The sequence below is a fragment of the Haliaeetus leucocephalus genome, unplaced genomic scaffold (genome assembly GCF_000737465.1).
Source record: "Haliaeetus leucocephalus isolate CR32 unplaced genomic scaffold, Haliaeetus_leucocephalus-4.0 Scaffold317, whole genome shotgun sequence".
Lineage (NCBI taxonomy): Eukaryota > Metazoa > Chordata > Aves > Accipitriformes > Accipitridae > Haliaeetus > Haliaeetus leucocephalus.
In genome coordinates, this window is record NW_010972753.1 from 314,383 (window position 1) to 458,561 (window position 144,179).

The 144,179-nt window shown below is 40.5% G+C and overlaps 3 protein-coding genes and 1 non-coding gene across 4 annotated transcripts in view; 2 read left to right on the forward strand and 2 right to left on the reverse strand.

Moving 5' to 3' along the window:
- The first annotated feature begins 22,767 nt into the window (after positions 1-22,767).
- CDKL5 (cyclin-dependent kinase-like 5) lies at positions 22,768-101,041 on the forward strand. Its single transcript, XM_010571256.1, is given in 17 exon segments — positions 22,768-22,831; positions 23,374-23,408; positions 50,852-50,897; positions 53,915-54,051; positions 57,634-57,754; positions 58,947-59,006; positions 64,682-64,772; positions 69,375-69,564; positions 74,030-74,110; positions 75,780-75,940; positions 78,282-79,239; positions 82,377-82,476; positions 82,746-82,853; positions 84,930-85,053; positions 93,089-93,191; positions 98,394-98,513; positions 99,816-101,041. Coding segments are annotated over 17 exon segments (2,886 nt in total). The 3' UTR covers positions 100,203-101,041.
- Positions 101,042-111,391: 10,350 nt separating this feature from the next.
- Positions 111,392-126,085, reverse strand: RS1 (retinoschisin 1). Its single transcript, XM_010571257.1, has 6 exons — positions 126,017-126,085; positions 117,823-117,848; positions 117,406-117,511; positions 113,154-113,295; positions 112,824-113,019; positions 111,392-111,689 (listed from the first exon to the last, which is right to left on the reverse strand). Exons 1-6 carry the CDS (start codon positions 126,066-126,068, stop codon positions 111,537-111,539), a joined length of 675 nt encoding a protein of 224 aa, XP_010569559.1. The 5' UTR covers positions 126,069-126,085; the 3' UTR covers positions 111,392-111,536.
- Positions 126,086-131,158: 5,073 nt separating this feature from the next.
- On the reverse strand, positions 131,159-131,231 carry TRNAV-UAC. Its single transcript has one exon. It is a non-coding gene; the product is annotated as a tRNA-Val (tRNA).
- A 12,551-nt stretch (positions 131,232-143,782) lies between these two features.
- The window catches only part of PPEF1 (protein phosphatase, EF-hand calcium binding domain 1), a 29,719-nt gene continuing 29,322 nt past the window's right edge, over positions 143,783-144,179 (forward strand). Inside the window, exon 1 of the mRNA XM_010571377.1 lies at positions 143,783-143,825. Within this exon, the coding sequence (XP_010569679.1) occupies positions 143,783-143,825 (43 nt within the window). The remainder of the gene's footprint in view (positions 143,826-144,179) is intronic.

A 144,179-nucleotide genomic window follows, 5' to 3' on the forward strand; every position in this document is an offset into this window, starting at 1 on the left:
GCTTATTTGTGCTGACTTCCTTTGTTTATTAGAGGGTATAGTTATTTGGTGGGAGGGTGAAGATAATTTAATTTTTCTTAGATGATTTTCAGGAAATATGGCTGTTCCTTAACAGCTTGCCTGTATTGGGGTAATTTTTTTTTTTAACTGAATGTGAGGGGATCCCAATACAGGTTTTTCAAATGTTTAAATAACTCACCATGAATGAAAAGATAAAACTTCCACTTTTTTTGAATGCTGTAGGGTTTTTAAGAAAACAAAATGTATCTATTTTCACAGGATGATTCATAATGCTTCAGTGTATTTATATCATCCTGTGAGTCTTAAATATTGAACTTAACATAAGAATATTCTACCTCAAGTACTAGAATGTTATCCCTTACGCTAGGAGGGGGAGGGATGGATACTGCATCTTCCTGATAGTTACCTTGTAGACATGTATTCTTGTACAGATTTATGGGGATGCCGATCAATTGTTATGCTTTCTTTTTGCTTGCTCCAGTTCCCTCATCACTGTACCTTAATGATCTATATTTAGTATCCGTGGGCATTGAATTAAACAGTACAGGGTAATGATATACCCAGAATTAAGCATGTGACATGACAAACATGTTTGTAGCTGTTAAAACTAAGTGCATTTACTGCTTTTTAAAAGTACTTCTGTCTTTCTCAATGTTTGTTCAAGCTAATGAGTGTTGCATTGGAACACAAACATTAATTTTTTTTTAAATAGATATGATATTTACCTTTGCAATTGTCATGCTACTAATCTGCTAATGATACAGTGGAGATTTAGTGACTTTAGAAGACAACCTTGAATGAATTTGTAGTGTTGAAACATTAAATGTTAATTTAGGCTGAGTTAAGAGGAGGTGTGTGAGAATCCATGTATTCTAGGTGGCTTGATCTGTGAATTGTCTTTGTTGACATGAGGCTGGGATTGTCATCTAGCAAGAGAAAACAGTGGCAGGATTCTGTAAAAGCTTTGGTCTCTTTGCTTGGAGTCATTGTATGAAAGAGCATTACTAATCTAACAACGCGGGACCCAGATGGCAAAGCTTTGCATTCCTGGGTGTCTCCTTGAGCCTGCTGTGATGGTGGCTTAAAGGTAGAGCAAAACTGAGGGGGTAAGGGTTTGGAAATCTGCTCTTTATCTTCATTGTGTAAAATCATCTGGACTAAAAAAAAATTATAGTAGGTTTATTGTGAAGGTTTTTGGAAATAATATCTAATTTCAAAGAAAGCCTAAGTAGTATGTGGGGATTTCTTCCTTTTTTGAAAAAAATAAATTATATAGATATTAAAACAGATAAAATGAGTGCAAAAGCTTTAACTAGAAGAGCTGTGCTTTGAGCCCAGAGTGGTGGAGGTGGTAGAAATAGGGATTTGTGATCAGCTATGGATACGTGGGTCTGCTGACAATTTTATATGGATCAGTAGTAGCCAGAATTGAGTATCTGATTGTATCCTAAAACATTTTACTGTTGTCTCACAAATATTTGTGGACACTTTTATTTTTATTAGTTTTGGTTTTCAGTTCTATGACTTTCTATAAACTCAAACAAAAAAGCCTAGCATACTGTACAGCCTTCTATAACACTTACCTAAGGAAAAACAAGTCCCTGCTCAAACACCATAAAATAATATTAGGGTGTTTTACTCTTTCAAACACATGCTGGGCTTACCATGGTAGAGACTGTTTTTTAATGATGAGGCCTTGGCCAACTTCTGTTACCTTCTCACTGAGCAGGCTGACCCCTGCAAGTACTGCTTTCACAAACCAACAAACTCTGTTTTCTGTGTCTGCAAGGTTCATAAATTGTTGTTAGATTTTCTTCTTTGAATCGAGATGAGGACTTTTTAGGTGGGGATTTTTTTTTTTCCTTGAAGGAATAGATAGTGTAGTCCTATGGGTTATTTTTGATGCTACATGGAAGTTTTCATGTAGTAGAGCCCTGAAGTACTTGTAATTGGAAAGTATGTTAGGGAAAGGGGAGGGAAAATAACAAAGGTGAAGACATGAAAATAAGTTCTACCAAATTTACATAAACAATACTTAAACAACCTTACTTGAAGAAACTACGTTACATTAACTGAGAGTTAATATAATACTAATTAATTCTAATAAAAAACTTTGAAATATCCTTGAAATGAGTGGAAAAGTAATGTGTAGATTTGAATCAAAACCCATATAAACTGAAATCTGAGGGGAGTAATCAGCAGGGGTGTGTTCCTTTGTATGTTTTCTCATATTGAAAAATTGGAATATTAATAATTGTAAGGTCTTTAGAACACTTTTTGCTTAGATGTAGTCAACAAGGATATCTTGAAATCCAGATGGAATCTGTTGCTTATTATTATTTTACGCATTTTTGCCTACACTGTACTGGCCTGACAGTCATTACAGCAGTCCAAAGCCAGTTATCTGTTGCTGTTTCATGTATAATGAGATTTGATTGAAAAGATAATAGATACTCAGAAACCAGCGTGTGTTTGCATATGGCATTTTTTTTCCCTTCTGTGTTTGAATTCAGTATTGTTTTTTTGTGAAGACTTTTTCTTTTTTAAAAGGTGCACTGCTTACCTGTATGTATACTGAATACTTCTTTCCATGTACAGTATGTTAATGATATGAAAAATACAGTCAAACCTTTTGTGACAGCAAAAGTAAATGTTAAGCTGTACAAAATTAATCAGCAAAGCACCTCAACATAAAATACTATGCTATTTTCAAGAAAAATAAAATCTGTAGTATTGTTGTATGACTGTCTAAAAATAAATACCATGCGTCTTGCAAAATATCATCTGTTCTCTTGAAAAGAAACTTTGTCAGTGCCTTTTGCTTACTCTACCTATTTAATTTAGTTGACTGTAGTCTCTCATTACAGTCATTGTTCTGGCTACTGATGAAGTTATTTTAGAACACAATTCTTAAAAGTTCTTTTAAGTAGACAAAAATATTACCTTAAAAGTTACATTTTTTTGATTGAACAACATGAAAATACTAACCGCAGATTATTTTTCTTGGGCCTGGAGGAAGTACCGGCTTTATAAAATCTTGTGTGTGGAATTTCCAGTCATCCATTTCTGTTGTGGCTTATTGAGATGAACTGAGCTGCGAGTTCTGTGGAAAACTTGGTAGCAATGGTGGAACACCTGAGAAAGCACCCCACAATCTCAGTTGATCTTGTTTGATTATTCAGTTCATCTGGGCTCTAGCTTCTCCTTCTGGAACATGTTTGTTGTGTACTGAACTCATTTAAACAGGAGAACCCAAGTAAGGACAGGGTAAAATGGTAATTTTGGGGACTGACAAGCATCTTTCCTTTCTGCGTCTTGATTTGCAGGCTTGGAGGGGTTCCCAGTCGACTACTGAGGTCTTACCTGAGTGCAAAAAAGCAGCTCATTGGCCAGAAGGACGCTAAAGAAAAGAGATGAGATTCCATTTCAGTTCACTGCAGAGAAGAAAGTCTTGATTTTCCTTTAGAGATTTTTCAGGACTAATTGGGTGCCATTAGAGAAGCTTTTAAGAGGAGGAGATGGAATGAAACTTCGAATTCCGTTTATAGACTTCAGTTTTCTTAGCATAGACCTATTGTAATAGGATGGTATGATTTTGGGAGATAGCGCCAACAATTAAAAAAAACCTAAACAAGAAAACCCTAACAAACTTTGGGTGGCCGAATGAGCTTTTTGTGAAATGTAAATGTGTGAATACAAGAGTGTTCAGTACAGAAGCTCCCTTGAGACTGTTGAATAATTATCTGCTCATCCTTGCACTCTTAAATTTGTTGATTTGGTTTGGGTTTTGTGTGGATTGTTTTCTTGTTACTGATTTGGGTGTAAATGTGATACAGGATTTTTTTTTTTGCTTCAGATACTACAGTCAAAGCATTTTTGTCATCATGTCGTCCTAGCTTGTCTTGTTATAAATGCTCTGCAATCCTAAAAGGATTGTAGACTAAGTCCTGAGCAACCTGACTGAATGCCTTTGTCTGGCTTCGAACAAGAGCAGACCAGGCACCTCCTCTGGTCCCTTCCAGCCAGGATTATTCTGTGATTCTGCTCTGGTGCACCTCTTTCTTCTTAGCTCTGCGGCTCACTTCTGGAAACCAGTTTTGGTTTTTTTTGTACAGGCTGGGCGTGGTTATTGGTATGCCATCCAGACATTCTCAAAGCAAATGCTTCTTTACATTTTCTCTACTATTATTTTGCCTTATAACTATGTATACTATCTAGTATGTATACATTTTTATAAATATATTTGTGTGCATAAAAATATATACTGTATATATAAAGTGGTGCATTTCTGGCTGCTAACACTTGGTTGATATATCTAGAGCTTCTTGCACCTTTGCTTCTACTGTCTGACAAGTTATGTGGTGTCAAGAGTTTATTATATGAAAGCTGATACTTGCAGCTTCAATTATGGGTGTTTAGAAGCTGGTTAGTGAATTGGTGAGTGCTTTCCAGTGAATTAAATTACATGTTATAAAGGTAAGCATTTTTAATTAAGGTAGTACATTTGAGTGTTGCTGGTTTACACACTGGTGCCAAATAACCTGAGTGTTGAAAAGCACCCTGGTCTAAGTTACCTGCTGAAAGAGAAGCTCAGTGTAGGTGTAGCTTTTCTGGAAGCCAGGCCTTTAGCAAATGTTGATTCCTTCCTTCCAGCTGTAAAAACTTACCTGAGTCTTCTATTCTTTTCAGATCAGGCGAGTTGTTGAAACTCAGTACTGTGGTTAACAATCTTAAGCATAGATATGTGTTTTACTCCTAGTGAAGATATCCTTGGCAGATTGACATTTTTCTACTGTGGTCTCGCTGCTGTTTTTCCTTCTCTTGTATCTACATGTGCACAGAACTAGAAAGATTTTCCTGGTTTGCTGTGGGGAAAATGTGCATGGCGATCTTACCGAAATGATGGATTGTTACCTGTTGTGCCCTAATGACATGAGATTAGATTGGACAGTATCTCTAAAGGTGCTGTAAGACTCGACTACTGTTGTACTCCCGCCAGCCAAAGCATCTGTTTTTATTTCACTTCAAAAGTAACTTACTTGAGGGAATATTAAGATTGTATGGCTCCTCTGAGCTCAGTTCCTGAAGTTGGTTTTTGTTACCACAGCAACTCTTTTTGATGAGGAGGTTAGGGCCCTGGTAGGATGTTGGGACTGAGACCCTGGGTGTCTAGTGAAGAAGGCAATGGAGAGGACTAGAGCCTTGTGCTCTCATTTCCTGTTGTCTTGAGTTGCTATGTGCAAGTTGATTGATTGGTGTTAATTGAAGGCTTGTCAAGGTTTTGGCTTCGTTTCTGTGTGAAATTTAATAGACATTGGAGCCTCTAGTGACACAGCTGTGCTTCAGTTTTCAGTTTTCAGTGGTCTCTTCTTGATTTATGTGCAGAGTTGGTGTAACACTCTTTGAGACGGGTTTTTTTGAGGATGAAAAATATTTATCACCTCAAAAACTGACTTGGATTAGATCTGAAAGAAAAACTGAAGTAATCTTGGGGTTTTTTTGTTTGTACTTGAAGCTCTGCTTGTGAGGAGAAATGGTGTTTCAAGATCAACATGGTCATATAGTTTGTCAGGCATGGGTGCTCGGGTCCTTACTCTTGTCAGTGGGTAGCTTGCTAGTGAGGATAGTGAATGCTGTAGTTCTATGCCTGTGAATGAACTGGCACGCAACACCAGTGGCTGATGCTTATTTTGTGGTGGCTTTGGTTTGTAGACTTTTCCCAAGTAGTTGACATAATCTTACTATAAAGAATATTTTCAGTACTAGACAGATTTGACTTCTCATGGCAGTAGATTTGTCTTTAAAATATTCTTGATACCTTTAAATATTGTATAAAAGTTATTGGGGAAAACCTTGATTTTTAGTTTAGTGTAAATCTACCATCACAAACTTATTTTTAACTAATTAGGTTAGAAATGAAAATAAATCAGGCTTTATGTATTAAAAGCATGTTTTCCTTGCCAAATTCAAACTGGCACATTCTGTGTCCAAAACATTTACATAAACTAAGCTGAATAAATTTACATTGGGCAAAGAACTGCTAAAAGGACATCAATTACATTAGCTCTGGGATTTTGTATGAATTACCTTTCTTAGTAGGCGCTTGACAGTACCTGTGTTACAACTAAAATAAGTGTTTTATTATGCCTAAACTTTTAGTCTCTTAAATTCTTGAACTTTGAAAGTTTAGTGGTTTGCCACTTTAATTGGATGCTTCAGACAGGGTTAAATACTATTTCTCATTTTTATTTTTACTAAACATTCATTTTGGTATATTTGCTGAGGAAGTAGACCCAAGTTTACAAACAGCTTTGAGGAGAGCTTGCCTGTGTACAGTGTGTCTGGGAAGGGGATTTCCCTTTTCTTGTACAAAAGAGGAGGATGCAAACTATTTTTGATGACATGGTGCATTTAAAAAGTGGGTGAAGATAGGAAATCTTTTACTTCTCCTTTGGGAATCAAGTATTGCAAGATATCATTGCTTCAGGTTTTTGGGTGTAAATATATTTGCCTTCTTAATAATGACATTTGACATTCCATTTTTTAATTATTAATAAAACTGTATACTAAACATAAATTAACATAACCTTATTTAGAAAAAGTCCATCCACACTTCTTTCAGCAGACTTAAAATAGTTGCTTTTGTTTCCAGTATGAATATCTGTGAATCTTGGATTAAATATTTTGCTAACCTTTTTGTTGTGTGATGGATGTATGTGTTAATGTATGCTGGGGAGTCTTACAGAATGCCTGAAGTTAACCACATTCCATGTTCTATTTCTAGTGTTACTTAGCTGCTACTGCTGCTTACAGGCTGAATTAGAAATAAGATCATTGCATTTCACCACTGCTGGAGCTAAGGGTACAAAATTATTTAAGTTCTCAGTTGGCCAAGTTCTCAGCTTGCCAAGAAACAAGTTTCTAATACTTGGAAAATGTGCTGATGAATTCCTCCCCCCCGCCCCCAATTAATTGAACTTCAAGAGCTAGAATATCTTTCTGAAGTGAATTGAGAGTTTATTATTGGAACAGATTCAAATACTATAAGAAGTTCTTCTAAGGGAAGGAAAAAAAAAAGAGAAGGCTTTCTTTTACGTAAGTAAAAGAAAAGGGCTGATACCTCCTCCTCACACGTCCAAAAAAGATGAGAATGGTATTAGATTTTGCATCTCTGTTTTTAATTGCAAATTAATAAAAATGGCAGTATAATCTGCTTTCACATCTCAAGGCAATAATGACAGACTTCATATTTTGAGAAATTGCCTCTTTTAGTGCTGGAGACAGTTAACATTTTCCTTACAGTTGTCAATATTAAAGTGAATGTTGTTCTCCAGTACGCTGGGCAAATCTTACCTGCTACTCAGATTCTAGCAAATTGTGGTGTGATCCGTGTATCTGTTAAACCCTCATGCAGGTGCAGTTTGTTTGTTAATTCATATGATGCTATGTTTATAGGTTTGTAAATGTGTAATTTCTTCAGTCCAAAGTGTTGCTTTATTTTGCAAGTGTTTTCTACGTACAGCTTTCAGAAAGCAGTTGTCTGTATCAGTCTTCCAGTCCACAGGTGTGTGTGTGATCTGGTTTTCTCTTGATTTTCTTGGTGCTTTTTCTGCACTGAAAAAGTGTCATTTATTACTGTAATGGCTTAGCCTTTTATAGCAGATCTTCCAACCATGGAGGAAGATATTGATCAGACCCTTTCTTCATTCTTCTGTAGTTCAGCTTGTGAGCTTATACTAAAAACATGAAATAAATGATATTTTTCTTGCTTGGGCAACTTGAGATCTGTTTAAAAGTGCTAAAAAGAGAGTAAGTTTTGATTTGGAGGAAGCTTTTAGGTTATATATGATTCATTTCTAGAAAGTAGAGAGAGTGGAAGCAGTAATCCAATTTATTCATATTCATTTTCAATAACAAAAAGAAAGGTGATCATTTAACTGAAGTTGTAAGAAAAGACATTTACTAGAAGGAGGAATTTGTCCCCTGTCATTAGAAGTAGGTGCATGCACATGTACATTTCTCTGTGTGTATATGTAGAGATAAAAAAAGTCATTAATTTTGTATGTCTGTATAGTACTTGGGGGTGTATTTGCGAGGGATTTTGGCCATTGGTTTGCATGAGAACCAGTTACAAAACTTGCCAGTCGTATTTCTGGGAACAAATTGGCCAAACCCTCATTTCGTCAAGCCGAGCAAAGTGTAATCATGTATTCAATAAAAAAAAAAAAAAAGCCCCAACATAAGTATAATGTACTGTTCTAGGGAGGTGGGGGGCTTGGGGGATTTTAAACGAGCGGACAAAGCAAATGAAAGAAAAGCATATTTAGATTGGACCATTGTTTGGACTAAAAGACCCGTGATAACAAGAGATGTTGAATTATTAACTTGTTAAATTCCTTGAAAAAGGCAAAGCTATTGCATACTCCCCCCAGTGACAGCAGTGACAGTCTTCAAAAGTTAATCTATAAACTAGTTGATAATTTTTACTCCCTCTTTTTTTTTTTTCTCCCTTGAATTGGCATGTTGGACTGTTTTATCCTCCTCCATGTGAAGTTAACTGTTAGTTTTCTTCCAGATGAAGTAATTTAAAGGTACTGTAATGTCTCCTGTGAGCAGGGTAAGGGAGAAGAATAACACTAATCAGGCAACACTTGACTAAAACTTTGAAATTTCATTAAATATGAAAACTGTCATTATTCTTTATATTTCTTTTCTGTATACTGTCTTTCTGCAAAAAAAAAAAAAGTACATATCCATAAGGTGACAATAACAAATTTTATGACCATTTTACATTATAGGCAGCTTATTAGATTTATTCTTTTAAAACAATAAGAAAGCAGGCAGGGAACATAGCCTATTTGTTACCATTATTCAGTATTAACAATGGAGAAGAGAAGGTGGCTTCTAAAGTTGGGTGCTTAATGCAAATTCATTCTCTTGCATAAGCTACAGAGCAATAGCACATAACACCGTCATTAAAACTGACTCATAGCATTCAACAGAAGGTGTGTTTCAAGCTTTAAAAGTGCTAAGAGAATTACTGCAGTCTAGTAAATACCTTGCAGTGGGAAAAAATACTTTAGCTGTTTTTTGTTGCAAAACGCTGTTGTGCAAATTGTCTTGAAAGTATTTTGCTTTTTAAAAAAAACCCTGAGCATGCAAGCAGAGAAATTGAGTTATTCTAAACTACTAAGTATTTTGATCAGTTGAAAAATGGATGCAAATAGACCATGAAATGCATTTAACATCCATGTTTGAAATTCCAGCTCAGGATGGAGACTCTTACACTACTTGATTGTCTTTTAGTTCTGTTCATTGAGGGTGGGAGAGATGTCTTGTATACATTACAAAAATCTCTCTCTAGCAAGAGGTATTCAGCTCTGTAAATTGGTGTTTTGGTGGGTTGGGTTTGGTTGGGTTGGAGTTTTTTGAGATACAAGTAGATGGGAATAGGAAATGCGTATCTAGCACCACAAGAGGCATAAGTGTTAAAATTGCGTTTAAATTGGTTTAGTATGCAGCAAAGCAAAGCAAAGAAAATGGTATAATCTGAAGCAGATTACAAGAATTATTTCTGATCTTTTGTCTGAGTAAATAGCATATCCCCCATTCTACCTGGATTACAAAGGAAAGTGGAGATTACTCTTCCAATGTTAGAAACGCACAAAGAGAATGTTAGTGGAAAGAAATAGTATGGTGCAGTTAAAACTGTAATCTTACATATTGTCTCCCTACCTGTTGGGCAGTAGCTTCTCTGGTTGCTTGTGCTGGGTTAGGCACGGGATCAGTGTGCTGCTGCTTTGTGATTACTGCCTGTGGTGGATGATGAAATGTCTCTATATGTGCCCATTCAGATCCAGTTTCTTGATGACCAATATTTAGGCCTGTCATTATGTGTGTATGGTTTTGTACAACTTGCTTCCTGCAAGCAAGAGACAGCTGTTTCATTTTTCTGATTTGAAGTCTTTCACTTCAGAAGCTCCCTAGCAGCCCCCATCACTAGGTATAACTGAACTTCAGGAAGTCCTTTTTAGTCTTCTGAGACATGGCATGCCCTATACTGTTGCCAGCCCTTATTTTCTTAGGGTTTTTTACTTTCCTTTTACAGGGAATAAATAATGATTTGCTGGGAATAGACTTTTCTGTTCAGATCTCCCAAATTACTTCTATTTCCCTTAATGTTACAAGACTATTTGTGCAAGAAGTAAGTAGATAGATTAGAAACAGGAAAGTCAGTTATGCAAATATCTACTCTTGGGTGCTGCAAGTCTGTATTTTCTTTGTAAGCTAATATAAATCTCAAATCTCATGATGAACTCATTGCTCATGCCTGAAGCATCTTCTCCTTAGATTTTTGTTTTCCTCTTTTCTTTCATTCCAAAACTTCCCTGTATGCCAGCCTTTCACTGTTATCTTCCATGACGCCCTGGAGTAGCTTCCCTTTCCTTCCTCCCTCACCCAACCTTCTTCCCCTTTGCCAGGGGCATTGCCTTCCCTCTTTTTTCCCTTCTCCTCCCCCCACCCTCCCCACTGTATAATTAAACTTAGAAGACTCAAAGGTTAGAGAAACACATGAAGGATGAAAATCAGGATTATGAGCTTTTTTTATTACCTTTCCTTTGGTAGGCCTACCAACACTGTTTACTGTTTAGATGCATCTCTTTTCTCAAGACCTGTTTTTCAGGTCCTCTTTTGGGTCACTTACATATCCAGACATGCTTTTGCTGCCATGGGAATCTTCCATGCAAGAAGCCGTCAGCATACGAGAGAGAAGCTCTGTTGGCACTTGTGAAGCAGTCTGCTTAGGAGAAAGGCTATGCACCTGCCATTTCCTATTTACATTTAAATATTTTTCCATTGATACATAAACTTTTAATCTGGATGATTGTTCACTTTAGATTATAGTGACTAACTTGTAAATACTAGTCTTTCACCTCTTTTTTTTTTTTTTTCCCCCCAAAGTAGTTCATGCCTTTCAGTAGAAAACTCTTCTATTTAGTTAAGAGATATTTTTGCCAGAATAATAATGTTGGCTAGGGCCATGACATTCTTTCACTGGGCTTTTATTTTAAATACTAAACTTCTTGACAAAAACACTAGTTAAGCATGGCTTGTTGGATATGTATGTTATGCCAGTATTTTGACGGTGGTGGATGAAGGCATAGAACAAGTACAGGCTACATTTGTGTTAAGAAAGTTTGTGTGAACATTCATACTTTTAATTACGAGGATAGTTTTCATGTCATGTGAGATTTAAATTTTTTTTTTTTTTTAGCTATTAAATGGAAACCACTAGGCTGAAATAGCAAGAGAAGCTATTACTTGATTTTATTTTTTAAAGTCATTATGGAGGCTGGCATTGAAACAGTGTTGTTTATTATTAAAAAAAAAAAAAATTACCACATCCTCTTTCCAGGGATGAATCAAATTGCCCCCAATGTTTTTGAAGTTTTTTCCTGAGTCATCTGGCGAGACTTTCATTTACCTCAAGACTCACATTTTACCACAGCAATTCTGTTCATGCAAAGAAGCAGTGCCACAGCGTGGTTTCAAACATTACATCTTTGTATGTTATTTTATAACAACACCCAGAGGCCTTCAATATAGCGAAAAAGTTTCCTTATCAAAGAGCTTGACATCTAATTAAAGACAAGACCCAAGAATGCATCTAACAGTTGAAATAAACAGAAGAGGGAGAGTGAACATCATAAGCAATTAAAAGTCTTTGCAGTTAGGTTTCTGTGGTAGGTTGACCCTGGCTGGACACCAGGTGCCCACCAAACCTGCTCTATCACTCCCCGACAAGGCTGGACAGGGGAGAGAATATATAAGGAAAGGCTCATGGGTCAAGGTAAGGACAGGGAGAGATCACTCACCAATTACCATCAAGGGCAAAAGAGACTTGACTTGGGGAAATTAGCTTCATTTATTACCAATAAAATCAGAGTAGGGTAATGAGAAATAAACCCAAATCTTAAAAGATCTTCCCCCCACCCCTCCCTTCTTCCCAGGCACAGCTTCACTCCCAGTTTTCTGTCTCCTCCCACCCAGCAGCACAGGGGGATGGGGAAAGGGGGTTGCGGTCAGTTCGTCACACATCTTTGCTGCTCCTTCCTCCTTGCCCTTATCCCCTGCTCCAGCATGGGCTCCCTCCCACAGGAGACAGGTCTCCATGAACTTCTCCAGCATGAATCCTTCCCACAGGCTGCAGTTCTTCACGAACTGTTCCAATGTGGGTGCCTTCCATGAGCTGCAGTCTTTCAGGCACAGACCGCTCCAGCATGGGTCCCCCGTGGGGTCACAAGTCCTGCCAGCAAACCTGCTCCAGCGTGGGCTCCTTTCTCCACGGGGCCACAGGTCCTGCCAGGAGCCTGCTCCAGTGCGGGCTTACCGCAGGGTCACAGTCTCCTCCAGGCACCCCCCTGCTCTCGTGTGGGGTCCTCTCCCCCCGGGCTGCAGGTGGAGATCTGCTCCACTGTGGACCTCCCTGGGCTGCAGGGGGACAGCCTGCCTCACCGTGGTCTTCCCCACGGGCTGCAGGGGAATCTCTGCTCCGGCACCTGGAGCATCTCCTCCCTCTCCTTCACCCACCTTGGAGGAGGGTTGTTCCTCTCACATATTCTCACCCCTGTCTTCCAGCTGCTGTTGCGCAGCAGTTTCCCACCCCCCCCTTCTTAAATCTGTTCTCCCAGAGGCACTACCACCGTCGCTGATGGGCTCAGCCTTGGCCAGCGGCGGGTCCGTCTTGGAGCCAACTGGCATTGGCTCTGTCAGACATGGGGGAAGTTTCTAGCAGCTTCTTACAGAAGCCACCCCTGTAGCCCCCCACTTCTACCAAAACCTTGCCATGCAAACCCAATGCATTTTCATAATAGGGTTTTGGAGTCCTTTAAGTTTGTGAAATAAAACAATAATCAGAATCTCATCTGTTCTAATATAGAATTAGAGATACAAAGTTTAGAAATGGCAAATAATTTTTTGAATTCATAGTGTAAGGGGAAAGGTATACGGGGGAAGTATTCTATGAATTTCAGTAGTTTTCTCAAACAGTCTCTTTAAGGGAGTAAGTCTCTTCAGTGCTCCAAGCTTGGTTGCAGGGTTTACATTCAGCCTTGCTGTGATCCACCTCAATCCTTGGATAGTCCATACAGTACGGCAGGCTGTCAGCCCTTTATAATTATGTTCCTATTTTCTCAGTTTCCTTTCATCTTTATTGAAGGTAATTCTTCTACCATTTTCCCTGTAGCAGAACTGCCCCCTGTGTTGTAACATTAATACAAGTATGTGTCTTCACCCTGGAGTTCACTTGCAACTTTGCCATCTGAAGCACTGTAGTGGCTCACTTGGTTCTTTCTGAAAAAGAACTTCTGCTTTAGCTAATGCTGTTGTCATTTTTAAATCCACAACCACTAGATTTTATAATTTTTAAGCTGCCAAGCTCTTAACTATCTTGGTTGTAGTAGTTTTATTTCATGCTTTAGGAGATGAAAGTGGATCTTTTGATCGTTGAAGAGATTTTTGAGTACAAATATTCAAAAGCAGATAAAAATCACAACAGCCTGTTTTCCCTACCACCACTCAGTTTCACTATAATTTCAATAGAACTTAAATTTTTTGTTTAGGTAAAACAAATGGTACATAAATGATTACGACTAAGTGTTGCTCACAGCATGTTTTTTCTTGGAACTATACTGATGAACTCTTCATCAGTATCCATTCACTGATGCAGTTAGTGGTGGAGATAAGCATACGATCTTGTGCAAAAGATAATATTCTGGTCTTTGTTGCTTTTGCTTGACTATTTTCAGGTTGATTTTTGCTGCTTTAGATGAGATCACTAAATTAAATTTGTGGTTTTGTTTCTGTATTTTTTTTTTCTCCTCTGGAAAGCTGTTTACACATTTTGCAAATTGACCTGGTCACCTTAATACATCTTCCAAATATGTTTGCAGTAATTTACGTAGCAGACTGAAGTTCCCCTATCTGAAGGTGTTCTCGGTGGCTCAGCATGAGGGCATCTATCATAACAGCACAAGTTGGTTGCTCTCTTGCTGTACTTTCTCTGCAGTGGATTTGCACTGAACACAAAAGTTTATTTCAGGGTTTTCAGTTTAATGTTCAGAGTCCTAGCTAGAATTGCCCTTGGTACCTGATACATTGCTTCTGCTGCTTCTGTGGCACTGCATTCCAGAAGACTCAAAGCTTTCACCCTCTGTTTCAAGGAAGCTTATGTTAATTGAGTGGGATTGTTGGGAATTTTTTTTTTCTTCTTTATCTGGAATGTGAATCTTTTTTATTGAACTTCAGTTTATTATAACAGTCATAAGGTCTTAATGCAGTCTCAGCCACTTTGGAGATTGGTATTCTTGACTTGGGTTTCACTTAATTGATTTATTCACCTGTGTAAGTTTAACAGGTTTTTTCAACTAGAAGGGGTGGCAAAATTCTCCTTTTATTTAAACATGGTTAATGTTCAGTTACTCTGATAATAGACATCATAAATAAAAAAAAGTGTCTAAGAAGTGTTAAAGTAAGCACATTCAAATATTTTCAGTATTAATTGTACTCGCTGTTATCTCTGAAATCTGTAAAATTGGAGCAAATGTCTTGTAATAGACTTTCACACACTGAAAAACAGTATCTTCAAATTCAGGTGAAACTTCGTATGGAGAGATGTTTCTATAGGTTTCAATTTCTTTGGGCTTTTTGAAGCAACCTGCTTTGAGGTTGATGGAGTTAGAGTCTTTTTCTAATTAAAGAAAAAAAAAGCAAACCCAAACAAATGAAAAAACAAAAAAAATATCCCCAATGCTCCCACCAAAATCCCCCACTGTACACCATTTGGCCACCATGTGTTTTCATCACTTGTAATGACATTGTGAAAGAAGAACCAATAATGAAAAGCCTTTGAGTTGTTTCTTTAAAAATGTTTCCTGCACGTGTGCTTGTATGCAATTGTGAATTTATTCTTGAAATGACCCCTCTTTGGCTGTTAAGACAGTTAGTAATTGAGTGGCTTCTTTTTGTCCTTTATTGAAAACCTTTGATGGCATTCTTTGCAAGGTTAAGTTTGTAAAAGCTGGACTGGTGTTATTTAAATACAATGCCTCTGACTATTTGCTAGAAAATGCACCAAGGAAAAAAGCTAAATAATTTTTATAGTGTAATTAGAATATAATTCTATTCATTTGCATGTATTGTATTTTCTTACTAATTTACTAAATTTTGGGGGCTTCCACCTCATATTTTTATGGTTGTTCCATATCTTTCCTATGTCCTTTTAAAGGAAAAAGTGAGTTCTTGTTTGTTTTGTTTTGGGTTTTGTTTTTGTGTGTTTTTTTTTTTTCTTCAGACAGTGAACCAGTAATCTGTATTTAATGATATGCTTGAAGATTACAAGGAAGAGTAGTCATTGTGGTTATTTTGATCTGCATTAGAATGCCCACAGAATTTAGTTTCAGCATTCATTTGCTATTTATAAATACTTTATATTCACCTTTACTTTTCTGTCTCTTATGAGGAAGCTTCATCCCAGCCAAAGCCAGTGCAAAGAGGAACATCTGACTTTAGAATGTGAATGGGAGTTATTTTTAGAACAATGAAGACAAAACTGGGTTGGTAGGAGGGAGAAAGTTTGTGAGATCAGAAGAATTCTGGTCTTTATTTGTTAGGAGACAGTCTTTTTAAATCACCAGTATGCTTTGTGTGTGCAGGTATGCAAGATTAGGTGGCTGATCCAGTTAGAAATGCAACAGAGGACTTTTTTTCTAAGTGGCCAGGTCTTCTGCATCTGTCATTCAGCCTGCTGACAGCATGGCAGTATAGGATTGCTGGGGCACAGTTAGTGGTTGCTGCCATTGTGGAGAGGAACCTAGCAGTGTGCTTTTGACAGTAGGCTGCCAGAGAACAGAGGGACCGGAGAGCATGATGGAGGAACTCGAGAGGCCCTTTCTTTCCACAAATACCCTGCTGAGCTCAAACTTTAGAGCAGTCCTTCAATTGACTGGCTGCTCAGTGCTTCTAACATGTTCCCTTAAAGATAATATATTGTACTTTTCTTGGACAGGATCTCCCTCCCTCTGCTCAGGACTTTGAATGTGTGCTTTTTTTTGTGTGTGTGGTAAAGTAAAAGACTTATGCTCAACACTTTTTTTTTCTTCTTCTTTCTAAACATGATTCTTCAAACACAAATGTGGGAATTGAGTCACAAAGTGAGTCCTAACGTGTAACTCTTTGAAAATAGTAGCTTTTTTGGTAATTATTAGAGATGAAAAAGCTGTGCCTGGAATATTATTTTATAGCCTGGGGATTTAAAGTCCATGGCAGATTGTCAAAGATAATATGGGACTAAATAGTAAGCAACATGACAAATGAATATAGGATATTACTGGAGACTGGTGTTCTGAGAAGAGAGAAGGAAAGATTAAAATGAAAGAACCAACTTCTAAGGAGACTACTAAAAATATTGTGTCAGATAAAGAAATATTAGCTTCTTCGACAGAAAGATATTCTGTTAAGAAATAAGATCTTCTTTTATCTAAAAAAAAAAAAAACCCTAAATTTTTTTTCTTGCCTACCTCTGCCTAATGGTATCTCAGTAAGCAGAAGTGTGCTTTCACTTCAACTACAAATGTTGGGCACTTCTATTTGATAGAGTGAATGTGCAACTGTCAGGCTGCTTGTGCCAGATGAAACTGCAAAGGCTTTGGATTTAACAGGTTGCTGTTGAGAGTGTTATCCTCTGAACACTGGTTGTTTTTCTTCAGAGCTGCTATAGGTACGGTGAAGACTGCCCAGCATGCGTAAGGACCAGCATAAACTGCGTAAGAAGCTGTCATACCCACAATAGATGTATTTGTTAAGGTTCTTACTGGAGAGGAAGACTAAAATGGAAGCAAAATTGTCTTTCCTGTCCTTCTGTTATGACTCATGGAAGCTGCTTTTGTGCTCAACGCTTTGATAATCAGTCTGCTTATTTGTCACTATGGTCTTAGAAGCATCCTGCTAAGCACCCACTCTTTTTGAGTTGGCCACAGCTGTTAGAGAAGCTCATAAATCCTGTGTTTTAACTCTTGAGAAGTGAATTTAGTTCACATATCCAGGATGAGCTGAATTTATTTTTGAATCTCTACTTGCGTACAAAAGGGAAGAGCACTCACAGAACAAGATAAACCAAACGAAATAATTATTGGTGCCCTGGTCTTCCAGCTCAGTTTTCCTTTAGGAATTTAACCAAACAGGTATCTTTAATAGTTGGGAGCTGATTCAGTCCTTTTCCTGGTTGCGTGCTTGCTGCAGGATGGGAATTTTGTTCAGGTTCTTCCGCACCCTCGCCCTGCTGCCATGGAGGCATGCTGCCTTTTAGGCCAGTTATGTGACGATGGCTTCCCTTGATGTATAATTCATTCAGATGAGTTTGCAGGTTTCAGTATATCAACAGCTATTAAAAAAAAAAAAAAAGGCAAAACAGCTCCTCCAAAACCCAACAGCAGTGAAGTCAAGTTCCAATGATATTAGCAATGTCAAAAAAAGCTTGCTGGAGCTAAATTTTAAAACCTGTGAGCTTATGCAAGCCACCTTGGTGTTTTGCTTTTACATAATTTGTTCAAGTTTGACAGTTTTCTAAATTTTGTATTTATTTTCACCAGCTGTTCTTTTCATTCCTCTTTTTTTATGAGCAGAGGAGGATAGATTGAAGCTTAGAGTATGAAAAATGGCTTGCTTAATTATAAGTTCTTGTTGCTTTTTATCTTTTCTTCAGCTTTTTTTTTTCCAGCTTCCACATTGTGGGTTTCTTTATATTATGAACCTTGATGGCTCTTGCTCCACAACCTTGTCCCATTAGAAGGTCTACTGTCCCTCCATAAAGTGGAAAAACAAATAGTAACTTTTTTCCAAATGCAGGAGTGAGACTGGCAAAAACTTCACTAGCAATATGATTGTATTTTTTTTCATCTCCATTCTTAAAGTCAGAATATTACTACTAGCTTCTTCCTCACAGCTGTTCAAATACTGAATTTATTCTTCCTAATCTGTAATTCCACGTAATACTCCTGGTGCGTTCTGGATCAATAAACCCAGAAAAATTTCTCCAACTATTTTCTTAACCCTGTCACTTGTATATTTTGCCATAACACTGAATCAGGTGCTTGTAGCTCCAGAACTATACATATAAAGGGAAGGAGAAGGAAAGCTGCTGTAGTAGTGATAGATCATGACTAATAGAGGTGGTTAATGCTTCCTTTCATGTGTGTACCTGGTACAACAGAAGATGTGCCAGGGTTTGGATTAATGCAGAACAATCAAAGACAGGTACTTATCCAAGTTCTTCACATCTGTTTACTGACCTGCTGTTTTGTTAGTGAACAGATGAAAATGTAGCCAGCCTCTAGAAATTCTTAGTTGTATCTTCTTGGTGAATAAAAATAATAAATAAATAAAAAAAAAGATTAAGTTTACTTCTTGTTTTAGGAGAGCAAGAGGGGTGTATTACCTACTGGCAGGAAGCTTGTTTAAAAAGCTAATGGATGACTTTTAAGTCAATTAGAAGTTTGTAACTGACTTCAGCAGAGTGCAAATAGCATTCTTTCTGTCTTGATATATGAAATGAACTGTATACTTGGTATACAATATACTGATATACAAATGTAACTGTATTTTTCTAGAACAGACTGTTATTTCTCCAAATTATGTGAAGACAAATGTCTACCTCAAGTTTTTTATAATTCTGACTAAATGTCTCTACTAAAATCTAACTATGTAAAAGGTGCTTTCCCCAGCCCCACCCAGCTATTGATGATTATGAAATAATGAATAGCATTTTTATTTTAGCATTGAGGCCTTGGAGTGAGTAGTTAAGTGGGATGCTTTTGGGTGATGCTCTAGAATTCTTAATGGTCATGAAGGGAAAAGGAGTTGGGGAAAAGCCAGGGGTTTTCCCCATTGTTTTAATTTCAATGTAAATTATCAGGTACCATAATGCTGTATTAGTCTGTATGTTCATTCCCAGAATATTTATACAGTTTTTGGCTTTTACATATAAGCCTTACATGCTATTGCAAAACAACTACAATCGTATTAAATCTCTCACTGTTATAGTTCTGAATTGAGTAAAACTAATTTGTTGTCCATTTCATGATGTTTCATTTTGCTGAATTGGCTCTGTGGTTTTTAGAATGCCATTGTAACATTGAGACCATCTCAGAGATCTGTTGGTTTAATTCGTAAGTTGCTGATGTGCTGTGAATCTGGCTGGCTCAGAAAGGGATGTTAGGAGAATGAGTGCTATTACCTTACTGAGAACCTTTGAGAGGTAAAGAATAGCCTGATTTCCTCTTCTGCAAGGGTTATCATTCTAGCCAGCAGGCAACTTATTAAAACAGACCTGTATGGTACTCAGTGCAAAGATCAAAATTATGGTTGCTATTAATAAGGTTTTCCTTGCTATTTCCAGTCTTCAGCTTGAAAGAATCTAGCCTGTCTTCACTGAGTTACAGAATAATGTAATTCTTGCTATGGATAAACTTCTTGAAGTTACTTTTTTGGTTAATACTTCTAGATTTTATTTTTTCTTTATTTTTATTATTACAGTTAGTCACTCTGCAATTCACAAGACTCAGTGTCATTCATGGAGTTTGAGTTGATGTTACCAGATTCCCTGCAAGAGTCAGTGATTTTAAAAACAGTCTTAAGGGCAGTGCCTTTTGAAAAGCAGAAAAATCTCAAAGTTCAGTAGGTGCTGCCGCTGAGCAAGTATTTTTAGCAGTTTCTTTTCAGTCTTTCAGGAGCTTTTGAAGGCAGAGATCTCAAGTATCTACATCTTGTCTAGGGATTAGATGGGTCTAGCTAGTCTGAGTTCACTAATGTTGCAGGAGAGAACTGGTTTGAATTACTGCCCTGCTTGAGGAGATGCGGCAAAAGAGCTAGGGCAAAAAGTGTTTGGGTATGAATCCATACTACTGCTGCATGCCACTTGTCTTCTTTAGCTCTCCATTTCAAGATTAGGTTCTCATAAAGTGCTCTCAGCAGAATTGTGCACAAAGATGGCTCTGGAGCTAGCGCAGAAGAGGTGGGTCACTGAAGTGCAGTTTTATTTTGGGAGTCCCCCTCCCTGTATGTGCATCTATATTATCTTTGCTGTCAGTCGTGATGCACTTTGGGGAGAATTTGAGAAGCTGGTTTGTATGTTCCTTTGGGCCAGTCGAAGTGTATCACTAATGGTGAATGAGCATCGGAAAGTGAGTTGACAGGCTTTTACCTTTAGGGAATTACATCTAAATGCTGCTCTAGGTGCCATGCATCCAGGAACACCAATGTAACAAGCGGATCAGCGTTTTGTGGCTCACTCTTTTAATGAAGTGAAAAGGGAAAACTGCATGGTTGGTGGGGAGAGGAAGATGTGTAGTACTAAATTTCAGAAAGGAAGGTTAGCTGCTTGCAAATCTAACCTTTATTCCCAATTAAAAAAATAGGATACGTACAGAATGCACTTGCAGAACTCTTAAGAATAGAAAAATAAAACCAGTGGATCACAAGCTGCAGGCTTGTATAGCTTTAAGTAGTTTATGAGAAATTTAGAAATTATGAATGAGGGACAGAGGAAACTGCATCTAAATTTCTTGTTTAGTTTTTGATACATTATCTCATAAGCTTCTTCGCTGTTTTGTCATAGATCCAAAAAGTATTGTGTACACTGTAAGGCAGGAAGACAGTGTATGGTAATAATGTTAGCAGATAAGTAATGAATGTTATAACCACAATCTAATTTCTAGAAACATTTGTCAATTAATAACGTTGGGAACTGAAGCAGCAGATTTGGTGATGTTACTGAATAGTGCTAATAGAAAACAGATTATATGTTTTCTGACTGTTCCTTTGTGTCTTGCTTACATTATGGCATTAATGGTTCTTTCAAGGTCTCTGTAGTGGTATTTCTGTCACTCAGCTGCAGTGTGGGGACAGCCAGCTGCGCCTGTGTGCCTGGCACCAGCCTGTTTCAGTAGAAAGCTGAAGCAGCTCAGTGCAGGCTCTGTTCTCACATTGGTGGGTGCAACTGAGCAGATGCTCCTGCTTGTCCAGGAGCTCATTATTTTAGTTCGTTACTATAACTAGAAAGCCCGCACAAATGGCACAAAGGCTTTTGTGAGAAGGAGATGCCAAATGAGATGGGAAAAGAGTATATGTAAGGGGAAGAAATGAGTACTTTATACAATTCACAAGTGAAGAAAAAATTGATTAATTAAAACACTGAAATAATCCATTAAGGAGTGGGTAACTTTTTTAAAAACCAAAACAAACATAAAACCCCCTAACCATACTTTTAATTTGGAAGTCACTGCTTTACTTTCAAAATTTGTTGCCTAAATACTGTGGTTGATTAACTCTAAAGTTGCTTCTAAAATAACAAAACCCCCAAAATTATCTCCCTGTGTCTTGCTGAGGCTAGTGTCATTGTGATTTCCCTCCACCCTTGAGTCCCTTTTTGTTATGTGTGACTTAGTCAACACAGGGCTTTTGGCCAGCACCCCTAGCTTATAGTGAAATAGCAATGAGACTTCCTGTTGGTGTGAGCTGAACCCAGTATCATTAGGTCACGCTCACCCATTACACACAAGTAATTAAATGAATTCACTTCTATTCTGCCCTATATCTTGTTCCTCATGAGTAGTCCTGTTCTTGGAGCACTGAACTGTGGAAGTGACGTATTTCCAATTCATGTTGAAGCTATTTTAGCTTTTTTCCCATTTTTGAATGTGGGATATATGCCTTTAATATGAGGGGAAAAAATGTAGCCTGAGTTAGCAAAACCAAACTTCAGTGTGTCTAGTTTATTGGACTTCCAAGATTATAGGAGATGTGGTGACCCTAAAACAGACAGACACAAAACCCTTTGTTCTTTTCCTTGTGTATAGTTGCTTGATTTGACAAATTACTTCAGTGTTTGGAAAACATGGAAGAAAACTTTTGAAAACTTTTTTTTTTTTGCTGTTCATTACATTTGCATTACATAACCTGATAATGGAAATAATTTTCTAAATCTGATTGCTAGTCAGTCTAGCAAATAACTTTCCTTTTTTTTTTTTAACAATCACAGAAAATAGTAGTAGAAGAACATTTTCTATGGTTTAGTGTTCTTTCTACCTTATCCTTTTTGTCATTACAGTGGACAAATAATAAATTGACTAAACACAATTTGTTTTTATAACTAACTGTCAACATACACAAAACTGGGAACATAAGTAATTATAGGTGTGGTTTTGCTCACTGAGGTAGTTCCCATCAACACTTTTCTTTGTTTCTGTCCTGTAGAAAATAGCTGTATGTAAGTTAGTTGTTATTTTAATAGACATCCTGAGGATGGGATTAAATGGCCAGCTGTTCTGTCAGGTACATGTTCTCAATAGGTTCTGTCCATTATATATACTGCTAAGCTCTCTTGATCATAAAATTTAGAAATAAATGAGTTGTGTTTTACAGTTGTTAGAAAATACTGGTGTGATGTGTATATATACCACTGCGCTCTCTTACTAAAATAAAACAAAGTACCAATTACATTATTTTCTCTTCTTTCCCCAGGAAGCTACTGACTGCCTAGAAATTAAGAAAGGGTGTGAGAAGTCTGGTTGATCAAGGTGGATTTTTTTTTTTTTTTCCAAAAGCCTTTTTACAATTGCCTTTTGCAAAATCTTTGGACACTCCCCATTGTGCCATGTTTTGTGGCTCTCACCGTAAGAAGAATTTGTCTTGATGAAGATTCCTAACATTGGTAATGTGATGAATAAATTTGAGATCCTTGGGGTTGTAGGTGAAGGTGAGTAGTATGTCAATAAAAAATGAATTAGAATTTTATGTATATTTGACTTAGTCCTCTTGATGGTAGTAAGTTTTCATTTGCAAAATATTGCTTGTATGCAGATCTTAAGAAACATCAGTTTATTCTCTACAGCTCCTTCTAATTATGTTCTTGGAAGGAGAAGTTTGGAAGAGGAAAGAAAAGGAAGAGAAATGGGACAGTTTTGTGGGTTTGGGGTTTTTGTTTGGCATTTTTTTTGAAGTTTACTATACTAATTTCTGTTTAGTGATACTAGGGAGATGCAAGTTATCAAACTTCTCTGCAAGTATATTTAAAAAAATAATTCCAGCATTTAAAAGTCCATTTACTTTCAACCAATTTTTGTAAAACTGTTTCAGTGTATAGAAATTTATTACAGTACCTGTATCTGCAAGTTCTGGATAATAATACTGGGAACAATATTATTTCTGTAGCCAGGAGGGGACTGAAGACTCTTTTATCTTGCTGCCTTTTTTTTTTTTCTGCTTTGAGGTGTTTATCTCTTTTCTTCTTTGTTTCAGGAGCCTATGGCGTTGTACTTAAATGCAGACACAAGGTAAGTAAATTGCTTTAAGTCAGAGATAAATGGTGGTATTTGGGTGAAACAATGACTTTTGATGAGAACTGAGATGTTACTATGTATGAGATGTGGTAGCTGGGGTGGGCTTTTCCTTGCAGTCAGTTATTCAGTTTTTTAATTGCAATACTGTCAGAGGAAATGGCTACATCTAGTACCAAACCTCTGGTTTTTGGTGTTTAATATTTGTCTGAAACATATGAAGTATTACTAATGTTTCATTAATCTCAACTAAGACAGTTTTTAAAAAAAAGAAAAAAGTTTGTTTGGAATGCAGTTTACACTCAACCAGTCTTGATTAGAATGTCAAATTGATTGCCAGATGCTGCTGTGTAAGCACTTAACTGTCTTGGGGCTGGGAGGGAGTGGGATCCATGTGGAATTTCTACAGCTATTGGATAAGCAAACTGCAGTAAGAAAGCACTGACTTCTATGCTTGTTGGTTTTAATTTGGAAGAGGAAGAAGTAAAAAAGGAAAGAAAAAACCCTGTTTCAGACAAAAATGAAGTCTGGCAACCTGTCTCCACTATTTTAACTGTATTGTGAATTGGATGTATCTGAACTTGCTGCTCATCAACAGGGAACTCTGACATGAACTACTTTGTGTCTTTGGAGCTGCAGTGTAGTCACAGAACAAAATAACTTGTACTTCTCTGAAGGAAAACATTTCAGAATCATAGAATGATTCATTTGTAGTTACCCGAGAATATATAGAAGTTTTTGTATGTAGTTCATACCCTTTTCTAGAAAAAGTTACTGCTGTGCAGGGGACCTGCGTTCCTGCAGTAGCTTTTAGCATGTACACAGAAGGACTTTTGCACAGGACATATAGTTATCTTTGGTGTGGCTTACACTGCTGACTTAAAAAGGGGAAAAAAAAAATTAGAACTTGGAAAGATCCTATCTCAAGCTGAAGCCTTGTCAGGCTTGGGGGAGACTATAGCACTCAATAGAATGGCTTTGGTTAATTGGATATTTTTGGATAGTTATGAATAATAATTCAGAGTGAGTAGTTTGAGAGCATCTCAGTAGTGACACTACAGTTTATACTAGGCAGCTCTCTTCTTTATGGAAGGTAGCCTCACCAAGACTCAAGAAGCTTCTCGGATTTCCTGCATTGCTGAGTGGAATTTAAGCTCTGCGTGTCTTTAGTCGTGCCCTCATCTAAGAGAGGTCAGTAGTCTTAAGAGTATAGTGCAATGGCAGGGTAATCTGTTGTCTGAATTCCTATAAGAATACTTTACAGTATACCAGATGACTAGAAAGGGAAGGCTTTCCTTTGGCAGAGGGAGATGCTTCTTCCTACAGCCTGTATAAGGATGCTGAATTGCTTGTGAGGATCTAAATTTTTAGGTAGTCACACCATTTTTTTCTGCAGTTTCAAGCTTAATCGAAACAACTGTATTGAAGTTCTAAAACAAAGTGGTATTTATTAAAGCTTCTAGCAAGTGGGTTTACTGAGACCTAGGGTTTCCAGTGTTTGGAGATCTGAAGAAAAGGCAAGGTATGTTGCTATTTTAAGCTTACTGATTTATGATTCTCTCTTAAAACAAGCTGCACCCAGCCTCTAAGAGCAGATGACTTTAGGGGCTGATTTACTAAAAAAGAATAACTATCTAGAAGTTAAACTTTGACACGTGTCTTTTCCCATCCTTCCCCCGGCTGTTTGTCATCTTAACTTCTTCCTTTTGTGCCTTGGTAAAATACCTTGAGAGAGACTTGTCCCCAGCTCTTTTGCAAGGTACTGCACAGATTCAGGGAAGACACAAAACGAAGATTTAATTCACTTTCATGAAGTCTTAACAGAATTACCTGGAAATGCAAGGATACGTGGTTTGTGGGTTTGGGTTTTTTTATTTTTTTCACTCTTTGGCTGCTGATGGGCATATTTTTTTAGTATGGATGAAGAAAGTAAGAAATTCTTCCACATGATCTGTCTGCAGGTAGCACAGTTGAATTTTGCCTGCATTACATAGTAAGTCTATTTAGTACCACCTAAGAAGTCCAGAAACAGTACAAAAACTAGAGAATGTTGCGGTATTTTTAATGTATGTATGGTATGTACCAGGCCATCCTTGGTCATGTTCCCTTGGCATGTACTGCTTTTTTTTTTTTTCATGCAAAGCTAGCAATTATGTCTAAAAATTTGAATGTAGAAGTATTTATCTTCATCTTTATAAATAGTGGTAACATGCTAGGATCAAATTCTCAGCTACTGTAAGTCAGTGTATCTCCATTGTATTGGTGAGAGGGTAAATTTTGTGTGAAACGAGGAACTGGCCCCTAATTGCAACAATTTTCCAACATACAGTCCACTAGTGCTTTAATAAATACGTAGTTTTTTGCCCCTGTGCATTTCACTGGCATGTGTATATGGATTTAAATTGGCATGAGGAACAAATACTTTGTCATTATTAAATGTGTGTTTTCTTTGCTAAGGGAATATTATCGGAAAAGCTAAAGTAGGTCCTTTAGAATGACTGTGTTTACATTATTACACAGCATGTTTTTATCACAAATCCTTTATTGCTAATTGTGGTTTGTGCATAAGGATTACTTGTTTATCTGGGTTTTTTTTCTGATGTGATGCTAATACAAATAATGTTGAGATAAAGCGGATCTGATGTTCTGAAGAGCTTTTTCCTTTTTCTTTTAATGAGAGGACTTTTCATAAGGAAGTACACTGGAGTACATCATGTTTGAAAATACTGGAAATACATTTTATATTCACAGACTATTAAAATAGGCTGTCTTGGCTTATTTACTGGATCTTGGCTATGTTTTCTGAAAAGAAAAGCCACTTGAACAGTTCAGCAGTGTCAGAGGTCATGGCTGAGGAAAAGAGTCTTTGCTTATGTTTAAGACATTGTCAAATCTTTGCCCTTTAAATAAAACCACTATTCCTTTTACTTTGCAATGCGGGCTTGCAGCTTTGTGCAGAGTTATCCTTTGCTAATAGGGTCATAGGCACAAGTATTAAAAGGACTCTGACATCAGATACAAAGCTAATATCCTTGGACAACTGAGACAAGCGAAGACTGCGTCTAGGTAGACAAGATGATGACACTGGAACAGGGGCTGCTCATTAGGATGAGGCAGAGCTCACTGCAGGGCCAGGCTGGAGAGGAAGGAGGATTCCTGCTAGCAGGCAGTCAAACCATAGCTGTTCTACTAATGCTTTGAAAGCAGTGATTGTTTAACTTCTGCTTTAGTTCCTATCTGCAGAGCATGTGTAGTGGTTTGCTTTATCTAACCAGGGTTTTACCAATGTTTGGTTGAATGTTTGAGAAGGATGCAGATAGAAGTCTGTAAAAAATAAGGTCATTTTTTTCTTCAGAGCAGGATTTCGTTATTATCCAGTAAATAAGGAACAGACTGCATCTTAAGAAATGAGCGTGAAACACCTAGATACCGAAAGCTGATCGTTATATAAATAACAAAGTGAGGTAGCTGATGATTTTCCACTTTTAGACCTGCTGGTGTGGAGAGCTGGCAGAAACTTGCAGGAAAAAACACTGAAAATATGCAAAAGGGAAGATGCCTATATATATATATATATGTATCTATAAATGTATGGGTTTTTTTAGGCTAGCTAGGTGTGCAGGAAGTTGTGTGGTGATGCAAATTCTCTAAAAGCACAGTAGAAATTTATGAATTCTCCTAGACTTACCCTTTCTCTTGCTATGTGCTGTGTGTTATCAGAGTCCTTGGAGCCTGAGGGGATACAGTTTAACGATTTAGAAATTTAATGCTAGTTGTTCTTATATGTACAACATCTCTGCCAAATAAGATGTGTTTTCTGGTCTTTCATTTTAGAAGTGTGTCTGGTTTTGGTTGTTCTTTATAGTATGAGATATTTTTAGACCTTTTTCTTTGATAAACACCACTGAATTCCCTTATTAAAAACAAACAAAAGGAAATGTTAGTTTACAGAATTATTTGGCCACTTCAGTGCATTGAAGAGTAAGAAGAAGAACCTTTTTAATAGGTTTAATACTTCCAGGAAATTTCCTCTTAGCCTAGTATTTAATTTTGTCATGTTTGAGCCTTCAGTAATACTCTTGCATTGTCTTCTGATAAGTTTTATGTGTGTCTCAATATCTGAAAGAAATATTTACTGACCTCTTAAAGAAAGGTATAGTTCACTCATTAGAAAATACAATGGATATGTGTATGTAACAAAATCATTAGTTTTCTTTTGAGTATTTCAGCCCTTTCCATGTCTTTTGTCGCTAGATCCCCTACTGACCAGCAGGGTCACAGTTCCCTTAGTGTTCCCTTTGAAACTGGTGTTTTTCTGTTCTCCAGGTAACCCATCTCCACTTCTGCACTCTTCACACTATTTGTTTATGTTTGAGCTCAGTCAGCAATTCCCCATTTACCAATCCTGGCCAACTCAAGAAACTTTTCCCAGATTTCTGCATGTTGGAGTGGACCATTCCTATGCTTTGAGGAATTCATCCTTGTAGGACAACTAGCCCTCCTAGACCCCTTTACCCTTTAGGGCTGTCTCTAAGCATATTCTTGAACAAGGTGAAATCTGTTCTGTTGAAGGTCCAGGGCTGTAATTCTGCTGTCCCTCTTAATCCTTTCAGGTTCTTAAATTCCACTATAAAATGGTGGTTTGCATCAGCAGATGCTGGTCTGTTGCAATCCCAGTAAGAAAGGCATTCATACTCTGTAAAATGTCATTAAAGTGCTATTTCTTTGTAGTGTTAGGTTTAGTAAAGTAAAAATGGTACAGGTAATCTTACATCCCTTTAGGTGCCGAGACCCTTGAGTTGTGCAGCATCAAATGGGCCTCTGATTGGGGTGCAGCATAGTGTGCAGACCATGTCTGTAAGAAAGCATTAACTCCATTTTCATTATTCAAGCTATTACAGGATTTTTCTTACAAGAAAATTCTATTAATCATTTCTGCTGTCAAACAGAATGGATGTTCATGTGCAAACTTCTTGCTGCGTGTTCAGATTACAGGCGAGGCCACACAGGTGATGTAACTGCAGATGCTGAGTGGGAGCTGCCTGCAGGCTCCTCTGTTACAACAAGTTGGCTGAGTTTGTCCTGTGGCCAAGGGATTTCTGCAGCACAGGCCTGGGCTTCCTCAGGTGAACTCTGATTTGGATCACTAACTCCTCGGTGTACAGTGGTCTTCAGTCAGGGTGACTATATGTTGTCACTGCCTCTTAGGTTATCACCAACCTTCACATTCCTATTGGTTCATCGGTCAGTTGTGTCAAGAAATTGCCTTCTGCATCTTCCAAAAATCTCCTGATTGTCTCCATCATGCTGTATTACCCTTGCAGCAGGTGTTGGAGTGCTCGAAGTCCTCTGTGAAAAGTGGACTTTATTGTAAGGCTTCCCCTAAGAAGCCTTTATTTTGCTCTCTTGATCAGGTGCTTTGAAGCAGATGTCCACCCTAATGTCACCTGTGTTCTTCTGTCTTCTAACCCTCATGCAAAAACTTTTGACTTGTTTCTTACATATTTGAAAGACAATGTCCATGTATTCAAGCCTCCCTTTCCTTTGCAAAAATCTCCTTGCCTTCTTAGCTCATCCTCCTCAAAATATCCTGAGTCTGTTTGTGGCAGTGCTCCAGTCATGCAAGCTATCCCACCACATGTTTTGTAATCCTAATGAGAGCTTCATACTCATAGAAAATTTGGGGTGTCTCTGATGTTATCATAAAAATAGACTTCTGAATTTGCCTGGTAGATGTTAGAATTCCCTCTCCAGCTCATGTATCTGCTGATGTTACTTAACATTGTCTTACTCTTCTCACTGGATATCTGCTAACACTTCTTCTTATGTTGGTGAGTTTCTCTTTAGTGTCAAAATTAAAAGGTAAGCGTACTTGTTTGTAGAAGTTGCGTTGATCTTCAGTGTGTTGTGTTTTCAGACATTCTTGCTTTAGATCTGGCTTTCAAGGTTCCTTACATCTCCAGCGTGTGTTAAGCCACATGCTTGGACTGAAGAATACAGCCTTCATTGCAGTTTATCTTCAACTTTTTTCTGGTATTATCTTCTGTACTGAAATGGATGCGATTCTTTTTTCTTTTACTTTGGATGTGACTGATTTAACAGTAATTCCTGTTTGGATGACTGAGAGATGAAATGATGAGTAGATGACAAAATCTGAGTTCCCAAAATGAGCACAGATTGCTGTCTGCATTTTTTCCCCTCAGTGTTATAGTCTTTTGTATGATGGAGGTAGTATGAGCTGATTTCAGATTTTGACTGCTCAGCTAGAGAATAAACTAGCACTGTCTGGTATTTGAATGCCAGAATACTAGCTGTGTTGATTCAGAAGTTTCTGGTTCTTGGTGTTCGTATTTCACTAAACTTTTTGTAATGCTGTAAGTTAAGGAAAGGTATTTCGATCTGCTTTTGACACAGATAGATACGAGGTACAGCATTGTTATTCAACATTTTAATAACTGATCTGAAGGTAAATATGAAAGTACTGCTGTTAAAAGTTGTGGAAAGCAAACCATAGTGGTAAGCAATAGAAGGTAATAATGCAGAGCATTTAACATTACATAGCAAGTGATTCAATTCAGGCAAAGCATATTTTAAATATTTGTATTTCTTCATATACATTTGACTTTCAAAATCAGAACCTTTCAGCAAAATTTGAATTATGTTAGGAGCATTTTGAGCACTCAGTTTTATCATTTCAGAGTAAAACTGAGAGCTGAGTAATGCATAGACTTTTTCCAGTCTACTACCCTGATATACACAAGAATTGTCATTTTGAGTCAGATGAGTTGAGGTATTTCAGTACCTTAAAAGTGACTTTGTTAGATGTAAACAACGGATTAAGAACAGGGCAGGTATGTTGTGATAACTCCCCACAGTATTCACAGTCTCTTAATTGGTACAATGCTACTCGACTGTCATTATCACCAGACTATTCTAGCACAGATTATGCCAGCAGTGTATTTTTTTATTACCTTATCCTATGCCTAAAGCCATCTGTCCTTTAAGTCTTCTACTTGCCTGTGCATACTGTTTAAAGTATTAACTGGTGTTTCTGTGTAGTGTGTAAAGTATTCTGTCCTTGTGCATTTTTTTATATATTATCAATTTACATATAACTATCCTTCACCTAAAACCAAGTAAAGAGTACACTGCCAAATCCTACTGATATAGGTCTTAGGAAGTCACATATTCTCTCATTATTACTATTTCTGTCTCGTCGCTGCCTCTATTTGGTTACATCCTCAGATTTTTTGCTGATCTTTTTCTTTGATTTTGGTATATAATTAAAAGCAGCATTGCTAATTTTCTCTACTATTCAAATGTATTTTGGCTCTGTGATGAGATTTTTGTTTTTAATCATGGCTGAGGGCAAATCTCTATGCACCATACCATTTTCTTTCAGTAACGGCAGCTTACCTGTGGAGAATTATTGCATTTAATGCTGCTGTTCCTCAGGCTAAAGCACCAACTCACTGATGTGTTTTTGTGCCAAAGTTTGTGTGAAATACATACAGTGAATATGAGACCTGTATTGATCTTCCAAAGTAAATAGTGTGTGCCAGTAGTAAATGTTTGCAGTAGTCAGAGTTAAGATCTGTCTTGAGTATTATGTGAGGAAAATAGAGCTATTAGGCGTGCTGTAGTGCTGAAAATCATATTAACTCTTTAATAACCATTTGCTTCAACTTCACCATTAGGGAATGAATGAATAACCTTTTGAATTCCTTACAGAACTGTGGTTTGAAATATTAGGTATATAGTATTTCTTTCATGGGCTTCCATTCTCTGCTTCCATGGCGTTCACTTGAATGCAGCAGTGAGAGGTGAGCTTGATTAGTGCTAATTTACTTCATTTATCACTTTCCTATATGTATATATAAATGACATAGAATGAACATCTATAACTGCTTGCTATGCAGGGTAGATGATAATGTGGTATTGAAAGTTTCTAAAGCTTTCATTTTTCCCTGATGCGTTGTGGCATTTGCCTGTACCTGAAGCTGAGCCTCTTCCATCATCGTCTTAGTTCCCTGTGGCAGGGGCAAACAGACAATCAGATTAGCACTATATTTATATGTTTTAAATGCCATTGATGTCAGTGAAGTCCTGATGTATATTAAAGTAAATGGAACGTTCATGTGTGTACTATTACTGCTGCAAAGATCAGATAGTTGTGCAGAATGGAGGGTAGAAACTGAGTTGCTGAGATCCCACAGGTTGAGAAGACAGCTGACTATTCAGCATCTCCTCCCCTCCCACCCCAAGGTGGGCTATAATATTCTCTGTATTGCAGGCTTGCTGCCTTTTATTTCTTTTCCTCAAAGTCTTATTCCCAAATCTCTCTCTTTCTGCAATTTTTTTTCCCAAAAAACAGTTGTTTTATGAGGTATCTCTTAATAAAAACCATTAAAGCACTAATTTTGAGGAAGCTATCCAACTCTAAAATGACTTATCTGCTACAGTGGAAAAAAAAACTTAGATCTCTGTTTGGTGTTCTCCCAGTTTCCTAGAAGTATAAGTCAGGGGATTAACTCAAGTAAACATTTGTTTTTCACACTTCTAAGGCTATATAGGATGAGAGGATAAAGTTGGGTAGTCCCAGGTCTCCTTTTGATTGCTTGTCTTGCATTATGTTGTCTTCTGTCTGTTACTTCTGCTATAGATTGCTAAGGTATGCTGTATTTCAAGGATTTTTAAATTTGTTTTTATATGAACACTTGCTATCTTTTTCAGTCACATACAATGATTTCTTTAAGAGGACCTGAGCAGGTTGTACAAAGCAGGCATGAAAACAAATGTATTAAATGTAATGGTTTTCATTATTCACATTGGTCGGTCTGTCTGTAGCTGTATCAATGGAATGGTGCTGCTTTGATATCTGTAGTTGTTTTGTTTCCCTTTGAGTCTTCTATGACAATCCAGACTGCTGTGTGAAGGGTCCCTTGTAGGATACTCCATTCCCTTACATCCTTCTTTGTACTTGTCATGTTATGAACCCTGCTCAGATGTGGGTGGTATTCGGTGTTTAAAATTGGCACTCCCTCCCTCCCTTTCTCTCCAAAGGCTAATTTAGAAATGGAAGGTGCAGGGGAAAGGTGAGAGAGTACTTTCAGCGGGGAGAAACTAACTTGCTGCAGAAGGGGATACTAAGATTGGGTTTTTTTCAGGTGTGTTGAAGTTAAAGCAGTAAAGTGTGAAGGTGTTACTTTCAGGGTCACGAATTAGGATGGCTTAGGTTGGCTTGGCCACTATAACATTGGATAACGGAATTCCATGCAGCACAAAGCTGGGATGCAGAGACCTGATGCTGCAGAAGATCTCCCAAACCATGAAGGGAGGGGGGAAGAAACAGGTCATCACCCTTAGACTCCAGTAATGCAGGTAACTGAAGGAGGCATAGAAGCCTGAGTTAAAAATAACAAGAGTGGTTCATCTTATCTTGGGAAGCATATGAGAAATCTATTACTGATGGTTTTCAGTTTAAATTAAGTCAAAGATAAGTTATTTGTTACAGTCACAGTACCTCAGATCAGTGTTTCTTTTAGTCATGCAGCTTCTTCCAGTTTGTCATACTAATGGCTCTAGACTAACCAGACATCTGTTGTGCTTTTTCTTTTGTTTCTTAAAGAAACTGTGTTTCTTCCTGATAGTCAAATCTGTACCCATTGCAGGAATTCATGCAACATATTATGTAAAAGACTGAGGGGTTACTGCTTATGCTGCAAGTAACACTTTTCCTTGGAATGTTGCCATAAATAAACATGTTCCTTAGTAGTTGCTGCATACTTCCATCTGCAAATGGATTATATATCATTACACTTGTAATAAGACAGGAATCACATTCAGACTTGCAGCAGTGTGTTCTGTGGCTGCCCCTAATGGCTCTTAATTGCAAACAGCTTGTAGTGCTATATCTCACTCTAATGCACTTGTAAGTGAAATCTTATTTTTAAGTGTAGATGTGATGAGCACACAAAGCAAGACTATCCATACAAATTATTCTTTCTTGCAAAAAGTTGAAAATGTTATGCTGAAAATTAAAGTTTAACAACATGACTGCAGTATTTCTTAGAAGCAGCAGCAGAATAAATTGAAATAGATGAGGATTTGAGACCTGATGTAGGGTCTTGGATCATTAGGAAAGTAGTGGTGCAGGCTAGGGAATTTATAGTTAATGCAAATTAATATATGGGAGAAGGAACAGCATATGGCTAATTATAAGACTACATCTGTAGTAGTATGAACTTGCTTGAATATTGGATTACAGTCTAGTCTTCTCATCAAATTGCAAATTACTGTGTAGCATAATTGATGCAAAGAAAATTGTATTTCTAGATTTTAGGCTGATTGTTTTCCTGCAAGGGATTCTTGTGGACTTCCTGAACTTTCATAGGATATATGAGCAGCTCTTAAGAGCACTAGTTAATCACTGATCTCTGGATGCTCCATGTATTTAAATAAGGGCTGGTGAAATAGAGCACAGTTCAGTGTTTGAGAAGATCATTAATGTAGATTTTTGAATGTACCATGGTAAAAATGGATCTGGATCATCTAGTTGGCTTTCAAAATTATTTGTAGAAGCCAAGTTGATCTAAAATGTTACTACAGTAAAGTGTCTTGAATATACCAATTACATTAATTTATTTTCTTAATTGGTTTTGTGAATTTAAAGCCTTTTTTTAAGCCAGGAGTCCTGGAGAAGGAACATTTAGCAGTGTAGATAAAACATTGACAATAATAGTGAAAACTTTCCCAGCATTTCACTTTATCTGAAAGCTATAGGCTCTTCTTGGCACACATATTTTTTCATCAGTAAGGATTACAGTATGTTTTTAAATAGTAAGTTGTCCTTCTGAATGTCCTGGTTAAAGTAATTAAATTTTCCATTATTACTCAGTTCTATGTAACTCCTAATTGGTGTAATGCCCTCCTAAAAATATAGAAAACTTTCTATTCTTTTTTAATAAAAATTCCTGGAATATGTAACTTGTTTTCAAGTATAGCAGTGTTTACTTCTCATTCAAAGCCTGGGTAAAAATAAATGGGGGAAAAAAGGGAAGTAGTTTCCATTTATAATATTACAGCTGTTTGAAATGTGTACAAATGTGTAAAATTTCATGGAAAGAACTTAATAGTTTCACTTACTGTGTGTGGTGTTTGATCTCAGCTAAAAGCTTAAGGGACTGAACAAGCCTGGCACCAGAGTATGGTGATCAAGAAATTTTGGATACAGTGGGAGGCCAGACTGAGCTCTGGAACAGAGGCCGTTTTATTAATACTGCATAGTGCTCAGTCTTTCTTCAACTGATAGCAATTGTTACAGGTTTGCACAGAAGTGGAAGCATTCTTTATGCTATCTATCCCTTATACATATATTACAATTCTGAAACTCTCCAGAACACATACTTCTGTTTTGCTATATTTAGCTGCACCTGACAATAAAGCTCAAAGAGTCTGCTGCTTGCTTTTGATAAAGAATTGTCCAATTGCATGCTAGCTTCTCCTGTTCTAAAGGGTATCTATTTAAGCTTCTAGTTTAATAGGAAAACCAAAACGCCCTCTGGATTTATAAAGTAATTGCATTTTTATTATATTATCTCTAAATTATTTTAGCTTAGATTGCTAAATTAGCCCAATCTTCATGCAAGTCACTTTTAAATCCTAACACCTTAAAACATAATGGCTTAACTTTGCCCACTATGAAAAATCACCCACTTCATGGAATTCTATTTTCATTTTTTCCAGATGTGTAGCAAAGTAATGATTTGTTTCTGAACAGCACGGGTAAATTTGTTGGAAACAGATACCAACATTGCTGTGCGGTTTATAGTTGCTTGTGCCATAAAAAACTTTGATAAAGCATCTTCTATTTCTTCCTCCATGTAAATACTAATTTCTGTAGAGTGCTGCAGCATGGAAAGATTAGTATAACAAAATTCAGTGTAAGTCTTACAGAAGGGGAAGGTGAGTAAATGCTTGCAGGATCTTGAAGTGGAATGATTGTACCAACTGATACCCATTCTTTCATTGTTTCATTCACTTCTACCCTCATACCCACACTCCTAGAAGTGTAAAGGTGTATATGTGCCCACATGGGCAGTATCTGATTTGGGCAGTATCCCCAATGTGCCCGATGGAGGACAAGGGTAAGTAGCTGTCAGGTCCCCACTGCATCTCTGGAGTTCTTCATGGTGGTGATGACAGACTAGTTCTTACATCTTTTGTATATATTTTATGTTTAGAAGTTGTCTGTTGTTTTGGGATGGTCCTTAGCCTCAATCTTGCTTACTTCAATTTCCATGAGTCTGTTACCTGGTTTTTCTTGTTTAGGGTTTGTGTTTGAAATGTTTGTCTATAATTTGTTTCCCTGATGGGCTAACAGGAGAAAGGCTGGTGTATGTTACAAGCTGCACCCTTGTTGCCATCCTGTTGTTTGTTAGGATGCAGAGTCTGCTGCTGAGTCAGCTGTGCTGCAACCTTCTGGGCTTTGCTTAGTTTTTCTCAATTTTACTATGGGAGCATCATCCTGGGAACAGTTTTCTGTTATCACTAAAAATTATTCTTGAAACCTTGTGCAGTTTCTTCTCATGCTTGTGCATGCTTGTATGCATACAATATGCCTCCCCCAATATCCTATTCATACTTACCCTGATCTGTTACATACTTCTGCAGCAGAACCAAGGTGCACAAATGCATGTGTTCTCTGAAGTTTGTTGTTAACTCTGTTCTCAGTTCTTAGCATATAATTGTGTTGCCTTATTGAAAAACTAAGTATTAGTTGACCTTTGATGCTTTGAGAGAGAAAACTTAGTTTGGGTGCTGCTATATCTCCTAATCATTCAGTCCACAAACAGTCTTTATAATATTGAAAAGAACTCCTTCCCAAATGTGTGTTATGAAGCATGTTTTTACATACAGTTCTAATAACAGAAGATTACCACAGATTCTTAAACTTAACCTTGGCTGGACAAGGTTACCATGATTATCAATTTTCCTTTTGGCTTTAGAGAGACTTTTTTTTTAAATTGTGAGCTTTTCAGGTATAACAGAGGTAGGTAACATTTATAAGTGCAATCATGCACTGAGGTGTGGAAAGATAAAATTCCATAGGACCAAAAAAACTTGGTTGGCTGGTTACACCTACCTCTTCTTTTGACAGTACACATCTTGACCGGGAGGCAAGCTATCTTCTTGAAATCAATTAACATTTCCGACAGAGATGGAGTAATGCCATGTTTATGCACAGAAATATGTTAGAGGCAATGCCATCTGCAGAGTAAAGCTGAGTAGCTGCTTCTTCTACAGGATCAAATTTCCGTGACTGTTTGTATGAAAAATTCATCCAAGTGGTGTGTACCCTTTTTTTCCCCTCAAAGCATCAGCTAGTGAAGAATGGTGTTAAGAAATGTATACAAGATAGTATCTGGTAGAATTGCAGCCTGGGCTCTGAACCTGCTCTGAGTTTTTTAAGTCTTTCATGCTTCGACTGCTATAAATGTTGCTGTAGTGCTAAGGAATCGAGCCTATTTGGGGAGCAAAAGAGAATCAGTAGGAACTTCACTAGCGACCTTTAGGAAAACTTGAGAGAAGCCAAAGAACATCTATCCCATGGACTCTAGCAGGTTGGTTTGTTTGTTTTTTAAAAAAAGGTGGTGGGAGTGGTATTTCTATTTAGAAGTTCTGGGATGTAGTGCCCCTTTCATCCACATTCCCCAGATCACATAAAATAGAGACTGCAAGCCAGATCTCTCAGATGATGTATCAGAGAAGCGATGCAAATCAAGGGAGATCAGCCTGTCTATAGTATTTCTCACTTTCTATTCGCTATGGTTTTCAATGAAATTGGTATTTTTAAATTCATATTACTGAAGATTAGCTTCTGTTGCTTGACTAACATCCTTTCAGTTGCACATGCGTACATGTACAGAGCCATGCACAAGTGTATACACACACACTTGTTTAGTTAATGAGTTAGTGGAAGAGCAAGTGATCTCTTCTGGTTAGTTTTAGAAACTGATACTAGCCCATTACTTCTGCTGCCTCTTAGCAGATTTTTATGTGTACTAGTAAGCACACTGTTACGCTGGTCCTTTTTATTTTTATTAATATTAGGAGAACTGAACACTTGTGCCTCAATATGAAATACAAATGGCAATGTTTCTGTTGTTTTATCAAAATATTCAGCAGGAGCGTACAAGTCTTTAACCAAAATCTGAATAAAAAAATTCACAACTGAAGTCTTTTGATTATATTTTCTCAGTTTTCACTTGTCTGTTTGTCTGAAGATCATGTTTCAGGAACTTTCTGAAAAATTATCCTCATTACAAAAGCATCTAGTGCTTTTTCTCTAAATATGTTTGTATGAAGGCAGGCAATCTTTTACCACTTCTGAGCTATTTAAAAAAAAAAAAAAAAGACATGAAAATGAAGGGTCTATTTAATTTTGATAGCTCTGTTTCTACAGTAAACAATAGGTCCCAGAATTTTTCGATGGGAGAACATGCCTTTTCTGAAAATATCTGGGTAAGAGTCAAGTTATGAGGGCATAGTTTATTCTTGCAAAGAATAAATCTGTGGAAAGACAAAAGTAAAGGAATAATTAGGTCCAGGGATCTTTTGTCCGTGGAATTGTTTGGGTTTTTTTCTCTTGATTATTAGGTTAGGGTAGGTTAACAACATTCTGCAATGCCACCTTTTTCTTTTTTGAAGAAGTGGTGAGAGTTGACTATTCACACTGTACTATCTGAATGAAACCTGTGTGAGGAGACTGATTTTTTTTTTTTTTTTTTTTTTTGTGACGATCTTAACTGGATTTGGAGTAATTAATGATTCACTTGTTAACATTCTTTTATATTACTCATCACACCCAGAGCTTTGGCTATATAATCTTATGTTGTAAAGTTGCTTAAAAAAAAAAATTAAAAAATTAACATCCAGAATTGTGTTATAATGAAACCAGGTCAGATGTAGTACATTCAAACACAAATGCTATTCAACAAACTGCTGTTAGATCTATTGTTTACACTCTGTACCAGCAGAAGGCTTGCTACTCTTATCAGTTTACAGAGGACAGAAAGCAACATTACTCTGAAGAAGCTTTGTTTTTCATATCTGAATCTAGTTTAGACCAAGTACTGCAATGAAGCTCCAAGCTCACTTGTACAGTTTTAGCTTTTGGATTTTTCCACTAATCTTAAATGTTTTGTATCCCCCTAATCAAATCTTAAGTAACACTATTGTTACTAAATATTAATGAGAAATTCGACTAAGTAAAAGATTTCAAACCTTTAGTCCACAAAGATTCCTAAAGCTTTTCCGATTGTTACTTTATCTTTCACTTCCATTTAAATTAATCTTTATAGTGCCTTGAAACTGAGAGAAATATAGCTCTAGGAGATCAATATATAACATACATTCTAAATCCATATTTTTCTTATGACAACCTCTCATGTTAATCGTTGTGCTCTTACTCAAGGATCTCATCTGAAACGTTCTCCTGGAAGCTTAACATAAGGAAAGGAACTACTTCTAATGGGGCCTTCTTTGCAAGTCATTTAAAGCTTTATTGATCTCAGGTAGTACCTTCACTTATACCAGGAAAGGGAAATGCAAAGCTCATAGCAGAGATATTTACAGCTTCATGAAGATGCTCACTAGAGAACATGTACTTTATTCTCTAATGTGCAGGTTAAAGAAGAAGGATTAGCTTCAGAAATTCTGGTCTTGCTGTTAGCTATGCCAGATTGCTTTGTGGGATGTGAGAATTGATGCTGCACAGTTATGTTGGCAATGGAGATGTTCTTGCTTCAGTAGCACAGTTGGGAATACTTTATTTGTGTTTCTAGCAAGTGTATTACAAATGCAATCCAATGGACTGTGATGATACTGGATGTAGCAGTGGAGCTCAAAGAATACTGATACAGAGACGGTAATATCTCTTAAGTTACTAGTGTTGATCATTTTTTCTGAAATCTACCTTAAAAACACATACACGCATATAAGTTTCTGCATGCACGAAAAAATAAAACATACAGAGAAAAGAGTTGCAAAGTAACTTGGGTGGACTTAATCTCACCCACTGCTTCAGTGCGTAGGCCTTGCAAAACCAATCTCCCTAGTTTTATATAAATTGAGAGAGTGCAACATCCGAAAAGCAATTCTTACCATCTGGAAATGATTAAAATCAGTAACCTCCTGGCTGAATCTTCTCTCCCTCACCTGCTTTTGCTAGCTGTGGGGAAAGGCTTGATGATGCACATTGGATATATAACTCTGAGCTGGCTAAAGCTAAATGAGATGGACTCTGCCTTAGGAAATATTTGAGGTTTTCTGTAGATTTATTGAGTCTTTTTAGACATAGAATATATTCTCAGTTTAAATTTAGCTTTGGAGGTTGCTGTTTCTTATTTTAGACCTGGAGAAGGGCTTCAGTTTCTCTTGCATGTACCAGTAGTTCTAATAAAAGAATGCTACCTTTTCACCTCAAATACTGCTTATATACACTGTGATAAACTTACTTTTTTGCACATAATTTTCTAGACTTCTCAAATACAAAATTCATCATATAACACCATATGGATACCCACGCAGTTGTCACACAGCTGTCAGCTTCTAGTATTTGAGATGGTGTAGCTAGTAACCTGTTGCCTTCATCCCCCGTGCATACCAGAATGCTGTGGAATGAGGCTGTTCTGTGGTTTTAGTGGGTTTGCAGCTATTTCTGAATTCTTACCATTCTTCTGCTTTCAGTAAAATTGGGTTCCAGTAAAATTTTAGATGTTCACAGATTCATTTGCTTATTTGTTATGCTGGTTTTAATACTAACTTCTGAGTCCAGGTGCCTTATCCCAGTTCTGTCTTCCAGTCTGTTTTCAGCCTGCACTTGTCTGCCCTCTTTTTCTAGTCTTTTTAGTGTATATATTCTCTGGCCCTCAGCTCTTCATTCTACACTTTTTTATCCCCTCTCCCCACATACTGTTTCCAGTGTTTGGGACAATAAACTTGGTGAGATCAAGACACTGTTTTCCTTCCCCTTTTCCCAAGAAGTGTTCGTTTTTCGTGTTTGGGCAAACTTTCACAGTGAACCTAAATTCTGCATGGTATCTTTTTTTCCTGGCTCAAAAGCGCATGTGTGTGTGCGAGATCTAAAAGTGGGATGTGTTAGATAGTCTTATTGGTAGGGGCAATTTTTGTTAGAATAGCTTCTTTTAATCTTCCTGGAACTTATGTGGTGTTTAGACTTTTTTCTCTTTTTTTTTTTTTGAGATATAAGGGAAGATATACCGATCTACTCATGAGTCTTTGGATGCTGCAGAAACTGCCTGAAATAAGTCCACAAACTCTCTTCCTCAATTTAGCTCCCAAACTGAAATTTCTTCTGTAGCAATGCTATTTTTATGAAGACTTAGCTGCCGTTTCTTCTTCATCTTTTAGTAGTAACAGAAGTCTTCCTTGGGTGTAGATACCTTTATTTTCTCATGTACCTTCTGCTTCTCAAGTTAAATTACAGTGCAACTGGTGTAGAGGCAGCCCTCCTGTTCCTCTGACCTCTGCAACAGTGATCAGTAAAACCCGTATGTGTTTGAGGTATGAATCTTGCCTGCTGCCTTTTTTTTTTTTAAGCAGTTTGGACTGAATTTTCATCCTTAATGCTATTCTATAAAGAAGAGAAAACCTCTAAAAGGAATGCAATTTTAAATGCTTGGTAGAGCAAAATGGCAGTTTTCTTAAGAGGCAAGAATTTCTCTCTTATTATCCAAAGAATGCACTGCCTGTATAATTCCGGAGAAGAAAAGCCTTTCTTTCTCTGCAAACCTGAATGTAGAAACTTTGAGAAGAAACAAAGGTATCCACTGAAACACATATCAATAAACAGACTGGAAACAACTTTTTAAAAATACCTAAATTGAAAGGGAAGTAGGAAAGAGCATTGATTCAGGATTCTGCAGAGCATCTGTCAGACTGGTAGGGAAGGAGTCAGAAGGGAGGAGAACTGATCAATAAAACATCAGGAAAAATGATCCTGCTCTATTATAATGCTAAAACAATTAAAAAAGGACAAGAAGAGGACAAGAAGATAGTACCAACTTGCAGCTATAGAGCTTTCCCTGTTAGAAGATTTGATAAGAGCATAATGTCAGCAAAAATATCTCTTGGGGGGGGGGGAAATAGAGAGCAAAAAGATGGTTTTCTTGTAAATGCCACAAAATAGGAAAAATATTTTCTCTCCATAATATTGTTGTCTAATGGAAGAAGTAGCTAAAGAACTGAGGCTAGAAAATACAGGTGGCATTTCCTGTTCAAATTTATCATCCCTTCCCTAGAGAACAACACAAAAATGTTATCATTAAAGATCTGAAAGAAGTGAAAGGGATGTTTGTGAGCCTTAGTGCTACTTGAGGAGAAAGGAGATAGCTTATTGCAGAGAGGACATGGAATGGCAGATTCTTAGGGTTGATGTAGACATCTATGAAATGTTCCATAGGGAGTTCATGGTGGAGGTCCAGTGAAAAAAACCTTGTTATACAGGAGGTAGAAGCACACATAGGCTGCAAAGGAGGAATTTGGAAACATTGCTTGGGTGGATCTGCATAGTGTCAGGAAAGCCAGAGCTCAGCTGGAGCTGAGACTTGCAATGGCGGCACAAAGGGCTTTTACTCCTACTTTGGTAGTGAAAACCTGAACAAGGGAAGTGTGGGCCCATTGCTGAGTGGGGCAGGCAATTTAGTGACAGCAGAGACAAAGTCTGAGGTGCTGAGTGCCACCTTTGCCTTGGTTTTCACCAGCAAAGTCTCCCAGGTCTCTATGCTTAGTGAAAGGGCTGAGGAAGAAGATGAATTACCAGCAACTCAGCCCATACAGCTTAATGGGACCAGATGGGCAGCATCCAAAGGTACTCAGTCCTTGCAGCAGGACAGGGTTTGTCTTTTGAAAGGTGGTGGAGACTTGAGTGAGGTACTTGATGAAAAGAGAAGGGACCAACTTTTTTTTTTTTTTTTTTTTTTTTTTTTAATTAAAAGAAACAAACAAACAAACAAAACCCCATTCTGGCCAATATTAACCACGACTGGAAAATCCAAATGTGATTTCTGTGCATTTCCCATACATGCTTAAACTGAGTATGTGCTTTGATTTGATTTTCTTTTCATGTGCTGGTAGACCTGGAAAGATGGTATGATTAAGATACAAATTTAGGTATGTATGTGTGCACCTGTACAAGTGTCTAAACTCCCTCTATAGTCAGTGGCAATCTAGTCAAGGAATAGAGGGAAGTTAAATTCACGCTTCTTTTGGGGATGAAAGGTGCATTTCAGTTGCCTAAGGATAAGCTCCTACTGCTATTGGCAATACCTGGGAAGCTATGCCTTACCTCTAGCTTCTGCTCTAGGAGGTATGCATCTCTAAGTCCCCTGTCATTTCTGCCAGGACCATGTGAGTGTTGTAGATACCTAGGGAATCTTGAACACTACTAGATGCCTATGTTTAAGCTACTGAATCATGTCTTGAGTGACTGGTCAACTTGGAGCTCTCCAGCTCTGCTTGTTGTAGTAGAAGCTTGAACAGACAACTCACATGCAGGGATCTGAATTTAAATAAGATATCTCAATCTGAAACTGAATTCCACCTGAAGAGTTTTGGCCTCAGGAACCTGCTTGACAAGTTTGCCTTTGGCTTGTAGTCAATCTTGTTTTACAGATTAAAGAAAATGCTATTGACTGTTGATAAGAAAAAAGAGAAAAATTTAAATTGTGAAAGTACCAGATAAATTGTATCAATTGCAGAACTAAAGCTTGAACTGTGATGAACTTCAAAAGTTTAGCTAATCACTGAAACAATTTTGATGCTCAAAGTTGGAATAATACTGAAGACTTTGGTACTGATGCATGTTTAAAAAAAACAAACAAACAACAAAAAACAAAAGAAGTATTTTCCAATAAGTTCTACCTCCTCTTGAGTTACAAAGTACCCAGGGAAGGAGCATTACATTAGTAATAACAAAGAATTAAGAAATTCAGTGTAATTATAAATGCCTTGCTGACATCTGCATTTGTGGAGTCAACAGTATCTTAAAAGAAGCCATAAAGGTAGTACAGGTTGCCTTCCTGCTTTTTCCACTTTCTTATCACTTGTATTCCAAGTGTCAAGATGATGCTGTAAGAAGTAATTAAATAATGCTGGTATCTGCCCAGTGCAGTATTATGCTATTTATAAATAGCTTGATTTTTTTATTCCACAAATGTTCACAATTTCCAGTGTTAACAGACCAAAAAAAAAAAAAAAATCAAATAGAATTGGAAGAGGACTGAGGTCTGAAGCTGAAATGACTATTATTGGCATTTCAGTATCAGAAAAATTTTATAGCCATTTGCTGAATTTGGATTCTGTTTTACATCTAGGTTTGTGATTAAACAATACTGTCAAATTGTAAAATGATACAGATTAGTGCCACAACAGGATGAAATGAAGGCCAGATTATTAAAAAATTTGCTACAATAATACTAGTTTATCATGAAAAGCCAGAACAGCTGCATTTATAGTATTTAAAAGCTGCTTTTTATTCCACATCCTTTTCATTACACTATTGTACAAATTCTTTGGGAATACGTATTTACTTTCTTGCTTGGAGAAAATTGTGAATAAATGTGAAAAATCCATTTGAAGCAATGAAAGTTTCAATGCTAACCACTATCATCAGCCTAGTAGTTAGTAGAAAATACTGAGTGGGTTCACTTCCTTCAAGTGTTCTTTTCAGGGTAGTATTTTAGCATTGTAGGACTGTTTAAATGCTAATGTTATAACCTTGGGTTAAGGAAAGTGCTAATTCCCAATGTTTATGAAGAGCCAGCATTCAGCATAATGTAAAAGAGGAGGCAGGGAGACTGCACAGAGCTAACTTCAATATAAAGAAACAAGTCCTCCCAGGCTTCCTCAGGAGCCTAGGGACGTTGCTTCCTCCATTTCGGCAGAGGTGACCGAGAGCTCCTTAACTGTACTTCTGCTCTGAATGGCTCCGTGCACCGCTGCCCAGCTGAAATGACAGTGGGAGGGGACTAGCCTGCAAGGCTAAGATTAGTCTTTGTAACTTCTGTGGAAAGTAGAAGGAAAAAAACCCAAACCATAAATTGGTAGGTTTCAAGTTTTTGAAGAATCTAAAGTGCATACATTGTAATGTGCTCCTCAGGATTCAGGTGTGCCTCCTAATAACAGCTTAAAGCAGAATCAGCTACAGCAGGTTGCTACCAAACTTGTCGTGTTGGATTTTGGATATCAAAGGCTATTCAGAGTATCTCTGGGGATGGGGACATTCAAGAGTGGTTGAGAGGTGCCTTCCAGCCCCAGCTGTCCTGCGAGCCTCTCAACTTACCGCAGTCTGGCAAGCCTCTGCCACCAGCGGAGGGGGGACGCTTTGGTCTCTCTCGAGCCTGCCGTGGGGGCTGTGGCAGTTCAGAGGGGGGCCCTGATCTGTGAGCCTCTGGATACAGATGGGCCCCTCATTTGGCTTACAGATTCGTCCAACGGTTGGGTGAGAAATGCTTGCTGTTCATGCTTCCCTTAAATTACACTTGATTTAAACCAGAGGAATAAAACGGGTAATGCAGGCGCTTACTGGTAACATCTGAACAGACAACACAGTTGTTGCAAGTGTTTATGAAAGACATAGATAAAGAAATCAGAGAAACTGTTTCAATCTGCTTACAGTTTTTTAAAAAAGTCTCTTTCCATCATTGCACATGCTTACTGTCATTTCCTGACAAACTGGTAGCTAAAGGTTTCAGCCGTTTCTTATGCTTCTTTCCCCAGTGGAATAGCTGAGCTTTTATAGCTGTTCCTCCTTGGAAATCTTCCAGCGGGTCCAGAGTGGCTCAAGCTTTCTCTAGTCCTCCTTTTGTTTTTCCTCAACTAGGACACAGTGTGACCATCTTCTTTAAAATGGGCATGTGAAGTGTATAAATCTTTGTTCCATTAAGAGTCTTCTGCACTTAGCTAGTTAGTAAAGAACATTGAGCTTTCAAGAGATAAAACTGATTTGTGGCAATTCATTCTAGATGCTTCTTCTCAAGTAAACTGTAACATGTAGGTGTCGGAAAAATTCTCATCAATTTTCCAGTAAATAAAGGCATTGTGATAACTCAGACATACTGTTCTGCCATTATTTAACAGAGGGTCTGTGTCTTCCTAAAAATAAATAGGACTTTTGGATTAGTAGGTAATTTCCTGGAAGTTCGCCTATGTTAAGGGTGATATTTCATAGATAAACCAAGTGTGGGGTGTTTTTAACTGAAAAAATAGGAGAATTACAGTTTTTCTCAAGGGAGAAATATAAGATTAAAACAGAGAAACACCTCTTGAGGGAAATTCTCTGAAGTATTCTCCGAAGGTGTACAAGAATACATAGTGCTATGACTTATACTTTCCAATATCAAATGGTTTGAAAAAAGAAATTGAATCCATCATCTTGCACATCTCTCTCTTCTACAGAGAATATTCTAAGATACTCCGCTAGATTTTGCAAGTAATGTTGCAAAATTCCAGCACCTAATATTAGAAGTCTTAAGAAGATAGAAGCTGTGTTCTGATCTGTTAGGACTGCCCAAAGGTAGCAGTGTTTTAAGGCAGAATGCAAATGGAGTCAGGGCAGTGTCTGGGCGAGGTCTTAAGGACCTGATGTACATGCAGGTAACAATGCCTGTTACCTCTCAGAACTTGCATTGCGATATAGCTTGGCCTAAGTTGAAAGACTTTTGTAATGACAAATGTTACACTTATGATACATTGATGAATACTGACTAAAAAGTTAATATTTTCTGTTCTTGTTTTGAGAGTAACTTTGAAAAATGAATTTGCTGGTTTTTTAAGAGTTTCATTTTAAGCAACTCATGAAAAGTAAATGCTTTACTGTCTTGTAACGGTTTCGTGGGCTTTTGTTGCCTCACTGGTGATTGCTTAATATTCTGTGATTTTTGCTAGAATAAACATTATTGAAAGATCAATTCTAAACACTTAAATGTTGAAGAACGTAATAATGCCTATGCAGGTTGAAGTAACACTGTACTACTTTGTTCAGAAAAGACATGAGCCATAGCATACGTTTGGCTGAATTTTGTTGATTTTTTTAATGTATGTCTTTGTTGTGGCAAACTAAATTGTATGAATGTAATTATGGATTGGTGAGGATCAAATCACAGATTCTTGCTTGCTTCTGAATTATTTTTATAAAGTGTGACTTTTATAAGTAGAGAATGTGATTGATTTAACTTTTTCTAGCAGAAGTTAAGCATGCATTTATCTTTGGGTCTTATAGCCTCATACTTGTACAGATAGAAAACACGAGCCAATCACAGAACATGCCATATCATATCTTAATGTGCCATTTGATATATCAGCATAAAACCCTGATGTTATGTACTAGATATTGCTTGAGCAGCACTGTCTGAGTAAAGGCAGCAACATGCTGCTGATTCATGGCATGTGCTCAGTATTGACTATTGCTGTCTGTTTGTTGATTTTTATAAACATTTAGTCTATCAGTTGCTTAAAAAAAGCCACACTTGAGAAATTCTTGTAATCATATAGGGTGAGGCAGTAAAATTACAGCTGAATGATGTAACTTTGTGAAGGACATAAGATTATCTGTTTTTCAAGAATCTTTTGTGTACGTATGCTTTGTGTCAAATTTTCCTTGATAAGCAAAATAAAAAGGAAAAAAAAATCCTAATGGAAATCTGAAATGAAATAGGGACAAACGTTTAACGAGATGGTTTTGTCCCATGAATTTTTCAAGACCAGTGTATAGTTTGGTAGGATATATTTCTCTTTCCAGAGAAGAATGGTTATAGTTCTAAGATCTTGAGTTAAGCTGAGGAGCACCTTTCTCCTTGAGTACTCCCATCATTAACATCAAGGATTTTTCTAGAAAATGAGAGAGGTACATTCCTGCACTGGTTTGGAAGAGTACTGTCATGTGATATATATTATGTAGAGACAATGGAAAAATAGGAGACCTCTATCCTTTAAATGAGGTAAAATGAAATGCTTTCGAATCAGGGAACTCTCCTAGTTTGATACTGGTCACAGAAAATACTGGGTGCTATAATCTTGTGAGGAAACCTGGGAGAGAAGTTTCTGGGTGGCTAGCAGAAGAAGAGCAGTGAGAACTGCTCAACTCGCATAAGGATACTCACCTCTCATCCCTGGCTAAGTGGACAGAGAGTTTTCTGCAGAGGCAATTCCCATGCATATTTTGAGGTAAAGGAAAGGATTGAGCCCTACCATGCAGTCATTCCCATCTCCAGGACTGGAGATACTCTTTTTCCATCTCCTTCCTCCTCTCTCTCTCTCTCTATGTTTATATATAAAGCAAATAGAATAGTCATGGATTAAGAAATTTTTCTCTTACCCTTATTAAATGGTATCAGCAGGTTTGTACATGGAGAAGAGACATATTTTGCCCCATTTTAGACACACATAATCTTGTAGTCTGAATCAGTTTGTGTACGTCTTTAACTTTTACACAAAGTGTTTTCAGTAATATTCATCTGTTGTTGCATACTTAGCTGTAAAACAGTGCTTTTCCTATAGTTTTATAACACAGAATATTTATAATACGTGTGCTCAATAAGCAGAGGTAATACCAATTCTAAGAGAGATTTGGCTCGTACATTCACAAATTTGCCGTTGCCTCAGAACAGAAAGTGAAATATTGAGGCCAGATTTTTTTAGTAGAACAAGATAATGAGATTCTTAGTAATAAATGTAGCTGAGTGAAGCAGAACTACAGCTAAGTGAACTCAAATTTTCATACTTCATGATATAAGCTAGTAGTAGTAAGTAGTAGAGATCAGAAAGGATATCCTGTGTTCCATAAAGAGCACAGAATATGTAGGATTACTTGAGTTTTTTCTTTCTTTGACATTCATTGAAGTCTCAAACATTGAATCAACTAGTAACAGCTTATCTACCTAGATGATACGTTAATTAGATACGAGAATTTTGCATGCTAGGAGTTGGATACTGACTTATTGTTGAAGTGGGATTTCTGCAATCAGACTGAACATTGTTTTCAGTACTGTTTCAGAGTACAGTCTTGAAAAAAACTTTTTGAAATGCAAAAAAAGATATTTTAAAGAATGACAATTCTATTCTGGAGAATTGCAATTTGGCCTGTTTTTGAGGAGCAGAGAACCAGATCCACAAAAGAGCTCAGATCTCCAAGAGGACTTTTAAGTAAAGGTTGAAGTAACAAAGTCTAAACTTGATCTGTAAAGAACCTTTCAGATTCCCACAGGAGTCTGAATTTTCACTGTTGAATTCCCTCACTGCTGAAAGCTCTGCTTTTCTTTGTATCCCTGATTCTGTCCATCTTCTCAGGGCTTAGCAATGTGGTATCTGTTTGCTTTGCACCTAGTGCGTGTCAGTACTTGTTTGAAACTTCAGGTGTGCTCTGCATGTCTAGAGCCTGGCAGCTCTAGCATCTGTCTCCTAAGTAGATATCAGAAGTCAAATAAGCTAAATTTACTCACCCTCTTAGCAGTGTTCCTTCATAGTGCTAGTAACTATTACTATTATTCCTATAGTTAGATTTAATAAATATAACAATACTATAATTTAGTAGTAACAATATAACTGGTAAAATAGCCTGTTCAGTTTAGTTTAGACCATTAAGTTTGTAAGCTTCCTAAACCAAAATATTTAGGAACTGTATTTGACATAAAAGCTATAGATAAGCCAGTCAGAATAACTCTGAACCTGAAATGCCTATTATCTCCTCAGTTCTGATACCACTTTCTTTGCTGTTCTGTAAATTGGTTGAGCAAAGAGTAGCGCTTCGACCTTTGTAATATCTCAGCTGAATTTATGTGATGTATCAGCCTTCAGATTAGACCAGTGTACATGAAGGGTAGGTTTTGGTAGCAGAAAAGCAGTGCAAGTCCTCTCTTAAGAGTTAGTAGCATGTGTTGCTTCTGCTGAACTGACCTTCTTCAGTGTGACATAGATATAGTTTCGTCACAAATCAATACACAACATAATGCGTCCAAGTTTTTCTGATAGATGCTATGAGTGATGATGGAAGAATATTTTTTTTCAAACATGCAAATTATACACACACACACACACACAAATATGTTTGTTTGCAAACTCATTTTTATTGATTTTTGTTCATAGTAGTATTGATTTTCAATTAAGGGCCTTAAAAGGCATTATTCACTATCTACAGTAGTCTTTCCAGGTGCTTTTATTTTAAATGGGATAAGGTGTTTTACAGGTTCATGTGTTACAATGATTTGAACTGAAAAACAGAGTAAATGTTTGTGCTATTCAGTACTTGGTTATGCAGATGTCTTCAGGCATTCCAGAAGGGCCTCACCTTTTTATTGCTGTTTCCAATCCAGCCTTTGTGTGCTATTAATAGTGTGATACTGGGTTGGGGTTTTGTTTTTCTTTGGTTTTTTGTTGGTTTTTTTTTTTTTAAACTGTGCTGCTTGGAAAAAGTGTGTAAGCTAGATTTAGCTCATCAAGTGACCCAGGTAGCCTACTGCCTGTCTGCTCACGTGCCCTTACTCTGTGACCTTAAAGCTTCTTCCCCATCCCGTTACTAAAATTGAGGTGCTGCATCATTGCATTTAACAAACCTGCACTAGTCGTGTCATGTTGGCTATATTTTGGCCATGTGCTAAATGTGTTCCTGCTCCCACAACAAGACAAATGTCTTCATTTAAGAGAAAAATGTGACCTGTGATGATCAGGTTTGGTGAGAATAGACTAGAGGAATGCAAAGGCAGGCAGGCATTAAGAAGTTATCACCTATGACCGTATAGTAAACACAGATTAATGCTTTCAAATGCAATTAGTGATTCTGATTTTGGATATGCTTCCCTTAAGATGACAACGTTTTTTTAAGGAGGCACTGAGAATTTACTTTTCTAAAATCATGTTCTTTGTGGATATTTGAACTTGGAAGCCCGAAAACTTTTGGCAACCAAAATTACAGGTCTCATTGTAAGCCTTAGTCTGCCACATGCTAGTACAGTATTTTCATTTCAGCTCACAAAGATAAGCACCCAGACTCATACTTTGGTTAGATAAAAGATTGTTTGACTTTCAGAATAACTAAGCAACGAGAGTCACAGGGACAGCTCTTCTGAAAATGTAATTGATATCTGGTACAAGGTATTAAAATATGAATTTTTGGCATTTAACTTTGTTTTTTCATATTGGGGTTCCTAATTGTGACATATCTGCTACATATGGCTTTGTATTGCATTTGGCCTGATCACTGAGGTATTTACCAGATTTTTAATAAATTTTGGTTTGCATTTTGAAATTTCTCTGGATGCTGGTTTTTTTTGGTTTTCTTTTTTTGTCTGATGATCAGGTAAAAAAAAAAGAGAAAACACACAACAGATCTTGCTCATTTCCCTTTCTTTGCTTTTGTTTTACAGGAGACACATGAAATTGTGGCTATCAAGAAATTCAAAGACAGTGAAGGTAACCTTTTCTGCTGCATAATCTTTCATGTCAATAACTATGTTGTTAATATCTCTCCAGTTACAATAAGAAGTTGCATATATCAAGACATGATTTAAAAATGATGATTTATTAGCTCTGAATATTCAAGGCATTTGATCCTTCATAGCTGCCTAGGGACTGCAACTAGATAACTAGCTTGCTTTCTTGGTGCATGTACCTTCACACGACTGAGATTGTGGTGCCATACACAGTAGTAAGATCTACCACTTGGAGACTCAATGTGATCAGAAAATGGCAAAAATTCCTCTTGTAGTAGTGGCTTTCAGAGTCTTTGGGCTTTATCACCCTTAAGCTGTGGGAGGGGATCTAAATGTTAGGGGGACTTGAAGGGGTAAAAGGAGGAGCCTGAGAGGAGTCACCGTGAAGTTCAGTGGTACGAGGAGGAATCGAGGAGTGCTCGGGGATCTGCGGGAAGATTTGAGGGAGCTGCGTGGCAAGGCAGCAGTGCTGCCCTCCCCTTAGCAGGCTCTGCTCACCACAGGAGACTTGCTCTTTGCCCCCTCACAGCAGCCTCTGTGTACTCTCCAGTGTTGCTGAGTTTGCTGAGAGAGGGGGAAGAGCCGACTCCTGCAAGGCTTACTGTTGCTGGCAAAGTCGGTGGCAGGAGACAGGACACGTGGAAATTGCTGCCAGTGCTGCACACACCTATTCCGCTGATAAAACCAAAGATCTGTACAAGGCTGGCTGTCTGACCTGCGCTCGTTCGGGGACAGTGAATTCCAGTATCCTATCATAGGCAAAACTGGTGATCAGCCACAAGAGAACTGTCTGCTTCGCGTACATCAGAAGTTAACGCTGATCCCTAATGGCCTAGCACAAAGAGAAGGTGAAGCCAAGTATGAAGTAATAAGAGGAGTCATCCCAGTCTGAGGCGATGGCAGCAATGATTTGCCATAGACCAAGGCTTTAGCTGAAAACTAACGATGTGGTTTAAAGAAACAGCAGCCACTTTATTCTAGCAAACTTTTCTTTTTTGTTATTGTTACAGGATTGCTGGTGGCCGTGGAGGTGTGGTTGGTTACAAGGACTGTAATTTTCAGAGTCAGTTAGACACAGCAAAGTTTGATTTGTGTCTGTTTTATGCAATGCAAACTCTTTGCTTTGCAGCTGATTTTGCCAGACACTTGAAGAGTATATTTGATGAATTTTTAGCTCTGCTATTCAGAAATCTGTTTTAAATCCACGTTAAATAATGTAGGAGATAATTTAATTGTGGTGACCATCTTGACCAGGTCATGAGAGTACTTCAGAATTCCTTTTTGGAACTTGATATGGCTATGCAGTACAGATCCTAGGCAATGAATCTCAGTATTTAGCCCTAAATGGGATTATCATATTAGCCTGTCTACCAAAAAAAATGAAAACAAAAAATACAACATTGCCATTAGGTCTGGCTTTCCTGGAGTGTTACATAATACCAGTTTACATGACTGATGACTGCTTTTCAGAGTTTTAGGTAGTTGTTTACAAGTTTCTGGAAATATGACTGAAGTTCTTTTGATGGATGTGATTCAGCCCATTTCACATCTGTCTTTTTAATACAGTAGTTCATTAGAAATCTGAAGATACTGTAATTGTTTCTATTGCCATTTTTCTTTCACTGAATTTTTGCTGTTGACATATGCATGCTAAATGCGCTGGAAAGAGTGTGTGTAGTTATAGATGAAATTATGTAATCAGGCTGATGCAAGCCAACACTGAGCACTCAGTTTTAAAATGAAATGATTTAGATTGCTCTAAATTATATAATTTTTTTAATCAAAACATTTGTGATGATAGTATTTTTTTTTCCTCTTCCCTCCTGCTACACTTCAATTTTATTTTTTTTCCTCTCTTATGATGATGATGATATATGTTTACATGACCTGCATTATCCCCTGTCCCCTGCAAACCTGTTCTTGCCTTTTGCTTACTTGGAAAAACAATTTCTCTTCCTTGTTTCTTCTTCCTCAGTCTTTGACTGTCCTTGCGGTACATGAGCTGCAAATGTGATTTAGCTTTGAATTTATGCAGTCATATCCCATTTAATATCCCTCTGTTGTGGATAACAGTTCTAAGAGATTAAGAACCCTGCTTCTACATGTGCATGGGCAAATTTACTGAATTAATGGATTTCATTTTACTAAATGAAAAATAAAACCTAATGTAATCTGGTTTACCTGTCATTTCATTGGTAGTATCCTTTAGAAGCCAGTCATTTCAGGGCCCCTTGATTATAAGCAGTGTACAAAGCTTTAGTAAAACAGCACTCCTTTCTCGAACAGCTTTCAGACAACTAAATTGTCAAAACAACAGTTAAATTTCTTGACTCTTCAGAATCAGATTCAAGGCTTCATTGAATCAATACTTGCTCTTCTGCTCTCTGTGGCTGCTGCACTGGTCTGCATTGGTGAATTTCCATTGAAGGCCTTGTGGGGAAACTTACAGGACTTACAGATATGTGCTTCAGTCTTAAGATTTGTCATGGCTTTTGGAGAATAAAATTATTTTAGAATCCAACAGATTTCTTTGACATTGTTCAAACATGAGCTTTGCATTCCAGTGTTTCTGCTGAGGACATATTAACCTTGCCAGTGCTTCATGTGTGCGACCTGTATTTGTGGGGTGGAGGATGTGTCTGTACACATGTGTACGTCTTTTGAAGCATATTAGTGCTCTTCATAATGAACAAGATAGAAATGCAAATGATTTGGTTTTTATGATGACTTCTGCCACTGAAAACGTAGATGGTACTGATGGAGAGTCTGTGAGGGTTGCATAATGATAGCACAGTCACCAGTTACCTCTCTTCCAGTGCAGAAGCATCCAGGCAGCAGAGAGAGTCCACAGTGGAAAATAAGCCTTTTTCTCTGTAATATCTAGAAACAGAGAATTTAATCAGGAGTTCAAAATAAAGGTTTATAACACTTGTTACTTGGGGCTTTTGATTTGGTTTATAATAAGTTTTACTGTGTCATTTTTACTTTGCACTCTAGAAAATGAAGAAGTTAAAGAAACCACTTTACGAGAGCTTAAAATGCTTCGCACTTTGAAACAGGAGAACATAGTGGAGCTGAAAGAAGCCTTCAGAAGAAGAGGAAAATTATACTTAGTCTTTGAATATGTGGAAAAAGTGAGTTCAGTTTGTACTATCCTTCCTACAGTTAAATTATCAGCTTACTGGAAAAGTCTTTAAAATTACTTTTACTTTTAAAAATGAAGCTATTCTAATCTATAAAGAGGAACATCAGAAACTTTAATACAATCTGAATTGTTGTAATTAGACATTTATTGTGAGAAAACAACACTGATAACTTTCCCATTGTTTCTACTTCATGTGGTGTTATTTTAAAAAAAAAGTTCTTCCATATATGAACACAAACATGTTCACATTATGTAGACTGGAATACATACCATTTGAAGAAAAATTTCAATCCAAATTCTAGAATCCAGCTTAATTGTAAAGCTTGTTAACTGTCCTGTGTTATGTTGTGTAATGAATCTTGACATGGTCTTTCAAAGCAAGATCATAGACTTTTGACCTTGGAATCTGTTTCAACTTTCTCCATCCTTCCCTGTTAAAAACAGGATTTGTTTCTATATTTCTTTAACAAGGCTGCTATCGATAGTTGCCTAGAAGGATTTGGCAAAGATCACTGTCATTATCTCCAATCCTGACCTCATTTGAAACGATTCCAAAATTTCCTTAGATTGGCCTACTGCTGCCAAGCATCCTGGTCCGTTTCCAGGGAGAAATAACCTAGAACAGATTGGTCTTTTGTTATTTTTGCAACCTTCATGATGAAGGTAGACCTTCCCTCTGAGTTCTAACCATTTACCATTTCTTGATGGAAATAATTAGATGGTATTCAGATACACACAGTAAAAATAAATGCAAGCTTAAATATATCTGTCTCTGCAGCTTTCATGAGATATTGTTCCCTTGATTGAAATTTTCATTTAATATCCTGCCAGTGTGATGTTGCAGTCTTAACTGAGTGCTAGTCCTCTTGAGTCAATTCTCTCTCATGTAAAGATTCCTCACCTTAAATACTGTGTCTCCTTTACCTCAATGTAAAATTTACTATGTCCTATAACTTTACTGCATAATGTGAGGTGACCTATATTAGCTTACAGTTTGGCAGAAATCAGTTTTGTTTTTCACCAGCAGATCAGCAACTTCTAATGCGGTGGATCTTCCTTCAATCTAACATCCAGAGCTTGACTTGTTCCACCCATGTTCTTTGTAATTGTTCCACGTGGAATGTCTTTGATCACACACCAACTTAGAACATGCATTTAATTTTCTATTATAGTTTACTTGGCTAAGCTTTCTGTAGTAGTGGGTTGGAAGAGCAGCATAAGTAAAAGACATGTAATTGATCCTATAAGGAGTATTCTTCAAAAATTGTTAATATTGGTAAAAACACAAGGCTGCAATATCTAACATTATTTGCATCAGAATAAAAGGATATAATGATAGAGGTAGATGTCATGTAGAGTCTGTGCCTAATGTCATTTCTCTATTAATGGTCACCTTTGTTTTCAGTTAAACTTTGCAGTCCATGAACATTTCTCATTTTCAGATATGTCAAATAGTTTCCACAATAGTATCTTTGAAGACCAGGATGATTTCTGTACTTTTGGATGAGGGTAGGATAGAAGGAATTAAATAAAATGTGGTATAGTAGGCTAATTTTTGTTTTAACTGGTGATGAACACTTTGTGTCCTTTAGGGAATCTTAGCTCTGCAATACTCAATCCAAATTACTTAAATTCACATTTAGTCTAATCTCCTTTGTTCATCATCCCCTTAGTTACTGTCTTCGTATAGGATTATGTCTCACTGTGTTGATGCTACTATTTTGGTATTTGTAACACTAACTTCCTGACTTACTTATCCAGATCCAGCTTCTGTGTGGACAAGAATCTAACTAAAATCAATACAATTCCTTAACAGAAAATTCCTTTTCTCAGATCTGAAGTGTATTTCTAAGGAAACTTACACTCAAGCACATAAGTTCCAGTATTTATTCCCAGATTGCAAAACTTAGAAAGGTTTTCAAATATTATCAAAGTTTCCATTTGCTTTGTGTTATATTTGTGTTCATTAAAATATCTGACAAGAGAAAGCTCAAAGATTTTATTATACAGCTAAAGAAAATGTTTGTGAAAGACAAGGTGAATTTGTTTTAAATGAAAAAATCTACAAATGCTCAAATCCATAATTAAACGAGTTGTGTAAGGCAATATAGCCAAAATACTTATTTCTATTTCAGTGTTCAGTAAATAAGACTTTTCTCTCTTCAAGTGGGCTGCTGCTGGCCATTATTCATTCAGGATTCAGTCTACAAACTCCATTGTGCTTCTAATTGTGCAAAATTAGAGACATTTGCTAACATAATGGGAATCTCTGTGTCCTTTCTCAAAGAGGAAATTGACTAGTATAAACAGTCAGTTTATTTTCTTCCCTAGGTATATCCATAAACCAGTCAATATGGCCATAGTTACTGTAGTACAAATATGTCTAAGATCAATGTAGTTGATATATAGCTATAGGATATTCCCTAGGTTACTATTTATGCCCCTATGAGGCATTTTTATATCTGTTAACTTCATGTGCACTAACAGGCTTGTGTTGCTTTAACTATACCCATTCACAGACAGGCACAGTTCGTGATTAATCATGGCCCTGCTATGTCAGAGCAGCAGAACTAGCTTAATAATGAAGAAAACAGTATGTTAAAGCACAGTTGGATATTTACAAAATGCTGTGCTCTACTAAACTTTTCATATAGCCACACTGACCCAGTGTTTCTGTTAAGCAACTTTTTGTAACTAAATGACTTTTTAGACGTATTAGGGTAAGTGGTTTGATGACAGTTGTCCTAGTTTCAGTTGGGATAGAGTTAACTGTCTTCCTAGTAGCTGGTACATGCTAAGTTTTGAGTTCAGTCTGCGAAGAATGTTGATAACACTGATGTTTCCAGTTGTTGCTCAGTAGTGTTTAGACTAAAGTCAAGGATTTTTCAAGCCCAGCCAGCAAGAAAGCTGGAGGGGCACAAGAAGTTGGCATGGGACACAGCCAGGGCACCTGACCCAAACTGGCCAACGGTGTATTCCATACCATGGGACGTCCCATCTAGTTTAGGAACTGGGAAGTGGGGGGCAGGGATTCGCCGCTCGGGGACTGGCGGGGTGTTGGTTGGTGGGTGGTGAGCAATTGCCCTGCGCATCATTTGTACGTTCCAATCCTTTTGTTACTACTGTTGTCATTTTACTAGTGTTATCATTATCATTATTAGTTTCTTCTTTTCTGTTCTATTAAACCGTTCTTATCTCAACCCACAAGTTTTGCTTCTTTTCCTGATTTTCTCCCCCATCCCATTGGGGGGGGGGGGGGCGGGCAGTGAGTGAGCGGCTGCATGGTGCTTAGTTGCTGGCTGGGGTTAAACCACGACACAGTCTTTTAAGGATTTGTGGTATATTTGTGGTTCGCTTTTAAGGATTATTCTCTTCACAAGTGCTTTCTCTAGCATGAAAACCACTAGTAGTATGCTTGTGATTAAAATAGATTCCTGGAATGTTAAAATACTGATTTTTTGTATAGCCTGGCTTAGTGGCCTAAGTATCTTGCTTCAGAATGCTGAAAGTGTGTTATCTTCTAGCAACTACTATATAACTCTTTTAAATAATGTGTCTTTTAAACACTTAGAATATGCTCGAATTGCTAGAAGAAATGCCAAATGGAGTTCCACCAGAAAAAGTGAAAAGCTATATCTACCAGCTAATTAAAGCAATTCACTGGTGCCATAAGAATGATATTGTTCATAGAGGTAAGTGTGTACCTCTCCACATGGAAATAAGCCCCGGGTGGGGATTTGCTTTCTAAAGGGAAAGATGTTACAGCTTGAAGTAATTTGCATTTAATATAAATACAAGCAATTGCTTTATATCAGTAGAAAAAAAATCTGTAAATTTGGCTGGGTCTTAAGTCTGCTGCATGACTTCAGATTGTTTTAATACTAAATTCATCTACATATAAAGCTTGCTGCCCACTGGCTTTGGGGTATGATATAAAGATTGTATCACATGCACAGTGAAGTGAAACTGCAGTACAGACTTTGCCAAAGGAAAAGGAATTTTTTTAAGCATTTCATGGTTCTCGGTCATTTCACTTTTGAATCTGGTAATAGAATATTAGGAGAGAAATAACCCAAAACTTAAAGTTTGGTCCTCCGTGTTTTACTTCTTAAGGCAGTTCCTCCCAGCTCCCATGAGTTCAGCTCTGTAGATGTACCTTCTCTCCTAAGCTTCAAGCACTCAGAGTACATATCTTGATGTGTGACTTTATCTAGGTTTAGGTATTGTATCCTGATTTAATAAAATTCTATTTTGCTTTGTGGCTTTGCAATAGTAACATTTTTAATTAATGTTTCCAATAAATTAAAATTCTTATACAATATGCTATTCATATTTAAAACTGATCAAACATAAGCACGAGTCAGAAAATATTTTGTAGAATATAGTTTGAAAAATATGTCATGTATGGATACCACAATATCCCTATAGGAATAAAAAAACGGACTTAAAACTGGACAACACATTTTTTCTAAACAAATTATGAGAGGTGATCAAGAAGATCATCGTAACTGAAAATGTTGACCACAATACACTTAGCATTTTATTGGTTAACTGGGTCATTAAATGTCAGTTCTTGGTATTATTTTGCAATATGCAATATTCTGCATGTTGGTTTGCTGCCCAGGACTATCTGTAAGCACCTTTTATCTTCCCATATTTTGTTGGGAAACACTTTAAAAGACTTCAAAAGGCAGAAAATTAATTCTGCATGTTCACAGACTGAATTGCTGGAAGCTGTTTCAGCAGTTGCTCTTGTAATGCTTCATTTACGATTGCATGAATATCTCTAAATACGTTATAATGAAATAATATTTGTTGACAAAGTTCAAAATTAAAAAGAGAAGTTAATGGCGGTTTTTTTTCTCCCTCACTCTGATACTCCAGATATCAAGCCAGAGAATCTCTTAATAAGCCACAATGATGTTCTGAAGTTGTGTGACTTTGGTAAGTTCAATAGATAGATACCTGCTTATTGCCTTTTTAAAGAAAATCTCTTGCAGTGGAGTTTTGCCTTATTCTTATAAGGAGTTCTACAGTATGTAGTGTTTAAAACCCTTTTAGTGGTCAGAACTGATTACTCCTTCAGGTTTGTGGCTAGTACTTTAATCTGAAAGATCTCTGGGCTTAATATGCATACCCTGTGAAATACCTGTATTAACATGTCAGTAGAAACGTTGCATTTATCTCTTCCTATATTTGACAGAGTTTTTACTAACAGTGTTATTGGCACCCAGTGGAGAACAGTGCAGATGACAAGCTGATTAGGAGGCTAGCAAAACTGTAGGTTTATCTGGCCTGTGTATTAAAAGAAAAGATAATTCTTCCTTGTTTAGTAAAGACACAATAATCTTACACTTTTTATTTGTTTTTTTTAAACCACTGGCTTTCATGGACGGTTACGTGTGTAGTTATAGGTCAGCTTTTATCCTTATGTTAATTAAGGAATTGTGTCCGCATGCGATCAGTAACTGAATGGCTGGAGGTTAGTCTCAGAGTTGTAATGTTAACTCTGATGTTTCCTGACCTATGAATACATGTTTAATGTCAGCTTTAAGGCGTTGAAGAATCAGCACCCAAACGCAAGGTGAACTTTGCCCATGTACGTAATCCCCAGAAGACAGCAGGGCAGAGCGTACACTGTTCCAACAATCTGTATTTTAATTTTAAATGCTACATAAACACAGAATAAAATGTTGTTCTCTTTTCTAAAAAGCTTACAGTTTGGCTTGGTAAATAAAAACCACTTCCATAGTGCTGCCCAAGGGTGCTTTTCAGTGAGAGTGGTTTGAAAGCTGTCATTTCAAACCTCTGCAATTTTGAATGAAAAGAACAACTGCTAAAAAAAATGGATTGAAATAGTCTTTTAGGAACACAAAAAAGGCGTTTGTCATTTGCAGTGCTGCTTATTTCTTTTAATCCTAAAGGCATTTTTGCTTAAGCATTCAGAAACAAAAATCATTCTAGGAAAAGCCTTAGAAGATTTGGTCCGCATGGGTTCTTTGAATTACAGGCAATTTATTCAGCGGCGTAGGGAACGGCATGGCTCTGACAGAACAGCAGCACGCTGCCGCGCGGTACCTTCAGCACCCTTGGTGCCCATGCCTTTTCGGTATCCACAGGCCTCCTGTCTGCACCGCTGTGGCTGCCGCCCTGTGCCCAGGCTGCCCTGGCACCGTCGCCCGGAGCTGGTGGGGCAGGACTTTTCCCTTACCCTACGCTTATTTTGGGGGCCTTGCCCCTGCAAAGCAAACCCCACCGGGGCTGGCAGGGCTGGGGCTCGCCCGGGGGTGAAGGCTGGTGTCGCCCGCACCTTGCCCCCTTGCACCCCTTCGCCCCCAGCGCAGGTGGTGGCGGTTGGGGACCCAACCGCTGCCTCGCGCAGAGCTTAACAGCCAATCGGCGGGCAGCGCCTGCCCCAACCAGTGTGTGCTCCAATCGGGGCTAACGGCATCACCAGCGGGAACAGCCAATGGGGGCGTGGGCAGGTCCTGATGGGAACCGTTGGCCCCCGCCTCCTGCCCGGCCACGCCCTTGCCCACCCGCCCTCGGGACTTTTGGGGGGCGTCCCCTGAAAATAACATTCACCGTTAGAATTGGCAAATGCCATCGGCTTACCAGTCTGGCGTGTGAACTCCTGTCAGCATCGTCTGTGCAGCAGCATTACAGGAAAATAAAAAGCCAAACAAATGGTACGATCGTGTTCTGGACGTCGGTTTTCTCACGAGGTACAGATTATGTGAATTTGGCTGTGAGCAGTGGTGCTCTCTGTGGTCCGCTGGCTTGCTCACACTGTATGCTCCAGCCACGTTCTCTTCCTGATGTTGGAAAAGTCACTCAGTCACAATGTACTCGCGGTGCTCGGCACAATCGCAAGGAAGGCAACCTAAATTATGGCAGTATCTTTTGTTCTTATTGTTCACGTGGGCTAGTTTGAATTTTGATCAATGTTTCAGTTTTAGTTGAATTTGAAATTCCAGGCAACTCTTATAATTTGGGATAAATTTTAATTTTTTAGCCTTATTGCTAATTGACATTATTGCTGGTAGCTTAAGCTTTTACTGTAAAATGTCCGTCAGAATGGTATTAGCCACAAGCATGTCCTGAACATGTACAGATTAGGATATAAGAATTTGCCTTTTAACACGATTTAACATACGCTGTCTGCCTACCTAACTTAATTAATGTTTTGGAACACAGGTACTTGTCACATACAGTGCCACATTTCTCATGTGGTAACAAATTCAAAGAAAAGGTCTGTGCATCCATTCCAATGCAGATACTGAAGTAATTGGATGTTTCCGAATAGCCCAGTGGACAAAACACTTCACATAGAAAAGTTCATACATTTTTAACAAGATGGTTCTTCGTAATCCTTGTGCCATGTGTTCTGTACATATCGTGCTAGATAAAAATGAGATGGAATGTGGTGATTGCCTGGACACATGTTGTGTGGGTGTCATTTCTGCCAATAGAAGTGGAAAAAGAGAACAGTACAAAGTGCCGATTATAGGAGATGCATCTGACTGTTGGAAATAGTTAGGCTTTCTGACTAGTGTGTTTGCTGTTTCAACACCAGGGCTTCAAAATTACTTGTTTTAGAAATCTCTTGATCTCTGTATGATGCATAAGCATAGAAATCATGAAATACAGGACTGGAAAAGGCCTCAAGAAATTCTCTCGTTCTTCCACCTACTCAAAGAAAGGATTAAGCATGCCTGTGTCATTCCTGACAGGTGTTTGCTTAGCTTACTCTTAAAATTCTGAATAATGGAGGTTCCCTAGTGTTCCTGGGCATCTGTTAAAGTACTTACATGTCATTAATGTTGGAGTGCTTTACTTTATGTCTAACTTAAATTTGCCTTATTTCTCTATAAGAAACTGACAATCTCCTTTTTTCCTTACACTTTTTTCCTTGACATCTCTCCTACCATGTTCTGAGTTGTTTAAAGTCCTTTCTCGAAATTTCTTATTTTGCTTGTTCTCCTTTCTTGCATCATGATGCATTTGCAAACTATTGCTTTCATGGTTGTTCTCACCTTAATCACCTTCTGTCTTCATCTTCTAATCTATTCCTTCTCACTGTTTAGAGTTTGGTCTAATCTTCTCCTAGTTACCGTCTCTTATTTTTGTATCAAAAAATTCTTCCCGATACCTCAGCACAATTTGGAGGAACAATAAGCTAACTCCACCATAACAAAAAAAAGTAATTGTGCCCTTAGAAAGGTATTTTGCTTTTTTGAATTATTAATTCTGTCCATCCTCTTTCAGCGTGGTGTCATAGAGTCAGAGCAGTAGTGAATCCATAAAATGGTTTCTTACATCACCCCACAATATATAGATGGCACTGAAGCCCATGACAATAATTTTCATTTCTGTCTTCACCAAATCCATGCTGCACCTAGCCTGTAAAGTTGGGGGCTGATTTTTCAGACTACATTAGCTGCTGCTGATTTCTAGACATAGTTAGTATCTCCTTACTGTGACCAAGTTCCAGTAGACTGGCCTAGGGGGAGGAGGATGCATCCTTGACTTGTTAATTCTTCTGGTGCACATGGGCTTGTGGGCTGCCAGGCTTATGCATTACATTAGCACATGTGTTTATTTGTATCATGCGACATCTTTTCTTCCCCCCCCTCCTTCACTTTGGGGCTTCCCACTTGCTTTGGCTATCCCATTTCTTCAGTGTAGCTCCTGGTTATCTTCCCTCTCTTCTTTAAACACATGAACGAAAGATTTTTTTTTCACTGACAAGATTAATCAGATAGGTCATGTAATTTGAAACAGAAACAGGGCTGCCTAAGCAGTTCTAAATATAGTAATGTTTAGAAAATTACTCAATCCCAATGTTACAAGCAATAAAAAATTCCTTACCAGCTTTTCTCCAGCAGCATCAGTAATGTTCATTAACCTTTATAGGAACAGATCAGAATTATTATTATTTTGGGACAACTTTGAAATATCTGTTCCTCATCATACATGCCTTTTAGTTTACTCACTCTTGAAGGTAAAGGTATCTTGCAGAAAGCAACAGCTGTAACCTATGTCAGTAACAAAATTATCCTTGTTTTCTCAAATCAGTAGTCTAATAATAATGATCTGCATCCAAACCTTTACTTCAACTTGGAGTAAATTAGTGTTCCATAGGTGTGAGCGGGGCTGGGCTTCTTCACATTAAGCTGCCAAATGAGGTACACTTTCAGAATACTAAAAAAAAAATAAATAAAAATTACAACCTTACAAGCATAGTTGTGTGGGAAAAGCAATTTTGGCAGCTTCTGCATAAGAACTCAGATATCAAGAAAAATTACTATTGCATTTAGGTAGCCTTTATTGATTCTGAAAATGAAATTATGCCTTATACCCCTGCAACACTTTGGAATTTTTATTCTTTCTTCATCACTCACGCAATAATGGAAAGAGTCATAGTGATTTCACTGAAGTGAATCTTGGACCAAGCTTTAATGCTACATCCCAGTAAGAAAGCATTTTGAAATGTGGCTTCTGCATTTCAGTCCCAAAAATCTGTCTCAATTTGAGCTCTAGTAAGGAGCCTACACATCTGGAGTCATGCTGCTGAGATCTGTCTGTCCTCAGTCTCACCTTAATATTAATTATTTGTTTGAAAGCAGTAAGACAGTTCATACTTTTCTGAAAACAGTGACAGCATCTGCCTTAGGGTGCTTCTACATGAAGAATCCAGTAACATCATTACTGTGGTGCTCAGCTGACTTAAATGGAGGAGAATGAAAACAAAAATATAAATTATACCTACATCCAGGTTTTCTAGTATGTGCACTCTTCTCACAGTCAGTGGTCTTAATTTTTATACCTTAGGATAGAAGTTAAGTTTTGGTACAGTTGCAAATAAGTATACTGTTTGGGTTTGGTTTGGTTTTTTTTATTATTATTATTAACAATATGATGTGGAGGGGGAAGTTAATTTGGACTTGGTTTCTGATCCTAATTCACTAAGAGCTGTGTTACAAATGTGATGCTAAAGCAGGTGGGAAGCTGACATATGGAGTCAGCCAAATGCATGTATAAAGAAGTTTTGCTGATCTTTGGTAGACTCCTGCCTTTTGTAGTTTTGGGGAGACGACCCTGTTCCTTGCCAGTGTCCTTAGATGAGAATAATATGTGATTTTCTGACCAGTTTAAAAAGTTGAATGTAGTGAGACTGTAGTAGTTGGGATGAATGACTAGAAGAGTCTACTCCCCAAGCGTGTGTTACGTTTCTAATGTTATGAATCTTCTGCAAACAGCATCTCAGTGAAATTACTGGCAATACTTCAATAGCTTGCATGGCATACTGACAGGTAACTTTTATCAATGTTTTGATTATGGCAAAGCACCAAGAGTAATAGCAAAACCCCATAGACTTCTGAGGAGAGTACACAAGTAAAGTAGTCATTAAAGCAGACATGCTGACTTTCACTGTCCTATCAATAAAAGTTTGCATTTCAGTAGACAAGCAATTGTTGGAGGCATCATTCTGCACTAGGGGTCGTAAACAATTTGCTTCTATATTAATAGGTGTGACCTCTTACTGCCAAAATCAGTGCTGCTATGCATACTGTATTTAAAATAGGATATAATCTTTCACACTGTTTCTTTGACAGGCTTTGCTCGTAATCTCTCTGAAGGAAGCAATGCTAACTATACAGAATATGTGGCTACCAGATGGTACCGCTCACCTGAACTCTTGCTTGGGTAAGTACTGTTTGTAGAACTGCCATGATAAATCTCAACTGATTCTTTACATTTTTTTCAAGCACCTTTTGTAAGGCTTACCCATATAGAGCTGTGGTTGATTTAAAGGGAAGATTTCAAGAGGCTTCCAGGTTTTCATTACTTTTTGTTCATTTCCAGTAAGTCAGCATGAGGCATTGACGTGTTGACCTGTCTTGAGCTGAGCAGTGTTTAACTGATTAAAATATGAAGCTGAATTGTAACAGATATAGTTCAGATTCCTGCCCCCTGCCCCCCCCCCCCCTCCATTTCATAAGAGATTTCCATGGCAGTCCTGTAGCCTGAAATGTTCCATCAGCCTTGTGGTGGACATCATATAGCAATGGCAGTGCAGCTTTCACCACACTACACTCCTAGTTCTCTTTCATCCTTTGGGTCAAAACTATGATTTGGTTTTCATTCCCAGTTACCCTTTACCAGCACTGCTGAAGTGGCTCAGAAGGATGGTGCTAGCTTTTTACTAGTGAGGAAGAATTCATTGAAGGCGGCTGTATGAATCATTTTAATAAAGCACTTTAGAAGTTAGTGTTGCATTGCCTGTGAAAGCCGTAGTTACATGAGTAGCCTCAGCCAGACAGTTTAGTTTTACTCTTATTAATCTGCAAAATAAGTGTTTTACTACCTCACAAGGTTAAACAGATTTTCAAATCCTATATGAACAAATTTATAGGACCCAAAAGGGCAAAGGAAGAGAAAAAAATAACTGGAAATTTACTATATGTGATCTTCCCATTACTATCAAGTTTAACAGTGCATTAGTCTGAACTACATGAACACTCTCATAGAATAGAATTCCTGTATGTATAGCATATCTGTATTTATATTCATGTATTCTAGAAATAAGGAATTGATAGCCACAGGATGAATCAAAAAAGTACTAGTCACCCCTAAGATTCTTTAAGCAAAATGTTTCATGCTGCTGAGAAACAAGTTTGTTGGAAGCTTCGATTAACACTGAACTAGACATTTCCTGAATAGGTAAAGCATTAGGTAATAATTATTCTGTCAATAAAGTCATCCCAGTATTCCCAGAGCTTGCTAATCTTAATCAAATTGGTAGGCAGTTGTGTTGTTATGTGCAGAATAGGATGTTAAAGCTGCCATTAAAAACCTCAAAGCTCAGTTTTTTATATTTTGGAGAAAACAGTTATTATTAAGCTTCTAGTAAAGTGCATGTGTATATATAAGTATAAAAAAAGACATGGAAAGAAAGCATCAACTGTGGCCTCTTTCATTACACAACATTTTACTCTTTGTCTATAGTAGTAACGAGGATTTAGGAGGAAAGACACGAAAGACATAGTATTAATCTCACCTGCAGTTTTCAAAAGTGTTTTGTGTTACCAAAGGAAATTTAGCAAGAATCATGTCTGTTTAATTGACTAAATTTGTTTGATTAGCTTGTAGAGAAAGGGAAGGGGGTATGTGTACTTAATGCATATGACTTCAGCTTTGCCGGTGTATGTTTTTAATGCCAAGTTTTTCTGGCACAAAGTGATGTCTGTTTCTTGGCAATCCCGTTCTATTTCCCAGACACTCATCTTACCATTCCCCCTTCCCCTGCATTTACCAAATCTTTACAAGCATCTAATATTCAAAAGTCTTTCCAGGATTATTAAATATATACATTTTAACAAATACAGTTTTACTTTTTCAATTTCTTAAATGTGTCCCAGAGAGATTTCTGGTTTGCAATAAAGTTCAAGACTTAAATTTCAGGAGGGGAAAGAAACCACTGCCTAATTATTCACAGAACATCCAAAATCTACTGACTTTGGAGAGCCTCAGGTAACTGTTAGTGGAGTAGTCTGTACCCTTTGATGACAAAATACTGCTAAAAGCCAGTAGATCTTAAGGCATACCAAATTACTAGATGAAAACATGTTTTGGAGAATCTAATTTGTGCAGGGATAGACTACAGTACTTCTGATTTGTGGTGTCTCTGTCCACTAAGAGTTCTTCGTCTATCCAGCCACATCACTCTTGCATTGTTTACCTGTTATGATCTGACAAGACTGATCCTGACAGTCAGCTGAACAGGAGTCTTGAGCATGCCTTTTCAAACAAAAAAGTTGTAGTTTACTCTGCCACTGTCTTAAGAAATGGGTATTTGCTGATTTGTTTCTGTTTGACTACAGAGTAAATAGTGGAAATTTCTTAAACTGCAATTCAGCTTCCTTTATTCTCGTGAGCAAGGAAGGGTAATGGTCCCTGCCTCAAAGGAGTTTTAGCCCACTCCTCAGTTGTAACCCTAGCTTGTTCTCCAATGCCCCAGCCTATAGCAACCTTTTCCTCATTTCACATCTCAGTGGAGAAACCTGCCTATTAAAGGGGTTGCAAATAAAGATGGGGTTGTTTTTCTGTCATAATAAAAGGTAGGTTTTTTAGGTGCACTCTCACAAACTGTTTTGCTTACAGAGCCTCAGTTTTCCAGTAGAGGCACAAAATATCTTAAGAGCAGATCCTTGGCTTTGGAGCCTGTTTGTGTCTCTATTGTCTTTCGCAGCATGGAGAAAAACTAGTCCTTCCTTGCCGCTCAGACCTGATCTAATGGGTGGGTTGGACTGGCAGCACCACAGAAAGGACAAACATTGAGTCTCTCAGCAAATCGACAAGTAGTCACTATACGAGATTAGTAAGGGAATTATAAACCCACAAAGCCATTGTAGTAGTACTAGTACTTCAGGAGTTTTGGCATGCTCATGCTCTGGTGGTTCCTTGTCAGCAGTCTATTCCAATGGGGCAAACTTTGATTTTTGTGAAGGTTGTTTGTGAAAGGACTGCAGTATCTCATGGCAGATTCTGAAAGGCAAATGTTTCTTGAAATTTTGGTGACCTACTTCAGCTGTCCTAGGTACTGTAGACTACTGCACTAGGCATCTCAGTGGGCCAGTAGTTTCACTTAGGCTATTGTCCAGCTAGAAATGGTTTCTCACCTTCCCCTAACTAAATCATCAGAGGGGTTACAGGGTCCCCTGGCCAAGTGTCCTCCCCATAAAGGGAAGTAACTAACCATGAGTAATCAATCAATGGGGAAAAGTCAGATATTTTTTTCTTTAAGTCTGAGGGTGTTCTCTCTCTAAACATCTTTAGTCATCAGCATAAGGAAGGAGCGAAGTTAGGATAGGATTTGTCACCTGCAACTCCTGGTGCTGTCTTATTCCAGAAATAGGCAAGCCAGCTGTAACTTAAAAACCTCTTGAAACAGAGGTTGAGTTGTTGGATTACAAGTTTCAAAAAGAAGAGACTCAGTGAAATATGTTTTCAGTTCAATCTTTGTTGCAGTCTTTATTCTTTTTATATGCTTTTTCTTTGACATGAGAAGAATTCTCTGGTTGTTCTGCTCAAAACCTAAACATCCAGAAGAGATTCTTGGAATAAGTTGGATGTTTACAAAATTTTTTTACAAATTCAACAAGCAAGAACTCAGGCATACCAAAAAGGAGTTGCTTTGGTCTGTAGTAGAAACAATGAAAAGCCAAAAGTATGTCATGCATTAGCTGTTGCACAGTTGACGTAGACAGCTAAACAAGCTTGCCGATGAACAGAACCTTAGGGTGAAAATCAGAAGCTGTCCAAAAGGATTTTGTGTCTCTTCAGTGTTCGAGCCTTTAGATTGAATGTTGCAGTAGTCTACCTCTCTCTTCTTTTCATACAAATTTACATTCTCTACATTCTGATTTTCTGTCCTACATGTCTTACAAATCATCCTCAAGCCCATAGTCTCTCCTGACTGGAGTATCCATGTTGCTGCTTCTTCCATTAAATACCCTTGTATGTAGTCTCAAGAAAAGCTGGTATAGCCCTTGCTGGTGTAACACACACACCACTTAGTTTTGTTTCTGATGAATTCCCTATACCTCTTCATTGCTGACCTAGGTTCTTTTGTCATTTTTGGTTTAAAATAGCAGGTACCATCCTCTCCACCATGCAAAATTGTTTGCACACACAGAGACCACCCATCAGAGTTTCCACCCAAAACCCCACCTGTGGCTTTGGTCCAAACCAGGAATTACTTACTTTATGATGCTTTCTTTGCTTTCTCACCTGTGTTTTTTAAGGAATAGTTTTCAGGGGCATTCTGTTTTCTCTCTAATGAAAATTTCTCTGTATGAATGCTGAAACAAAGATTTCTTATAATTTCTGTTCTCCCAGTGGCCAGACCCAGTATGCCTATCCACCTATTAAGTTCAATGGAAAAAGAAATGTAATGCAGAAATAGAGCACAGTCAGCCCCCGAGAGAAGGGAAGTTAGTGCTAGTTTAACTGGGAGTAACTGCTCCGCAGTCAAAAAGATTATTCTTCTATGTAAGATTTTTTGCAAAGGTAAGCAGATCCCGGGGGGTACTTGAGAATTCCTCTCCTGCCTCTTCAAGCAGTGATACATCAGGCAATCCAGGGCAGAAACAGAGGGTTTGGTATTTGAGGTAGTTTCTTTAACATCAGAGTTTATTTTTCTGTGTTGGAAGGAAGCAAGCTGTGGGAAATATGGCCAATAAACTGAAACAACTCAGTAAGAAGACAGTGTCAGTGGTTGAAAAACATTGTACATTCACTTTACAGAGCCCCTTACGGAAAGGCTGTGGATATGTGGTCTGTAGGCTGTATCCTGGGAGAGCTGAGTGACGGGCAGCCCTTGTTTCCTGGTGAGAGCGAGATTGACCAGCTCTTTACCATTCAGAAGGTGCTAGGCCCACTGCCAGCCGAGCAGATGAAGCTCTTCTATAGCAACCCACGCTTCCATGGCTTGCGGGTAAGAGAAGGCTTTGTTCTTTTTTTTTTTTAATTTACTCACACAGTATTTACAGTATTGTCATTTTTGTTGTGAAGGTTCTTCTCATTTATGTTGTGCATTATCTATTGCATGTGTTTCTGTGTAAGTACAGGATATGTAGATTATAAGACATACATAATTCAAAGTAAAATTCTCATTACACCAGTACTGAGTTTTATAAATATGGGGTTTTTACTGTTAAAAGTTGATTAAAGATTTTCTTTCATTTCTTTGAGTTGTTTAACATGCAAGTTAGCATTTATCCCCAGCTTAGTATTGCCCTGCCAGATTTGCACTGTGAAGTTCAGTGGCATAGCTCTGTCAGTTTGGGGTGTGGAAAATTGATGCCTGCTGTCTTCAGGCTACTCTGTTGGAAAAATCTGAGCCATAGATGCTGCTATCATGGCAGAAGAGCTTTTTGCCTTTCAACTTACATTCCTGGGGAGTTGATGTAAGCCACGTGAGTAAGAAAGCTCTTCCTACTGACAGCGTTGTTCCCCTTTCAGGGGTTTGCCAATACTACGTAATGCTAGAGACTCACTGGTGTGAAGAAGCTGCTCAAGTTGAGAAGTGCAATATGGCAAAATCCCAGAAGCAATATATAAGTAATAGCTCTGTTATCTTTAACAATACCTGGTCAGTGATTGTACTTATGTTTCCTTGTAATTCAGTTTTTGTTGTCATTTTTTATTACTGAATGTTGCTTAGAAAGGTGAATTTATGGTCTTGATAAATGGCCTGAAATCATTAGCGTAAAATCCTATAAAGAGACATACAAAGGTTTTGGGAGACATGGTCTATGCTAAAGACTCGAGGTTTGAGTTTTACTCTGTAAAAGAGAAAACTTAGAGAATGAGAAAGGGGAAAAAAAGGGGGACCTACTTGTGTTAAAACATGTTAAAAGTTGCCATAAATTGGGTTTAGGTGATGATTATAAGAAATAGTTGGCTTGAGCAGTTAGGATAATTATTTTAGCTACAAGGATAGCTAATTCCTAAGAGTTTTTGTTGAAGTTTGTAGACTCTCCCATCAGTGAAGAGTTTAAAAAAAACAATTAGACGAGCATTTCTTACAAGGTCCTATTTGTATTTGTTCCTGTTTAGAACAATGGCCTGGATAGGGTTTTCTGTTTAAAAAAATTTATAACCCCTTATGAGGAAAGCAATGCTTTAAAAGTTTTAAGCAAAATAAATTACTGCCTCTTCAACATTATTTTAGAGCAGTTCTAGTTATGCAGTGTAATCTTATTTGGATAAATGCTCTGTAATATCTTAGGATGAGAATGAAGTATATTTGTTTTGTAGCTTTAAAATACAGTAATTCAAGAAGACAGGATGGACCTAATGTGATTAGCGCAGCATTGAGAGTTATGAGTCTGTTCTCATCCTGGATCAATGGTTTATTATTTGGCCTCAGATGTGTTGCTGCCTTCTTAGTCCCATCTGTAAAGTCAGGATATGAATGATGATGACAGTGACATATGCCTTCTAATAGAGAGTAGTCTTTGAATACTGAAGTAAAGTCTGAATAATGGCTTAAACATGAAAAATACTACAAAGAATATTGGTTCAGAATGTGATATTCATTAGTTAATTCATGGGGAAAAAATATTCCATGCCATATGACAACCTTAAAAATACATTTTTCTGAATGTAGTATAATGCTTAATAGTGGAAGATTTTCTGTTGCATAGCAGGTAGGAGGTATGCTGTGATCATGCAAGTTACTATTTACAAGCTGGATCTGGCGCTGGGTATTCACAAGATAGAAACTAGCCCATGATGAGAAACTGTTTATCCATATGTTTAGGCTTTGTGAGTTTCTACATTACTGTAACTGTGAGTACTACCATATTGTAGCACAGGATTTTAAAAATTCCAATACGAACACTCCAGCACCACGTGGACATGTATACAGATGCATGTTTGCAAACTTTCTGTCTTTTCTTCCTGCTCATTTCCTCTGTGCATCTCTCTCTATATATGTATACGTATATACACATACACACACACAGTTTTCCGCATTCCTGAGGTTTAGGGAGTGTTTAGTGATCTCTTTTCAGTCCTTTTGAGGAAGAAAACATCCATGGTATGTTGAAGGCCCAAGGAAATAAAATAATATGGGATCAGAAAGTACCAGTAGGCTCGTGCCTTTATGGAAAATGTGAGTGGTGATGTAGGACTGTAAATATTGTTCTACAAATAAGTTACAAATAAGCTGGAGAATCTGAACAATTCCAGTGAATAGCCATCTCTTATTACTGCTTTGCATGGCTTCGGCACATTTTCATGCTTCCCTGATCATTCCAGATGTAAAATCTTCTTCATGATGGTCATTCTACGTGAAGACAAGAATATTTTGCCATTTGGTTCATGTAAAAAGCCAAGGAAGCATGGAAGCCTTGCTTCACTTAAGTTACTATCGAAGATTAACATAGCAGACTTGGATTTAAAAAAAAATTCTCAATCATTAGTAAACCACTTCAAAAGAAAGCAAAGTAAAAAGAAAAATACAGCAACTATTTAGGAACAAACACATTCAAACTATGTTCTTTCATTTTCCTTCAAAGCTCCCATAATGTAATTTATGAAAAGTAATGCCAGTACAAACAATGGCCAGCAATTCACGGTGTCTAACACGCATATACAGTGCATGTGCAATGCATTTTGCTTCCAAACAAACTGCATTTTTTGAAATGAGTGTTTGTACTAGGTTGCTCTTTAAAGCTTAGGTTTGAAGCTAGTATTTAATCTGAGGAAAGTGAATGTGTAAATATATGCACCCGACTGTAACAATGCCTAAATGTAAGTGAGAGTTGAAAAATGCAAAAGTGAAAGTAAAGGAATAAAATCTTTAAGGCTTCCTGCTCATTGACATTTTAGACCAAACATAGAGTTCTCATATGTTCTTATACTATAGCAAAATTCCACATAAAATGTTTGTTTATCTTCATGTTTGATGGTTTTGTTGCTGTTGTCTGTCTTAATCACTGACTTGAATTTTATTTTTTTCTTGTATTTTCAGTGATTTTTAACTATAACTCAGTATTTTATGTGGGTATATTTTACGTATGGCTTGAGCCCATTTGGACATACAGTGATGGCTTTTATGTACCAGTAGACAAGAAGACTGCATGCTTCCTATTGTCAGTATTCTTGCTTTGATGTGTTAGCTTAAGAGGACTTTTTAGAAAATACATAGGATGTGGATGGGATCAAGCCAGGCTGCAGCTGAAACACTTTCATAGTATTAGGCAAATTCCACAACTCTGGGAACTACTAACAAAGTGTCTGGATCTCAGCTACCTAGTTTTGGAGAAACTGTGATTAATGCCTATAGACTAGCTCATTGTTGGTTTGGTTTGGTTCATTTTTTTTCCAGAGGCTTCTCTGGTATTCAAATGTGTAATTTTCTCTAAAATCAGCATAAGTTGGATCCATGAGGTATTTTAGGCTTCTGTTGGAAATCCAGCCTTAAATTTGTAATTCTGAATACACTGGTATATATGTTTAGTTTTTAAATTTGAAGTTACCTCACTGAAATCAGTTTGTCTATTTGTTTGCTGTCAGTTCGACGTGTACCGCGGTCTGGAGATGGATCTTTGTTATCTGTTTCTTTTCAAGTCATTGTACTTGATGTTATGTTATAGCAATGAAATATTGAGCAAGTTTTCTTTCATTTGATATAAAGAAAAGATTCCGTCTTCATTTTATTTGACTCTTGCCTTGTTTACAAAGCAAGCAAAAAAACCCAGTTCTGTGCTTTATTTTTTCTTTCTTCAAATCATCAGTGCCTGTCCTGTTATTTCTAGGCAGGGCTAGTTTCAGATACTGCTTTCATCGGGTTTTGTCCAGACTCTAGTTGACATAAGGTGCCCTCCAGCAATGTGCGCTACTTCTCATGGTGTTGCCAGTTCTTACTGCAGCATGACTGCAGGAGCTATCCTAAACCTTAAACTTTTGGGGTTTTGATGTTTTTCACTAAAAACATTTTTGAATTGTCTGTTAATCTTTGGTTTTTAATTAGTACTGTATATGTGCTCTCAAATTCTCTCAAAGCTGCTGCTATTAATCTTTTTTTTTTAAATATATATTACTTACGTTATTTCTGAATCTATTTTAAACCTCCTACCTCTTGTCAACCATAATGCCACAAACACATTTATAAATGTAAGTTGATTATTTCTCATTTGAGAGTGGTTCCTTGACTGCTCTACTAATCCAGAATACTTTCTTTGGTTGACTAGATGTATATCATACATCAACAGTTACTTATTTCATTATAATGTTTTGTAATGTTTCATAAGCCACTAACTCTTTTAGTGCATGTGATTCCCATTAATTACATGCCTTGATTCACTGTGTAGTTTCTATTTTTTTAAGCATTGTATTCATGTATACCTTGTTTACATTCTCAGTATATTTATGCTATATTATTTTTACAGTTTCCAGCAGTCAATCATCCACAGTCTTTAGAGAGAAGATACTTGGGAATTTTAAGTGGTGTATTGCTTGATCTTATGAAGGTAGGAAAATGTATTTTATTTTCTGTCTTTAGTATGTAAGGAAAGATGTCAGTGACGACTTATCTTTGTTTCCTAATACAATACATCTTAGAAGTACTTGTGAACTTCCTTTTGAGATATTTTCATATCACCATTGTTTGTAGCAAAGCTTGATATTTCCTAGGAATCAGGAAAATACCCCTTGCAAATGCCAGGAGAGGCTGTTCAAATTTGACTGATTTGATAAACAATACATAGTCCAGACAAAAGATTCACCATCGTTTGTAGCAATATGCATTCACACTGACATACATTCAGATGCACAGGTTACCTTAGTAGTGCTGAGTATGAGCTCTCAACCCATAATAAATTTAGATAAATCCACAGAGTATTAGGCTAACCTGAGGTGTTGTTCCTTTGTTGTTGGATAAGCATGAGGATGGGACAGTTGTCAAAGACAAAGTTGATGCCCAGTAATTTTTTTTTTTTTTTTTTTTTTTTTACCTGAGCCCTTAATCTGCTTGCTATCACTCACCTCTGCACAGTGTGTATGTTAAGTTACTCTTCGGTCCTGTTTTGGAACAAGTCAGCTAGTTACTCATGGCCAAGCTAGGATGTGGTCCTGAGATAGTTTCTTACAGGGGATCAGGAGAAGCTGCCTCCCCTCAAAATGGCCAAACACTGTAAAGCATTGTGCTATGCATTTGCGCCATGTTCCTGCGTATGCAACACATTTTGTTGTATTTATTGTACTATAAAGACATCACCGTGGTAAGCTACAGTACATCCCACCCATTATTTCACCCACAGCAAGCTGAAAAAAAAAGTCATAGCATCAAAAATTAGGTTTAGAATCACAGGGGTACCACCTAAGAATTAAAGGCGATCTGGGACAAATATGAAGCATGGATATGGCTAATCAATTCTAAATGAATTGTGTGGTCCCAAGCCCATCTGCACCAGTTGTCCTGGAAGCCAGAGGTAGTCAGCTTAGGGGTATACTTCAGTGTTTACTTGCGTTTAGCAGTATTGATATAGCCAGCAGAAATCCACCAAATTTGCTCTACGCTTTTCAACACAACCGGTTCAAATCACTTTCATTTACTCTCTCTGCCTTATGAAGGGAGTCAGCATAGCTTTTATCTTGGTTTCATGGAGCCTGCAAAATTAGGTACCTTGGTGCATATAATTGCTTGTTTTGGTATTGTACATTCTCCTCTCTTTTCTAATTCACAGGAACTTTTTTTCTGGCATCATAGTTAGCTGTAGCTCAAGCTGTAGTAGCATATATTGCAGAACAGCAATTTCAAGATCATTCTTCAGACCATTGTTACATGTGCTGGGGTGGGGTTTATTTTCATTTTATCCTATGTTTTATGTTATATCTCAGTGTCTTTTGGGTCCTTTCGTTGTGATTTAAAAGTTAAAAAATTGTGAAATTAAGCATTTGATAATAAGCAAGGCTGAGGTCTTCCATCTCTTAAGTAGAGCATAGATTTTGTATGTGTTTATTTTGTGTCATATGTAGTTTAATGCAACATGAAATTATTCTAGCAGTTACATCTAATCACAGAAATCACAGAAACTCAAGATTAAAAAACTATCCCAATAATGTTCTTTATTTTGTTGTATTTTTTGCTGATGCAAATACAGATACTAACATTTCAACTTTGGGATTTGTTTTCCAAAGAACTTACTAAAATTAGATCCAGCAGATAGATATTTGACAGAACAATGTTTGAACCATCCTTCATTTCAAACCCAAAGACTCTTGGATCGCTGTGGAAGCTCACCTTCGCGGTCAGCTAAGAGAAAACCTTACCACGTAGACAGCAACACATTATCTAACAGGTAAACGTAGTCATATCACCGTCACCACTGACATTTGCTCTGCCAATGAGTGAGTTGCTATCATGCTTACATACATCATCATCTACAAGAAAAGAAAAGTAGTCATTTGACTGTTTTGGCACATTTAGACATATATACTGTTCCATGTTGCCTCACTGAATAAAGGAAGTAGACACAGTTTTACTGTATTAGGGCTATTCAAGCTGAAACTTTTGCTAACTTTTTGCATAAGGCTGAATGCTTCTTGAAAAAAAAACAAAGACAATGTTCAAGCCATTTCTGCATATGACAAAGGAAAAATAAGGTGGCTTACACATCTTAAAAAAAAGTTAGCCTTTTTCTTGAACAACAGTAGGAATTTTGTGGCTTGGAGAATGCCTGAGATTCCAAAGGAATGCTCTTTTCTTTGGAATGCTCTTTTCTTTGGAATGCTACCACTACTGTACATGTGCAAATACGTCCAAGGTTTTGCTAGTTGAAAGTTCAAAATTCACACAGATTTTTAGCAGCTAAATGTCCTGAAAATTGTGTGCATTGATCATGCTCCAAATTGGGGATGAACAGAATTTTGTCTGCAGTTGCAGTTATGAATCAAGTCTAGTCTACCTGAACTTAAAGCAAGGTGTATTTGCTCAGAGACTCCCTTGCTGGACCCACATAGCTTGAGAGAAGCCGCTTGATTTTAATACATCAATGAACCAGGTTTACTGCTGGATAAAACACTTCAGTACTAAAAGCCTCATGGTATTCCTCTGACAAAAGCTTTCCTAAAGGTCACCCTCTAGAGTATGCAGAATGATAGTGGCTTTTAATCCCAGCCATGTTTTTCTCTAGCTCTTCTTGTGAGATTCAAAAACTGACTCCTCATTTTAAGATTTGGGATGATGACATTTACAATCTATACTTTCTTGGAGATAGACATCGAAAAGTTTTAGCTGCCCTTATAGATTTTTAGGATAGAAGTTTTACCATTAGAGATGCAGCATCAGAAAGGAAAACCTAGATGCATGGGAAACTTGTTGTCTAAAAGGCTTGCCTAGTTGCTTGATTTAAAATTACTAGGTTCCTTATATCTGTAAGTTTTTAAAAAAATATGCTTACTTTTAACTAAAAAAGATTTTAAACTGGCATTAAAATTGCTATATTTCTAGAAACTGTAATGGAGTACATAATTAATCACTGGAAGTGGGTAGTACAAAAATCCTAGGTATGAAAATGGCTAGCATTATCCAATTATAATTATCAGCAAGATCAACAAAGGTACAGACTCATCTGTACAGTGAGCTCTCACTTTAACCCTCAGTAATATATCTGACTTACTGTATCACAGATTTGATACAGAAATAAGTTAACTGCTCATAGCCCACCTAGGTCCATCAAGGCTAACAAGTACAGCTGCAGCACCACTCAGTCACAGCTAGTTTGCAGTGCCAGCACAAGTCCAGGAGCAGAACTCCTTTTATGCCAGAAAAACTGAGATAATAAATCCTGCTCAAATAAATTCAGGCTGAGTGTTTCCACAACCAACTCATATCTCAGTCCCGTAATCCCAAAACCAGGAGAGCTGGAGAGTAAAGGTTAAGGACATCGCCAAGTAGCACTGCACCAAGTCAATCTGGTTGCAGAGCATTTCAGGTGCAGCTTTGGGGATGAGTTAGTGTGCCAAGAACTGGGGTAGTGCCAAGTTCCATGGATGCTGGGGTTCCTGTGGTAGACCTGGTTTGGGGTTTGGTGTTACAGGGCTTGCTCTACTGCACTGAGCTCAGGCCCACTCCGTCTGGATGTCTTCACCAGCACAATAACCTCTTTTCCCCCTCCTCTTCCCTCCCCTCCTCCTCCAAATCAGACATGCATTAGATGGCCTGGAGGATTGATTGTATCGGGGGGGGTTTGACAGTGCTGACATGCTTTATTGTTCTATCTTGACTTTGTTATGCCAGGCGTATTTAAGATTTTTTCAGTGGATATACAGCTAATTTTCGTAATGTGGTTACACTATTGATGTGCACATATATTACTCACACATATGCATAAATGTGTAAATATACGCTGGGATTTCTATGATTGGATTTTGTATCACTTTTGTCAGCAAAATCCATTAACCAAAGCTGATTGTCCATCAGGATATAACCAGAAAGAAACAATAATGTACTAACACTTGCAAATCTGTTATTTTAGTGGAGCTTCTGATGCCTAGTTGGCAGTATTTGATCTTACTGCAGTTAGATTTTGTGTTCTTAAATGGCAACTCCTTTCTGAAATGAATGTACTGTTGTTGAAGTTATTAATACATGAATATGTAATCTGGTATATTAATGCTTCTTTATGCATTTTAATGTAGAAATCAAGCCAGCAAAAGTTCTGCTTTGCAGTCACATCACAGATCAAACAGCAAGGATATACAGACACTAGGGGTTGGCGGGCCAAGAGAAGAAGGTCTTCCAGCAAATGAAAGCTTTTTAAATGGAAACCTTCCTGGAGCTGCACATAGTCCAATGCATGCAAAAAAACCAAGCAACACACCTGGATCTGGCAACAAGGATCTAGCCAACAATAACATGCCACATCTTCTCAGCCCAAAGGAAACAAAGGCAAAAACAGAATTTGATTTTAATGTGGACCCAAAAAGTTCTGATGGTTCAGGCACAAAGTACCTGAAGTCTAACACCAGGTCTCAGCAGAACCGGCACTCGTTTATGGAAACTTCTCAAAGCAAAACTGGGACACTGCAACCCGGCGATAAGCACAGTCGCCACAGCTATATTGATACTATCCCACAGTCTTCTAAGAGTCCTTCGTATCGGACAAAGTCAAAGAGCCATGGGGTTCTGACAGACTCGAAATCCGTGGGCAACCTTTCTGAGGCCAGGGCCCAGGCTGCAGAACCGAACAGCAGCAGGTATTTTCCATCCAGCTGTATGGACTTGAACTCTCCTACCAGTCCAACTGCTCCCCGACACGGTGATAATAGAACTTTGCTCAGTCCGTCTGGGAGGAACAACCGCAGCGAGGGTACCCTGGACACCCGAAGACCGTCAACAAGACACTCCAAAACAATGGAGGAGTTAAAACTGCCAGATCACATGGATGGAAGCCATTCCCACTCTCTGTCTGCTCCACATGAATCTTTTTCCTATGGTCTAGGTTATACCAGCCCTTTTTCTTCACAGCAGCGCCCTCATAGACACTCGATGTATGTGAGCCGGGACAGAGTGAGGTCAAAGGGCTCAGAGGGTGGCTTAAGCATAGGGCAAGGGATGGCAGCCAGAGCAAACAGCCTGCAACTGTTATCTCCACAGGTGCAGCATAAGTCACTCACAAGATCTGTTGGCTCGTCACGGGAAGACTGTACGGAAGATACTAATAGGGTTAGTTCAAAATATTGCCTATTATGGAAGGCTTACCTTCCTCTCTTCACTTCGTGTGGGGACATTGTCCTGCTTTCTCTCTTCTGTTTGTTTGCAGTTATTTATTTGTCCTGTTGTAAGGCAAGGGATGTTGGGTTTTTTTTTTCAGAAGGGCTAACTATTTCAAGAGCAAAATGAGAGCCTATTTTTTAAAAACGAACTATGAATACCATTCTCTTAAAGCACTGAAATGTGAGAACAGAAAAATTGGTCTCTGAAGTTAAAATTTCATTAGTAGTTCCTAATCTTTGGTTACATTGTCTCATGTCATTTTTATCATATTGTCTGGCTTAATTAACCCTCTCATTTGTGGTTTTATTTAGCTTTTTTGTATGTATTTCTGTTATGAATGCTAATGTTAATTTTAGAAGTGAGCTTTTCACTCCCTTATAGCAGGACATTATTGCTGAAATGCCATCATTTACCAGAGGAACATCAAAATTTGCAATATTTCTCTTGATTAGTATGATGAATAACTGGGGTAGTCTAGAGATTTTACGTTGGAGAAGCCACTGGTAAATTGACTCCTTACAGTGATTACTGTCACTAGATACCTTGTTGTGTTTTACTGTGAGCATTATTTAATGAGTAGTGGAGGGGCTAGTTCTGGTGTTATTTACATTCCTTACACAATGCTTCCGAATTATCTGCTCTTACTCATCAGATGCGTAAAGATGACTGCATTTGTCCCCAAATCTTTAAATTGATGTATCATTGATCCAAATTGGAGCAAAATGGTGCGGAGAGAGAACTACAAAAATGAGTGTTTGTTTCTATATATGTACATCTGTGATAAAGTGACTTCTAAGGACAGAACGTCTAGTTTAGATTTGTTGTCAAATTGAAGGAAGTCAGAGCTGCAAATATTATTTAAGGTCTAAAAATTATGCTTTACTGTGAGAGACTAAAAAAATCTGGCTACTTACTTTATGTAAGAAATATGGGTAGCTGACTTGATAGTGGTCTACAAGTACCATAAAAAAGAGTTTCAAGTAGTGGTTGCCTCTTCAGTCCAGTAGGAAAAAAAAGGCATAATACATTTTTCTGTACTCACCACATCTCCTCCATTCAGGACTATGTGTACTCACACATGAGGAAAGATCTCATCAAGATAGGAGAAATACAATGTAATTTAAAAACAAAACAAAAAAAAAACAACCAAAAAAAACCTACTTAGAAGGGATTACAGCAGCTCCATTTCAAAACCAGCTGGTTTTTTTTCTTGGTGTAGTCATTTTTCTCTCTCATTTCAGTCAAGTTAAATGTTACTTATTCTTCAGGATGTTACTGTAGAAGGGTGATAACACCAACATTTGAGTTTTTGATAATAAAAACTCTTGCTACCTTGTATTCTTCAGTGCATTAGGATCTTTTTCTGCATTATGTAGCAGATATTAATTTGATACGTAATTTTAATTTTTTTCATATTGTGTAGAGGCAGATTGTTTTTATCAGATCATTCTTTGTCTTTTGACAATTGGTTGACAAATTTTTATTTTAGAAGAATTAATGTGTATCTTAATGCTTATGTTTTTGTTCATTTTCATTTGCTTTGGAATTCCTAATCTTTTGTAAAGGACTTGCCTTTATCTCTTATGGTCAGTGGTTTTAAACTTAAGCCTTCAATTAATGCTCTTAAATCTGTATTTCAACCATCAGAAGTCTGAAAGGAAAAATACTCTTCTGAAATGGGTGGCAAGTCTTTAAAAACATAAAGCTGTTTTTGTTTGTTTATACTAATGTCAATAACAAATCAGAATTAAATTGTCAATCTTCTTATGCCTCATAAAGGCATTTTCACAAAAAAGTGATTCTTTGGCTCCTTCCTATCTCTCCTCCCTCCCCACACATATTCTGCATTAGAAATCAGAAAATTTCACTTTCTTCAGGATTACTGAAATAAAAAAATCAGGAATAACACTAGTGCTCTCAAAGATTCTTTATTGTTTTCCTGTTATTTTTTTCCCAATCAATTCTACTGGTTCTCTCTCTGCTCATACTTTGTGAAGTTTCCTCACGTCCCTGTTTCTAGTTTCTCATTGATTTTCTCTTCAGCTCTACCAAGTCTTTTTAAAGAAAAACATTCTTTGTTTGCCAGGCTTTAAATCTTACTTTAAAGAAAAAAAGACTTGCATTCAGCATTAGTTTTGGGGCTTTTCAAGTCTCAGTACAACACTTTTGTTTTAAGGGTTCTTTTTAGTTTTAAATTAAATGTACACAAAAAGGGGCAAGCAGAAGAAAATCAAGTACAAGTTGCTATTACTGTCTCATATTTGTAACTCAACTGCTGACAAAGGGATGTCTTACACAAGCAGTAATTTAATCAAATGCTTCAGCCTCTTGTAAATTTTAGAAGAATCAAACTGTGATTTAAAGCATTGGTTTAGCTGCACTTGTTGTCTTGGCACAGTTTCAAGGGTTGTTTTTTCTGTGACAATGAGGCCAGATCTTCATTAATAAAAGGCAGAACAGAGTCTGCAAATCACTCATAGAGTGAATAGAAATCCCAATTTTTAGTTTTGGTTGGGTTTTTTTGTGGTTTTGTTTTTTTAAACTTTGTCCTTCCTGGACATTCTAGATTTGAAAACCCTATATGAATTTAATACAGTTTCCTGTGGGGTCTTGTAGACAGCATTGAATTTTATCTGGTTGGTCCATACTGCAGGAAAAATTGCAGCATCTTGTTCATTTAAAAGTGGGGTTAAGTCATATTTGGTGGCAAATTACATGCATATGGGCGTTTCTAACGGCTTACTTAAGCTTTTGCTGAAGTACATCTAGGAAGTACTGTATTCAGGAAGATAGACTAAATTAGAGGTAATGATATTCTTTTTGCTCTCCTGACTTAAATAGTTAACTTATAGATGTCTTAGTTCAGGGACTACCTCTTATTTTGCATACAGTAGATTTTATGCCTGTTGATACCTCTAGGTACTACTGTGTAACAGCTGGTAAGAGGTAGTGCTTTGGTCTTGCATTTATCACAACTTATATGCACTTCATGTTTGCTTTTTAAAATTTGCCAGTAGCAGAGTGACCTGATTCCATCAGAAATTAATTGAACAAGGCCTCCATTAAAAAATTCCTCCAGAGATGTTACAACTGCATTTCATTCACGCCAAAAATCTGAGGGGTCTGAGTCATGCTCATGTCTGAAATTACAACTAAGAGGCAAAATTTGTTCATGCCAGTTTTGTCATTTTGGAAAAAGCAAGCAAGCAGCAAAACCAAATAATTATTGATTAGATAGTCTGTGATTTGATATTGGCAGTTATTAATAACATGAAAAGAAAATTGTGTGTGGTTAAGTTCAGGGTTTCTTGCTTGTGTGTGTTGGTTAAAAACTGCAAAATCAGTTTATAAGCTTTCATTTTAAGTGGTTGATTGTTCTTTTGTTTAGGGTGGAGCATATCATGATCCACACACAGAAGATGGAGCATCTACTAAGGAAAATAGAATTCTGTATAATGACCCTGTTCCAAGAAGAGTTGGCAGCTTTTACAGAGGTAATTTTATGGTGGATATTTCAAAATTAAACAAGAATTTTAAAATGGAATATAAATTAAGTAGTAGAAATGGTTACAAAGAACTGACATGAACAACTAAAATAGGTTATTGGAAAAAGAATTGTTACCCCACTTTCAGAGACTGGGTTGACCTGCTAGTAACTGTATTAGTTACTACAGGTAACTATCATATTATTTATTTGCAAATGGTAACACACTTTGATTGACAAGTATATCCAATGCAGTAGCTTGTAAAGCAGAAGATAATTTATCAGGGGGAGTTGAACAAAATGATTTAATATTACCAGAGTAAGCAGTCTATTAATGCTTTTAATTTGTATTTTAAATTCTTACTAACACTATATCTAAACACCTTTGTACTTGTAACACATTGACATACTTACTGTTCTATTTCAGATACTGTGGTGCATGGAACTGTAATGCTAGTTTTTCATTGCTCGAAACCTATGTTCATTTCTTTTGTTCAGACTTACTAAAGATCAGGGTTTCCTACAAGCAAGAGCATGCTTACAATAATCCCAGTTCAGAATAAATAATAAAAAGGGACTGTGTATGTGCATATATATGTATGTATATATACGTGTGTGTGTCTGTATAAATACACACAAATAGGTATTTTTCTATTATGGTACACAAAAGATGGTGATTTCTGAGCAGCTGCCTCATGGCTAAACCTGGGTAATCCTTTTGAAAAAGACAAGGATGATAAAGAAGCTAATTACTGTCCTGCAAGTGTTAGGAGGCTTGTGTGGCTCCCCTGAACCTTAAGAAGTCCCAATCAGCTAAAATTCGATTATGAGTCACCTAATAACCTTAAGTAGAGTCACAAATCTCCCTCTGATCCTCTTCAGGTTGATCAGTTGGCTGATGACCTGATTCAGACATGTTAAAATCTGCCAATCCTTGCAAGTGTCCATTGCAATATTAAAACCTGTGAGCAATATTAAAGCTTGTACTGTTTTGAGCAATGCTTTTGAGTGTAAGGTTTTATAGCACATGCAACAGAGAATCCTTAAGGATCCGCAGTCCTGAATTGCTTCTATTAATCCTTAAAACACTCCTAAAATTGGACATGGATTATCCTTCTTTTTTATACGTAGTAAAACAGACATTCCAAGGAAGAACGACTTTCTGGGGTTTATTCATTTCCTTATTATAAACTAGAGGTTTCTTCCTCTTTACCTGTATCTATGAAACACATGTATTTTAGTTCACAGACTTAATTATTGCTTTGGAAAAATGATACTATATTTAAATAATACATTGATAAGAGTATATGCAAAAACTATTGAAAGAAAAAGCTACTATGAAAAAAGTAAATTCATATTTATGCAATTCTTAAGTACTGACTTAATACAAAGGTTATTAGCATGTACTTTTGTACTACAGCTTGAACAAAAACTTACAGATTCAATTTTGATAGATGGTATAGTGTGATGGTGCAGTAATGCTGCAACTAGTGTCAATCAATTTTTAATCCAGTGCATGTATTTCTGATGATATTCATAATTCTAATAAAGTTATGTTCTAAGTATGCATAACCTATTTTCAAAACCACAGTATGTGTGTTTGAAAAATACATAATATCTGATTTTGATCCTTTCATTTTTAGTGAGTAGTCTCTTAGTTATATTAAAATCCAAAATAATTTTTTTCAGGGTGGGTACTACTTTTTTTAAGGTCTAAGTGGAGACAAAGTGTAACCTGTAGTATTTTGTGTCTTTAATAACAGTATGCCAACCTTTTATTCTGTTTCCTGTTTTTAAATATCGATTGCAGTTGTGGCTCCATACATATAAAAGTGTTCTCAAATCTAGTTAACAACTTAGTCAAGTTCTGATAATGGTCTCATATTACAACTGATGCTACCTTGCAAGTATCACAAAACAACAGCTTTCCCAACTGTAAAAAAAGTATGCTTTTTTTCAGACATACATAAAGTACAGCTGTCTTCACTCTCTTCTTTCTGTAAAAGAGGTAGAGAGGAAGTAGACAACTGAAAGATGGGATTTTTGGCAGAGCTAAGTATACGTTGTTTGCTATTTCTCTGTTCAGTTCCATCTCCGCGTCCAGAGAGTACCTACATAGAAAACAATGTGTCAAACAGAGCCTCTGTGTTACCAGCAGACAGCAGCACGGTGGCAAACCACTCAAAGAGACAAACCACCTTTGATACCTGGTGAGTTGTTATTTACACAGATGTGTAGAGAATGGCAGGGAAACAAAGGGATTTTTAACAAGAGGGAAAAGTTTTTCTCAAAATTTGCAGTTGTCTATATATGCTTAGTTGCTTCCTGTGACTGTACTGACTTAGCATTGCATGCTTTCTGTCCCCTTTTGGGCAGCAAGAAATACTTCGTTACACCATCACACTGAACGCATTAAAGATTCTATACTTTTGTCCAGTCTTTCCTAATTTTTTTCCGCTATTAATCTTCAGTTAAAGATAATACAAAGTGCTTGTGTGTATATAGTATGGATAGCAAGGCCATAGCTTCATCTGTGGATTCCAGAAGCATGAGTTGTCAGACAAACGGGAAAAATATCAAAATGCATGTTTCCATATATAAAATAGGACTGTATTAATGAAGAATATAATATTCACCCTGCAATGGGGACTGCTGCTCTTTTCACTTGTGCACCACAGAAGGAAATGAGTATGTCCTATGGGAAAATGGACTAAGCAACATCTTAGTGGTGTATATTGATTTTGAAAGATTAAAAGCATCACATGGCTCCATTATATAACATAGAACAATTAACTATAATTATGCTAATAGAATGACAGCATGTGCATAGCTGTGCAGGACTTAAAGGAAAATATCTTAATTTTGTTGCGCTCAGAGCTGTTCAGCTTCAAAATACTCTTAATCTTCTACTTTGTTCAATCACAATAAAGTACACTGAATAAAAATAAACAAATGGTGCTTCAAAGGATTGGTGGGAGGGTTGGACTGTATGCATTCGCGTGGTTCAACTGTGCTTTGTACCACTATCTGAAACACTGCTCTCTGAAAGTGCGATAAAATCATGCTATCTAAAGAACTGTTGCAGTGTTTTGTTGACTTAATGTGTTTCCACGTGAACAACCTGTGAATTATCTGCTTAAAAAAGAAGGGGGCGGGGGGTGTGAAGAGAAACAAATGGTATTTCAGCTTGTGTTCAGGTTATATACCCATGTCAGTAATAGATGTTTACTCCAGAACCCTTGTCACCTGCTCTGATTCACTAGTGTCTGCTTCCTGTCCTTCAGTAGCTCCACCTACATCCATTTTGTGGAAGTTAGCTGAGGAATCCGGTCACTTATGTAAAAATATGGTACTTATGTTGTGACTTATGTGGCTAAAGAAGGTATTTATTCCTACTGTTGAATCCGTTTACTTATTTTGTTGTCCTTCATATCTGAATCTTTCTATCTTGCATATAACATAAGCCTACTGGAATCTTGTTTTGCTTTATATATCATTCGCCAATATATTAGCTTTTATTATGTGGTCACTGCAAAGAAACACGTAATGTTATTTTAACTCTGAACTGAAATAATAGCATATGTTATTAGAGCTGGTTGGGAATTTTTTTGACTTAAGTATTTTTCTCGCTTACAATGCCAAATTATCGAAACTAAAACTTTTCAAAGGAACAGACTGACATCCACTAACCTTTTACTGGGAAGATTCTTCAGTTCCAGGATGGAATTGCCAGTCAAAACCAGAGATACACTCAAAATAACAAATATTCTGGGGGCAGCATTATTTTTTGGAATGCGAGGAACTCAAGTGCAGGGCCTTTGTTCTTCATTATTTAAACCAGAGGCTTGAACCAAGATCTTAGATCTAACGAGTGAACGCCCTGAACCAGAAGTTAGAGGTTATTCTGGAGCACATTCTCTGTTTCCCTCAATATATTCTCTTGAAGCTGTTTCATCTTGTTGAAATAGTGAAAGGACCACAGAGATGCTGAATATGGCCCAGTGAATAAGGCCCTTCATTAACTTTGAGGCAGTTAGATTTAAGTCCTTGTTCCAGTTAATGTACTCAAATAGTTTCACAAAGTGGAACAGCTCCTTTGAGAGAAGAACCCACAGAAGAATAAGCATTTCTTCTTATGAAATGGGAGGAATGGCAGTGCCCACAACATCAAGTTACTGCTATTTTGGCATGCGTTTCTCTTTCTCTTTGCTTTTCCTACTCCCTATTTTCCTGAAATGTTTCCTGCCCAGCTCTACATGTTAACTCTGTGCAAGTTGTCCTGGCAATGGTCTAATGTTGTTGCAAAATTGTTCTGTGCCATAAATGCAGCTTAATCAGATTTCTCAGTGATGTAGAGTCTATGTTCCTCTACTTAATTTTCTGTATAGAAGTTGTGTAAACACTTATGAAAATGTTGAAAGCTCTAATGGAATGTGATTCTGCTTACATCAATTTTATGGTGAAGTAAATATTTGATGTTTGACTGACATAGATAACTGGTACATGACAATTCATCTCTAATTATGAGTGACATGTATTCCACCTGGACTTGCCACTACTGTAAATTATTGCTTCTCTCATACTATTGCTCTGTGTTGCCTTTCTTCTGTCAAAGATTTGTGAATGTTTGCTAGACTGAATTGTCACAGATGTTCCCTTGTCTTTGTGTGCATTTCTTCACTCTGTCCCCACTGTCCTGCCTCTTTAAATAAAGATGTTATAAACTCGACTTTTTGTCATCAGGTTTTACTCTTAAATTACTAGATCGCTTCTGAACTTTAGACAGTTTGCTTTGAAAAAAGGCAAATTTTTCATCCTTCTAGAAAATCTTTTTTTTGCCAGAGTTTAATTTCCTGTAAATGGTCTTGAACTTGCTCAATTTTTCCTTTTTGATACAAGAGTAGGTGTTTTATTCTCTTCACCTGTACGAGCTTTGTCTTAAGCTGGGCAAAATCGGTAGGTATAGGCACGATGCTTAACCTTGTTCTGCCAGTTTGCCAAAATGTTGGCCTGAGGTATCTTTATCACTGTTATAGTTCTAAATATCTCTTTAGAATACACTCCCAACATGCAGTACTTTTACCTCACATCATATTGGAACTGTTTGCATTGATTGTTTACACGATATTAGGGGGCTTCTGGAAAGCTTTGTTGTTTAGACCTTTTATGTCCATATAAATGTATTCATTCTATGACAACTTGTCATATCCTCTCTAGCATATGTCATACCTTCCTGCAAAAATAATAAAAAGGGGAAATATGTAATATTCATTATTATTTTTATATGTATATAATATATCTAAACACACACAAAGTCTCTCTGTCATTCAAGAAGACAAAAGAAAGAACATCCTATTCCTAGGATTGTCAAAGGCTTACAATTATCTATATACCATTAACTGTCAAGACTCCAAAACAATACAGTATATTGTAAACATGACATGACTGACTATGATATCGCTGTTTCAGCATCAGTGTAACAATGTAGTCACACTTAATGTTCCTGAAACTAGAAGGTTGCCAGTATCTGAGCAAGCTATTTTAAAGCTTCTTCAGCTGTGTCTGCAGTACAACTGTTGCTGCATTGTAAATACTTTCCATACTTACAGAATTCTTGAATTTGTAAAAAATATCAGGAAATTTCAAATTTGTAACTTGCTCAAAAATCACCTGTGTGTGTTACACTGGTTGAAGGTTTAAGAATCTGCTCTGCATAGCTTGAAGATGTTCACCTTCCTAATGGTATAGCTTTCCCTCTGACATTTCCTGCACAAGACAGTTGCATATGCATTGTCATCCAGTGTGTTTGCTTTATTCATCTATTTGGCAACATATGAGCCTCCCTAGTCTCTTTTAGTAACCAGTGCCTCTTCCATGACCCTTCTTCCCTCATCATCAGTGGTTTTGTTTTGTACTAAAACTTAGATGATGCACCCTAATGTAATTTGCAAGGAAGCTTTCCAGAATTTGTAGTCATCAATATTCTGTCCAAAAAATAAGCCTAGTGAAGTATATGCTTTAGAAGTTTACGAAACCGACCACTTCCAAATTTTTATGGTTACTGATGTTGAACAATACCAGAGGGGTGTAAAACCTATGTGTGTATGTATACTTTTATATGTATACTTTTTTTGGTGATGCCACAACCTCGGGTGACCTAGTGGCTTTAGTGGCTTCTGGGTGGTATTTTGTATATATGATAGTAGATCTGGGGTTTATTCCAGTTAATAAATCCTCCTTTTCTACATTGGGGGGAAAAAAAAAAAATTTTGCAGCTCCAAGCAAAGTTCAAATTTGATCTCTGATTTTTAAGCTTTCAATGCCAGGCTTTTAGACCAAGAAGTTTTAGTGTGGACTTCAGCTTGTGGGATTGTGATTCTTACCTTAAGTAAACCATTTATTTGAGGTGCTTCGTTAGTTTCTGACATTTTCTTGCCTTCATTTATGGTAACTCTATAACTGCCAAGGGTTTTACTTTTAAGTAAAACCAAAAGCTAACTTGTAGAATTATTGTTTGTTCATTTAACTTCCACAGAAAACTTCAGACGTTTCAGTAACTCCTCCATTAGACCAAAATCTTACTTGTGTAATTGTGAGCGGTTCAGTAAAGGGAGTAGTATACTGGCAGTTAAATAGGATTTCCAAGCCAGGCTGCCTGCTGAGATTAGGGTTGCTGAAGAATAACTGAAACAAGCGTGAAGAATTGTCTCCCCAAAAGAGCTGTCTGCAATAGGAATCTATCTATGACAGCATGCTTCCTATTTATTCTTTTTAGTTAATATTAAAACACATCAGCTTGCTTGCCCCATGCATGTTTGCTGCTATGCCCCATTGTACCTGCATGAAGTTGGATACTTTGCCTGCCAGGGGCAATAAATGCTAGTGATAATCACAGAATTTCTGTATATACCTATGCTTTTTCCAAGTGTCTAAGACCAGAATAACTAATGTGATTTACATTATATGTCCTAAGCAAGCAAAAGGCACACAAAGATAAAATAACAAAGAACACATATTGCCTTTGGTTTCTGCTTGAGGGTGAGCTCTCTTGAGTCGGGGCTCTTCTCTAGGGCTAGTCTTACCTGCTAGTAAAAGAGGCACTGCGTAACAGATCCTGGTGTAACTGTTCGCTTTCAAGAGCTGAAGTGTTATGCAAAATACCAAGATACTTGCAGTTACATTGTAAGAGTTTAGCACTGAGTGATGGTACCATACAGATTTTTTCTGATAATCCTAATTTTTTCCTGTACTGTCCATTGTCTGAAAAATCATCTTTTGGGATGCCTAAAATATCTCAGTGTTTCATCGCATGAATCAAAATGTTCTGCTCTATTTTTGCTCCATACAAAATCCTGGTGTTGAAGCTTCCTGCTATAATGCTATATATGTTCACTCTCTTCACGTTATGAGCATATGTTTTGAAGCAGTCACTTTTCAAGGTCAGTGCTTTTTCAGACAACTGTACTGCAATATGAGTCATAGGAATTAATGACATAAACCAGTCGGTGTAAAACCACTGGCTTTTGGGTAAGCAGCAATTGAAAATGAGCAGAGTTCTCAGCCCCTTATTTTCTTCCTCTGTATGGTCACTGTAGTTGTAAAGAGGAAATGATGGTGCAAAATTTCACTTCTCCTCTCTGCTCATCTGCTGTAGGGAGCAGTTTTCTCATCCAGGTTCACTGGGCCAAAGAAGAGAATCACACTTGAGCAAATCTCTGTCTATAACTATGGCAAAAATTGTCCCAAGCTTTATTCTGAAGATTAAGTTCACCTTTAAAAATACAGTGTTTATATTTTGGAATAGACTTCGGAACAGAAAAGCCATAGGAAGACATTGAAAAATTTTAAAGGACAATGTAGAGTAACCACATGGGGACTTCCTTATGATCTGACGCTGGTTCCTCAGTGGACAACATAGTTGCTGTGTTGGTAATTTGCACTGGGACTATGGTTTGGGGTATGTTAGCAGATGTGGATGTACAGTAGCTCCTTTGGGGAAAGGCTCAGAAAATTCTAAGCCCCATTCACATGACTTTCAGAGTGCAAGTAGGATAGGCACTTGGGATGCATGCATTCCTCCAACTTTTCTAACAAATCAAGTAAAAACTATTTAGTAAATAATTCTGTAGGTGTTTTGTCTGTGTTAAGTCAGCCTCGTTAGTTCACCGAATCTGTAAAGCTGTCAGTAGTCTTTTGGGCTTTCTCCTTGGTGCTTTAAGTGATTAATACAAGACTGCTGTACTGGTGCTACGCAGTGGTACCAAATACAGGGACATGACAGAAACAGGAATCCTTAGCAATCCAGTATATTTGAAATATGTTTTATAAATCTAATGATTATATTAAACTAGAGATTTTTCCTGTAGCATTGTAATTTTCACGTTAAATCTATGTTGTTGCGCACCTGAATGTGTTTCCTGGATCTAGATGTAAGTTCCAAAAAATATAAATTAGGAAAACTTCCACCATACTCTCAGCCTATGAATCTTTCCTCTAAGCCCATTCTCTTACTCAGCAGTTGCACTTTATTACAGCGTTTAAACACTACATGCATTTATATTTAGAACCAGGTAGCATTTTGAGCTTGAGGTGGTTTTGTGAAGAAATGGAGGAATTGATCATACCACCTATCAGAGTGAAGATACTCTCACCGATAAGAAGGATGATTCCGGTGATTCCTCTCCCAATTATGTGTTTCATATTTGCTTGGAAAAAAAATGTCAGCTTGGCATGTAGTAGCAGCTGAATCACGAGCTGATAGCGTAGCCTTTAAAGCCAGAATTAGAAGCCAGCGATAACTATAGTAGACAGCTAAGTGCTTCTACATTACAGTTACTCCAAGAAAAGCTGTTCCTGTTTGTCATCCAGAGTCCTTAGAACTGTGGCTTTCCTTTCGCTTTTCCATCAAGACAATGGAATAATTTCATTTTTGTCTTCATACAACTTCAGAATGAAAAAGGACTATTAAATTACCCAGTATGATTTTTCTGTATGTTAGTAGCCTTTAAATGTCATCCGTTCTCTGGGGTCCAGGCCCAGTAGCATACCTCACTAATGTGTGTCTCCAGAAGAGTATGAGGTCCTGATTTGAAATATTCAAGATGGGAAGTCCACTCCTTCACTAAGGAATTTGTTCTGGCGGTTAATGATTCTTATTGTTAAAATCAGTCCCTTATTTCTAATACGACTTCTCTGGCTTCATTGTCCACCTACTTGTTATGTCTTTTCCCTTTAATGATCCTTCTAGTATTCTGTAATTTCTTCCCTGGATAAGTACTTGTGCGCCACAATCAAGGAAACTAAATATTTGGGCTGGTTTGGCTGTGGTTTTTAACGTACTAAAGAGATTGAAATCTTGTGACTCTTTTAATGTAGGCCGTTCTTTCTATCTCTGAAAATATTTCTGTGGCCCTTTGCTGCACCATTTCCAATTTTCAAACTATTTTAAAGGGCACTAGAACTGCATTCAGTTGTGTCTCACCAATGTCCTACGTAAACCATCTTTTTACCCCATATCAGTACTTCACATACGTAGTTTACTGTGTATACTTAAAGTAACATTTATCAGCTGTAGTTAATTCAGCTGTGCAGACAAGTTAAAAGGTGGAAATTCAGTCTTCAGGCAAGTCACCTGTTCCACTTTTGGGTCATCTTCTTTTGCCAGCACTGTCTCACCCACACATAACAAACTAACTGAAGTTTTTATTGTTGAAACGGACAACAGTAGATCCCCAGCTTCCCCGATGATAAATTTGGAACCATGTCACTAAAGGTCAGGAAGTTCAATTGAAATTGGTTCTCTCTGGCGAACTTTGCAACTCCTGGCTCTGCAGCAAGCAGTGGATAAACTGGACCTGTGCTTTTGTACCTCATCACCATTTGTATGTTCTCTCAGATATGATTTTTATTTTTCTAAAAGACTTTGTGTGTGATATTTTGGTTTGAATATTAAATTCTGGCTTAAAAAAAAAACAACAGACATGCATGCTTTCCTTTTTCCTAAATAACTATTCACTGGTTTGAGCTAGTCATTTTACCCTAACACTGTGTTCCTCCTATCCCATTTAATAAGACTATTTATCCGGTGTTTGTACAGTAACCCTTGAACCAATGAATGCTAAAACATTGAGAATCTTTTTGCTTTAATCAATAATTTGCATTCTTTGGCATCAGATCTCATTATTACACAGAACATGTATAATATCAAAAGAAAATCTCTCTTACAATACCTTATTTCATGTTTAGGAAAAGTCCTGAAAACCTTAACAGTCACTCAGAACAGCTCAAGGAGAAAGAAAAGCAAGGTTTTTTCAGGGCAATAAAAAAGAAAAAGAAGAAATCTCAAACTGTAAGTATACAGTATTTCTAACAGAAAAAAATGTTTTATCAGTTTTGAATTATACCATTTTAATATGCTAGATTAGTACAGTACCTTTGTGTTATTTATGATCATGCCTGCCTGTATCTACTTGTTCTTTTATTTTCTCTCTTCACTATATGAAAGTCAAATTCCTCTCCTGTTCATGGTTTATTTATCTGCCTTTTCAAATATTTCTTCACCTACTAGTCCTGTGCATCTTTGTTTTCATTCAGACCCTTTGAGAGCCAGTTTTGATGCAAGTTTTAAGCTGATGTTGCAGCAGATTCTTTTGCAGGATATGGTGATGCCATTCCAAGAATGGTAAATGCATTATTGTGTGTCCTCAGAGCTTGAATAATTTCAGACACCCATTAGGAGGAGATCAAATGGTTATAAATGAGAATTCTTCCCAGTCTTTTTTATGGCATTGTCTTGATAACAGCCTCCATCTTCTTGCTGCACCCCATGGCTGGAATAAGGATGATGTGTCTTAACCATTCCTCATGTTTTACGTTTTGTTGGGGAATGGATTGTGGCTTTTGTTATTCAGTATAAGCCTTTGGTGTCTTTTACATTTTTACATTATCATCTAGTTTTTGGGAGGGATAAAGGACTCTTTTATCAGAGAGCAGTGATATATTAACATTTCCCAAAGCTTTATAATGAAAATTTCCCTAAGAACTGAAGTAACCTAACATCATCTCATCTCATTCTCAACTGACAGTTCTGGAAGCAATAAAATATTTAAAATATCATTTACATAAAGTTGCAATGTTTCTGTAAGTGTAACTGCAGTTACAGTTTTGAAGGTTCTCAGAATGGCGTAAATCACACTCGCTCCTGGCGAAGAGGAGTAACTAAATCAAAATATCTGCTGTCACAGAGTGAGGTGGCATGACTCTGGCTGTTGGTGGAGGTCTATTGAAAATTGGGGGAGAAAAGTGATTGTCAAGGGGGGAGGTTTAGTTTCTTTGAACTGTATGGAACATGTGCATGTGTGTGTTAACTACCACTCAAAAATGCACCTCGCCTTCCTGCTGGGCAGGTTTTAGAGCAGTGGTATCTACCTCTCCTTCTGAACTTGTTCATCCTGATACCTGTACGCAGTTCAAATATGATGATTTGCATTACACAGCTGAACAAAATGTCTAGATTATAACTCTGGGATTATTTGATACCAGAATGTCCATGAAAGGTTAGCACACCTAAGGCCCTTGCTTCTAGTGATGCATTTTCCAAAACCGAAGTGTTAAATTTGTACTGTTCTAGTCTACTTTGATTCCAGCCATTCAGACGTGGTGGCAAGGAAGACTTCAGAAACCCAGGTGATAGATGGTATATCAACTGCTTCCACATTAAACTGTGTGAAGGTGTAGCGTTCGCTGCATATCAAGGTGCCACGATTAGATCACTGATCACCCCCAGACCAGGGAAAGAGACAGATAACACACACAGTGTGAGCGCCAACTTCCGCCTTTTATTGCGCAGTCAATTCCTTTTACACTAACAAGGGTAGGCGGGATTACAGACACATCATAAGGCTGCGACTAACCCTCTAACTTTCCGTGACATCGCGAGATCTTCCGAACGCCGAACCCTACATGAAGGAAATACAGACCAGATTGTGTTGCATCTCAAAATCTAGCACGTTCCAAAATATCTAAATCACAAGTGCCTTGATCTATAGCTACCAAAAACATCACTGATTACAAGACAGGACAGATTTTTGCATAATCCTTACTCCTGTTCTTCTCACTCTTAAGAAGAGGAGGGGAAGGGGAGGGGGGGAGAGAGAGGTTTTGCATAAGGGAAAGTTTTGTTGGCTAGTTAAAGCTAGTACCTCACAGGAAGATAAATAAATTAGTGAAACAAGGTAGTGATAAAACTCTTGCATCCTCAGCTAGAAACTTTCTGACATCAGCTTGGTTTTTGGGCCCAACCAGAGAATGAAAAACTCTTTTCATTTCTACTTACAGCTGTTTAACAGGACAGTACCTAGGGGTAGACTGTACCCACCAATGTGTGTACAAGTGTCTGGTTCAGACACTGTTCTTTGTTCTTCTTCGTCTGTTAGTTGAGAACATCTGCCTAACAAACATTGGGATGTTCATTAGGATCTTCCAGCACAAACAAAAATTATTATCTTCAGTTCGGCACCAAGTTTGACTTCAGTAGTAAAAGCTGTTAACAGCACTGTAATATTAGCTCCTCAACTACATAAATAATGTTTTCTGTGAATTCATATTCACAAATCTAACAGATAGCTTATGACTACCCAAGTTTTTTCTGAGGCTTATAATTCTTACAGAGTCCTAGAAGTATGAAATTCCACTTATTTACTCTAACACAGACTTGCAGCAAATAGCAGACTAGACCTGAGAACTGTCACAATGCTGAGAAGCACACATCATAGCTAGCTACTATTCACTTCTGATATCCTTTGGCAAGTCTCATTTTGCTAGTGATCATCCTAAGAGTCACAAAAGATACCTGAAACTGGATTGAAGACATCATCTTAATAATGTCATTCTCAAAATCTCTAATAGCCCAGAACTGATCCCAAGTCCTGACACTTCCTCCTGCAGAGTTGTTCCCATTAATCATTCTCCCTAGAGTTCTCCAGGTGCAGTTCCCCATGGGATAATAATTGTTACTACCAGCTACAGGAATTCTCTGCAATATTCATTTTGCAGAGCTATTCTTACCCATTCTCCTTTTCGTCTTATTTGGAGTCTTTCAGTAAAGTAGCAAAAGGTTTTGAGGATTGCTACAGTCACAGTTTTTTCTGTCATCTGACACCAAACCATTCGATACCCATGCGGGTTGTGCACATGGGTTTCAAACATCAGTGTCGATAGGTGCTATCTTCAGAGGAGCCTGAGTTTTGCAGATTTTGGCACATATCACAAGCTATGGGTCTGAAGAAATTATCTGCTTTGGAAAAAAAACAGTTGCAGGTGAGCATTTCTCCTAGCGATGCTTTGATTCCTTTTTAATTTACTGAACTTGAAACAGGAAATTCTTCTAACCATAAAGTTCCTAAACAAGCTATGCTAATTAGCAGCTCTCTCTTTCATTAACTTGAATGGAATCTAGAAGCTCAGAAAGCTCTTTGAAAACCCTTGCTTTTGGTAGTGCATCCATCATTCTCTTTTGTGATATAATCATTATATTGTATTATAAAGTTTTCTTTTGGTAGGCAGAATAATGCTAGACACAGCATATGTGTCCAATGCTTGTTTGTACCTGAGCAGGGCAGAAACAGTCCCATTCATAATTTTAATACTTGATAGTTCTGTTTGTTGTTTGTGCATCCATTGGTATGCTCTTTGGTTGTGTTACAGAAATTAAAATAAAACAGCCAGTGCCCTTGCAGTTCTACATGAAATTGTTGATGGCATATTTTTGTCAGAATTGAAATAATTCCTCTTGGAGCCCTAGCTCTTTTTACAGGTTAAAAACAGAATACTCTTATTTCTTCTAGAGGTAGCTATCAACTGCTCATTCTGAAACCGATTGCTATTATTGTTAGTGTATCTTTGATATTTTATTTATATAAAAATAAGAAATTTCATACTGCTTTAGGTCATTATCATAAGTAACAAATGATTGCCAGAATTACAGGATTTGATCCAAAGCTCAATAAAGTCAACAAGACCTACTGGTTGTTTGCAAAAGTCTTCAAAACGCACTGTGCATTCCTAATGAACATGGATAGAAGAATAGGTGTACTGGTCTCTTTTTATATGCATTGAGTTCCTTGAATTTGTTCCGTATGCTTTTTTCGTTCTATCGCTATTATATTTTCCCAAAGCAAAATATAGGATTGATACCATATATTGTTGAAGTTAAAAAAAAAAAAGAAAAATAATTAATATAGTAAGGACAGATCTCTTGAACTGAAATACTATGCATTTAGTTTTTGTATCTTATATTGCAGACAGACTCAACCAACGGGGAGAATCCAAGCATCAAGAAATCCCTCTTTCCTCTTTTTAATTCAAAGAATAATTTAAAGCATAGTTCTTCTTTGAAAAAGCTTCCTGTAGTCACTCTACCCATGGTATTAATTTTTAAGTACAGTAGCACTGTAAAATGCTCCAGTAAACTTGTTTTACTGACTACAGCAGCATGTGTTTTATTTTCATGGGATCACTATCTCTTCATGCCAGTTAAGTATCTTGGGCCAGTTCAATAAATTTAAGAAAAATTGGCAGTTCTGTTGAAATAGATTGTGCCTAGATTTTTTAATTTTTTTTTTTTTTTTTTTGGTTAGTATTTGATATACTGAAAATGTAATACACACAGTTCCAGAGAGAATGAGCCCTGGGACTAAGACTAAAGGAGGAAAATAGTTGTGAAATCATGTATGTTTAAAATTAAACTGTCTCATTCTGTTTCAGTCAGGAAAAAAATTAGCCTGTTTTTTTATAGCTATATTGTAAATACATTTTTTTATGCAAACTGCTCCATTATATATAAATTTAATTAATCAAATATTACCAACAAATTGTCTGAAACCTACATTTTAGCTCATGCCTCTGCTGTATTTTTGTTTGTCCTTATTGTTCATGGTAAAAGACAGCTTGCATTAAAAATAGGTTACATTTTAACTGTCCTTTTTTTGCTTAGAATTCTTGAAATGAGAGAAAACTCTACATATCTTCTGCCATAAATTTTGTTGGATTTTCACCTGGGGGGGGGGTGTCTTACTTTTTGCTCTAGTTTGGGATATTTATGGAGGAGGAGAAAGACGGGGAAAGGAAAAGCTCTTGGTTTGTCATGGCAAAATCAACCAGACATCATTTTAGAGAGACTTTAGTCTGCTTCACTCGGGAACAAATTTATAGAACTGATCCATGGTCTTAACTGCAGTATGGAATGCTTTTTAAACGAAGATGAGGCTCAACAATTTTTTATTTCTTTTTTTTTTTTTAAGCCTTGTTTAACTGCTCTCTCTTACAGCAAGTAACACTAACAGCATGCGAATGCTTTGAGGGCTTAAGGGTATAGCAAATCTGCATGATATCCACAGCCACTTGCTCTTACTATGGGGAAAAATATCAAAAGGTCATTGCAATTCTGCTGCAGTAATGGGCTTCACTTGGGTTCTGTAATCAACAGGGGGAAATGATTTACAGGTATTCTTAAGAATATATTAGGAGACCAGTATTTAATATTTTGTTGCAGATGCCTAGCAGTGATGGTCAGGATCTCTTGGCATTACAGAAAGCCATTCATTCTTCTAATCACCAGAGCAGCAGGCAGAAGGATTGGCATCCTGACAAGATGACAGAAATCCAGCCTCATGTAAGTGGCATTATCAATTCCCTGTATTTTAACATCACTGAGGTATCTTGACAGCTTTTTCTCTGGTGAATAGAAAAATTGCGTTTGATGTTATTTCCCAACCTTCCCATTCCCCGCTTACTGAATGTGAAAAATCATGTGCCTGCAGCCCTGCATAATTCTTTGAAAATCTAGGCACAAATGACAAAGAAAAGAAGAGACGCTAAATGTCCCTGTGTCAGTCTTTGAGCCTTTCGAAATTATTAGTTATGTTTTTGTGTTAGAGGCAAGCAGCCTTTCCGTGGAGGTCTGTGGTAGCGGTGCCATGCTGTAGAAAAGCCCTCGCATTAGCTCTGTGAGGAACGGTGAATCCTAAGGGCACGCTGTGGCTTGAAACAGTTTGATACTCGATGGGGTCACCAGAGCATCATGACCACGTCACGGCGCGGCTGTGCCTCAGCTGGCACGGACTGCGGTTTAAGCAGGCTACGTTATTGGAGCGCAGCACTGCACTAATGCAACTTTATTTTCTCCAGTTCTAAAACCAGCTGGGGGGGGCAGGGTTTGGGGGGAGCTTCAGTGCAGTGCTCTGTTGCCGTTACAGCATTGAAAACTGAAGAAGAGGGTTTGTTGCAGCTGCAGTGTTTGAAGAAGCAAGTTGCTCTGTGAGCTGTGGAATTTAATGAGTCTGTTTTCATACCACTTTGTGTACTCAGGCTTCCCCAGGCTCTTGCTATCCATTTCAGTAACCCCATGTCTCCATTTTCCTTCAGCTTGCTCACCAGTCAAAGAAGCTGTGAGGGTCTAGAGCAGCTTATCACCCAGCTGCCAGCAAGCAAAGTATCTAACTGCTGAGTTCTGTCAGCCCTTACTTCAGTGCAGATGATTACTCAAGACTCTCCAACCCCTAATTGATGTTCACAGAATTTTTAGGAACTTTGGATTTCTGATATCTGTGCCTCATAAAAAGTGGCTGAGATTCTGAAGTTAATAGCAGGAGTAGTGACAGATAGACAGCTAATGCAACTGCCTATGCCTCCTTTTTCATACGAAACAAGGTTAAAATAACTGATGGGAACAATTCTTTTTTCTGATGTAGAAAAGGTTCCATCTTTTCAGGTAGCTAATAGATTGAACCGTAATGAGAAGACATTTTCTCAGGTGTGTACTCATAGCTTGGAATGAAATATTCCAAATGAATACAAATTAAAAGCGAAGAAGTCCTGTGAGGTTCAAGGTGTTCAGTTTAGCATATGACAGTTGTTATAGAAGTCTGATAGGACGGAGAGCAGAAGGTGAAGTGCTTCTCCACATGTCTTTCAGAGCCAGCCATTAAAATCTCTTCGAAAGCTCTTACACCTCTCCTCTTCAAACCATCCTGTCCCTGCTGAGCCTCGCTTCCAGCCCTTACCAAGTCAGCCAGCCAAAGCTTCTTTTTCTGAAGTGCGAATTCACCCCATGAGTCAAAGCTCCAGCAGCGGCAGCAGCAACGTGCGGCAAGAGCCTCAGCCGAAAAGCCGGCCGACGCTGCAGTTACCAAGCCAGCTGGAACCTACCTGGCACGTCTCCCCGGTAAACAGGAGTGCCAGCGATGGGCCTCCCTACTCCGATCAGCTGCCTTCCAAGAGCGGACAGAACGGGCACACCTATAACCGAACAAACCGATCGCGAATGCCAAACCTGAATGATTTGAAAGAGACAGCCTTGTAATTGCACTCCAGAAAACAGGCCAGTTCGGGCGGAGATCAGCGTAGGGGAGCAGTGGTGGTTCTGGTGATGGTAAGACTGCATTTTCAGCTTTATAAAGGTGTGCAATATGTACATGTGGAGCTATGCTGTTTGGCACCACAGTGAGAGTCAGGGATTATACAGTAAAACAAGTTGAATTCTGAATTACCAGTCATCAGAAATGTCACTGGATGCCAGGCAGAGTGTGCCGGTTAGGGAGAAAAATGCAATGCCATTTTCTCTCATTTACATTCCAGCTTAGTGCACATCTCTGTCTGAAAGCTGGGAGACTTCTGGTATGTATTGGCACTTAGAAGGGTGAAAACATTCATGTCTAGACCTATGCCCTTACTACATTTTTTGCTGCCTAGTTAAAACAGTGGGGTTTATGTGATAAAGTGTATCCCTGTTAAGGGTTTAAAGTTAAATTGTATGTCTTAAATTTGTTTTTTAACTTTCCATATTTGATAGGATTTGTAATATTTATTTATGATGACCTAATATCGTACTGTTATAATCATATCTTTTATGTTATAATGTAAAGTTATTTTGAGCTGTTTGAAACATTGTGAAGCAGTGCAACAGCTACAGTAGTTTCTATAAAAAACTAACGGTAACATTTATATATTGCATCAGGAGTATTTTATTCTATATATAAATATATATATATAAATGGAAAATAACTGTCTGTTTTTTAAATATACTCATTTAAAAGAAAAGTATTGTTATGACACTATCTGCCATATTTTTATACATTTGTGATATAAAGTGCAGTATTATACTTCTAATAAAAGGAAGTTGAATGTGGATATAAATGTGACTGTAACAGTATGAATCCTGCTCAGCTATGAGAGCCTGGTATCATAGGCATTATTGGTAACAAACAAAAGACAACATTCAATTCCAAGCTTTATTATGGGCTATTTTGTTGGAAGTATTGGCTAAATGTAAGAGACTGCAGAACTGTACAGTAATCTAAATGTAGTACGTTCCCCCCTGTGTCCTTAGCTTTCCTAGTAATATTAATGGGATTTCTGCATCAAGAGCACAGAGACCCAGTACCAAATTTTTGTTTCCTCTAAAGAGATAAAGTGCCCCATGACTACAGGCTAAAGCAGGTGCTCTTCCACTTAATAGCAGGGGTGAAAACCAAAGAAACATAGCATGAATTGCAAGTGAAATGCCAAACTTTGACACTTACGCATAGCATGGCACTGCAGATCATGGTGTAAGCTTTTATGCATATGTGTATTTTACATCTTGTTTAGCAATCTATTAACTAATAAGATAAACACTGTATTTAAATTTAAACTACTCTTGCACTTTGTATTATATTTCAGGATGTATTTAAAGCTACAAATCCGCTATTTGGATATTGAGGGAGAAGGTTGCCATGCAGCTTAATTTCTCCTTAGATCTTACTATCCGAATATTCCCGTACACAGTTCAGTTACCAGTCTCAGCAAAATAGTAGATCTTGGGTTCCAGTCTCCTGTACAACATTGTTAAAACTGCCTTCAGGTTGGTGAATGCTGAGTGTAGCAAATGCACAACCTGATTCTTTTGTTGCTACCGGTAAACTAAATCAAAGGTGAGCCTGTAGGAGTCAAAAGAGTTACACCAGTCTAAATGTTGTGCAATAAGAGGAAAGTCAGGCCTGTAGTGTCAGAACAATACAATCTTTCCTTTTTAAACACATTAGTTCAACTCCGTCGTTACTCTGCAGCATAGTTCGTTTTCTAGATGCTGTCCTCATAAGACACTTGTACTTGCAAATACATTGTCTTCTCCAAAAAGAGATTAACCTGAATGTAAATTCAGTGATTTAGCCATAGATGTAGTTAACAGAAGCCGCCAGGCAGTAAGAGCTGAACTTCCTACTTGAATAACAGTGCAAACTGGACATGCTGTTCAGCACCTCTCAAGTCATACCAAAGTTCCAACAGCAGCAAATTTGGCACCACTACTCTAAAAATCTTTGTCAGAAAGTGCAATATGGAAAGATGTTACATCAGGTTTGTCCAGGACTAAAAGTCAGTCTAGTAAATTTGAAAAATTACAGAATAAGAATTCTTTGTCAATTGCCTGCAAGAAAAGTGCATGTGATTTTCTATAGACATATATGATATATGATATCTAGATATATGTGATATATACTGTGTTGATATATCATATATATAGCATATATAAATACAGTAGACATGAAAGGGCATTCAGTTTTTTATAAGTTTGGTGGGCATCCAGGAAGGACATTGTGGTATTTACTAGTCATCACTGCCAGAGTTCAGCAGCATGTTTCCGCAGTCTCTTTTGGATTCACCAGTTGGTCACAACTAGGTTAGTCCTGTTAGTCCTGCTTTGAAATGGGCTGATGCAACTGAAATCCCTCACAAAAGCAGTGTCCGAGAGTGGGGCTCTGAGCAGTACGGTTGCAATGCCTCCAAGGGAGCGTTCAGACTAGACTCTTCTGTACTTTGTGGATATGTATCCTTTTGCCTCTGCAAGACTTTTAGCTTGCTGGTAAGAGCTTCATGCTGGGGATGATGATACTGGGCTGTATGTGGCTGTTCTGATTGCTAGCAAGGAAGAATGTTTCCAAAAGATTTTTTTTTTTTTTTCTCAGTACCCATTAAGTTAAATCAGGGTAATCTCTGACTGTACATATAGCTGTTTAAAGTAGTTAGCAAAGGTGACCCAAGGAATGTTCAAGTATTTGGTGGCCCATATTTACAGAAAGTTGTTTCTACTTCATACTGCATTTTCTTCTTGAATTCAACAAACCATAGTAGATTTCGGTTGAATACTAAATTGTGTTGAATGTATGTAGTATTTTATTCCTTCTGTTGGAAAGGAATTCCAGCAGCTTGGCCAGCTGGTGCTGGGATAAATTATGTATTTTTATCCTGGTCTAACTTCCCAATATTTAGAATATTACTAATGTAATTTTGCTGAGGCTTCCAAAGGAGTCGTCTTATAGTGACTGAGATTTGCTGGCTCAATAAAGGGGAAGAGAATTACAGGGCAAATGATTTTGTAAGTGTGAGCTTTCCTCTTCACTGGTCTGTGAGTCTTGTGCTACATGTTCTATAGATTTACTTAGTATAGAGTATCTTAGTTAAACTGCATTTTATTCTTTGGCAATCTGTTTTGCCTTATGGCATCATTAATGATGTGAATAGAAACCAAGTTTCAGAAATGAATTATAGTCATTTTGCAGAACTCAAGCTGCCTAAACTTGTCTATATGTTTTTCCTATAGCTCTTGAGCTCTTTTTAAGTGAAAAAGAAGCACCTTAAGCTCATCTAAACTGAAATTGTATATGTGTTTAAGCTGTCCTTTTAAACTGCCATGTCAATGTATTAACCTAGAACAACATATTTTTCTTCAGCAGACCTGACCACAGAGAACAGTCCCTTAGAGCTCTTTAATACTTTTTGCTCCACGTGTCACAGTCCAAGATTTGTTGCTCCTCTGGGAGGTCACCAGCACAGAGCACGGGGCACAGTTCTTGGCAGGAAGTCAGCAATCCCAGATTTGGTCCCTTCTTCCGAAAACACTCCCCATCCCACAGGGCTTGGGACTGGTACCAAGCTTTGATTTCTGATACCAAGTCAGACCCACCTAAATGTGTGGGTCCTGATGCCACTCTGTTTACCAATACTTGCTCTTTTAGATCAGTATTAAAACAGGCTTCAAACTTCCAAACGTACGAGACACCCTCAGGTCATCCTTAGGCTTGTCGCCTTTCTCTCTGCTACACCAACCTGTTTCTGGGAGCAAAGCTGGAGTGATTCTTCAAGAAGCAGTGTCCTGTAATAGGCTTTTAGCCAGTCCTTGTCATTGCAGTTAGGTCTCTTAACAGATGAACCTTACTAGTGTAAAAAGCTACATAGCAACCTTTTCTTTTTTCTTCAAAAGCTGTTGTAGCTATTAGCTGAGTAGACTCCTGTGTTCACCCAGAAAAAGCTATGTATTCTTAACAATTCAGTGCTGTAGACCTCCCTTATAAGAATGGGAACACAGATGATACAGCTCTGAAAGCACTGTTGTGATCTATTTAGCTAAGGCAAAACCCAGCCGCTTTTGAGGGGAGCCATGCTCTAGAAGTGTTTGAGGTTTTTATTCATGTTTCAGTTTTTTGTTGTCTTATAATGATTTGGTAGTGAGACATGCTTCAAAAATATCTGCATGTAATTAATTCTGTATGTGTTGAACACTGTCAGAGCTGGGAGAATATTTGAATCCCAGTCACACGAAGAGTATGAAAAGGATAGTCATATATAATATACTGCAGACTGTGGGGTGGCAATGAATGTTTATTTTTTTCCATTCCAGCTAGCATACATAATACATCTGTTAATGGGGTTATATCATAAACCATGCATCTGGGCTGTTGTAAGTAGGCCCATCATTCGAAATAGGATAGGAGTGTCACAGAAGATGATAGGAAAGGTGATGTGCCCTATTTAACCATTTTTAAATGACCTTCAAATCAGGACACTATTTAAGAACAGGTGCCTTTCCCTACACAGCTCTTTCTAATGGTGTCGTGATATTAACCATTCATTAACTGGGTTTGTAGTAAATGAGGAGAAAAGCCATTTGACTTCTGGCCTTTGTTAAAAAGACAGCAATTTGAGTAAACCCTTTTAATATAACACAGTTTGGAAGTTCTAGATGTTGGCTCCTTTTTCAAAGGGTCGCACAGCAGCAGTACATCAATGCTCAGGCTCATCAGACAAGCGAAGGCTCATGCACATCACTTGGTTCAGATGTTGTACTGAAACTGAAGATTTCTCATTTTGCAACCGTGAAGCAAATTTCATGATAATTAAGCAACCCAAATTTCATAGGAGATCCTCTTTCAATTGGAAGAGAAAAGCTGTGGTAGGTCATCTGTTTTCTCTGTGGACTGTCTAAACAGCTACTCCATGAGACAGCACAGGTAAATCTGATGAATTAGATCTGCATTTTACTTGCTCCGAGTTCTGCTTGGATGCTTATTTGTTACCTTGTGTACAGCCAGTTGTTTGGTGCAAAAGTTGGCTTTTGACAAACTGAGTGGAAGGTGCATGAGAAGTGTGAGAGGACCAGCCCCGCTATGTTTGGATGCTTTCATTCCACCAAATCAGATTGCTTCTCGGGCTCTTTTAGAACATAACTCAAAATATGCAGCCAGGCAAAAGTGGCTCTTAAGACGTGGCCTAAGAGTCTGAACACGGAATTTGTGACTTGGGCTAAGAGTGACTCTACACATCTCTTGTCTTCTCTGCGAGTCAATCTACCTCCTCTCTCTTGCAGAATGTGGTCGAGATTTGGTTGGTTTGTTATTATTATTGACTCCAAATTTTGAAGAGACATATAAAAAGATTCTTCCTCTAGGTACTGTTAGCAACCAAGTAATAAAATCTTGACGGGCCTTCATCTGATATACTTCTGAAACCTCCAAGCCATCTGAGCTCTCCCTCTGGAATCCCGATGCCATCCTTTGCACTGCTTTGCAGTCTTCCCTTGCCCTTCCCCTTGTGGTTCTCAAATATTGCAGTTGCCTTGTTCTTTGTCGTTTCTCTAGTGCAGATTATCAGGGAGTTAGAGGCCTTATCTACTACTCCACCCTGTTTGCTGTTTTATTCAAACAGCTATCCTTAGACTTGCTCAGGATTTTCTTCATTTTAATTTTCCATTTCATCTGGGTGAGATACCTTACCTCATTGTGCCCCCACCAAAACACGCTGCCTACCAGGCTTTTCGTTCCACCAGGTCTCTGTTTTCACAGGGCATTGTTTCTCTGGATCCATTCTGAGAAATGCAAGGTGGCATCTTAATTGTACAGGCATAGAAATGCGTTGTGAAGTAACTGCTGTCATAGAGCTTTCCATTAGCAACGTTAAAGCATGTTCATAGCACGAGATGGAAGCTGCTATTCAAGTTTCCTATAGGATATGAACCTCTTGGTGTGAACTCTTGACATGTAAATCCAATGGCAGAGCTTTTAACTGTTTAGTAACAAGGCAAAGCTTTAAGTGTAGGTAACTGTCTCGACTTTCCTTTTCTTCTTTTTTTTTTTGCTAGTGCACATCTTAGACTCGTACTACTGAAGGATATGTCTAATTGAAAGGAGTAACGTATATATATATTTGGTTTATATGAAACAATAAGCTAAAATCTTCCCTGAAAGCTTAAGTTTGTTGGAAATTCTATGCGGGCATTTTAAAATCTGGTTAATCTGCTAAGGACTTCCAGGACTGCTTAGATGTCCACTGTGAAATGCTGAGTTCTGAATTTGTGTCATTTGGGAGGAGGAAGGAAGAATGAGATTTAGAAAAATGTGATCTTTTATCACAATCTGCTAGTACAGATCACTCCAAAAATAACAGGCTGGGGAGGTAGCTTTCAAAACTTCTAAATTTATGGATAAGATTCCCCCATGTTTTTTAACAGCTACTAGAAATCCGAAGCGCACAAACTTTTAAATCTACCATGCTTTCTGTTGTGGAAGGGATGTGATGTGGTGTTAACCTTTTTAATCCTGGAATACAAATTGATTTTAAAATGTGTTGAATATTTAAGGATGACTTCATGCAAGTTAATAAACCATTTGTAAAGTGTTTGTATACAACCCTTTGTATCATGTTGTTGGTACACCTTACCAGATTTTTTTTGGGGCATGTATTCCATTCTTAACTTCTGTACAATTTCTATTGTTGCTGTAAATATTCTAAAAGAGGAAAAAAAAAAAATCCTGTGGTAACCTTAATTATCAGCATGGAAATGGTTAATTTTTACTGAGCACAATGTATTTTTGAATGGGCCTTCCAAAACATGTCTTTAATAAAAATGCAGATTTTGCACTAGAACATTGGCATTGCTCAACAGCTGATCTTATTCCTGACACGTCTCGTCCAGAGCACCTCCCCATTCATTAGCTTGGCTCAGATGAGCAGAACAGGACAGAACCGCACCAGGACTCCTTTGCCCGGCAGGTCACTGCCATGTCCCGGCTAACTCCCCACCTGAGAAGCTGGCTTGCGTCTGTCTGCAAGCCCGTCATCTGCACAGGAGCACAGGCAAAGCAGCTCTGAAGCACCTCGTTGCCCACCATTCCTGTAGTCTCACTGCAGACATTGGGTGGGTTTCTGCCTTTCAGGGCAAGAATCTCTGCTTTTCTCCCTTTTGAACAGTATCAACCCACCAGTCCCCTCAGCAGGCAGGCACTACCCAGAAGTTAAAAGGCCCTGAAAATTTCCAGCCCTTAAACTGCTTTTGCTGTAGAAGGGGATCCACCAGTTGAGTAGCATGTTGGCATTTCATCACAGCCACAGGTAAGCTGAGACTCCTCCACGCAAACGTTCAGGTGTCGGCGATACGGTTTTTGATGGGTTCCTCTTTCATGTGTCCTGGCCACGGCTTCTGTTGTTATTGTGCGCAGCTTTAAAAAACCTTAAATATTTCTCTGCTGGTCTCTCATTCTTCAGGGTAATTGGAAGCAAACTGAGGAGTAGGGACCGCTTTACCTTGGCCTCCCTTCTTTCCCTCTGCGCTCCAGCACAGCAGACCTGTGGAAAGCCGGGACCTGCGGTCTGCTCAGATCCTCGGAACAGCCGCCTGACGCATTGTGCCGCAGCTGCCACTGCAGCGGGACCTGCTGCTGCCTGGTGCCTTCACTGAGCTGCGCCCGTCACCTCCCAAACGGGGACTGCTGGCCCAGGCTAACGGCTTCAGCTTCCACCAGGGCAAGCGGCCCAGCATTTCAACAGTCCCAGCCAGAAATGCGTTGGAAATGCCTGTTTTCCTTGAGCTGCCTCGCTCTCTGGGGACTTGGCTTTACTCTTACAACCTCACTTTGTGCTTACGCTTTCAATGGCCTCCTGGTAGTGACCCCAGGCTTTGGTGCCCTTTTCTGTAGCCCTGGCCAAGCTCCAGAGAATGGAGTGGCCACATCCTTGCAGGGGTCGAGCATCTTGCCGTGGCAGCCCCCGTGTAGTCAGCGTTGGTCCCCTGTGGCATGGGGAGCACAGCGAGTGCGGGTGTGGGCGTTTTTCTCTCAGAGGGAAGTGAAGGGCTAATTCCTGCCTGTACCCATTAAGAGAAATGGGGCTATTGACTTAGAAATGGTGTGGCTGGTCTGAAGGCCTGAGGCAGTCTCTTATCACACAGCTTGGATAGGGCAAGCTCGACTTCTGGGCACAGTTCCGTCACTTCTCTCTGTAAGCATCCCAGAATAAAAATTCAGGTCATGAAGCTGGAGGCAGCTCTTGGTCCTGCCTCCTGTTTCAAACCTGTTGCATTTTACACAGTTGCAAAGCTGTGCATTGGGTCTCCCTACCTCTGCAGGCAAAGACCTGCAGGTTTTTCAGTCCTAGAAGATAAATGTGTTTTCAGCGCTGCTTTGCATCATCTCCTGCAGCCTCAGTTCCTGGCTCTGTCCTGATTAATTGTGATTGGAGGCATCTGTGCCAGTAAATTAAAATGATAGGGATATGCTAGGAGAAGGTAGACTTCGTGAGGAAAAGATTTGTATTTTTGTAATTGCATTTTGGCTGGTTCTGTCGCGCTTTCATAACACCCTTAGTCACGCTGTTACTCCAACATGCTGCGTTTATGCAGAGATGGAAGTCAAGTGCAATTCTAAAAGCATTTTAGGACCACTTAATTAATTAAGCCTCTCAGCACCCTTCTTTTTAGATAAGAGGCAGAGGTTAAGTGAATTTCCAAAGGTCGATTAGCAAGTGAGCTGCATAGCTAGGATCAGAACAGAAACTCCTGCTTTAGCAGGAACCATTTAGACGTTGCAAATGAAAGCCAGAAGTAGGTCCCTTCCCCATTGCAAGCTGGAGAGGTGAACTGCAGGCAAATGACAGGGCGAGGCAAGACGCAAATGAACTGTGAAATGCACTATGTGCCAGTTAGTTCCACTTGTTTATTGCTGTACATTTCAGTCTGGAAAAAGGGTCTAGTAATTTCTTTGATGCTGGGAGGCTGGAAGAGTGATAGCACAGGTCTTTTCTACCTGGACAGTCTTTTCTCCGTCCAAGGTTTTAGTATATCCTGTATGTAGGATCAGTCATGTGAAGATACATAATTCCATGTGGTGCCTTGGTGTATAATGGTGTGTGGTCCATCCATTCAGGCTGTGGATTAAGCCTGCAAGCTCTTCCAAATTACACAGGAGCTCTTGGCCCTTGCCACAGGGTGCATTTCCAAAACCAGACAACTTGCGAAACCCTGGACTGTGCATGGGAGCTCTTCAGAGGCCAGCCACAGCCAAGGCTTTGATTAGCTACAGCCAAGCTTAACTGCTTTGGGGTGCTACAAATATTCATCGGCTGGTGCCCAGTCCACCCTTGCACCCCTCCAACCTCACCCCACCATTCCTCAGTCGTACAACAAAACAAGAGCACCAACCCTCCTCTCCACCAGTCACCACCCGCCGGGACACGCAGCAGAGCTGCCCCTGGTGCATTTAGGGAAGGGAGAGCAGTGTGTTAATGTGATGGCAACTGTGTCCAGGGCCTGGAAATGCTTCAGCGTTGGTGTGACTAACGCAAGAGCTGTGTCGGCTGTTGGAGAGCCCTTGTCTCCCTGTTACTGTACATGCAGTGCCTCGGGGGAGGCTGTTACCCCATGCTGGTCCCACAGCTCTGCTGCATGGAGGACTTGCCTTGAGCTCAGTGGACCTTCTCGGTAGAGCTTGCCTGAACTGATAATCATTAGAGAGCCACGCAGATTCACTGATTTCTTGGTGAGAAAATGTGTCCCTAGACCCATTTGTGGATAGGCAAAACTCCTTTGGGGGGTAAGGGGGAAGCAGGGGAGTGATGGTGACATAACAATCATCTCAGGAGATTGCGATTGGTCTTTTCTACGTCTCTGTAGATTTCATACTGTTTGTATAGTGGAGCAGAAGCTTTTAGACTCGCCAGAACAGCTTCTTTTCCTGACAGCTATTATTTGTCTCTATATACAGGAAAAAAACAAGGCAGAAACATCTGCCTTCATGAATGAATAAAATGTAACGAATTGCACAGACATCCAAAAGCTTTTCTCATGTTTTTGGTCACATCTCATTTGGTTTTAGTCACATCTCAACTCCTGCCCTGCACACCAAGCGTTCGCCTCTCTGCCCCTAGGGATAAGAAGAGGGCACGGGAGGCAGATGGCCTGCCTCGGTGCCACTGTCCTCCTGCCGCTCCTCTTCGCTGAGACTGTTCAGGTGCTGATGCCGTGACTCTTTGGGATGGCTGCACGGACTGTTAAAAAGGCCTCCGGTACCCGCCAGGTTTGTACCACTGGTGTGTGGGAAGCCAAACAGTGGCTGCCACCCTGGAGCCCCCCACAGCCCTCCCACGTGGGAGCTGTGGGGACCGCAGTTCCCACCTGGGGCATGCTGAGCATCATCAGCTCCCAGGCAGAGGCAGGGACACGAGCTGTAGCACCCAGGCGGTCACCCCAGGGAGGTGGGTGCATTATCAAAGCCTCCTCATGCCCCAAATTCCTCAGGCTGCTGGGGGTCAGGCCGTGGAGATGGAGGCAGTTAATGAGAGCCAGTCCCTATTCCTGTGCCCAAACGCCCACAGAGAGCAATGCACCCTGGGCTCCCCGGGATGCGTCAATGCACAACCAGAGAGGATACGGCGAGGGTTTGGCCACCCCGCGCACAAGGCACCAACGCTGGTCCCAAAACCAGCCACAGCAGCTCAGGCCAGAGGGGACCTGATACATGGGGACATGAGGTGATTTGAGAGTGTGAGATACAGGTGGGGCCCCTCACACTGGAGACGGGCCACATCTGGCCCCAACCCTGTCTCAGGGATGGCAGAGACCGGCAGGAGGAGCATGAGGAAAAGCAGGGTGAGACGTCTGCCCTGGAGCGAGAGCCCTCCCTGGCTGTGGTGGGGCAGCAGGGGGTGCCTGGGCTCGGGGACAAATAGCCCAGTGCAGACCTGCCCTCCCCCGGACAGTCCAAGCCCTGCCTGTGGACCTCATCTGTGTTCACTTTGGCCGCCGCAGCACGCGGCGATGATGATTTCCCCAAGCTAACACCTGGGGCCAGAAGCACCACATCTCATGGGATGAAAGCTGCAGCTATGAACCCTCCCGCCTTCCCCTGTGCGTGCCCCACAAACACCCATCGGCTTCACAGCAGGGTTCAGCTTTATCACCAGGCGTGGTGTGAAGCAACGTTTTATTCAAGACAGCCCTTCCCTTTGCAGGCTGGGCATTTACACGGCAGGACCGTGGCCACAGCCGGCGTCAGTGGCCAGGCAGGGTGGCTGCTCGGGCGGACACCTACACATCTACCCCAGGAGACGGCGCTCAGCCGCACTTGCCCAGGCACTCAAGGAGCTCCATGCGGATGGCGATGCGCACGTGCCAGCCCAGTGGGATGAGACGGATGTAGCGGGCCACGATGGGCGGCCGCAGCAGGTTCTGCACTGAGGACGAACGGTCCGAGTTGCCGTAGAAAACCTGGGGAGAGAGGTGTGGGCAGGTGGTTAGGGGGCTGGAAGTCCTGTCCGGTGAGTTTGGGGTGCCTGTACAGAGAGGAGGAGGAGGAGGCTCCCTCTCCTCCACCCCCAAAATAAAGGACTTTAAAAATAGCTAGATGCAGACAATTTTTGACATGCTGACTGGGTTTTCTGAGTAAGTCACTTTCCCCGCATTGTTCCTACACTACTTCTGTTTAGGCTAGACTTGATCCCTAGACCCCGTTCTCTCTCATCTGCCTTCTCGCAGCAAGGTACCACATGTTCGGAGTGAGCGTGATTGACCTTGACTCTTTGCAGTTCATGAGCTGGGCTCCTAGACACAGCGATATAGACAAAAAATGTATTTGGGGGCCCTTCTGCCACTGCTTGGTCATGCTGCCATGTCTCCTGCTGCCATGACCTGTTTTTTGGGGGAAAGCTCAGCATCCCCCCAGGGCTGCAGAAACTGGTACTTCAGCAAAGCCACCAGAGCCTCCCATGCTGGGACAAGCAGATGGACACTGAGGACACCTGGGAGGCAGCAGTTGTGGCATCCCCCAGCCCAGCTGGGCTGCACAGGGGCCACAGGCACCACCATAAAGTCTCCCCAGTGCAATTTTTCGCTTCAAACCAGCCCCTTATAGGTGCGGCGTGAGACCAGTTCGGTTGTTTGTGACTTAACTAGTTGCAGATTTTGTCTCGGGGGGTTTTCTGCGTTGTCACTGTGCACTAGCCCTGGACATACAGCAAAAGGAGGAGCCCCTGTTTTGTAGTGCTCAGGCGTGCTGGGGTTGTGCGGCTGCAGCTGAGAAAGGGGTTTTATCGTGGAGGTGCTGCCTCCCCTGCAATGCCAGCTAATGCCTCCAAGCTTAATCTGGACCCCACTATCATCATTAGAATACATCAAAAATGTATTTCGTCCTTCTGCAGCTGGTCAGCGAGGCACTCACACTCACCATAGGGGGGATGCCCCCCTCTGGGCTGTCCCCAGATGTGGGGTGAGCAGTGGGCCCCATCCACCCTGCTGCTCCCACAGAACCCCCCTCTTGGGGCACCTCCCCACCGAGACCCGACGCGTTCATGTCACCAACCACACCACCCCTCCACCAGTGGCCGAAGCGTGAAGTCCACCAACCCGGTTGTTCCCAGTCTGGTCCTTGTAGTAAACCCAGTTGAGGTTTTCGTCGGTGCGGTACTGCATGCTGTACTTGGTCATCCACTCATCGGCATCGCAGCGCCCTTGTGTGAGGATCCCTGAGATCACCTTCACCTCCTTCAGGTCGATCTGCAGCCACTGCCCGTTGTCCTGGTACTTGGAGAGCCATGCGCACCTGGGGGGACACCGCCGGCCCCGCTACATCCTCCGCCGCTGCCCCCCCCACGGACCCTCCTGTCCCCGTGCTGCCAGGGGTCCCCCACACCCACCTGCCCACAGGGCCCCTTGGGGAGGCATTTTTGGACTCACCCGAAACCTTGGCCATTGAGGCGGGCCTTGTTGGCCGTCCAGGAGGAGTACCAGCCCGTGTACTGCTCAGGGTTGGAGCAGCTTATCTGGTCGGGGGTGACGGCGCCGGACTCGAAGCCCAGGGGCTTGTGGTAGGGGCACTCTGCAGCACAAAGGAAAAAAAATACTTTAAGGGACACGAGTGGCTTTGCTTCCTGCATGTGTTTGCACGCTTGTAGTCGACAGCCCATGTGGTTTCGCTGCACCCTCTCCTGCCCGGCCAGGATGCTGGGGATGCTCTTAAACCCGGATCACAATCCCTGCAGTATTTGCTGCCCAGGGGCCATGGGGTCCTCATTTCTGACTCTTGTCTCGTGTGAATTTCTAGCTCTCCCCTCTTTCTCAAACTTACTAAACCTGTGCTGCCTGCAGTATTTGGGGGGGGGAGGTTTTAGTCAGCTGTTGCAGTCCGAACGTCCTTGCAAGCACGTGGAAGCAGATCCAGACTGGATCCAACAACCCAGATCCAGCCTCCAAGCTGCCAGCCTCCGCCTGGTCCTTGAGAAATGCCTGGCATGGCTTTTCTTGCTGGGCTTTATCTCCTTCTGCTCCTCCATTCACTGTCTTGATTTATGGCTATACCTGCATGGCAAAACTGCTGAGCCTGCTCTGATCATCCCTCCACAAGCACCCTCAGATCTTCTGCATTTTCTGCTATGGGGACTATCTTTGTATCTGGAAATGATCCTGTCTTGTGGAAAACCTGCGGGTGCTCCGGTGCCAGTGAGGTGTAATGCTTGGCCCTGCCAAAGGCTCAGGGATCTCCATCTGAGTTTTTGCCTTCAGATCTTTAGGCTGCCAAACCTGAGCCCACCGCTGTCTTCTGCGAGAGCGAGAAGTTCAGCAAGACCTGCTGGCTGCAAAACCACAAGGGGTAGAAATACTCATTCACCATTAAACCTTTCTGTGGTGGGTCACTGCAGAGTGCTCTGGAAGGCAAGCCTTTGGTGATGCTGCCATGCAGCGTGCCTGCAGGCTGCTTGGACCTAGTCGTGGGTTTTTCTGTTATGATCATTTTTTTATGCAATCAGGCTATCACTACCTATCTAGATACACATAAAGAAGGCGCTCACAAATGTCACATGGGGATTGCCTGGGCAAACATCTATACCGTGGGCAGCATTTTCTGATTTTGCAGCCTGTGGAGCAGGTGTGGTGCCCCCAAGGGTAACTCTGTCACATTTTCCAATTCAGCATAGTTCATTTCATGGGTTTTGGCAATAAAGGAGCGAGCGAAGCTCTGCACAGCTTCACTCGTGGGTAGGATGTTTCCTCACCTTAGCCGTGCCTGACCAACTAGCGTGGTGCCTCACGTTAAAAATGACCAACATGGGGAGTGTCCGCGGGCGCCAGGGCCTGGCATGACTGCGGCCTCCCCGGTAAAACTCCCCCGCGCTGCGGCCATGCGGTCGATGTCTCATTAGCAAGCTCCACTGGGTCGATATCGTATGCATCAATATCTCATTAACATATCTTGCTCAGTCAGCACCTCATTAACACGTTTTTCCCCACGAAAACATCACGCTTTTCCGCCACATTGAAGCCCTTGCTGCCCCCGTGCAAGAAGGCGGTTGAGCTGGGGTGGCCCCGCGTGTTTACTACTCGGCAGCTTATCTCGAACACCACGCAACTTTACTTTTAGCAACACTAATCTGCAGACCACACAACCGTAATGCAATTAGCAGGTCACCTTCTGGCGCGTCCGGCTGCGTTACGCGCAGGGACCCACGCAACAGATTCCTGCTGCCCGCCTGGCCAAACTGGCTGAGCCATTTAACGCCATTACCACCGACCTGGAGAAAACTCGTGCGGTGGTTGCGAGGCCGGCCAGCTGCTCCCCGCCGGCTGTGCCGGAGGCAGGTCTGCAACCCCTCGGCTCGGCAAACCACCCCCAGGCAGCGGGGACGCCAGGCCACACCGCCATGGCTGGGCTGGGCTGGGCGAAGAGAGTGCGAAGTCCCCTGCCCGGGGAGAGAGACAGCTGGGAGATATGGGGACAGTGTTCGTTATTCAGGACACCAGCCTTCATTAGTCAAGGAAGGCGCCTTCATTACTCAGCTACATAATGCTAATGCGTGAGAGCATCCCTCATACCTCGCCTGGCCAGGAAACCTGGAGCCGCTCCTCTCACACACGTGTCCCTCAGCCATGGACGGATCAACCAAACCTGCCGTGTCTCCTTCCCTTCCTTTTCAAGGGGCAGTGGTTTTAAACAGGAAGAGGGAAGATTTATATTGGACATAAGGAAGACATTTTTTACGCCACGGATGGTGAGGCACGGGAGCAGGTTGCCCAGAGAAGCTGTGGATGCCCCATCCCTGGAGGTGTTCAAGGCCAGGTTGGATGGGGCTTGGAGCAGCCTGGGCTAGTGGAAGGTGTCCTTGCCTGTGGTAGGGGAGTTGGACTAGATGCTGACCTTCAAAGGTCCCTTCCAACCCAAACCATGGTGTGATTCTGTGATTCCTTGGTGCACGCGACAGCAGGGTGGTACCAGGCTGTAGCAAGGCTTCATATGGAGAATTGTGCACTGTTAAGGTTGAGCAGCAAGAAAATGTGTGGTAGGACTAGGCTGGCATGCCAGGCATAGGTGCTGGTGGGGAGCCACCATAATGAGAAGGACTTCCCCAGGGGCTGGTCGGGGATCTCTGCTGTGCTGGCTGCGGTTCGGCACTGCCGTATGGCTCTGCGGGGTGCGTGATCATGCCTCACAACGAGATATAAAGTGTCATTTCTGGAGCTCTTATAAGCGATTCTTCTGCATCCCAGGGGCCGTCTCCAGCAAACGCCTTCTTCCTCTTCATACCTGCCCCAGCAGGCAGCCCTGTGAAGATACCAGCTGCAGAAACTGGAAGGACAGAACCTGAGAAGCCATGGCCCTTTACTGGGGATGTTTGGGGCTGCTCTGCCCTGGGGGCGAGACACCACCCATGCACAGTGGATGAATCCTCTCCTTGTAGTTTCTCCAGGCAGGAAAGAAGCCTGTGCACAATGCCTAAGCTGGGTGAGCCCCAGGTGGACATGGCCTCCACAGGAGCAGGGCACCCAGAGGGAGAACTTAGGGGAAGTAGATGGCCCGGCAAGGATGACTGGGAAGCCTCTGCACTTGTCAGCTCCCTCGCGCCGCAGGAGGGAAACCTTCAGGTCCCACACCAGCGTGGAATGGAAACGCCTGGGGGTTTTCCCCTTGCATTTCCATTTGCGTATGCCTGCAAGCTCTGCCAGTGGTGTCGTATCTTCCTGTCAATACACGTCTTTATTTGCTTTCTAGCCCATCCTGGCTTCCGCTCAGAGCTCTTCCAGGTTAACTCTTTTAACCTCCTCCTCCTTCTGGGCAGCCATGCCAAATGCTGAGTGCTGGGGTGGTCGTTTCCCTGGTGTGTCTCCCCCAGGGAACCCGCGGGCAGCAAAACACACCTCAAGTTGTTGCACAGCCTCTCGCGGGAGCTGGGAAGAGGTAGTTGCTAGCGGGTGTAAGGGAGGTACCACTTTCAGCACCCAGCTCCAGAGGGGGTGAACACCTCTGAAAATCTGCATGACAGAGGCCTGAACAAGAGTGCAGCTTCTGTGGGACACATGAGCTAAACCTGAGGACCAGCCGGGCACCGATAAAGCCTTGCTGGGGTAACACGTCTGGGAAAATGTGGTGGTTGCAGAGAATAATGAGGGAAGATCTTGATCAGAAATCTATAAAACATGATCTGTAAGGAATGGCTGAAGGAGCTGGGCAGGGGCAGCCCAGGGAAAACAAGATTGTAGTCTTTTACTGTTTAAAAATATGCTGCAAAGAAAGAATAAACTGTTTTCCTTGACCCCTGGAGAGAGGAGAAGCTGTCACAGGCTAAGCTGCAGCGAGGGAGAATGAGCCTAGGTGGTACAAAAGGTTTCCCACAGCAAATCCTGCACAGGGCGGTAGCTTCCCCCGGCACTTTCTGGGAGCACCAGTGCTGTAGGGACAGGGCAGGCAAGTGCCCACCGGCACTGGCCAGCCTGGGCCACCCCGGGTGACCTCCCGAGGTCCAAGCACATCCCCTGCCCCTCTGCCCAAAGGTGCAGGGTCACCCCGCACCTCCCACCGGTGCAGCTCCCCCAGCCCCTGCCGGCAGCTGGGTTTGGAACAAGTACCGCCATGATATGCCACCTCTGCAATGCAGGGTGCAACTGGGGAAGCTGTTGAAGATCACTCAACATGGCTAAAAGCGTGCTGGCCCATTACCTGGCATGCACTCTAAGCTGTTAGTCCCACTGGACCACACCGAGTTAGGACCTCCTTGGCAATCGCATTTGCAAGCCTTGCTGTGCCACAGCTCCAGTCTCTCATCCTAAAGAGAAGGTAAAAATCCAGTGATAAATCAACGTAGTCATCGGCAATGGTGACACAAGACTAAATCTGAGTCCCGAAGCTTAGACAGACCTCGCGCCTGCCTGGGCTGCTGCACCTTCTCCGAGCCCCGTTCTTCATGCCAGCCCAGCATGAAACGTGGGATGACTCCCTCTTGGATTCAGAGGTCAGAGCACGTGCCTGGGCTCCAAGGCCGAGTTGCCATCCCTCCTTCTGCCCCAAGGCACCAGAGCTGGGCAGTGCCGGACCCCCAGCATTTACCCAGCAGCCAAACGAGCCAGAAAGACTTACCTCTCCCGGGGAGAGGGCCATTGCAGCTGGGGCAGTGGGCATGGAGGGAAGAAGAGAGAGAGAGGTCAGAAATGAACATGCTGCAAGCAAACGTTGGGAAATGGAATGAACATTTACTCCTGAGCTGGGGACAAATAAATCAAGGAAGGACTGATGAATCTACTGCGTTTCCCCCGGGGAAAGCAAGAGGATGGGCAGGAACAGGGCACTGCATGTGCCTGTGTCAGTGCTACTCCTGCACTGTTTTCTTTTCGATGCCTTTGGCATCTCCTCTTTCTGATCAGACACGCCTGAAATGTCCTGAGGAGACCCATGCCAGCCCCCTTGGCCTCTGCTATACAGCTAATTTTGCTCCTATCCCTTTTTGCTGTCTTCCTGCCCCACAGTTTCCCTTTCCCAGTTTGCCCTTAAAACATGTGAGCTGATGAGCTCCAAGGGTGAAAGCCCAGCCTGGTGCCACTGCAAATCCCCAGTGCCTTTGGAGGAGATGGGACAGACCGCGAAGTGCCTGGCCTGGCATCACTCCCTCTGGACGGGATGGAGGAAAATTAAATGTCAATAGGTCTTCCCAATCCATCTTGCATACAAGACTCCCTTTTTTTTCTTTCTTAGAGAAAAACAGTTGTTGTGGCCGTAGAGGAAGAGCTGCTGGTTTTGTAACATCTGACCTGGTTTATGGCCTGCCTGTTACTGAGTTTTTATGAGCCCTTTCCTTGCTGAAAGGGCTCTCCTGCTTCACAGTGAAGTCCAAAGCAGACCATGTTAGTAGCATTTGGACTGGCAAAATAGTTCCCAGACAACTATGAGAACAAAAAAATTTACAAAAAATAGTGCCAGGACTGCTGATAACTCATCAACACAAGTCAAATGTCAAACATCATGTTTTCAATGCCAGCAGGGAATCTGTTAGCCACTAAGGACCAAGCTATTGAGCAGCTAAAAACTTGCATACAGGATCCACGAGAAACCTGCCATCTCCAAACAGAGGTTTTGTGAATACGAAAAGAGGATCTTTTCACCAAATGTATTAGACTCTGAATTATTCACTGAAATCTAGTTATGATTTATTCATTCATACACTGTCACTTTGCTGAGCCTAGGAAGCTCCAACTAATGCTGGGAATTTACATCTCGCATTTATATAGCAAGTTTCATCTCAAAAGACTCATAAACACTGTGCAATTATAATCATCTGAAATATAAACTATAGACAAAGTTCCATTTATTACTGAAACGCAACAGCTCCTTGGGTGTGACACTGGGCCTGAATGTATCAAGAGTCTGAAAGAAAGACCCCAGAAAAGAACAAAATTATAAAGAAATTTAAAAAAACACCCTTTCTTTAACACAGAGATGGTGTCCTTTGCTTCAGTGTCCCAGTGCAGCATTTCTGGCATCAGGAACTTACCGCATTAACCCAAGGCATCGGCCCTGGCAGAAGAAGTAAACGTTGGTTTACAATAAAAAGACGCGGCTTTTAGTCGGGCCCAAGAGGGAGGGAGGGGGCACCCAGACCCCATCGAGCTCAGCAGAAAAACGTGGGTGCACGTCTCCAGGTCTGGCCTCTTGGACAGCGTAGGCTGGGGGCCATGCACAACACCGCACGCTCCACCTTTCCCAGCACAGATGTTACCCAGCCAAGCCCCGTGACTCCAGTGCGCAATGAGAAAACCACGGCGGAGGTGCGGGCGCGAAGCCGCGTGGCACATCGCCACCTCCGTGCTGTCCCACGCGGGGCACAGCAGGTCAACGTAAACCCGCGTGAGGGTGGTTCAGGGTAACGCTGCCTGTCCTCAGATCAGCACGGTACACAACAGGACTTATCACCTATCAAAACTGTACCACCTCGGCCAATAAAAGCAATGCAGTGCCTCTCCCGCCGGCTTAATGCTCTGTTTGATGCCGATACCGGAGCGGCACTGGCACCGGGGTACGGGAGCTGGGCCGGCAGGCGCTCCAGCTGGTGGCCTTTCCCAGCAGGATGGGCTCCCTGCTCTGGGAGCACCAGCTGCAAGGGTGCAGGTAGTTTCGATACCCTGGGATTTGGGAGCCCAGCTCCCCAGCCAGCACGGCCCGCCATGCGTCCCCGCTGCCCAGCAATTGCTGAGCAGGTCTGAGCTTGCGGGGCAGCGGGCTCAGCTCCTTCAGTCTGCAGGCATTCAAGTTTCATTTAGAGATGTGTGCTCACTATGTGTTCCTTAACCTCTTTATTCGCATCTTTAGAAGACTGATTTTTGTGGACAAAAAACTTTTGTGGGTCATTTCCTATTTTCCTTATGGTGGTTAAATGCACTTTGGCCTGGCAATGACCTGAGAAGTGAGTGGAGCTGTGCAGAGGTGAAAGCAAAGGTGCCTGCACCTCTCTACCTCAATACTCGCCGTGGCTCCTCTTTAGTGGCTACAGAGAAAACCTGGTAAACAAACTAGCAAATGAATATACTTTGTATAGGGACAAAATATTTGATTATATGTGTGTTGGGTCCATTTGCCCAGCATGAGGAAGACTGTATTGTGGTGAAGCTTACTATTGTGCACTGTGCACCTGAGGTGGGGAAAGGGGATGTGAATTACCAGACTGATGTAGGGTATTGCTTTGGGTCCATGCTGAGCCCTTCAGCACACCTCCTGAGTCCCTGCCTGGGTATTTGAGAGCCAAGACCAAAATTTGGCATGTCATTGACACATGCAGCTGGAAATCCAATGGCTGCAAGTAAAACAACAGGAAAAAAATGAATAGTTTTCAGGTGGGTGGGTGTACAGTAGCACTTACTCAACCACCAGGAATAAACCCTCCTGCCCTGGCATTGCTTGGGTGGCTGCACCTGGTCAGCAATGCCTGCTCCTGAGCTACAAGAGCAGCTTTTAGGGTTTTTAGGCTTCTCAGCTGGGGTACATTAACTGCAAATCAAGCAAGGGTGTGGATTTCAGGCATAAAACCCCTTTTTTCAATGCAGCCTGTTATTGGGCCAGCCCTGGCACAGGCAGTGGTGCAAAGGCAGTGCCAGCGTGCTGCCCCTCCGGCTGTCCCTGCTGGGCTGGGGGCCTCCAAGCCTCGCTGGTTTAAATGTCTCAAATAGGAGATCGACTTTGCTTTTTTGAGCTGGAAGAGGTTAACTGCCAAGGGCTCACTCCCATGAGTGGCTCAGCCATCCGACCGCCACTGCCTGCGGCACAGGGGAGCAGCAGGATCGGCTTTGGGTAAGCACGGCAGCGGGTCGGCCAAACGTCCTACCTGGGCAGCGTGGCCTGATAACCCCTGGTGTCGGGAGAGGAGAGGAAAAGATGCCCTTGCCTGCAGTTGGCCAGAAAAAGTAGTAATTGATATATTGTTGTGTTTACAGCTGTGACAGGCCCTGTCCTACAAAGGAAATGAAGAGGAAAGCTGGCTGCCAATACTCTAAAAATGTGATGGGCAGCATGCTTTTATAGTGAGCGTGTTTGCCTTCAAGGAAGGTTACAGATAATTGGTAATTGTAGGTCAGACAGAACGAATTGCTGCAATTCGTGGGAGAGTCATAAGTCCTGCACGGCCGCCGAGGGCTGTTGTTTTAAAAGTACAGGACTGAAAAAAACGCCAAAACATTAAAAAGGAAAGAGCCCTATTTACAGTCCCTGCAGTGCCCCAGGACATTCAGCAAACCATCAGTTCAGTGAAATAAATTATTATCTGCGAGTGAGAGGCAGGGAGGTAGGGCATGTGCCTTTCCTGCCCCTCCATCCTGCCCTGCAGCGTGGTGCGCCCAACGCGCCGCTGTGCACAAATGCCACCCCGTAGCGCAGGATTTGGGGACCGGGGCTTGGGCAAGCACGAGGGGAGGATTTTGTGCCAGAGCACCCGTCCTGGGGGCTGGGCTGGAGCACAGGCCCTGGGATGGCCCCGCTTGGCATCAGTGAGCGGGATGGAGGAGAGAGAGAACCCAGGGACTGGTCCAGGTTTGGGGCAGAAGGAAAAGAGCTGGCAGAGGCAGTCCTGGGATGCCGGAATGGGGAGGATGCAGGTTTCCCGAGGTGGAAGTGGGATAAAGCAGCAGCCATAACTTGGGGCTAGCTGAGGAAAGGAAGGGGCAAGCAGTAGCAAGGAGGCTCAGCTGCTGGCATTTTAACGACAGGAACAGGTAACCACGTGTCTCAGAAAATTTGTGGTCATTAAGAACGTGGTTAAACAAGAGGAAGAGGGGAGAAAGGTAAGTGTGGGCAGAAGTAACACCGCCAAATGCTAAGCAAATTCCGATAAGGTCAGAAATTTGATCATATTGAATATCCTGACCATAAAGCCATGACAGCAAGCCATCTTTTTTTAGCGTGGCTAGAATTAGTGATGGATACACAAGCATGAGAAAGCACATTATAAAATAAAACAGGGAAATAAAATATAACACAGAATAAATGTCAGTCACTCAATTTACCGGAATAAGTTCGCATAAACCTGGTCATTGCAGGCAAAGTATGTGGAAAATGTTAATGACTTTGTTTGTTTATTGACTTCATGATTTAGGTGGCCTAGAAGCTTCAGCTGGAAAATAGTTAATCTTGCCTTTCATCTCTGCAAGCAACATCTCAGTTTAACAGAGCTCAGAGAGACAAGCAAAATTATTTTCTCCCTGCTTCTCCCAGAGGAGAGCACTCCCTCCATGATGCAGCACTTTCCTGGCGTGGTGGCTCCTGCTGCATAGCTGGTCACCTGCTTCCCTTCTGCATGTGTGGGCCATGGGACAGGGGAAAGGAAAGCAGCTGGAAAAACAGAAGAATGTGACTGGGGCCCCACAAAAAGCTGTCACAGAAATGACAGAGGTGACTGGAATGAATGGCACTGGTTCGATCACCTTTTCTGAAAGGCACACCATTGCAAGACCCTGTTTTCCTTGAGCACCACATTAGAGAGCATCAGGAAGCAGTTAGGTAAGGCGGTCTGTAAGCAACACAGCAGGTCGAGACACAAAAAAACCATTGCGGTACCTCTGTGCCCATCAGGTGCTAGTTTGTGGGTTGCTAAATTATTAACCTAGGCTATTTTTACATCCCAGCCCTGGAAATCATGCCAGGCGAGCGAGATGACTCACGCCAGGCTGCACCAGCCTGAGTAGCAAGGTGCTTTTGGGGAAGCTGCCACATCCCAGGCCACATCATGCGTGGCGTTTTCCCCATCTCTCCTTGCCCTGTGCCAGTGGTGATGGCCCCAGGGACCCCTGCTGCAGCCCTGGCCGGTCCCAGGTCCCCTCAGCAGGCATAGCTCCCTCGCCCAGTCTCTTCGTCCTTGCTTTTGTTATTCTTCCCCCAGAGCTTTTTCTGTGGCCGTGCTAAGCGGGCTCCGTGGGACCGTGTCATGCAAACAGTGCCTTTATTTCTAAAAAGTGCAGGCTTAAAATAGTCTTTGGGAGCTATGCTGGCAGGCAGAGACCCCCGGTGCATATGCAGATCTGTGTCCACCGAAAGATTTTGGGAGCCAGGCTGGCCCGGTGAAAACAGGCTGTTCATCCAGGGGCTCTCACCACCTAAAGCCATGCTGGGCCAAATGCTCAGCCTCTTTCCCCTGTAGATGATATTCTGTCCCTGGCACGCCCCAGGAGGGCACCACCGCCGCGGCAGACATCAGCCTGCGAGGACTCATCTCTGCTCATCGCCGTCAGGCGCGGTCGGAGCCAGAGACTGGAGGCAAGAGGACCAGCATCAGCCTGCAGAGGGGAGAAGGGCTCATACTTCGCCTTAAGCTCCTCTCTTGTGCTTTAACATGGCTGCTGTCTTCCTCCACCATTTTGTGGGGATTTTTCATGGTTTTGTTATTTTTGCTTCCATTTAATGTTCTTTATTTGAATTGTTTTTATTTCATTTCCATTTTCATTCATTTGCATTGTGTCTTATTTACTGGTATTTATCTGAAAGTGATAAAAACATTTAAATAATTATAATTATACCTATTTAATTCATATTCATTTCTCTTTTATGCCTGCTATCTCCAACAAAATTTTTCTATGTTGTGAAAATATTTGGAAAAACCTTAAATAATTTGAAAAAAAAAATCAACATTTCCCCTTTTCTTAAGAGATGTATAATTATCTTTTTTTTTTAAAGTGTTCCTTTGAAAATTTTTGGCAATTTCTGATCTTATTGACATGTTTGTTCCTTCCTGCTTAGAGCTATGCAGAACATTGCCTGCATAGTAATTTCATTAGATGTATTGATTATGCCAAAGAGCGGAACTAAAGATGTTATTTACTGTGATTTGAAGGCAGGTTTGGGCCTTTGATTTTGGTGTTTGGGGTTTTTTTTTGTGTTTTGTTTTTTTCAAAGCTTCAAAAAACAGAGAGGGGAAAAAAAAGAAATCTGCTCTTTTAAACTGCCGAGGTGTGCTTATTCCCCGATGTGTAGTGAGCACGGATGGAGTAATGCGGAGCGGGCATGTCACATTCAATGTGCTAAAAGTATATTCATGTCAATCCGGGGCTTGGGGTGCTCCCCCTCACCATATGGAGGGGGCCCAGCAGCTGCTGCGGCTCTCGTCGCAGGAGCCCGCCTGCTGCACCATATGCTGCTGCTGCTGCTGTGGTGGTGTCCCCGGCAAACACAAGCCCAGCCAAGGCGCGGGGGCCGGGGGTGCTCCTCTAAGCCATTTGCTCTGCCAGAGAAAATAAGCTAAGGAGCTTTTCATGGCATCGGTGCACGTGGCTCAGAGGACTGACCTAGCGGCACCTTCTCCATGGTGGGAGAGGCAGGAGTGTGAGGGGGGACCTGGGCAGACGGTCACTGCTCGCTCTTTATCCAGAAGAGGACACTTAGACCACGAAGCAGAGAAAAACAGTAAATTAAGAAAACCAGTAAATTAAGCAAATAAATTAAATACCAAAGGAGCGATGCCTGGAAAGTGATCCTGCAAGTAATTTTTCACTGCAGGCTCTCTGAAAATATCCTGATGTGTGGGTGTCTATTAAAAGCAAGCTGCATCTGGGATTGAGAGCAAGGTATGAACCCATTCCAAGGACTAATTGCAGTTATGCCACCCATTGGGAAAAAAATGCTGGCATCTGGGTAAAAACAGCCTTTCAAGAAGCTCAGGCACCAGTAACCTTCCCACGTGAAACAAAGGAGAGCGAAGAGATAAGGTATGAGGACAATGCACAAATATTTGCTGGAAGATTAAAAGAAAGACCTATTAATTAGAGCGGGGTACAGCCAAGCATAACAGGATGAAATGAAGGCACAGCCAGTTGAGGAACACTTTCCTATCTGTGAAATTTGGTAGACCAAAATATTCAATGGAAACAGAGAAGGATAGAAAAAACTAGACAAAGCAAACCACTGAGAATTCAACATCCATGGGGGAAAAGCTGGACTGCCTGATAAATCTGTCCCACACTCTGACAGATCATACTCTTTTCACACATTAATGTTGGTAGATACTGCCCAGCACTTCGCAAGAGCAGAAGTTTAAGATAATAATAGCAGCTTTGCCATTGGCTTCAATGAAGCCAGAAGTTCAAACACAACCCAGAAAATTATCTCCTTGTTCCACAGCTGGGTTAATTAAAATGGAAGGAAACTGTGATCCTGAATTTTCTGGCTGCTTCTAGCTCCTGCTTACCTGCTATCACTGCTACATTTCTGAAAAGTAAATTTGAGAAAGCCTCAAAATTGATAAATAGTTTTCCCATTTTCTTGACTTATGATGGCTTTTTGTTCTTGAAGTGCCTTTGGAAGTCTTTTCCAGGCCAAAATACCTGAAAGAATCTTTTAAAAAAGGCAGAGCTCCATCAGCAATGTCTTGCTGCTAGAGAAAATGATCAGGTTTTGATTAATCAAGAGTTTTGATTAATGAAGGACCAGTCTTTCATGTTATACTGTACCTCATTTCTCAAATCAGCATTATTATTTACTCACTGGCTCAGCTGCATGACAATTTTCTTTGCAAATTCATATTTTGACAAATTATATGGCAATTTTTTCACACTGCAATTATTTTGTGAAACAGAGTTTTACTACTGAATATTCATAGAGCTGTAAGAACGCTGCTCACTCATGTACATAAATTACACATCTCCTCCACAATTTTGCCTTTCCCTGAATTATTATGCTTCCATGAGAACATAGAGAAGAGCTTGCTCTGTACCCCACAGCCCCTGGCAGAAGAAAGAAGCATGGATGAAACAAGAAATACAAAGAGGGACATCTGAAAGTGCCTCTCAGGAGGCAAACTGCATACCTTTGTACCAGAAAAGAAGAGACAGCAGGACGCTTCCCATCTTGAACCGCATCTTTTCCTTCCTCTTTTGGGAATAGCTCCTTCGCGTGCTGCTCAGCTTGCTGGGAAGGCATGAGATTAACTTAAGAATTGCCTAAGCACCTTACTCTCCTCCATTCTCATGATTTTATCAAGCACCACCAAGCCAACCACACAATTATTGCTGTCGAGCTCTATCCTAGAGGATGTGTTATGTGTAACAGTTTTTTGAAAGGTAAAAAGTACTGAGGTACTGACACTGTGAGTGCGATTCTGATTGTGTATGCAGCCATATGTCCAAATAAACAGGGACATACCTACCTAGAAACCACATATACCCCCCACAGAAATGCAGATGTCTAATGCTTATAAAATATATGTAGTATATAGTCTATTGTATGCGGTATGTTTTTATTAACTTCCACCCCAATTATTTACCTCTACACTATCGATGCCTTTCCTAATAATAGCTGTGTGTAGAAATCTGCCCTGGCCTTACTGCTCTTTTAGTCACCTAATTGCAAGGGGCTGAAAACTGCAATTAGTAGATCACACAGAAATAGCACATTTCAGTTGTTTACTTGCTGAGCTGTAAAAATCTCTAACCAAAAAAGTAAACCTCCCTTTGCTAACAGTTCTACCTACAGCATTTTCTCAACCAGTTTACATCAAAGAGAGTTACACATTTGATTTTAAAATGACTGAAAGATTCAAGACAACAGACTGCTAGTGATTCCAGTGGATCTTGCATCCGTTCCTCCAATCTCTGTTAATTATGTGCAATTAGCAGTGAATTTTTAATGGAGGTTTTTGAAAGCAATTGCTTCAGAAGCAGCTTGCTTTGTTTCAAAAGATCTCAGATTGTATGCACAGGGAGTAGATTAAAGTGCTGCATAGATCACGTGGGCTGCTGTTGAATTAAGCTAGACCTGTCTCTAGTCTTCTGGTCTACATCCATTCAAAAAATGCTGTGCAAACAAGGATGCTGACTTTTTGTAAACAGTCCCCTGGGCAGGATTAATCTCACCTGCCTTGGGATACCCACAAATTTGGAATGCCCCATAAATGGGATGTCAGGCATGGCATCCCTCTGCATTTACACCTCCAGCAACGATGCATCCTGGCCTCGCCAGGGCATGCAGCGTGAGTCTCCTGCCAAGGGGGCTCACTGCTTTGCTCAGCCTCGAGCAGTTTAATCCCCTCAGCCCACCACTTTTCCCACTTAAATCTACCCTCAGGGAGAGGGCGGGTTATCGCAGGCGGACCCTTCCAGGGACACAGCCATCCTGCTTCATGGCCTTGGGCCAGCTCACCCCAAACACTGGGGAGCATCAATGCATGGCAGGGTGAGCAAGCAGGGCGGCTCGTCCCAGGCAGCAGGGAGGGGGTCATTTTCCTAAGGGCAGGGGGCTGCTCCTGATTTTTTCTCAGAGGCCTCACGCTCATATGCAGCACCTCTCTCGGGGCAGCGAGACCTACCAGAAGGTTCAGCCGGGGGGTGAACAAACACGATCTTCACTGAGGGTACCAGGGCAGCCTCTGTGCATCCACCACGGTGCAGCATCTCGCTCCAGGCTCTAGACAGTATCTGGGCAAGGCTTGCTCTCTCCCTCTCTTTGCCATCTGGTCTAAAATGGGCTGCCACAGAGACAGAGATTTCCAGAGCTGCTGAAGACACTCAGATATCTATTCCCTCTCTGCATTGATGAGCACTTGCCATCTAAATCCCATGGGCTTGAAAATCCCTGCTTAAAAATCCCTAAATACCTTCATCCACATAGCTCTTGGCAAACCGGACCAGGGCTTCAGCCTCTTGCTCATAAGCATGGGTCACTGGGAGACAGAGCTGCCCACCCAGAAGAAATCACCTACTGTATTTTAAAAAAGCAAAATCAAATTCTCCCCCATCACCCCACGCAGTTTAAAATCAACTTGGTTTATGGTCATCTCCACCCTTCAAACAGGTCTTGATTTTGTGTAAGAAATGCACAGGGATCATGTTCAGAAATAGCACAGCTATTATCAAAGAACATTTCATCCAAAGGGACACCCTCAAAATGGGTGGGTCCCCAGTTATAAAATTCCGTTCCCACAGAAAAGAGGGCAGCTTTTGTTTAAAAATATATCTGTAGCATTCAAAAAATCAAATTGGTTCACATGAAGAGTAGAAGAGCCTTAAAATTAAAGTCTCTGTATAAATACTATGCAGTTCAGACCCTCTGTGTCTAATGGTGTTGATGGTCCTTCATTTTAATAACTGTAAACAGCAAAATCATGCTGCCACTGCAGGCAACATTGCTAAATGAATCACTTAGTTAATTCCTATTTTGCATACAAATACTTTCAGGTACAGAAGACAGAAAACATTTTAAAGCGAGTATACAATACAGACACAGAAAGGGCTACATCTGCCTTTTATAAAAAGTAAAAATAAAATTTTAAAAGCACAAACATTAGCCTGGCATTGATTATGAAACAAAACCATGGCTGGTACAAATGGTCCAAAGTAGGATAGTTTGGTGACATCCACACTGCTACATAAAAAAGGGGCAGGAACTGCCTGGGCAGGTTCACTCTTTTGGCCACACATCTTCTTCAGGTCCAGCTTGTGTCCCATTGGCCTTAACACATTTTGGTATGTTTTCATGGCCCTCAGATACCTTGGTGTGTTTTCTTCCCCCAGACTTGGTAGATAACACAAAGGCCACCCTGCACCATTGGGATGCTTTTAGTTCATGAAGTTGAGAGTATAGCTTGTGTTTCCAGGGGTGCGACATGAAGGCATGGGGGTACATAAGGGTGCGAAGCCCCTGGGATGGCAGCAGGGGGAACAAAGTCAAGTAGAGGCTGTTTGACACCCTGTCCAGGGATGCTCCCTGGCACGTGTCCTTCCTCAGCTGGGTTAGCTGGCCTTAACCACATTTTTACCAGGAGTTTGCTAAGAATTAAACAGCATGGATGACTGGAGGCCAGTGCTCCAGTCTGTACCTTGGCATTGCTTTGTTAACAGATATAGATATAGCTCAGCACCATTTGAGGAGCCCCATGCCAGCATCTTATGCAGACTTAATGCTTTCTCCTTATGAGAAATGAATTTGCTTCTGAGCACAGCAGAGCTGTGCATCCAGGAGCTCTCAAAACACATACAAGGGCACGGAGCCCTCCCCGGCATTTGACCGACCAGCAGCGTGCACATGTGCCTTCAGAGGGGAAGCAGGAGGCAAAAAGCACTTGCGTGTGAGAGAGAGAAGTGCAACTCCACATGGCGATTTCATGTGTCTCCCAAAGTCAGAGTGCCAGACAGCTAAATCGGTGGCGTGCACAGATTCATGCGTCTGGGAGCTGAATACACACGACGCACAATGTCTCAGCACAAATGTGTGACTGGCGTGCTTTGTTTTTAGCACAGTTAGGGAACGTACAAAATACACATTTATACATGTACGTGTGAACAACAGGCATCTCTCAGAAGCAGGATACTGATGTGCCGAGAGAGCAAGGTTGCCAATGCTTTCAGAGCTTGAGTCAAACCATCAGGAGCTGGACCCCCTTGAAATGGATGGAACTACGATGGTCTACACATGCTGAAGATCTGGCTCTTGAAAGAAAATATTCTTTCCACACATCTGAAGTGTGAGCTCAGAGCTTTCTGAAAAGGAGCCTTTTTCCTAATGTAAGAAAACACGATGCAGATAGTTACCCAGTGCTGGCCATCAGGATCAGGCCCACCCCCTGTAACGCATGCACCTCGGGGAGCTGTGTCTGTTGTTGGCAGGGTAGGCACCATGGGATCACCATCCCTATTAGATGGGAAGTACCTACACCTAAGCTTTGCATACCCTACATTAGAAGAAGTCGAGCTATAGCGGATTCAGCTTTGAGCCTGTATCCTGGCAGCAGCCCATCTGTGGAAGACAGTTTACCCACGAGGTGGGATACATTGCTTTGGCTTCACCTCCTATGGGCTGCGCACACGCCGCTAACCAAGCCAAGCAGAGGAAGCCCAGACCTGAGTGTGTCTGTACTTTCAGGTTGTAGGATACACAGGCCCTTAGTCTCATGACGGTGCTTAATGTTATGACCCTATCCTGCTAGGTCTCACTATGGGATATATGGGTGCTTTCTACCCAAAAGAGCTTTTGCAACCTGGCCAGGTATCCCTGCATTGGACTGCACTTCAGCTTGCCCACACCCCAGAGTGTTTCTTTAGTAAGAGTAAGGACTGACAAAGGTTAATAGTTTTCTTAAGATGACAATTATTAAGGTAAGTTCCTTAATAAGACCATGGTTAAAGCAAGTCAAGGGTGTTCAGCCCTGCCGAGGACGAAGCCTCAGACCTGTGGCAGGGAGAGGCCTTGTCTGCGCCTCACCACAGCAGCCCGCCCAGGCCTGAGCTGCACCTGTGCGAAGGGGCCCAGAGGAAGATGCAAAATGGCCCCTGAAGGCCCGTAGATCAGGCAGGCTTAAAAGGAGGGGTGACACTCTTTTATTAGGGCTTCCAGCTGCCTGTTCCCCCTCCCAGGCGAGCTGTGGCTCAGCAAGGCCTGGGCGCAGAGAGGCCCACAGCCCCCGCACCACCCCAGGCCTCCCCTCTGCACCACAGGCAGGGGTGCTACCGGCCACCACAAAATGGCGCCCAGGGAGTATGGTACAGTGAGCCACCAGATTAAAACCTTGTAAATCCTGCCCCGCAGGGCTGTGCCGGGCAAGCCAGTGGAGGGAGTGCCGGCTGCTTCGGCACCTCAGGGCGTAGGCTGGAGCCAGCTCTCACTGGGTCTCTGCATTTTGGTTGATGTTGTTGCGGGAAGCAGAGCTTTTTTTAGGGGGAAAAAAAAAAAGGCAAGCACTGCAGCCACATTATCTAAATTACGTTCATACTCTTAGAAACATGCTATTGCACAGGGCCTATGGAAAGGGTTCTGCTGGGCAGGGCATTCCTGCTTGAGGGGCCTTTCTGCTCCCCTCGCCATGCACTGCTCCTCCTCAGCCACAGGCAAGACTTCTTTATGTGCTTATGAGGTTGCCCATCTTGGGAAGGAAAAAAAGCAAACCGCGGCCCACCACTTGAAAGAAAATGGTGAAAAGCTGAGGGTGCCTACAAAGGAAAACAAAAACCTCAGTCGCTGGTTCCACTGGGGCTCGAACCCAGGACCTTCTGCGTGTAAAGCAGACGTGATAACCACTACACTATGGAACCGCCACGTAAACTAACGCTGGCGGCACTGCCCTTATCGACGAGACGATGGCGGGACTCCTCCCCGCGCGTGAGGGCAGCCGTTGGGCGCGCGGCGAGCCGTTGGGCGGTGGCGGGGGGGGCAGCGTCTGAGGGAGGGCGGGACAGCTCGCCGCAACCCCCGGGCTTCCCCCTCCCCAAATTGCTGGTTAGTTACACGTGTAGTCATTTAAAAAATCACCTTAAGGCGCTTCCTGCCCCTCCGATAGCTACAGAGGAGCAGCGAAGCGAGTAAATCACGGTTAATAGCCCTCACGCTGCGGGAAAGCACAGGTAAGGCTTTTGCGCGACTACTGTCGGCATCCGAGGTCTGCCCCCCCCAAACGCGGCCCAGAGGGGCAGGTGAAGGGCCGGGAGGGCACGGGCCCCGTCACGGCCTCACGCTGCGTGGAGCGGGCACCGTGAGCATTCCTGTGCCCTGCGTGTACTTGGTACATCTCTGCTTTAGGCCTCTGCGCTCCGAATGTCGCTGCCCCTAGCCCCCCCGTTCGGAAATGGTTGGCAAGCTGCTCCTTGGATTCGCTCGGCTGCTCTGTTCCCCGGGAGAACAGAGGTCCTTGGGCCGGCGCGGTACGTCTCGGTACCCAGTAGTTTGACCCGAGTGGGGGAGAGGCAGGCTGAGCTCCCCGAGAGGGGCAGCAGCACCCCCGCCGCGGCGGGGGAGCCTGGCTGCCTGCACGCCCTGCAAATCGGTGCCGGGAAGGCGCCCCGCTGCCGACAGCGGGCCGCTTCAGCGCTCTTTTTCAAGGGGGTGGAAGGAAGGCGTAGGGGATTTCCTCGGTACAGGAGACGGCGTTTGAGACAGCGTGAGGAGAGGGGGCAGATCCTGAAGTTTGTCCGTGTCGCCTAGCGGATCCGCAAAAGTCAGGATTTATCCCCTGGGACCCGGCACGGGACACGCCGACGAGCTCTTAAAATGAGGCGTGCCAGCGAGACCACTTGCTTGCTCAAGTCTACCTGGCGGGCTTCGAGGAGTTTCCTCTCAGCCCCGGCCGCGCCTCAGCCCCTCGCCGCGCACGCAAAGCCCGCCTCCGCCTCCGCCTGCGCGGCGGGGCGGGGCCGCCAGCAGGGGGCTCCCCGCGATCGCGGCCCTGCGCACCGCGGGCCTGCGGGTGAGGCTCCTCTGCAACTGGATTTTTGGCAGAAAAAAAAGTTTTGTTGCGTGTGCGTGCAGCACGAGAAGGCCTAAGTGTTCGCAGGTGTGTCTCTGCTAAAGGCAAGCTGACCGAGCTGCTCGTGCCGCCTGCTCACCCCCTGCTCCCATCCAGCAACAGCCGAGATGACTAAGGCTGTCGATTTGTGATGCATCCACTGCAGAAGATGGCTCTTTGTGAGCGTGCAGAGCAGCGCAGCTGTTTCCGTGCAGTTCTGTGCCTGTCCGCATCAGGCATTCATTCATTCAGGGACTTTTTTTGTCATCTGTTACACCGCACAATAATTGCCTCGTTTCATCTATTATGTTCTGCACTGGGGTTCTGCACTATTTGCATTACCTCAGTCCTCGCCGTACTAAATCCCACATCCCAAAGGGAGTGGCTTGTAGAAGTACAAATTAAGGCACCTGTACAGTGTTTACAGGACTGTGGTTAAAAGTTACGAGCAGAAACTATTACTTGGAATATAAAATACAAGTTAATTTTCAGAAGTATGTGGTGCCTGTAAGCAAACCAGTTTATTGTTTGTAGCTAAGTTTCGTAGTTGCCTTGAGTCTTGAAATTAATAATATTTTGCTGAAGCAGCAGATGATTTACAAGGTAGAAGATTTTGGTTTTTTGTCATTAGAAGCAATTTCATAAGGATAAGATGAAAATAGAGGTCAAGAAAATTATTTCCATAGACTTTGCTGACCCCCTACCATATATGTGATGGCTGTGCTTAGTAGTTGGCCGGTCCCAGTCTTTAAAAAAAAAAAAATCCTTTTACATACTGATCATTAGTGTCTGAGTCAAATCTGTGTACACTCCTGACCTGGATTTAACCCAGAGGTGCCTTTTGGGAAGAGGCAGTCTGGTAGGCTTGAGGCTTCAGGATGTAGGTTTTGCACTGTCCGTGCAGCTTGTGGTTCCCAAGACCAACAAAATGCAGGTAAAGCTGTCATTAGGCAATTCTTATGCCCTTTTCTTTTTCCTAATGTTGCTTTACTAAGATTTAGCGAAGCCTGAGTGCTGTTGATAGCTATCATCTCTATACACTGTAAGTGGAGGCTGAAGCTAACTTGTGAGGGAGGTAGAGTTGTGCAAAGTAGGTCATTAGTCATTGCTTCCCAGAATAATATGCATTCAACTGATAATTTGGGAAATTTTCCTTTTTTAAAAAAATTGTTCTCATTTTCACAGAAGGTATCCTGATGCTTTCATAGTGTTCTGGTCTAGTTTCTTGGCCTTCAGGAGTTTGGAAGCCCTACAGCTGCCTTTCTTTCACATTTCTGACTTTGTGTTCTTTTTGCTAAGGATGCTAGTTTTGATGTCTTTTATTCATCATCTCACCCAGAATTGTCAGTGGGGAGGGAGATTTCTTTTCCTGTTCACCCAAATTAACCTATTCCTTCTGATTTGTAAGAGCAGATTTCTGTCATCTCACTGACTTGAGACAGAGTTTAAAATTGTTCTGGATGTTTATTTCTCTCTTAATTTCTTCTGTTCTTTCTGTTTGTGACTGAACATCCAGGTCTCAGGCAGGGACTCATCTCCTGGCTAGTACTTTAAAATACTTTGTTGGGTTGCATAAAAATACTTATTTGAGCTTAGTAGGGTAAGAGGAGGGGAACCATGGTCAGGGGTTAGAAGGAGCACGTTCACTTCAAGTATGATTATCTTCAGTCTTTCCGAAAAATATCGGTTACATCACTTTGTAGTGGGTGCTTCTGAGAAATAGGCCTGAAGCAGAATTTGAATTATGTATGTGGAATGCCTGCAGGGAGGCTTGCTCAGGAGGTTAATGTTTCCAAAGTATTTGGAAAACAGAATATGTGCTATTACATCGAGAAGGGCTGCTTGTAAAGGGATGTTCGATTGCTGTGCTAGCAACATAACTGTGTTTTTTCTTGTCATGCTAGACTGCTCAACAACATATTGTCAAAATTTTTTGGCCTACTTTGTTGCAGCTGTTGATGTTAAAACCCTTTTCAGCATCTTAAGTGTGCATGTGATACATGATTGCTAACAAAAATGCGGTAGTATGTGTGACCTTGGTGGGACTGGTGTGTTCTCTTTCCTCTATGTAGAAAGGAGAATGGTCTTGTTTGGTACAGCCTATGTCCTTGGACTTGAACAAGAAAGGTTAATTTGGGAAGCACATTTGTGTTTCCTCAAGTTGCATGTTACTGTGATCCTCCTAGGTAACTGGAGAGGTGGCTCAGTCCAGCGAGACTGACTCTTTATCAGGCCGCTTGGTCACATCAGACCACTGAGACAGAGGACAAATAACTTCCATGAATAACAAAAGAAAACATGCAGTGGAGGCTTTATGTCCTACAGACCCTAAGAGCTAAGGGCTCGATCCCTCTCCCATTGATCTTGGATGAAACATTTCTGATGGATTTGTTGGCTGTTGGAACAAACCTTATAGCCTCTTATTATGCAGAGATCTTAGTAGATGCCAATATAGATGAATTTATCAGGTACAGTAAATGTTTTATAAATAATGTGTATCCCCAGAGTGCAGTGGAAAGAGGTTATGTATTTCTGCTTGCATGCATTTTGGCAGAACAGTGTGATCATACATAAATGATTAGCTACTGTAACTCTGATCAGGGAAAGTGCATCCTGCCAGAAAAACAAACATCAAAACTCTTTTGGGTCATGCAGAATTATTGTGCCTGGCGTGTATTCCATTTACTCTCTCATCTCACAGGAGAGGAGCAGCTTTGAAAGTGGAAGCTTGTGTCTGGGACTCCAGAACCTCAAAGGACTAGCTCAGTTAATCAAACCAGTGCATTTACACAGTGTCTTCTGCTTTGCTGGTTTGGCACTTTAAATATCTTTTGCACTTTAATAAATGTATCTGTTCTGTCATAGTAAGGGCAGTTGTCTATCTGTCCCAAAAGATGATTTGACAACTCTGTCCTTCATGGTGGCGGTTGATGCGTATAGAACTGTCACCAGACGGATGGCAAAAATTTCCTGAAAGTACCATGTTACAGTATTTAGACCTTCGGGACAGGGGTGGGAAGGTGAAGATCTTGCTTTGTTTGTTTCTCTTCTCAGAAATCTTTTGCTCCCTGTCCAGTCCTGGTGGGACTGCATCACATGGAGAGGCTGCAGAGCAAGGGGCACGGTGATCCCCATCTTTTGCCCATCCATGTGGAGCTTTCTCCCACCGCAGCATGATTTATAGCCTGTGGTCCTCTTTGGACCCGCATGCCCCCATGCTGACCCCACAGAAGGGGCTGCTGTGCTCTGTTCCATCACTTTGCACAGCAGCAAGCAGCCCCTCCCCAGCTTTTGGAGAGGGGTGGAAGGACAGACTGAGGGAAAAGGTGGTGTGATGAGGTTGAGTGACGCTGAGGGCTGGGCCTAAGACTGTACTGGTGATATTACAATACTGTACTTCTACTGACGCCTCATATTTTTGAGTGGTTTGGGGGTGTACATGTTCAAAATCACAGTGTCCCCATGCTATCGATTCACTGCCAGAAGGGGCAGATTCTTCAGGGGCTGTTGTGCTGGCAGTGGGCACTAACAAATCGCCTTGGCCGTGATGGCTCTGCCCTTCCCCGGGCACCTGTGCAGTGACTGAGAGTGCAGGGTCAGCATGGCAAGGAGCTAGGCCAGAGCTGCGGGCCCTGCTGCTGGGGGTCAGGGTTTGATTTTAAAGCATACAGCACCACAGCTTCCTGACTGCACAGGGGAGCAATGCTGCAATGTTGTCAGCTTGTCCGATCCCCTTCCAGTGGTCAAATGAGGAGCAGGTGAGCCAAAACACGAACTGAGTCCACTGAATTCCAGTCCCACGTTTATGGGGAGAACATGTGCATGCACATGAAGAAATGAAGTGTACAGGCATTGGTGCAGTGCTGCTGAGCGCAAGATTTGAGTGCTTCATACTCATCCCATTATCTGGGTATGAATGAGTATTTTAGAGAGCACCTATATCACTAGCATGCAGATACAATGCCTCATAGATTCAGTATTTCATTACTTAAGGGCTTTCATAGCCATGCCAGTCACATCAGATAACAAAATACCTGGACAGCTCTTATGTTTTTTTCCGATGTGCTAGATCTGCTAAAATGCAAATCATTGCCTCAATGCAGCAGAAAGGCAATTCCTCTTGAAAGAGATCATGTGACTTCAGATGCGTAGCAGATAACTTCAGCCCATCCCTTTCTCTGCCTGAGATTCAGGAGGCATGGTCACAAAACAGCTCTTCAACAGCGCGTGTACAGCGCAGCTGGAGGGCTGCAGCCATGAGCTTTCATATCAGGCTGGACGATGAAAACAGCGTTTTCCCCTGACTGTTTCTGAAGAGCAACGCTCAAGAAATTCCCTCTCGGGAAGCTGTATAAATAGGTGAAGAGCAAATGCATTACAGCTCCTGAGCTCCAGAGCCCCAGAGAGAATTGGAGCACCTGTTCTGCAGAGCTGCACCCCTCATTGTGCAGTTCTGCTTCCAAAACGGGGCTGCTTTCTCTTAAAAAAAGAATCTTCTAAAGGTACTCTTGTGGAAAAAATCTCGGTATTGCTGAAGCAGAAAGAAAGAACAGGTAATATCTTTGGGTGGGGCATATCTATCTATCTATGTATATATATATTTAGCTTGCTTTTAAAGAGCAAATTTACTTCATCTTAAGCCTGTGTAGGGAATGACAGATGTACATGGGGCTGTTTATGATTTTACCCTGAGAAAAATCAGTGTGCTTCAAGCTATAAAGTTTGACCTGGACTGGATCACTTATCCAGAACTTCTGAGTACAGATGAGATCAAATATCTTTGAGACTACTGGATTTCATGTACTATTTGTTTTAGGAAAAAAGTATTTAATTTTGAACCTTGTTCTGATGCTTAACTTAAACATTATTAAAACCAATATGAATTTCAGCTGAAGCACGAATTTAATTTTTAAACTGGCTCAGATTTCAACACATATTTACTCTATTCTGGAGCTTTGCTTTTTCACCACTTTCCCCTTCAAGTAAGGAGAATTAAGTGGGATGTCATTAAGACTCTGCTCATTAACTGCAGGATGGTGCATGATTCAGATTTTCCTTTTCCTCCAGGATAATAAGCCACAACTGTTGTTGACTTTTATGCTCTGGTTGGGTCCAGTTTACTAGAGCTAACTTTTCTTTAGGATTTTTAGTTTTCTGCTTGCTTCCTGAAGGAATCTCCCCCTAGAGGTGTTCAACATTTCTGGAAAGTGATATGATGTCTTTGCTTACACTTCAAGGTGATCTGCACCCCATTTGTGCACTTGTGTTTGCTATTCCACCTCTTTTTAAAAAACATTCTCCCCAAAGTCTTGCTGCACAAAAAATGAGGCTGCTTGCTTTATTTGTTTATTTTCTGCACAAAAAAGTGCAAATGTTTTGTGTAAATGTATCCTTTATTGATTGTAAATAACACAAGCTGGCTTTCTCCTATAATTTTTCTACAGATCGTCTTTGGATTTGCATGCAGTTCCTGAACTCGACGATTGCTTGAACAATCCATGCATGTTCACACCTTTGCAGCTCTAGCTTGCATTTCTTCTTGCAGTGCTTTTTTGTGCTCAGGAATATGAGTCCACCTTAATGAGCTGGTCTGTCTTCATCCTATTCTCTTTCAGGCTTTGCTGGCTTTCCAGTATCTTACTACATCCATTCCATATTGATTCCCGGCCCAAACACTGAGATCTATCAACATGGCCATTGCTAGAAATTATTCCGTCAGTTTTATATTGAGCTTAGCCTTGCTTTTCTGAGCAGGCTGAAGAAATTATCTGCAAAGAAAAAGGCTTTGTCATGTCTTTCTTGCACATATATAATCACTGAAAGTCACTTAACAGAAATGTCAGTTTGTCCCATGGATATAAAATAAGTGACCTAAACACATACTGCTTTGCATATGTTTGATGTTCTCATATCAGCCTCTTGGCAGACCAAATTCAGCATTGATGTCAAAATTACAGCTCTTGTGTGCCATAGCCAGGTTCTCTTTCACTCTGTTAGTTGACTGTGGCTGCTTCATCCCACTTCATGCAGGGTGGATCTTTTAGCTAATGAAATCTTTAACTCATCTCTAGATTCCCATCCTTGATGATCCCAACTCTGGCAACAAGACAGGTTTGAAGAGTTGTCCTTCTGCATGTACTAACCTGGGTGTTGTGATTTAATGTCTGGGTTCTCTTCTCTAGGATATTTTGCTCTTTCCTGCTTCATTCCCTCAGCAATGCACAGAAGCAAATCCATCTTAAACCCATGTTATAGCATCTGTTTCTCAGTTCTCTGCAGTCCTCATTTCCAAAGGAAAACAAGTCTAAAAAAAAGTCTGTGAGTCACCAAAAAAAAAAAAAATTGATAGCAAGAAGATGTCAGAGGAAAGCCCCTGTCATTGGAAGCATCTACCCATCCATCCATCTGATCTTTATGGAGAAAACTGTGCCCATCTCATCACCTCTCCAACCACACGTACCTTCTAAGACATGTTATGGGAGGAGATCATGGACTGCCCGGACTTGTGCAAAGCATTTGACACTGCCCCGCACAACATCCTTGTCTCCAAATTAGAAAGACATGGATTTGATGGATGGGCTATGGTGGGTAAGGAATTGGCTGGATGGTTACACTCAAAGAGTCGTGCTCAACAGCTCGATGTCCAAGTAGAGATCAGTGATGAGTGGTGTTCTGCAGGGGTTGGTGCTGGGACAAGTGCTGTTTAACATCTTTGTTGGTGACATGGACAGTGGGATTGAGCGCACCCTCAGCAAGTTTGCTGATGACACCAAGCTGTGTGGTGCGGTCAACATGCTGGAGGCAGGGTATGCCATCCAGAGGGACCTTGGCAGGCTAGAGAGGTCGGCCTGTGTGAACCTCATGAAGTTCAACAAGGCCAAGCGCAAGGTCCTGCGCATGGGTCTGGGCAATCCCCAGCACAGATACAGGCTGGGCGGAGAATGGATTGAGAGCAGCCCTGCGCAGAAGGACTTGGGGATGTTGGTTGACGGGAAGCTCAACATGACCCGGCAATGTGCATTTGCAGCCCAGAAAGCCAACATATCCTGGGCTGCATCAAAAGAAGAGTGGCCAGCAGGTTGAAGGAGGGGATTCTCCCCCTCTACTCTGCTCTCAAGAGACCCCACCTGCAGTACTGCATTCAGCTCTGGGGCCCCCAACATAAGAAGGACACGGACCTGTTGGAGCGAGTCCAGAGGAGGGCTGTGAAGATGATCAGAGGGCTGGAGCACCTTTCCTGCGAAGACAGGCTGAGAGAGTTGGGATTGTTCAGCCTGGAGAAGAGAAGGCTCCAGGGAGACCTTGTAGCAGCCTTCCAGTACCTAAAGGGGGCCTGTGGGAAAGCTGGAGAGGGACTTTTTACAAGTGCCTGTAGTGACAGGACAAGGGGTAATGGCTTTAAACTGAAGAAGGATAGATTTGGATTAGACATAGGGAAGAAGTTCTTCACTGTGAGGGTGGCGAGGCACTGGAACAGGTTGCCCAGAGAGGCTGTGAATGCCCCATCCCTGGCAGTGTTCAAGGCCAGGTTGGATGGGGCTTTGAGCAGCCTGGGCTAGTGGAAGGTGTCCCTGCCCTTGGCAGAGGGGTTGGAACTACATGATCTTTAAGCTCCTTTCCAACCCAAACCAGTCTATGATTCTGCCATAACTACCTGTTTACAAATATGGTTGAGAAAGGAGTGAGTAGGGAAGGGAGGCATGTTGCTGGAGATAGCCATTGAAACAACTTGTAGGGGAAGTAGTGTAGTTGTGGAAATTCCATCCCAACAAAAATAAAGGGAGGAGCCTTTCATTCTTTGTTTATCAAAGGTAGGAAACAAATGGAATGAAGCAAGATTGAGAAGTTAAAGCCTAGTGGCTCTTATTTGTATGGCTTCCATATCCTCAGGCTTTACCTAGCTTACACTTGTCTGCCAGTAGCACAGCTCATCTAATTTTAAAAGAGAAGGTATGCTTGAAAGGATGGCTCTCTGCCCAAAGGACCTGCAGCCTGATTTCATTAAAAGTCAGCTATAAATCTTTACAAGATTTCCATTATTCTTGAGGTAGCCTGGTCTTTATGTGACTGACAAAGTGGAGGCATGAGTGATTTTGGGCAGCACCTATTACACCTGGATCAAATGGTGCTGATTCATTATCCCTGTAAATCAGGCTCTCGACAGCTCAGGTACTGAACCCCAAATTTCTAGCACTTGCCGCAGTGTAACCTTCAGTGACTCCTATCTGGAAAAAGAGCAGCGTGTGCCACTCTGGCTTAGCTTGGTGCATGTCTGTTGGCATTGTTGGAATGACATATTATTTTGCTTCAGTGGATGGGCTGTGTGTTCAGTGCCTGTCCATCACAAAATTGCCTTTTTGCTGAACGGAGAGAAATGTAGCAATTTCTTGGAGTTATATCTAAAAATGGGACAGATCACCAGCTTGTAGAAATTGAATTACTGCCTGCTTTTTAGTGAACATGACAGATTCTCTCTTAAGGGTAAGTCAGTGGTATAGTATCCAGAATGCTAACACAGCATTATGTCCCAAATTCTCATCCAGCTACCTTGTATCTCTGAAGCCTTTTTCAATACCTTGGTAAAAGCCCAGCTTTCCATTTCATCAGCCCACATTTGGGGGAATTTTGTAATGGCAAATGCTTCTTCACCAGACATTGCTACACTGCATAGTGAGTAGCTCACAGAAATGACTCAAATGTTTTAAATGCTTGGTTTCCAACTTTCTTCCCCATGGAAGGCCTTAATGGCCTTTGCCTGGTGTTTTTCTATACCTTTGCCCAAGAAGGCATGGTTTGACATGGAGCAGGAGTTGGCTTGAACCAGCATACCTGGGGGGTGGGAGTGGAGGGGAGGGATTTCTCCCTTTGGAGCGGATCAGTTAGGAGCAATGAAGAGCGCTGGCCTGGGGAAGTCACTGGCTCTTTCTGCAGTGGCTTGTTCCCCTTGGTCATGATTCTTTAGTCACACAAGAAGAGCAGAAAGTGAATTTGTTGGGCCTGTGTGGAGACCCTGCTTGCTGGAGTCTTCAATAGTTGTGGCTGGTCTGGAGTCTGGACATGGAGATTGGTGGCCAGGATGGCTCTGTAGCCACCTGAGAAGCCATCAGGAAATGGGGCAGTAGTTTGAATGTTTGCTACATCCATGTTAGGATGCAGATATTTGGGGCTGAAGGTGATGATTATTCCTCTGGACTAGCTCTTTGATGGCCAGATTTGGCCTTTTAAAGAGGTTTAATGATAGGATATATCTGTGCAAGTTTTCCTCCAAGCTTAGAGTATATGTTTCAGGCTTCATTTACTGCTATCACCACAAAATTTCTGTCTCTCTGTATCTTTTGTATTTCTTTGCTCAGGCTGATGCTAGAAGTCCATGAATTTAGAGTTGTGTGGGGGGAAGAGTGGGGATGACTGGGAGAAAAGCTTAAATCATTGCAAGTAGGGTGTGATAGTGATTCAGATCCCCGTTTCTTGGGTCAGCCCATTGTTTGCCTATGGCTTGGGTGGAGTCTGAGAGGTGTGATGGTTCTGTTTGGGGCTCCAGTTGCCCAGTTGCTGGGCTCACACTAACCTGCCCTTTAAAGAAGATAGTCTCACTGCAATAGGACTTAGATTGTAAGCTCTATTTTGCTCTTGGTCCTAGTCTTCAAATCACAATTCAAGTCATGGCTGGCTGATTTGAGATGGACTGATGAAGGCTTGAGATTCTCCTGAGAGGGCAAATGAGGAGATGGTATTCAGGAGAAAACTGTTTGGAAAGAAGACAAATTTGAGCTATTAGCAATATCAGTGCTATATTTGATGCTGTCAAAGCCATTGATTGGCTCAAAATTAATGTAGCAGCACTTTTTTGGATTTCACGATAGCTCCTTCAGAGGGAAGAAAAGCAGTCCATTGTGGGGAAAAAACACTAAAATCCTTCTTTCCTGAAATAAATACTGACTCAGAAGGTGGCAGACCCAGCTCAAATGTAGGATACCCTTGTGTTGTGGGACCCTGAAAAATAGCCCCACAACTATAAAGAGTTGTGCAATATTAACATAACATAACCTGATATAATAAATATATAAAACTTGTAAATAATCCCACAACAATAAATGTATTCTAACTATTGAAATTGAAAATAGTCTAGCTATGCATTTATGTTTTCCTCTCTCTTATCCTCCTGCTACTTTTACTTCTGCTAGTAAAGCCAGAGGAAAAGAATAGTATTTAAGCATTCATTTTATGCTGATGAATTTCTTCTTTGTTTTAATACTCAGGTTAAAAGGAGTATCAATGAAACAAAACAACAAATGCAATAATTTAAATGTCAGACATGCTAGAGGTAAACATGTATCCCCGGAGTCAGAGAGAGGGTTCAGTGTGATCGTATAAGAAACCTTAGCTAAAACAAAGTTCAGTCTCTCTAACAGCATCAGTCACTTTCTTGTTACTTAGAAATGAATCCATTTTGTATCTCAGGGGAAATGTATTCGTTTGAACTTGTTGATTAGAAAGTATTGCATTAGTGAATGATACCATTTAGTGAAGAGCTGAGTGAGTGCCAGGAGAAAAACCCAAAAGGCCACACCGCAAAATGTACTTTGTTAATTTATTTAATGAAACCAAATCTTTTATTTAGAATGTTTCAGTAGAAATGCAACAGAAAATTGGATGTTTTATTTAAATGAAATCTGATAATTAAGCAATTTGCTATTGCACTGTCTCTCCTTGTAAATTTGATGGTGGTGACACTGAGGGATGAAGTGATAAATGGGGTGGTAGGGCACATTTTCAAATCAATAGAGTGTTAGGAGGGCTGAGGTTTGGGGGTTTTTTAGCAGTAGTATCAGATGTAATTTAAAGTCCTTAAAATTCTGCAGTTCTGATTTTCAAATCACAAGAATGAAGAGTAACATGCCTCTGTAGTCCCTTGTCTCTAGTAGTAAGGCTTTAAATAGCTGTGCTTCAGATTAAGAAATCACTGGTGCCCATTAACTCTCAGCTAACATGTAAGGAGTAAACTGTATTAATTACTGAGTTCATCTGTCTTGAATGCAAGCTGATAGTAATCAGATGTGAAAAAGAAGCCTACTATGGTTCATCAGGTCCAGTTTGTGTAGGACGTGCTGTACAGTAATTTGTTATGAGCTGTAGGTACTTTAGATTCTGTGTTGTCAAACACTTTTTTTTTTCCGCCCCCCCCTTCTCTCTCCCTCCCAATCCTCTCCCTGTTAGGAGTTCTAGGAAGAGCCCAGGAGCCCAGAGGGGTATAATCCTCATCACTGAAGGAACAACACAGGAAATGTGTATAATGCTAACAGCTGAGAAAAACATGCTTCATATCAGCAGCAATTAAAACTGATGAGCAGCAGCATTGGAACCATGGGGTGTAGCAGTTCTGTAGCTGACAGAAGGTCAGAGAGAGGTGAGTGCTGCCTTTGTCTACAGGGTTAGTGGTTGTTCTCTCTGTAATACTAGAAGAGGATTGCAAGGTTACATTTCCGCCCAGTCCTGTTGTCAAAACACTTTTTCAGAGAAAATTATTTTCTAATTATCTTCTTTTAAAAAGAGAGCGTAGCTTTTAGATGCTGGCTGAGGTCAGAAGGCAACTGTAGACCACTTCTAACATCTACAGATTGGGTTGGAAGAGATCCACAGCATCTGGGACAGAAGCTGAATTTCACATGTGTCTGTGCTTGCTCTGTCACTGGCCAAGTGTATGGGGTAAGGTATTGAGGGGGACCTTTTATGGCCTTTCACAACACAGGATTCCTGGGAA

What these genes read in the sequence shown, in the direction of transcription:
- RS1 (XM_010571257.1), bottom strand. Translation starts at nt 126,068, where the DNA reads ATGCGGTTCAAGATGGGAAGCGTCCTGCTGTCTCTTCTTTTCTGGTAC. An exon ending in CAGCTTAGAGTGCATGCCAG is followed by an intron (nt 113,296 to 117,405) that starts GTAATGGGCCAG and finishes TTTGTGCTGCAG; the next exon opens with AGTGCCCCTACCACAAGCCC. An exon ending in CTCAATGGCCAAGGTTTCGG is followed by an intron (nt 113,020 to 113,153) that starts GTGAGTCCAAAA and finishes GTGTCCCCCCAG; the next exon opens with GTGCGCATGGCTCTCCAAGT.